The sequence below is a fragment of the Xyrauchen texanus genome, chromosome 34 (genome assembly GCF_025860055.1).
Source record: "Xyrauchen texanus isolate HMW12.3.18 chromosome 34, RBS_HiC_50CHRs, whole genome shotgun sequence".
Classification (NCBI taxonomy): domain Eukaryota; kingdom Metazoa; phylum Chordata; class Actinopteri; order Cypriniformes; family Catostomidae; genus Xyrauchen; species Xyrauchen texanus.
In genome coordinates this window covers 28,622,926-28,744,821 of record NC_068309.1, presented here as the reverse complement: position 1 = coordinate 28,744,821, position 121,896 = coordinate 28,622,926, and the positions used below count along the sequence as shown (strand labels likewise).

Here is a 121,896-nt window from a genome sequence, read left to right as displayed (position 1 = left end):
AGTGACCTAACTATTTTTGTTTTAACAATTTTTTCTCTTTCACTATATTTTTTAAGTTTGCAATTTACTTTCGTTTCTTTTCTTTTTTAATTTGTTGTACACCAAAATGCGTTCAATCTCTCTCTCTCTCACACACACACACACACACACACACACACACACACACACACACACACACACACACACACACACACATGTTGTGTTTCCATGTTTTATGGGGACTTTCCATAGACATAATGGTTTTTATACTGTACAAACTTTATATTCTATCCCCTAAACCTAACCCTACCCCTAAACCTAACCCTCACAGAAAACTTTCTGCATTTTTACATTTTCAAAAAACATAATTTAGTATGATTTATAAGCTGTTTTCCTCATGGGGACCGATAAAATGTCCCCACAAGGTCAAAAATTTCGGGTTTTACTATCCTTATGGGGACATTTGGTCCCCACAAAGTGATAAATACACGCTCACACACACACACACACACACACACACACACACACACACACACACAGTGTACGAGCAATTTTACACAAAATAATTTGACAACCAATCTGACATTTTAAACTTAATTGGAAAACTTTTTTATTACCATATTATATAATGGCATAATAATATCATTCATTCATAATCTCAAGTGTCAAAACATTATAGTTTCGCCCCTCTTCTGTCACAGTTAAACCACTGGAGGCGCGTGCTTTTCAAAACAAACCGGGCGGGTCACGTGCATTGGCGAGCAAAAGCAGCAGCTCGCGCTCCGTAAACATCATTTTATTTATCGCCCTTCAGGTGAGCTCATGATTATCCTCCGTCATATTTCCGTGGCGCTCACCGCTACAATGGCAGCTGTCGGCACCGCGCTGTTTATCGCACTCAGTGCCTTCTACAAGAGGCGAACATGGACACCCGAATCAGACTATTACATGTTCCGGGAGGTTAGTATGAAATGAAAGTAATAGGGCTTTTTTGCGAGCGTGACTAAATCATCTAGAGCCAGACTCTAATTTCATTGAACTTGGAGGTTGATGTACTGTTGTTTATTTTTTCATGTGCATTTGCAATATGTTTACAGAAATGATATTATAATATAATTAATAATATAATATTGTTTCCAATGTAAAAAAAAAATCACAATATAGTATATACAATTATTTGTTTAAGTACTGCTGTTTTTTTCATGCCTTATTTATATAAAATATCTCATTTGTTTTTATTTTAATTGTATTAGTGTTTTCTTGGTATTTTTCAATAATAGACAGTGTTTCAAGGCTTATGAGTGGTACTTCATATTATCAGTATACAACAGTAGTGTTAGTACAGCACAAAATAACAGCTTTTTAACGTTTGATGCAAAGACAGATGCAAGGATATAAAAATAATATATAAGGTTATCAAGTTATAATATATACATACATATACATATATATATATATATATATATATATATATATATATATATATATATATATAAATAAACACTCACCTAAAGGATTATTAGGAACACCATACTAATACTGTGTTTGACCCCTTTAGCCTTCAGAACTGCCTTAATTCTATGTGACATTGATTCAACAAGGTGCTGAAAGCATTCTTTAGAAATGTTGGCCCATATTGATAGGATAGCATCTTGCAGTTGATGGAGATTTGTGGGATGCACATCCAGGGCACGAAGCTCCCGTTCCACCACATCCCAAAGATGCTCTATTGGGTTGAGATCTGGTGACTGTGGGGGCCATTTTAGTACAGTGAACTCATTGTCATGTTCAAGAAACCAATTTGAAATGATTCGAGCTTTGTGACATGGTGCATTATCCTGCTGGAAGTAGCCATCAGAGGATGGGTACATGGTGGCCAATGCTCAGGTAGGCCGTGGCATTTAAACGATGCCCAATTGGCACTAAGGGGCCTAAAGTGTGCCAAGAAAACAACCCCCACACCATTACACCACCACCACCAGCCTGCACAGTGGTAACAAGTTTATGATGGATCCATGTTCTCATTCTGTTTACGCCAAATTCTGACTCTACCATCTGAATGTCTCAACAGAAATCGAGACTCATCAGACCAGGCAACATTTTTCCAGTCTTCAACTGTCCAATTTTGGTGAGCTCTTGCAAATTGTAGCCTCTTTTTCCTATTTGTAGTGGAGATGAGTGGTACCCGGTGGGGTCTTCTGCTGTTGTAGCCCATTCGCCTCAAGGTTGTGCGTGTTGTGGCTTCACAAATGCTTTGCTGCATACCTCGGTTGTAAGGAGTGGTTATTTCAGGCAAAGTTGCTCTTCTATCAGCTTGAATCAGTCGGCCCATTCTCCTCTGACCTCTAGCATCAACAAGGCATTTTCGCCCACAGGACTGCCGCATACTGGATGTTTTTCCCTTTTCACACCATTCTTTGTAAACCCTAGAAATGGTTGTGCGTGAAAATCCCAGTAACTGAGCAGATTGTGAAATACTCTGACCGGCCTGTCTGGCACCAACAACCATGCCACGCTCAAAATTGCTTAAATCACCTTTCTTTCCCATTCTGACATTGTTTGGAGTTCAGGAGATTGTCTTGACCAGGACCACACCCCTAAATGCATTGAAGCAACTGCCATGTGATTGGTTGATTAGATAATTGCATTAATGAGAAATTGAACAGGTGTTCCTAATAATCCTTTAGGTGAGTGTATATATATATATATATATATATATATATATATATATATATATATATATATATATATATATATATATATATATAAATTAAATTGTTTATTCTGTCACATTAACAAAATAGCCAATGTGACCTAAACGTGGTTGGAGAGTACTTAACTCGGCGTCTAATAAAACACTGAAAATCCTGTTGGTTGTTAAACAACTAAAACCCTGACTATTTGTACCTGGAATTGCATAATTAATTCCTCACCAATTATTTGCTCAGCTGATCAACACAATCTCAATCTATTCTAATTGTAGTAATCATTTTCAGTCACTGCAATGAGTGTGTATTTATATAGGAGGAAGAGGAGCACATTAAGAAGCAGGTGCTTGTTCTCGGTTTGGATGGTGCTGGTAAGAGTAGTGTTCTTCAGGGGCTGAGTGGATCGGGCTACAGGAGGGGCTGTCGACCAACCCGTGGATTCAACTTCATCAGCCTTCACACACCTGCATGCCAGCTGGACTTCCTGGAAAGTATGGATCTTTACCATGTTTCTGTTACTTAATATACACTGTCATCTTTCAAATTACTCTTGGAAGATGTTTCACTTCTTTACCTATAAGTTCTAATGACTATATCAGCCATTAAAGAGTTAGTTCATTACTTTCTTTCTTCTATGGAACACAAAATGAGAATAACAGCTTCAGTCACCATTCACTTTCATTATATGGAAAAAGATGCAATGAAAGTGAATGGTGACTGAGACTAGCATACTGCATAACATCAAATTTTGTGAAAGAAGGAAAGTCAGACATACAGGGATAGAATTTTCATTTTTGGGTGAACTATTCCTTTATATTTTATTCTGTTTTAATCATCTTGTTTATCCCTTATTTTCCTATCAGTTGGAGGTGGTGAGGACTTGCGAATGTACTGGGCAGATTTCTTAAAGAGAACACACATTTTAGTGTATGTGGTGGACTCCTCTGATAGAGGCCGGCTCCCTCTGGCCAAAGACGAGCTCCATCGATTACTCAAAGCAGATGCAGAACTTCCAGTGGTGGTGTTGGGAAACAAGCAGGTGACCAAAAAACTCAGTTAGCTATTTGAACTTTAACCATGTACTTGTTAGCAGTGTCAGAAATAATACATATTGATTTCTTAAAGGAATAGTTTGATGTAAATTGAAATTTCCCATATGACTTCTCCCATAAAACGAAGATTCTTCTATTGAACACAAAAGATGATGTTAGGCAGTATGTTAGTCTCTGTCAACATTCACTTTCATTGCCATTTTTTTCATACGATGAAAGTGAATGGTGATTAAAGATGTAATTCTCCCCAACATCTTTTGAGTTCCACAGAAGACAATAAGTTGTATGGGGTTGGAACAACATGTGGCTGAGTAAGTTATTACAGATGTTTTATTTTTAGGCGAACTATAACTTTAAATGTCAATAAACTGTGCAAGCACAATTAGAACAAAGTCTAACTCTTTAAGAACAATCAAATGATTTTTCATTTAGCTGAATCTTTTATCCAAAGCTACTTACAGTACACTTTTGACAGAGACAGTCCTGCTGGAGTAACCTGAGGTTAAGTACATCTACAACCATTTTGTTAAAGAGATAGTTCACCCCCAAAAAATGCTTTAATCATTTACTCACCATCATGCTATCCCAGATGTGTATGACATTCTTTCTTATGCTGAACACAAACTAGTAGAATATTTCAGCTCTGTAGGTCCATAAAATACAAATGAATGGGTACCAAAATTGAAAACTCCAAAAGCACATAAAAGCAACATAAAAGTAATTCATAAGACTTCAGTGTTTTAATCTATATCTTCAGAAGAGATATGATAGGTTTGGGTGAGAAACAGATCAATATCTTTTTTTACTATAAATTCTCCTCCCTGCCCAGTAGCAATATGCACAAACAATGCAAATTGCATTGCAAACAAAAGAGGAAAGTGAAAGTGGAGATTTATAGTGAAAAATTACTTGATCTGTTCATCATATCACTTCTGAAGATATGGATTAAAACACTGGAGTCATATGGATGACTTCATTTGTCAATGGATACCCATTCATTTGTATTTTATGGACCTACAGAACTGAGATATTATTCTTAAATGTTTTAGTTTGTGATCAGCAGAAGAAAGAACGTCATACACATTTGGGATGCCATGAGGGTGTGTAAATGATGAGAGGATTTTCTATTTTGGGTGAACTATCTCTTTAAGAGTCCAGTTCTTAAACCACTGCAAGACACAGCCCCAGACAAACATTATGAGCTGATGTTTTTTTGTTAATGAAGTCTGAGATGCTTTATGCAATTTTAGTGATTTTCAGTTGGTGGGTTGTGACCCAAAAAATCTGTTGGCAGGTCTGTTCTGATAGGGTCGTTGACAGCAGGTGATAAAACCATGCTAATTGCAACTAATAAAATGCAATTAACATTTAATTATGCATAGTTAGGATAGCAAAATAAATAGGTTTATCAACTTTTAAAAAGGAGAAAACACTGTCCATAACTTGTTTCATGCCAAAGGCCGTGTGCCCAATCAATATATTTTGATGCAAATTGGCTAATGTGAATACAATATTTAGCCCAGTGTTTGTTCCATGTTCCAGGCTGGTAAATTACACATTAAAAAAATTATTGAAATGTTCCTAGTCAGCCTATCTCGTTGTATTCAGCTGGTCATGTGATCTCAACATGGCAGCCCCTCATGAGGGGACCCTCTCCATGAAGACTAAAACTATTTTTATAAGGTTACTGATATGACTGCAGTCTTCTTTTCACGTGAATGTTTTATACGTATGTTTTAAAATTAAAGTTTTCTTTGGGAGTAAAACTTGTTTAATAAAGAAGAAAATATGGAGTGCACCTTTAATATATTTAAATGTTTGACTTTTAAGGACATTTTGTTTTCTTCAGTATGATAAAAAAAAATGTTGGTACTGTTTTGGGTTGCAACTTGATCCAATGTAAAAGCTGGATCCTTGAGCAAAGCCAGTTGACAACCACTGACATATAGTGTCCCTGGTGTCTGTTTAACAGCAAATCTTTATTTAAGTGCTATTTATTCCCCATTCAGGACAAGCCCAATGCTGTTGGTGTGTCAGAGCTGCGTGAGGCTCTCTCGCTCAATTCTCTGGCTGATCAGAGGAAGCTCTTTTTGCTAGCTGCTCAGTCGGGCTTTGAAGGACTAAGCAGAACATGTGGTCTCCAAAAGTTCCAGGACCTGCTCCTGACATTGGTGTGAAGCAAAGTAATCATTTCAGGGGTTGGCAGCACAGTGCAAGAAAGGATTGGGAAAGGGATCTTTTTAACAATGGAGCATTCAAGGTAATAATTTCACCTCATTCAAGGAGTGTTTACGTCATAACGCCACTGTCGTGACGTTTCATCTCATTTGAGGTGTTGAGAAACACTTAATCAAAATCCGAGCACTGGGGGCCTGGGTAGCTCAGTGAGTAAAGACGCTGACTACCACACCTGGAGTCGCAAGTTCAAATCCAGGGCATGCTGAGTGACTCCAGTCAGGCTTCCTAAGCAACCAATTGGCCCGGTTGCAAGGGAGGGTAGAGTCACATGGGGTAACCTCCTCGTGGTTGCTGGAATGTGGTTCTCGCTCTCGGTGGGGCGCATAGTGAGTTGTGCGTGGATGCTGCGGAGAATAGCCTGAAGCCTCCACACATGCTCAACAAGCCATTTGATAAGATGTGCGGATTGACGGTCTCAGACGCGGAGGCAACTGAGAGTCGTCCTTCGCCACCTGGATTGAGGCGAGTCACTACGCTTCCGTGAGGAACTAGAGTGCACTGGGCATTCCAAATTGGGCAGAATAAATACAAATACGAGCACTGTGCTGAGGGCATTATTGCTGCTAGTTATAATAGCCATGTTCCAGGTTCAATACAATCAAGAGCATTTGTGGCATAATGTTGATTTCTATAAATAATTTTGACTTGACCTTCAATAATTTTAAATATACAAAAGAGGAAAAAAATCATGGTTACAGTAAGGTGCTAACATTGGAAATGAATTAGAACAGTCCATAAACATTATACATGTTAACACTAATTTACTGTGAAAAAATTGCTTATTTACCATATCTGTGTAAAGTCACATGCAGTATTACAACTTCAAAACCCTGTAATCCAGTATTGGATAACTTAAAACAGATAAGGTTAGTTAGCAATTTTATCACACTAAAATCCTGTTAACATGTTCATCTTGTGGCTGTTCTTTTGAAACTAGGTGTATATTTTGTTTATGGACTGGCCTCATGTGAATTTGAAATGCCTTCCTGTAACATCTTTTTCTAAAAATTAAAAACACTAGATGAAATAATTTGTCGTGTAATCAACATTGTACCACAAATGCCATTGATTGAGCTTAACTTGTATTGAACATGGAACATTTCTCTGACAGATTGTAATCAGTCTAGCAAAGAGTATACTCATGCTTTCTTATCTCTGCATGCAAAGTCACATTTTTAATTACAAATTAATTTTATGTATTGCTGAAATGTCCTGCTTGCAACAAATCATAGAAACCTTTGTTTTGCTTGAAGCATGCCAGATGATTTAGTTTGCAATAGATACTTGAGGCAGTAACTGTGATTTAGGCTTCAAATAAAGAGTTGTTTTGAAGTTGCACAACTGCACAAATATAAGGCCTCTTCACTGTGAAATCAATATGGTGTGGTTATGTATTGTAAGTGGTTTGAATTATATTCAACAAGAGCTAGTAACATAAAAGGAGGACTTTATTAAACTAATCTCACATTTGGGCTCCCGGAAAGCACATCTAATTCAAATTATAAAGGCTATAGACAAACCTACCCTGTGATGTTGAAAATAAACACATCTCCAAATCACAATTTGAAACATAGCACAGTTTTATATAGTGTGGGGGTTTATACAATTTTCAATGCCAATTTGTAACAATCAGAATTCTTATACATTTACAGTTTCTAGAAAGCACCTTGAACAGAAACAACTATTTAAACTATAAAACAGTTACTCCCAGACACGTTCAGACTTCATACATCATTTAAACTGATTTCCAACCAGCAATGCTCACTTTATTCAGCATGTCGCATGTGAGATCTCAAGACAAAAGTGATGTCGAGGAAACGTCAATGTCTTTAAGAGCACTACTGCAGCACTGCTTACAATGTGTACTAATGTATTAGATTATTGCCTTAAATGTTTCCTTGTGTCAGATGGTTATGTTGTATTATATTTATTTTTTGAAACAAACCAGAAGTGTTTGTTCCAAGTCAGAATGTTTGAATTAATAAATATTCTGTGAAAACAGTTTGTTTTTTGGGGGTTTTCTTCAAAGTATAAAAACTATAAATTCAGGAAGAACTCAAGATGCTCACAAGCTTCATCAAAAAAGCATTCAAAAGTAAATATCAACAATAAGATGTATTAATTGACATTAAAAGAATAGTCCCCCCCCCAAAAAAAATTATCATTCTCTTATCTTTAATGGCCTTATACGGACATGGAGGGAATAATTATTTTTGAGGAATAGTTTTGTGTGTCCTTGCATTAGATTTAGCATGGTTTTACTATAGTACCCACCTTGATATTCATAGTAAAACCAGATTAATAATACAGAAAAATTAAAACTATGGAAATAAAATTCATAATTTTGCCTTTATGATTTTACAACAAATTTGTAATAACCATAATAATTACCATGGTTAATCTATAGTAAAACCATTGTTACTATATGGATACAGTATACTGTATTAAAACCATGTTTTCCACCAAAAAAACATGGTTAATTAAACGACTTTCCGCACAAAAACAAAACATAGTTAGCCTACAACAGTCATGGTTACTACAATATTACTATATCCATCCATCTTCAACCGCTTATCCGAAGTCGGGTTGCGGGGGCAGCAGCTCCAGCAGGGGGCCCCAAACTTCCCTATCCCAAGCCACATTAACCAGCTCTGACTGGGGGACCCAAACCATGATTTTTATAACTATAGTTTTCATTTTACTGTATTATCACTAAGGTTTCACTACGAATATCATTGTTAATATATGTTTACTGTAGTAAAACCATGTTACATTTATTGCAAAGAAACGTACAACTATTGTGAGGACACGCAAAACATATTGCAAGGGAATGCAAACCAAATATTTAATATATATTCCAACATTTGCAGCCCGTAAAGACACCTGCTAAGATAATGTTCTGGATGTCAATTTGAGAAACACCATTCAAATCCACCTCTTCGTTGTTATTTGGACATCTGAGCTGGTAGGGATGCAATGAACGTAGCATACTCCTCAGGATGACACCGCTTGTATAATTCAACTTTCCGTTTAATCTGTTTTGGTGTGTCCTGATAGTAATTCTTCTCATCTCTTGCCATTGCCTGTGGTGACAATAAATCATATAGTTTACTTAAATCATATAGCCTTTAAACAAAGTCTACCATCTAGACTGCCTATAGATATATACATACCTTGTAATCCTCATTGTGTTCCCTAACCATGTGTTGAACATATTCAATCATATCAGTGGAGCATGTTGTTCTGTCTTTGCCCTTGAGACTGGCCTCTGCCTCCATTTCTGCACAAACATATCAAAACAATAAAACATCATGTGTTGCTTAGTATTTTAATAGTCTTGTGACTACATACCTTTAACGACGTAGGGTTTGAGTAATACATTTGTCTCCATTGGTTCACTTCCCTGTTTATCCTGCAACATCAGTCAAACACAATTAGCTGAGAACACTTTATCAGCATGTGTACAAAAACAATGTACTGTAGGGATTCAATGTTAATACTTGCCTTTTTAACTTTAATGGGAAGCATGCCTTTGGTTCCAAGTAACAATCCCATGTCTTCAAGATTTTGCTTTGCTGTTTTTTTGTCATCCCAAGCCTTTCTGATCTGAGGACTTAAAATAAAACGGAACAGATTTAGGATAAACTACATAATTTATAACAAGAGAATATACAAGTCAACAGCAGATGACGTTTAATATAAACAATAGAAAGCAAAGCATTTCTAGTGTAATTAAACTCTATTCACGCTTACCATTCAATTTGCGGTTTTCCCTTTCTCCTTAACCTTTTCTTCAGTTTCTTTTTATTGGTATTGTAATTAAAGGTATTACGATTGCGGGATTTCTTGAGTCTACCCATTACTATATTACACAGCAGTCAACTAGGATAGTAACACGCGTGTTTAAGAAAAGCGGAAATAGCTTCTTCTTCTCTGGCTTCAAAGCAAAACACACTGACGCGATGTAATATCGCCGCCCGCTGGAGAAATACTGTACAACATAAGCGCGTCACAAAGATGAAATGCATTTTTAAAGGAATAGTTCACCCAAAAAAGAAAATTCTCTCATCATTTACTCACCCTACGGCATTCCAGATGTGTATGATTTTCTTTCTTCTGCTGAATACAAACTAAGATTTTAAGGAGAAAACTCTGTAGCTCCTTTCAATGCAAGTGAATGGTGACCAGAAATCTGGAGGTCCAAAATGCAGATATAAGCAGCATAAAAGTAAGCCATATGAGTCCAGTGGTTAAATATATATATATTCAAAAGTGACATGATAGGTGTGTGTGAGAAACAGATATATTAAGTCGTTTTTGACTATAAATTTCCTCTTTCATTTTAAGATGTGAAAGTGAAACTACACAGGCGCCTCATATGACTTTTAGATGTGAAAGTGGAGATTTATTGTTAAAAAAATAAAATGACTTAAATATTGATTTATTTCAACTCAGACCTAGTATATCACTTTTGAAGACATGGATTAAACCACTTGAGTCATATGGATTATTTCATTGCTGCCTTTATGTGTATTTTGGACCTTTGATGATCTGTTCACCATTCACTTGCATTGTATGGAGCCACAGAACTGAAATATTCTTATAAAATGTTTCATTTGTGTTCTGCAGAAGAAAGAAAGTCATACACATCTAGGATGACATGAGGGTGAATGAATGATGAAAGAATTTTCATGTTTGGGGGAACTATCTCTTTAACAACAAAGATGAGTACAGGGTTAAAAACAACACTGAACAGGTTGTTGAGGATCCAGACTTTAGATTGATGACTGTATATATTATTATTAGAGTATTGGAAAATGCTTACAGTACAGTTTATGTCCAGACTCGTACATGCAGCTTTCAGGGGTGTGATAATTAAGAATATACTCAAAGCAGTTTAATTAATTATTATAATAGGTATAGCTGAAATCAAACATACTCTTCTCGGCTTATGAAGTCATTTACGTCACCAACCATAACCATTTGCAAGCAAATATATCTATTTAGTTTAGATTTTGTGGTTTTATATCTTCGTAATTATTGTATTAAAAACATTTATATTTAAATTATTTCGAATATTTATTTTAGACTTGATGGTTCGAATATACTGTAAATAAATGTTTTTAGAAAGATTAAAAACAGTAAGGTCTACCAATATCACCGTTAGATGGCGCTGTAAACTAAGCTTTGTAAAACGCAAAACATGCGCAGCTTCCTGTAATATTATATAATCATAGCTACTGGCTAAATTATTTAAAACAAAAGCTACATTTATGAAGACCCAACCTGTTTTCAAAATTTGTATATATATTAGTTCATTGAAATTTATCAAGAAGAACAATGCCACTAAATTATTTAATTAATCAGAAAGACTTGGAATGACCTAACTTTGGTTTACAAAAAGAATGCATATTATTTAATTATTTCCACTAATTTTATTTTAATTTCTTCCTTCTTTGACATTATTTGGATGTCTGCTCAGCTTAGTTAAGATGTTTGTCTTAATATGTTGGTGCCTTGTTTGTTGTATATTTGAAAATATTAGTAATAATAATAATAACAATAATAATAAAGTATCCCATTAAATGTTAAAATAAATAAATAAAAATAAAAAAGTAGTCAGATTGCTATGGCGAAGGTATTTTAAATAATCAAATAATGGTTTATGTATATTAAATAAATCACGTGACATTCGCCCAATAGCTCTAGCTGATGTCAGTGACGTCTGGTAAATATTCATGACTAAACTTGAGCCAGTGGAGTAACAAGCGGCATGCTCAAGGAAGGTTACCAAGCATGTCTCATTAATATTCATGAGCTCAGCCTTTCGCCGTAGTAGGATCGACGTTCGACGCATGTCCGACTCCGAAGCTTCTGGGCGGAGAATCAGGAGAGTGGCACGGCAGAGCGGAGAGTCACTCAGAGTTAATAATATTACGCCGTGGGGGGAGTGGGGGAGGACGCACACATATATACACATATATATACACACACTGCCAACCCGGCGACGAGGTTGGGCCTGCAGTGCCTGCCTGCAACCCAGAAAACATGGAGCTCGAGAATATCGTGGCCAACACTGTTTTGTTGAAGGCGAGAGAAGGTAAGACATGACAGCCCGTCTGGCCATTGTCACTTTTGACAGCTCTGATCTTCAAACGCCGTGCTATCGGTCTCAAAACGAGGGGGGATTCCCTCAAAGGAAGTTAGGCCAAAAAAGACAAGAGCAATACAATTAAGTGCATCCTTAGTTACTTGCAAAATACCTCAAATGTAAGAATTGCACTGTGATCATAATATGTTGCCTGCCGCGTGCCTTGCTGTGTTCCTAACCTTGAAAATGGACGCGCGAGCATATAATAGATGGACCTATCAGTCAAAAAAATTCCACTATTGCCTTTCCACTCCATTTCTGTCAAAGCCGCGTTTGGATTTTACGAAATTTTTTGTATAAGGTCTATGTTTTTATTTGAAGGAAAAGCGATTAAAACACCGCTGTCATAGGCGTAACGCACTGGCAGGAGTGCGGTATTGACAGCAATTGTAAGTGTATGAGTGCGCGAGATAAGCGCGTCAATTAACTGGACGTTTAAATTAACCGTCAGTTATAACCGGCCTTTGAAGTTTGTAGATAGACTGTGTCTCAAAACGAGTGAGCTGCCTACCTAGACTGCATTTTTGGTCAAGTTTGATCTATCATTGTCAGAAATACTGTATATGTAGGCAGCTGACAGTCATTGTTGATAATTTTTCTGGAGGTGGGTGAATTGAGAAGAAGTCCTGTTGTATTTTCTCGCGTCCGTGTTCAAACGTTCTTGTGCTACACACTTGGGCTACTACATTTGTTGAAGCGTTGCAGTTCATAGTGTATAGTGTACTACATAGTATATACTACTACTCTTTAAAATAGTTACAATGACAGCCATAATTTCCACAAAGAAAAAAACATTGTTACTACAGATTGTTACTACTGTAAATGAATAATAAATTAGAATAATATTATAATATAGTTTTTTTTATTATATTTATTCGTTATTATTGTTTTCATCACAGTGGAAGCAAATTCCAAGTACCACAGTTTTATAGTATCTACAATAAGTAGGGAGTATGGTGTTTTGTTGAAACGTTTGTTTACCATGGTACACTTCTGCATATAACAAGCAACTCATTTGTATTACAGTTGTTTACTTCATAGAGGTATTTATAAGATTTTGAAAGCTCTCTTACGTTTCCGTTGAGTCACTGGGCTGTTTAATTGCTTAACACATTGTTTCTTCCTTTTTTAAAAAAAAAAAAGAAGAAGAAGATACTAGCTTAAAACTAACTATAGCCTATCAAAATTGGCATACATTTCAGTACCTGAATTTAGATTTTTATTTAGCATCTTTTTGATAAAGCACACTATTAACAGTAAGACATGTTATTACATCTTATTACATGTTATGACATATTATTACATGTTATGACATCTTATTACAAGCTTAACCTACCAACAAAACAAAATAAATGTTTGTTTTTACTCTCTTCTGCTCTTATCACACCTTTTTTCTTGTCATTCTGTTGATGTCTTTCTCCAGACAAATTTACAGGAAGTTATTTGATCAAAGTTACACATGCAGTCATAGCTCTTTTTGTGGTTTGATTCTGGTTGGTTCACTGACAGCATTTTAAAATGAAAAGATTGTTTACAGTGGTGGTGTTCCAACTAAAAGGAATATTTTGGGTTAAATACAAATTAAGATCTATTGACAGCATTTGTGGCCTGTTGTGGATTAATAGATTCATTTAAACTTGTAACTCAGTATTAAAAATGAACAAAAAGGCATTGACAGTTTTGCACTTACAATGGAAGTCTTTGGGGCAATAGCACATTTGTTGCCCCATAGACTACCATTGAAAGAGCATTTCTGTACATTTTTGTTTGCTTTCCATTTAATTAATTGTAATTGAAATTGACAGCATGCCGCAGATGTTCTCAATTTATCCAACCAAATATTAATTTAATATAATAACAAAATATTTATTTATTTGGAAAACTCCATTGTAAAAGACCTTTTCATTTTATAATCCTGTCAGTAAAACCACAGTTTAATAAGACTTGCTCTACTTTTGTGGTTTTGACCCAACAAGAATGATGCATGTTTGCTTTCTAATTTTAATCTGTTTCATATTCTTTTGTATGATTGATATTAAGAATCATTTAATGGCAACTTTTGCAGGCATAAAAATCTCATTTCAAAAACCATTTGCATTTAGACACTTCCCACAATGATAATGCTGGGAGTTTGCCTCTGTATTTGTACTGTCATTATATTCTCAATGTAAAAGTTTTTTTGTTTTTTTTTTAAGTGGCAAATGCAGAATGTGGCATTTGCTTCCTGCTAGCACCCACTTCTACCTTCACATAGTAATTATTGGTTAATTCGATTTTTGTTATGTGTTTAAGTAATTTGTTTGGGGGCAATGTATAGGCTTGCACAACAGGTTTTGATTATGTAAGATAATTAAGTTTCTCAGATTTGCTCATCTCATATCTCATGTGGGAAATCTTAGCTGTGACATACAGCCCTGTTTCGAACTTTTATCAGATTGTAGTCACAAGCTTCACCCGCACGTTTGTAAGCATTGCATCTTTCACCCCCCATTTCATCCATTAGTCTATTCCTCAATTCCTCACACAGCCTAGCGACAATACAAACACCTGGCCTCAGCTCTCACAAGAGTTCTACTCATTCCAGATGAGCATGTCTCACACAAAGCATCGCTTACTGACCTTTTACTGTGTCGTTTGTTGACAAGTGCATTGGGCTCAGCACCTTTGCCAGTCATTCTAGCTGGGGAGCCGGAGCAGTCCTAATGATGTTGGCCCGGACGGACGTGGGCCAGCAGGACATTCTCGTGGTATTGGCATGATTCTTTTTTTAAAATCAATCTAGGATGCCCATGCTGGGAGAGTGACAGGAGACTAGGCGACTAAACTGTGGACTTAGGGCTGCACAATTAATCAAATAAATAAACGAGATTACAATGACAGCTGCCACAATTAAGTCATTCTGACACAGTGCAACAGTGCACACCCACATTTTCAGTGGTGTTTTTCCCATTCATGTTGTCCATAGGGGTTTCATAAAATTCTTCATAAAAGCATTCGAAGGGATGAACCAAACCAACCAGCTCTGAGGTGAATCACAAGATTACAAGCTTTGATTTAAAGCAAGAAAGTATTTAAATATTGAACAAAATAGTGGAAGGTACAAGACTATGTACTGAACAGCTTTAAAAAGGAAATTAACTTAAATCACATGAATCATTGCTAAAAAAAAATCAAATAAAAATTATGGAAAAATACAAAACTATTGTTTGAAGTTGTTGATTATTAGTATATAAACAGTACATTTTAGGTTTAATGCAAACTATTCACATATATGCTAACATAGTATATAAATAGTTGGAAAGTTTAGAAGAGACAAACTTGTTTTGCTTCATTTGCGGTGCATCACGGAATTGGACAGTCACTGCTGAGCTCGTTTTCTGCAATTTTCTGGTTGGTGGAGCGTTTCTCTCCAGGATCACGGTTAGTGAATGAACGACTGAACATTCATCAATTAACAACTCATGGTATATCTGTCTTTAAAGGTTTCAAATGTATCATTCAAATCAATTCCTTTATGAAAAAAGGTTTTTTTTTACTTCCGGAACTTCTGTTACAGAATTCTGTGTGTCCTGTGTACAAATTATTCATATAACTGTATTGTTTGTCATGCTACTAAGAGGGCCAATGTGAAGTTGACTTTTTAGGCTCTGTCTTGATTAACTGAATTAAACATCAGTAAAGTAAATTCAGCTCAACAATTTCAGCTTGTCTTTGATATGTAGCTTGCAAAAAGCATCTGACATGCAGATGCCCCACACAAAATAAGTATTTTAATTAGGGCTGAGATATTTAATGTGTTAATTTCTGCAATCAATAGTTGACTTTTTAACCATAAAAATAACGCAATTAATGCGGTATCCTTTTTTTTTTTTTTAAATAAATTTACAGGAGGTACTCGCTCGACTCCACTGCAAACCTAGCACAGAAACTGATTGTGTGGAGCAGTGCACACTTATTCATTACAGGCATAATAAACATGGGAGAGTGGAAGACTTCACCTGCAAGTGGTGAGCCAGGTGTGGGAGAGATACAGACAGACTCCCTAATCTGTTCACATCACCCTCTCTCTCTCTCTCTGTCATCTGAATCAGTTTCAAAAGAGAAACTGTGCGAAAGTGTCCCAGCGTGTGCGCGATAGAGACTGAACTGAATGATTTGAGGTTTTAAACTAGCAAATTAAACTTCAGAATTCAATTGTATTTATATCTGTATGCACTGTATAGTGTAAAATAATGCAAGGCAAGTATACATATACATTTGTTTAAAGATTTACCTGTAAAAAATGTGTCTAATTAACTCAAAAACACTAAATGTTTAATATGTTCAAAAAGTAAATATATTTATGATTACATTTTAATGGTTTGTTTTAATTTATCATGATTAATTGTGATTAATCACAGAAAAATTGTGTAATTAATTGGTTCACATTTAATCATTCACAACCGTAATTTTAATGAAAATTCTATCAATTATATTTTCTTTTTTTTTTATATAATATCAAGGGAAATTTTTGGACAATAATGATTTTTGTCATAATAGTGCAGCACTATGTGGACTCAGAAATGAACAAAATATCTAACTAGTTCATATTTAAACAGATTACACTGCTCTAGTCAGTGAAATGTCAAAGTAAATTAGAAAATAATTTGATAATTTTTCACATGAGAAAGCCACTTGTTTACTACTATTAAAACCTTTCATTGAATGTTGACTTCAATTCTTAACGTTCATGCTCTTTAAACTCTTCCTCAGTAGGCAGCATTTTAAAGCGTCATAGGCCACATCCACACTAAGGTCAGAAACATGCTTTACAGAAGTACTGTATGTGTACGCAAGCTCTTGGTCAATGCATTGCCAATACATTGTCCAGTTGAACACACACAATGTGCATTAATTCTTGCTTTACTTTTGGCAATGTGCATTCTTTACATATTTGGTTGAAAATCGATTGATTTTGCTATGCTTATACCTAGAACGGTGTAATCCTCCACTGAAAATGTTTTGTGGTGCATACTTTGAAAAACTATGACATTAGGAAACCAACAACTAAGTATTCAAACAAAAACGGATTAGTGTGGACGTGCCCTTTGATGCATCCTGACATAAAGGCTGTTCCAAAAAGTAGCTTTTTTTTCTATGGCCATGTCCACATTAATACATTTTCATTTGAAAACGCTTATATTTCACTGCATTTATGCCTCAAATCCAAAATGTACTTCACCTTAGATGGCAGCTACCCATGTAGGCAGTAGACATTGAGGCAGCTCACCAGGCCTTGGAACAGAGCCTCTGAGTTGTTTGTCATCAGTACAAATTTCTTCTTGACTTTCAAGCCAAAATCACATCAGCCTGATTTTTGGAGCAGTATGGGTTGGTTCGATCTACTTGTTCATGGCTTCAACAGCATTGTAAAATCATAGGATGCTATGCACTTCTTCATATCCCAGTATACAAAGCCCACCTGTGTTAAGATACTAATCTAATATTGTTTTAGAGGCTGTATGCAGTTCCTGCCTCTAATTTGATCTTTGCTTAATTCCTTTGCAGGAGGGGGTGGGAACAGAAAAGGCAAGAGCAAGAAATGGAAGCAGATGCTGCAGTTCCCTCATATAAGCTTGTGCGAGGAGTTACGCCAAACTATAGGTACACACATTTTACACTGGTATCATACATGTGACAGTCTATAAATCTATGTAATTCACACATCTAATGGTGTGACTTGGAACAAAAGTTTTGCCCCACTGTGCATGTGTGATCATGTTGCTAATACATAATTATACATTGAGTTTTAAACTTTGTTGTGTAATGCAGTTTCTACCATCGACAGGAATGGTGCCTCAAATCATGCGGCTTGTTGAGGAGAGGCATGCCATAGAGCGCAAATGTCTGTTCCGGAAGTAAAAATCCCATAATGTTTTTACATAGACTAATTGATTTTGAACGCTAACTTATAAACCTTTAAAGACAGATATACCGTGAGCTCCAAGGTTGTTCATCGATTGTAAATGCTTCCATAGAAGCCATCCGTCTGCGTTATTTCAACTTCATTGTTTAAAAATCGTCTTTAATAGAAAATCCCTGTTGAACAACTACATGACCCATGGTCCAGCAGAGAAAGATCCACCAATCAGAGAACCGTGGCCAACAAAGCCCTCGAAATAAGCCTGGAAGCGACAGCCCACTCCCATGATGCTCTGTGAATGATGCCAACATGTCGGTCTCTCTGCAATGTTAAACTACATATTTGTGTATTTCAGAACATTTCACAATAAATGTAAACTATCTTGTTTCTATACATATAATCAACAACCTAAAATCAATAGTTTTATACAGGTATATTTCCATAATTTTACATTCGATTAGGTCATCTGCAACGCTTCATGGGATTGTAGTCCGTCCCCTCATGAAAGACAGTAAGTATACAGGCTTTTTTGTCTTAAAACAAAGTTATTAATGTTGCGATTCACCTCTGAGCTGGTTGCTTTGGTTCATGCTTTGCAACTCTTTAATGGAGGATATTATCAAAAGTCTATGGAAGAAATTAATGGGAAAAATACTTGCGGAACCTAGACGGCTGAACAACTGGATGGGCACTGTTGTGCTCTAATACTTTTCTAAGCAATACGATTCAAGGTTTTTGGCTGTTGGATGATAAATTGCACCAAAAAAATCTCCTAAACATACACAGTGTTTCCCCTAGGATTTCTTTCAGCAGTGGTGCAGTTGTGTGCGCGTCCACAAGCTCATATCGCCGGACCTGAATTAAGGCGTGTTGTTCGAGGAATAGATTAAAACAGGGGTGTCAAACTCTGTTACAGCCTGGGCCACATCAGGGTTTATTTATGCCCTCAAAGGGCCCTTTGAAAATGTGGCACCAGCTCCTGATTTGGTAGTATCCATGCTAATAATATTACATGTTATATGCATTGAAATGCACATTTGACAGTACAGCATTGATTTTGAGGTTGGGATGCAGATGAAAATTATGATAGTAACAACAGTAACTTCTGTGGAAAAATATTAACACATAATTTTTATATGGCTAAATTGAAATAGTCTGACAGTGTGATTAAAGACGGGTGCACACTGTACAATTTTGACCACAATTCTGCCATCTGAGACAAATTTCGGGAATCCTAAAGGATTTCGCTCGTTGCAGGGCAAAATCGGCAATCTTACAACATTCAGTGTGACTTGTTCACCGACGGCCGATTAATAGCCTTTGCAATGATATTCAGCCTCCGACAAAATTTGGGCAATGTCTGAAATGTAGTATCGTAGCCATATAGTGTGACTGCTATTACAATGGCCAGATGAGATATTCCGCTCCTCTCTCGCACCATGATTCACTTGGAAAGAAACCTGCTCTGTGTTTGCACCACCATAGCAACATTTGTGCCCAGTTATCACCCTACTCAAGCACTTTCAATGTTTTTTGTTCTTTTCATTTTATATAAAATGTTTGAATAAATAAATAAGCAGAAATACTTGGAGAAAGGTGTAACACGTCAGCAATATGAAAGCATTATTCTCTGAATTAAATAAATACAGAGCTTAGGCTACAAAACAAAAATAAATAAATGATTGAATTTTCTCACTTTTTTTCTTTTCATTTATTATGCATTTTCTTTACTACGTTATTTTAATTACTATTTAACTTAAATTACTATTTAATCCAAATCAGCAAATACAGTTGGATACAATTACAGAAATCTATTTCATGTTTGTGCATTATCCATAAGGAATTTGCAAGCATGATATATTGTCAACCTTAATGATTTTTTTTTAATTTTGCTTTGCCGATCGATTACTAATCTAAAAGAGGAGAAAGACGTTGTATAACCCACCTTTTTTGCTTTCTCCAATGTGAGCAGAGAAGTTTGTCATTTTTCCACAATGAATATTTGCTGGTGGTAGCTCATTATTACTGTAGGGTACCTCCTGCATTCACGTTCATTCTCAACATCTGTAATTTTCTGTATTTGTGATCAATCTGTCTTATTATAGGCCTATTTGATGCAATGGTATTGGAGCAATGGAAATGCAGATGTCCTGCCTTTCAGTGAGAGAGAAAAAAAATGTCCTCTGTGGTGGGCAAATTTCGCCATTTCGCTTCTATTCCGCAACACTCCCTTAACTTGAGTCACGTTCACTGATCGGGACAATTGGGACCACAGTCAGCTATGATGGATATCGTGCAGTCTGACATAACGTCGCACAGTGTGCCATGGCGATATCAATGCGTTCATATCATACAGTCTGACAAGCAACAATCGTAAAGGACTATTATAAAAAGTGTGCACCCACCTTAAGTTATCCTTTATAGATTCCTTTCAACAGGCTCCTACTAATTAAACTACTGCCGTGTCTTGGAATTTCTGAAGGCAAACAAAACAACTTACATTTTCCTGCAATCAGAGAGCACATTTTTGTAAGCTTTGTGATATGTGAATTGAAAAGCCTTCTAATTTATGTTTTCTTTGTCTGTGCCATTTAGAATGTGGGGGCTGTTTGTTTCATCACCGAAACATAAGAGTTTTGCAACAGACAATTCTGTACCGCATTCAAACAGGTTTCGCAATCCCCGCCGCGTATCTCACGGGTTCACAAGTGCATTTAAAATAGTCTGTGTGTTTGAGAACAGTCTGCGAATTACCGCACCTGCTCTGCCCTCGTGCTGCTATGATGAAGCTATGTTGATAATTGACCCATGTAGCGCTGTTTCATTCAGCTTTGAAGCAAGCAAAATGCGCTCCAATACATACAGATGACAGGGGAAGGCACATTTATATTCACGAGGAAAGCGCTTACTGATTGGTCAGTGAAACGTTGCAATCCCCTGCCATCCTACGTTTCAGAAATGAGCTTGCGGACCACTTGAAATTAAGCGAGTTTGACATGTGTTGTTATGCAGTGATTTCACAGAGTGAATTTACAATCGAAATTTAACGTCTAATGTCTAATTTAATACAGCGCCCTTACATTCTTTGGCCAGTTCATGAAAAATTGATTTGATTTTATGTGATTTAATTGAAAGAATTAAAAGAACATTTTCATGTCTATCCTGGTATTTTTCATCTGGTCGAGGTTGAAAAGGGTTTTAGAAAGTAATTTGTAATAAGTAATTCAATTATTTTTCAGAAAGAGTAAGTAGTACAATTATCTAATTACACTGTAGAAGATGTAATTAATATTTAGTAATTAATTCTTTTTTTAGAGTAACTTACTCAACACTGGTGGTGGGGTCCCTTTCGCAGTGTAGAAAGTGCACGGCTGACTGGGGCTGGCAAGTGATATGTTGCGTCAAGAATATTAAAAGAACAGTGTGGTGCAGCGCTGCTGCAAAATGCATATAGGGGAAACACTGCATACATTTAAGGAAGGACCTGGGACCATAACATTTTAGAGATGTTTTATATCTTAGAAGAGTGGGAACACACAACAGAGCCCTAGCAACCAACCCACAACTATCTAACATCTGCACAGCAATGTGCTAAATGTCTCTCAGAACACCTTAGAACAGGGGTACTAAACGTTGGAAAGCTGGGTGGCCGGAAAGCAGGATCCCTTTAGTCTCGAGGGCTGCACTCTTTCTTAAATTATTTTTATTAAAACATACTGTATTTTAATTTCATTTTTAGATTAATAAGGTGAGCAGACTATGCTGTTTGATATGTCATTAATTCATGTAATTAACACAAGTAAAAACAAAACATTACATATAGATATATAGCAAAATTTGTGTAAAAGTTTGGTTCTTTAAAAAATTGGATATACTATTATTATCATGATCATATATAAGCCAATATGTGTTTTTGTTTGTTTTAAAAGATCCACATTTTTAAAAGTACTTCCCACATATTGTAGCAGTATACACCACTCTCAAAAAATGGCAATGTACAATTAAAACGTAAATTTTGAGAAATGTCAAAAATTGTGCCAATTATGCTGATATGATGAACATGATGATCTGTTCTGTTGTCACTGTCAAAGATTGTTGGATTTTCATTTTTTATGAGGACTCTCCATAGACATAATGGTTTTTATTCTGTATAAACTTTAAATTCTATCCCCTAAACCTAACCCTCACAAAAAATTACTGCATTTTTACATTGCTGTTTTCCTCATGGGGACCGACTTCTTGTCCCTACAATGTCAAAAATGTCAGGTTTTACTGTCCTTGTGGGGACATTTGGTTCCCACAATTTAGGAATACCTGGACACACACACACACACACACCAGAGATATAGTTATACTAGCTCCAATATTAGCTCCAAAAGTGCTCAACTCCATGATTGCATGATCACCAAACACTCGCTTGATTTGCACTATGGCAGTGACGAGCATGTGTGGAATACCAACTCCGCACGTGCATGTTTAAAGTGACTGAGATCGTACACAATAGGGTTGGACGATGTCCCCTAAATTGGCAGTTGACGATGTTGACAGTAAAACATCGCGATGGACGATGATATCGTCGGTGGGGTGGGGCGGGGCGTGGCGGGATTATATAATTTCATATAATTTTCAAAAATTATATTTAAAATGATAATTTCGTTATTTTACTAACCCAACTAATGACCCGTCGGCGCTTTATCAGTAGGTTGCACGACACGTGAAGCATTTGTTTTTTTTTAGCTTTCACTTAAGAAGAGTTGTGCACTTTTTATTTTAATATATCTCTTTACATAAATACTATTTTCCACTTAAAAACTATAATTTCGTTATTTTACTCACTGATGAGCAAAAGGTCGAGGCAGAAATGACCATGTACCTGCAGGAAATGGCCATTGATGGGGAAGAGGACCCGCTGACTTGGTGGAAAACGAACGACAAAAGGTTTCCGTTCATGGCAAGATTAGCACGGAAATATCTGTGCATATGTGCTACCAGTAATCCATCAGAGCGGGTCTTCAGCACAGCGGGTAGTGTAGTTACTCCAATCCGCAGCTTATTAAAACCAGATAAAGTGAATATGTTGCTATTTCTGGCCAGAAACATCGAAATTTAAACATGGTCTATGGTGAAAGATATTAGACATCTTTACGCATTTTTCGCCCTCCGTTGCGGAGCTATTCGATTTTGAATATTATTTTTTAAACGTTCATTTGTGTAGTTCATATGACCACTTTACAATATTTCAATAACATAATTTATTTTGTAGCCTGTGCTGAAGTTAATTGTGCTGCTAATTATAAGTGAAATGTTAATGCCAATTTTCGGTCTGAGTGTTGTTCCCGTTTCATTTGTTGTTCTTCTATGTTTTAATAAATGTGTGTTATTCATATTCACCTTGTTTCTTTCATTTGATTTGACATTATGGATTTATGGCCAAGGAAATGTTTCTTTAAAAGTATTAACCAGACAAAAGTTATTTGACGTTTGCTGGTCTGGGTTTATCTTAAACTGCCGCTTCAGTGTATACAAGAGTATGTGACAATGAGCAAGATTTTCTGAGACACTACAACTACTAATAATTAATTAATAAAGGCTATTTTCTTGTAGCCTACAACATAACATATTTTAATCTAAATGTACAGTGTAAGACATGTAAAAAAAAGACAAGAAGCTAACAATGTCAAGATCAATATTTGTGTAGCCTGCCTGACACGGTATTTTCACAGACTAACACGTCACGTCTCTGGCATATACTACAGTATTTAAAATAGCATATATGCATTAGTTATATTCTCAAGTTAATTTACAGAGCAATCCCTGCAAAGTTTTTAGGTTAACTATAGAAGAGACTTGGATTAGTGAGTCACACTAGCAAGACTCGCTAAAGGGGGCGTGGCATCACGATGGTGGATCTACATCGTGATGTTGGTCAGCCATCACGATGGACGATGATATCTTCCATCGGCACAACCCTAGTACACAAACTGTTATCAATGCACACGTGCAGACTGATCCAGCACTCATTATATATAAAGTGGCTTATGATGACATTTATATTCACAGATTTGTCATTTAAATTGTTATTTTAATCCATTTGCCATTCCTTTTCCTCTAAAGCGGTTCAGCAATTTAGCAATACTGAGAATTACCATAAAGGAATTTTTTTTTGAAAATGTACCCCTCAAAAGTCATACACATTCCGTAATTTATGTGATAATAACATCACACAGGCCACAAAAAGATGTCTGTTGAGTACTGTGGCAGGGCGGAGGGCGGGTCCGGGTCGTGATCCTGCACACCCGGTCCCGTATTAGGCTAATTATGCCTCTGTGAGGGTTAAAGGTCGAATGCAGAGGATCGTGCGGGAGAGAGAGATCGTTTACGGACATGTCCGTCATGTGTGTGTTTATGTTGTCTTTTAAGTTTACTATTAAAATATGATTTACATCGTCAAGCTGGTTCTCGCCTCCTTTCCATTGATCCCTTTACAAGTACCATGGCCTTAGAACTTGCAAGGCAAAGCCCAGGCAACCATCCCACAAAACCCTGGCATAATTTTCTTTAAAACTGTGGTTACAAATTAATACAATTATTATTTAATCATCCAATTATTATCTCATAAAGCTATTTGCACATTTGGGTGCATGGATGGTCCTGTTGTTCGTTTGGACAGATGAGAGATGTTTCCCTTTTCGTTGTTTTTAGCAATCAGGAGGTATCAGTGATCTCACACATATGTAGAGATTAGAACACAGATTGATGCGCACACGCACACGCACACACACACACACACACACACACACACAAGCAAAAACACATTCACTATATTTATCTTACTGGCTCCTTCTCAGATTAATACATTATTCTAGTAATTTTGCAGTCACAATATGGATTATTCATCCTCTTGTATTATTGTTTAAAATGATGTCTTTATAAATTCATTATCGTAAATATAGAACGGGATGTTGAGAATCTAGGTTGGCTGCAGAGTTTCATGCCTCTGTCAGCAACAAAGTACTCAGGGTGAGTGCACAACTGTTGTAGAGGAGAAGAAACTGTGGGCAGGACAGAAAGAGGAAGTTGACTGTCATTTTTTGACGTTGATCACAAAAAAAAAGCTGCAAAATGTGCACTTAATGCCATTGATTTCTCAGCAGCAAACTAAAACGAGTGTGAATATACGGAGTGGATTAAACAATTTCAAATTCAGATTGTTATTAATGTGAGCCTTGTAGCAAACGAGGTTGTGGGATCTTTTGCTTAGTCAGTTTCCTTTTGAAAAACACAAAAAAATATTATTACCAAACCTACTGTTGCAACGTCTATCTGCACGCACCCCCACCCCCACACCTGCAGCTATGTTAATATCTGTAAAAGGAAATGTATTCATTCAAGTTGAAAGCAGCGAAAACACTGTTATGATTGTTGGAGTCATGATATTGATATTTGGTAAATTTGGTATTTGTAACTCTGCGTAATTTAGATGTAGGAGGATTATAGTGTAGAACAACAATGCTGCAGGACGGTTGTGTAAGAAACATAGGAGTTTCACAATCATTCTTAACTTCCTGACTGGTGTTGATTTGATCTCGTGTGTGTGCAATGACAGGGAAACGTGCACATTTACATTTCCCTCTGTTATCACACAGAAAACTTTGTTCTTTAAATATTCTTTCAGTAATTACACTAATCGCTAAAATTTTAAACAGAAAGGAATAGTAATACTAGAATAGTATCACTGAAAAAACTGTTTTTTCAGTGATACTATTCTAGACTAAAATATAAAACAGTGTTTATTTATTTTGGATTTTGTTTAGTCACAACATAATTCCCATAGTTCCATTAATGTTATTCTATTGTTTTGATGACTTTACTGTTTTTCTAAAAATCTATATAAATATATATATAATAAAGAATGAGTAAGTGTATACACACAGTATGTAAACGTGGCTTGTAAAAAGTCAAAGTAGCCAGTAAAATTGGGCATTTACCACCCACTGTAGATAGTGGGCAAAAAGTAAATTTGTACCCTGTTGTGACCAGGAGGCCAGATGAATATTACTCACATTATCTCAATAGTCCCTTGTAATTGGATGCTTTCACTCACTAAATAAATTATCATGGCTGACTGCAAATAGCACATTTTAACAATGGCTACGTTTACATGCACCCTCATAATGTGATTATAATGTGATTATTGCAATACTGTGATTAAACTGATTCATATAAACAGAATATTGCGATTATGATATTGCGATTATGCTAATAATCAGAGTAATGATAATCGCAGTAAGACATGTGGAGTACTCCTATTTTAAGTGCTTTATACTGTTATGTTATATGGCAAAATCACATTTCTTCCACTCTGATGAAAGTGCACCTGCACCAGTAATGCAGATTAATAATGTTCCACTCAAGCACAGGTTCAAAAACATCGTGAAAAAGAAAAAGCTGTACTTACTTTTCGGCTTCATGTAAAACGACAATTCCATGCACCATTTCCCAGCACTGGTGCTCCCCCATCTAAAAGCCCCACGGCACAAGAAAACATATTTTCCCGAGGTGTGGATGTCCGTTTGCAGTCTGGATTGAATGTTGGGGAGATAAAAAGGCCATATGCCACAAAATAATGGAAAGGAAACACGTCTTTGAAATTAGTTTGTGCTTGAAACACAACAACATCCATCGTGTGAATTCCGATTGACACACAAATTACTCTTATGAATCGATTCAATTTAGTGAATCAAAACAAACAGCACATCCAGCATAGTCGAAAATGACTCTTATGAAATCATTAAAAAAGACAAAGTTTACTTATGCCATGCTGTATGCCAAGTTGTTTTTTGTAGTAAATATTCATTTATAAAAAAACATTCAAACAATATATTTCTCAGCAAATAATCAGAGAAATGGCAAGTAGCATATAAATGGGTTTGAAGTGGTTGGCCCAAATCATATAAACATCTTAATCTAATTATTCCTTATACTCTGATTATTGCAATAATCAGAGTATTGGTGTACATGTAAACGTAGCCAATGATATTGGAAACTGAGAACGTCTAGGTTACGTATGTAACCTCCGTTCCCCGATGGAGGGAACGAGACGTTGTGTCAGTGAAGCGACACTAGGGGTCTCTCTTGAGCGCCGATATTCACCTCTGAACTATGAAAAAAGGCCAATGAGAGTTGGCACCCAGTATTTGCATGTCCCGCCCCCGGACATACGGGTATTTAAGTGGCGCAAATACGGGAGTTCATTCAGGATTTTTCTGAGGAGCCGGAAATGGTCCGGCCACAACAGTGGCTCGGCTCAGCGACGTGGCAGGGGAGACACAACGCCTCGCTCCTCCATCGGGAACGGAGGTTACATACGTAACCTAGACATTCCCCTTCTGTCGCTCTCTCCATGTTGTGTCAGAGAAGCGACACTAGGGGTTCACTTATAAAAGTGCCATGCGCTGAGCCGTGTACGTGAACTGCTGATACAGGAGCGAGCAGGTATTCTTACGTGCAGGATGACCAACTGTATCAGGCTGCATGTACCCTTCCCCAATGCCCCATTTAAGCCATCAGGATTCCTTATCGTTACCCTGGAGGGGGGAACAAGGTGCTGGCCGCCAACCTGGGAACGGGCCAAGCCTGGCCGGGCCTCTTTTCTCTCTATGTTTCTCGCATAGAGCAACTAGGGCCGGGGCCCTTACACGCATTGAGGGAAGGGGGTCTTAGCCCTTATTCAGGGTGCAGAAGACCCTGCGGAGGCCACGCCTACCCGAGAGGGGTGGCAAGTTTAAGTGGCAAAACCATCAGAGGCCTGACTTTAGGGCCTATGTGGAAAAGTTGGTGCGGTGGTGGATCCAGCCTCATAGAGGGGGGAACATACAGCACGGCAACCGAGGCAGCCGTGACTGCCTAAGGGAAACACGGGAGTCCGCTCGCCAGAGAGGACAGAACCGTGGTGTTACACACAGGGGGAGTCCGAAGGAGGCCTTACCTGTGGAGCACTTATACCAGTACAGGGTAGCTTGCGGTACCCGCAGTGGCTTGGGTTGGCGAGTTCCTCTGCTGAACTGTGACCCACAAGGGCTAGGGAGGAATCAACCAGTGTCCCAAGCCTGGAATCTCCTGGGAATGAAGGCGCACTGTTTCCCCTGGTTAGGGGGAAAGGCGCTAGGTGCAAGCGATTCACCCGTTCAGATCGTGGGCATGCTACCGAGTTCTACGGGCTCGGTACCTGAGAAAACACGGGACGATACTGACTCAACTCGGAGATTGTAGAATCTCGCAAAAGTGTTAGGTGTTGCCCAGTCCGCTGCTCTACCAATGTCTGCTAGGGCAGTGCCCCTAGCCAGTGCCCATGAGGACGCAACACTCCTGGTGGAGTGGGCTCGGACCCGCAAGTAGGAACAGTTTAGGCCGGGAGGGAGTTATCCTCTGGGCACCTTTTAGGAACCTGACGATTAAGTCGTGCTTACCAAGAGCTTACTTGCCGTCTACCGTATCGTGGTAGGCCGCGATAGCAGCGACATACACCTTGAAGGTGGAGGGGGACAGCCTCCTCTCCAGCCTCTCCTGAAGAAACACGAGCACTGACCTAACTGCGCACTTCTGCGGGTCAGAAAAGATAGAGTTTGTTTCTGGGTGAGCATTTTGAACGGGAGTTTGGACAAGGTCCGATTAAAAAACTCGCAGGTCCAAGATCGGTCGTAAGCCGCCGCCTTTCTTGGGTACAACGAAGTAAGTGCTGTAGACACCCTTCTTCGTTTCGGTTGGAGGGACAGGCTCTATCGCGTCCTTTAATAGAAGGGAGGCGATTTCTTCGCGCAGGGAATTGGCATGTTGGCCGTGTACTGCGGAAAAATGTACGCCCACGAAGGGGGGCGGAGACCTGGCAAACTGAATTGCATAACCGAGTCGAATGGTCCGGTGCAGCCAGCGTGATGGGTTTGGCAGTGAAGGCCACGCCTCTAAGCTCCGTGCTAGGGGCACCAAGGGGACGAGTTTTCTGGACGTACCCGGCGGGGCTTCGCAGCGGTGTGGAACAGGTAACGCGGCGCCGGGAGGCAACGTGGCGTCCCGAGGCTCTGGTGCTGAGAATAAACTCAAAGCACTTACCTTGCTCACGCGCACCCGCAGGGGCGGGTTTGTGACTGAGGAGGAGGTCTGATGCTGGCGTCCTCTGAACTCATCTGAACCGGCCGGCCGGGGAACAGTCGTAGGGCTGAGGGCGGGGATACCGCGTCCGGGAAGCCGGGACTGTTGAGGCCTGAAAGCAGAGTGCCGTGAGAATGGCATTTGCGGGCCAGGTGACCCCAGAGACAACAAGGAAATAGCTCTATAGAGTGTAAAGAATTTAACAAAAAATTCTCCTCCCGGCCCTCCACCGGGGAATGGAGTGGTCTTACCATCTCCGGAGCTAATGTCTCGGTCTCTGGGTCTGTCATCTCAGGAGTGCCTGGAAGCCTTCTGGGTCCTCAAGGGGGTCCGTGAGACGATGGGCGTCCAACTTCTGCTGGGGCTGAGAGCTGGGCCCACTCACTTGTTAGTTGAGGCGGAGCACCACTTTCTTTCTTTCTTGAAAGCCGCAGGAGGACGCCCTCGGCGAGCAGACAGGGCATGGCCCCTGGCGGCAGGTTTGCGGCAGGGCAGGATGCTTTTTTTTTTGCTTGAAAATAGCCTTCGTCTGTTTCTTCACCACTGAGGACTGCTGGGCGAAGTCGTCAAGTGATGTCGCCGAATGGACGGAGCTGGGAGACGGGGGCGTTTGAGAAAGCGTGCTTTGTCTGCCTCCTGTACTGCCTGTCCATCGTTGCGTTTCTGGACCACGGAGTGGCCATCGCCTGTTTGAGTGCAGTTCCTGCAGCACGTCAAGAACAGGACCACCCAAGTGCAGATTTTGAAGTGCCCTGGCCCAGTGGACTTGCAGGAGGGGGCCATGGCGTGCAGGGGGGAGCGGTCTGGGACCGTTCTACCACCGAGGGTAGCGAGAGCGGAGGAGCGAGGAAGTTGGGCTTGCTCAGCTCGTCATGCACGTCCGGGAAGGAATCCGGGGCGTGGCTGTGAGCGGCGCACATGCCCGCAGAACCAATTAAGCCTGGGAAAGCATAGCGGACCTTCTTGTGTCAGGCTCAGACTGGGCGGAGACCCGAAGGTGGCGGCCCAGGCGAGTTATCCGCATCCGACGCCGCTGTTACGCTCTCCAATGCAGCGGTGATGTCATCATCCAATGCCGGGAGCTCGAGGGACCGGACGGTAGGCTGTTAAGCGGACTGCACTAATCCCGAGCTCGGGGAAGCAGGCAAGCGTGCCGGGGAGGTGGGAGGTTTTCGAGGGGATTTACCCGGCGAAAGAGTCCCGTTATTCTCCCCAGATCGTTCTCCATCGCCCGCGGCGCCTGCCTCAATAACGTAGGAACGAGGCGAGGCGCGGGGGTGGCTGAAATGGCTCTCTCTCACTACAAGAGAAAGCAGAGATCGCAACGCTGCCACGGTAATGTTCTCACACTGAAAACATAACCCATTGGAGAGAATGCTCATCCCGAGCTCGGACGGAAACAAGCAAGCGTGCCGTGGAGGCGGGGGGTTTCGAGGGGGTTCACCCGGCGAAACTGAGCCCGTCACTGTCCCCAGATCGTTTTCATCGCCCGCGGCGCCTGTCTCAATCCCGAAGGAAGGAGGCGAGGCGTGGGGGGGGCGGCTGAAGCGGCTTTCTCTCACTACAAGAAAAAGCCTACGACCGCAATGCTGTCATGGCTATGTTCTCGTACTGAAAACATAGACCATTCATAAAAACGCTGCCTGCGTGTGATCGCAACCCAGGAATGCAAGGCAGTTTTTATGGCCGTCAGAGGTGGGGAGAATCAACGCATCCAGAAACTACACAGAGGCGAAAAATCGTCTTTAAAAAGACGCGTCCTGAGAATGACGTTCAACGCCGCTGTGTTTTGCTCTTTTAGAGCGAAATTCACTCTTTTAGAATAACTCTTTCGAAGTTGTCTGCGCTGTCGGCGCTCAGGGCAAGAATGCACAGCCGCATGCGAATGAGAAAGCCGCTGTTATGCACCGTCAGATCCAACAGCAAGCAGAGCGTCAGAGGATTAAACAGGAACTGGGTGTGTAACTCGCAGCAGGAGACTGCATGCACGACCATCGGCTCCGAAGAAATTTTCTGAATGAACTCCCGTATTTGCGCTGCTTCAATACCTGTATGTCCGGGGGCGGGACATGCAAATACTGGGTGCCAACTCTCATTGGCCTTTTTTCATAGTTCAGAGGTGAAAATCGGCGTTCAAGAGAGACCCCTAGTGTCACTTCTTTGACACAACGTGGAGAGAGTGACAGAAGGGGAACTTCTGTTTTTGCATGATGCTGCATCTTCGGCGCTATAGGTGTCAGCTGAACATAAAAATAAATTTGAATGACTGCACCTTTAAAGCAGAAAAAAAGAAAAGTACATTTTAGATTTTCATATTTACAGTACATTCAGAAAGTATTCAGACCCCTCCTTTTTTCCCCCATATTTTGTTATGTTGCAGCCTTATGCTAAAAAGCTTTAATTTATTTCACATCAATCTACACTCCATACCCCATAATGACAAAGTATATCAAATAACATCAAAGTATTAAGGATTCAGATCCTTGGCTATGACACTTGAAATTTAGCTCAGGTGCATCCCATTTCTCTGGATCATCTTTGAGATTTTTCTACACTTTGATTAGAGTCCACCTGTGGCAAATTCAGTTGATTGGACATGATTTGCAAAGGCACACACCTGTCTATACAAACCAAGCCATGAGGTCAAAAGGAACTGCCTGCAGAGCTCAGAGACAGGATTGTGTCGAGGCACAGATCTGGGGAAGACTACCAATTTTTTTTGGCTGCATTGAAGGTTCCCAAGAGCACAGTGGCCAACGTAATTCTTAAATGGAAGAATTTTGGAACAACCAGGACTCTTCCTTGAGCTGGCCGCCTGGCCAAACTAAGCAATCAAGGGAGAAGGGCCTTGAGAGGTGACCAAGAGCCCGATGGTCACTCATGTTGAGCTCCAGAGATTATGTGTGGAGATGGGAGAAACTTGCAGAAGGTCAACCATCCCTGCAACACTCCACCGATATTGGCTTTATGGCAGAGTGGCTAGATGGAAGCCTCTCAGTGTAAGACACATAAAAAAGCACCTAAAGGACTCTCAGACTGTGAGGAACAAGATTCTTTGGTCTGATGAAATGAATATTGAACTGTTTGGCCTCAATTCCAAGCGTCATGTCTGGAGGAAACCAGGCATCACTCATCACTTGCGCAATACCATCCCAATTGTGAAACATGATGGTGGTAGCATCATGCTGTAGGGGTGTTTTTCAGCGGCAGGGACTGGGGGATTGGTCAGGGTTGAATGAAAGCGGTACACAGCAAAATACAGAAATTTTATGGGGTATGGTGTGTAGATTGCTGTGGAAAAAAATTATAATTTAAACCATTTTAGCACAAGGCTGCAACATAACAAAATCTGAAAAAAATAAATGGGTCTGAAAAATGTGTGATTATTATGCAGTTGCTATGCTCTGAATGGTTGCTAGAGCATTGCTATGGTGCTGCTTACTGGCCAAAGTCAAAATAGCCCTTCCCAAGTCTATGATTTCTATTATGCAAAAAACTCAAACATCAATCATAAATCAAATAATTCATTCATAAAATAAAAATTAACAGTAAAACACGAAATCTGACTGAATTGGACATTTAATCAGATTCAAACCGTGATGTGACCAAGCTGTCTCCATCTTCCAAAGGCATCTCCAATATTTATCCTTGTTTTACTACACCTCTGGTCATGGTGGTTTTTCGATGGATGGCGATGCTTTTTAGGTTGGTTTGGATCTGTTATCTCTGACCCAGGTCATTTACTGGCTTCCATGGCTGCACGCATTGTTGTTTGCCTGCAAACTTGTTCAAATCTGGCAACCCGTCTGTGTCGAAATACTATTGGTGAGTGGGCAGTGGGCGGGTTCACATAGTCCAGTACATAAACAGAAATTCCAGCCTAGAATTGAAACTTCTAAGTAGAATATACTGGCTGTAGCATTTTTATCAGAGAAGCCAGTATTTCAACTTAGCATGTTTCCTAATTCTCTAATGACATATTATGGCCATTTTATGATTTAGTACAGTTAAAATATTACATATAGCACCTTTAATGACTGCCAGAGTTCTATTTCTAAATAATTAACTTAAAAAGGTGATTTTGTGGATTTCAAAAATTGTTTCTTTGAGTGCACTTTAAATTGGTGTGAGAGAGATGAATGGAGGGACCTAATATTATTACTTTGCTCATAGCTTATTGGCCCACCATCTGTATGAGCTCTGTGATTGAGAACATAACCTGCCCCGGAGAAGGTTAGCTGTTTAGTGTACATTATTATGCAATGAAACCAGATGAAATCTGCTGCACCTTATGTTCGAGCAAACTAAGTATACATTTTCCTTGCTAGGTACTTAATCCTGCTTTGTTATATAGACCACTGGTCTGTAGAATGTGATAAATAGCTACTGCCAAAACAATTTATGTGTCCAAACAAAAGGTTCTGTCAACTGGCCCCAAGTCATTAAGCCATTCTTATTGTTTACCCCTGAATAGTGATGCTTGTCTTTGCAAGCGCCACTAAAAATCAGTTACAGTAAACATACACAGTTGTATAATTTAGTACTGGGGGATGAGGGGGATTAAAAGTCCCTATTAGTTTAAATTCAATCATATGATTTTCTCCAAGTTGGAGTCTAATTTATCCTAATGCCATCAGAAACAGAAAATGAGATGCGGTTTTGATGGGTATCAGCTGCGAACCGCCCAGAAGTCTGCTCTGTGCAAATGTCGATTCTTGATGGTGAAGAAAAGCTTCCTCTGTTTCTTTATATATATATATATATATATATATATATATATATATATATACACACAGAGGTGTAGTGGTAAAAAAGAGGTGGGTAAACTATAAATTCTGGTGGACCACGATGTGGTCACCCGGTAAGGTGGGCCACTGCCTACCGGTGTATGTGTATCCTGATGACATCGCTATAGGCTATCATTTGATGGTACTACCAAGGGTATCACTGGTTGTTCCCTCATCATAGGTCACACAATCACTATTCAATTCATACATTAATCTAAGTTCTTGTTAAAGAGACCCAAGAAGGAATAATATGGTTGAAATCTATAAAGTTTACTAAATGACAAAACAGAGAGAACAAAAATATTTAAGAGAGACAGAGAGGGAGGCTTATATCCAGGGCTTCCAATGCAATGCACTTGTACATAATGATTAGGGACTTGGGATTATTTTCATAGTCGATTAATCTGTTGAATATTTTCTCGATTTATCAATTAGTTGTTTGGTCTATAATATGTCAGAACAATGTGGATCAGTGTTTCCCAAAAGCCCAGGAGGATGACGTCCTCAAATGTCTCGTTTTGTCCACAACTCAAAGATATTCAGTTTACTGTCACAGAGGAGAGAAGACACTAGAACATATTCACATTTAACAAGCTGGAATCAAAGAATTTTTTACTTTTGTCTTAAAAAATGACTCAACCCCACTATATTGATTATCAAAATAGTTTAGATAGTAAAATAGTGCAGATTAACGACAGAAGAATGAATCTGGTGCCACATATTATAATTTTAAGAAAACTCAGTTTCTGTAATTAACAGAAGAAAGACAATATAAGTTCCATTTTGATAATATAGGCCTACAGTGGTTCTAAACACATACATTTAACAGATTATATTCAGATATCAATATCAACGCTGACCGCCAAACATTGATTTTCGATTTATTTTTTATTTTTTACTAAGCCTATTTAAAATCAGTATTTGATTGCAGAGAGCCATAACGCATTCGCGCAGCACTAGGCTACCTCTCGCTCGTCCCTCTCTCTCTGTCTCTCTCTCTCTCTCTCTCTCTCTCACCCGTACCTCTCGCGCTCTCTCTCTGTCATGGAACACCGCTGCATAAATCTGTCCAACACAGCACTGTCAGTTATTAGCCAGCATGCAAGGAGCCTAGCTAATAAGGAGAGCTAAGTTATTGTTAGAATACAGCTGGATCTTTGAGGTCAGCACGCTGTATATAGCTGGTAGTAGTCAATATCGATGCACGCGCATGGGAAACACTGCCAGCAGCGCATTATGAAAGACTTCGTCTTAGGTTTAACAACCTATGAAACTAATAATGAACAATATGAAACTAAAACGACATAAGCTTAATTTAAAATGGCTTAGGAACTATCTATTTAGAGGTGGATAAACGCAATTTAGAGGTGGATAAACCCACTTTTGAGGTGGGTAAACGCTATTTCCGAATTTTGGGAGGTGCGTAAACGGCGTTTACGTGCGTTTAGCCTCCACTACATCCCTGTATATATATATATATATATATATATATGTCTTATTTAAACTGATACGTTTATTTTGTTTAGATGTTGAAATACTTTTTTAAATATATTTTTTTAGTCATGAAACTTTACATTGTGCAAACTGATCCTTTGATGTGTAATCTCTCAGCCAATCATCTCACATACTCCTTGTTTGTCTAGCATTTGAATTGTCTTGCTTCAGTCATTTGCTGTTAAGCCAGTCTCATTGTAGCGCTGCAAGAGTTCTCTCATTGAAACCCTCCTCCTTCCCAGCACCAGTTGTCTAGATCTGTCTTGACGTGAGCTTTCATTATTTTTACAATTCTGTTTGGTGACGCTAGTTGTGCAGGCCTCTTAAAGGAATAGTTCACCAAAGAATGCAGATCATTCTAAACCCATGTACACATGGGACTCCAGACTGCTGACTGCGACTAAAATGGTCACAAATGCCAAAAAACTAAAATAGTAATTGTGACAGTAATAAAAAAAATCTAGTCACCATTGGCAACAGTCAGAAGCACTTTGTGCAGTTTTCTCAGATATGATCTTGTGAGTTATTGAATTTCATCTTTAGAGCGTGCATCAGTGTGTCTTACACCGCTGTTCACCCTTCGTTTGAGATAAGCTCAATATACGCAACAACAAACACAGCCATGATGTCCTGTTTCGCAAACAAATAACTATTTTGATCCAGGTTAAATTCATGAATCAGACAAATAAGTTTAAAGGGATAGCTCATATAATTATAGTTAAAAAGTACTTAAAATTTGATGTTTGTTGCTGCAAAATTTATCGTTTCTCATTAGAAGACTAAAGATGAAACTTTTGATGAAATTTAACCACTGGAGTCGTATGGATGATGTTTATGCTGACTGTCTGTTCTTTTTGGAGCTTCAAAAGGTCTAATCACAATCCACTTGGGGACCTACTAAGTTAAGAAATTCTTAGATTTTTCTTCAAATGTGTTCAGCAGAAGAAAGAAAGTCATACACACCTGGGATGGCTTGAGGCAGAGTAAATGATGAGAGAAATTACATTTTTGGGTGAACAAACCCTTTAACCTAGGGGATGACATGGGAGTGAGTAAATAACTACATAATTTTCATTTTTGTGTGAACTATTCCTTGAAGTTTTATCAGAATCACACTGGCTTCTTTGTCTTGAGGATCTGAATAGGGAACTTGAGTGCAAAACCACAAAAATGCTTGAACAATATAAACATTGAAAGTGCTAAAATGAACAGAGCTGGAAGAGCTCAAGACAAAAAGGACAGCCTTTGGGCATTTCTGTTTATTTTAAACCCTGCATGCCAATGGTGTTCCCATTGCTCTTAAAGTCTTCATTCAATAATACCTCTCTTCATCTTTTTGCAGTATGAACACATCATACCTTGCCACATTATTGCTTCTAGGAAGGCTTAAGATTGGTGTGTATGATTTTTCTCCACTTTGTCAGCAGTATTTTATCAGATTATTCCCTGCGGACTAGTCTGTTCCTAAATAATTCAGCTTTGCCTAGCAGGTTTTATGTATATAAGGTACCTTCAGAGTGAATTTAGCCAAAGTGCATGATGTCCATTCATACTCCAATCGTCAAAACAACCTAATAAACAAAATACCATGAATTACTCTCACTAGCATGGAGAAAGGGTAATCTGTTTACCAAGGGTCTCTTAAAATCAATATGAAATAAAAATTAACTTAACAGGGTTCAATGGAAAGGATGAGACAGGAACCGAATAATGCATCAAAGTAATGTTTTAATAAAATAAAAAGCAAAAACACACAAACATAAACGCATACAGGGCAGCTGCCTGTAGCTCTCTCTCTCTCTCTCTCTCTCTCTCTCTCTCTCTCTCTCTCAAACTGCCACATCTCATTGCACTTATCCCTCTCATTTTGGCTTATTAGCCTGATTGGGCCCCAGCCTCCTTGTCACAGAACTCTTAATATATTAACTTTTAATAATGTCCCTGGTCTAACTGTGCTCAATTCATCATTGCACATTATTCCAAATAGATTTTGTGTGTGTGTGTGTTTGTAAGATTTCATCAAAATGTTATAACTTGCCCAGCCTCTGAATCAACTATTAATTTCAACTATGTGACCTAGGCCGTTAAGTAGATGAAAATAAAATAATATGTTAACCAGTGGCCAAATGTGTGTATGTGTGTATAAATGGGTGATTGGGACACAGTGCAAAGCCCTTTGGTAACCTCTAAAGTTAAAAAAAAAGTGCTATATAAGTGCTGACCATTTACCAAATAGCTATATAGACATTGTTTTAGTCTACTTTTGTTGGTAATGTAGGTAATTGATAACATTTTATCATTTTATGCATATATCATAGATTATAGTAATAATAGCAAATAGCAAAAGATTTGTTAATGAAAAGTTACAATTGGGATACATCAGGATGCTTTCAAGGGTGACCTTAACCTTAAGCTTCCACGTTCCGATCTGGTCACCATCTTGGTTCCCAGGCTTAAATAAATATGGGCTGATTCCTGGAACAAAATTTTCTTCCTCTCCACAATCAACTGCAAACACATTTATGTCTGGACCATTTGGTATGGAATGGCAACTTTTCACAATCCAATCAATTCCAGATGGATAAAGTAGAGTCCCGGCCTGCATTTTTTTCTTGTTTAATATTCTATTTCTCCTGGATCACATTGCGGACCTAAAATTGGATGGGAATGTTGTTTCACGTTGACCTTAAGAGGTGATTTATTTTTTATCTTTTCAATGGAAACCACAACAAGAGATAAACTTGGATGAATAATGCAGATCCAGATCAATCTTGTCTAATTGCTGTGCTTGGAATCCACTGGTATTCTCTTGATGAAGTCATTGGGGAAATTCATTCTGGGGAAAGAATTGGGAATATTCTCAATGGGAATTGAGAAAACAACTCTCTTTATTGACTTTTGTCAAAGATCACATGTGAATATTTTGGAGGGGTTTGTTTTATCATTGATTCATAAACTTAGAAGCCTCTACTTCGCACTATGGTGCAGGTGGAAGTTCAAAGTTGTGAATCTAGTCACCATACACACAAATACAGGTCCTTCTCAAAAAATTAGCATATTGTGATAAAGTTCATTATTTTCCATAATGTAATGATAAAAATTAAACTTTCATATATTTTAGATTCATTGCACACCAACTGAAATATTTCAGGTCTTTTATTGTTTTAATACTGATGATTTTGGCATACAGCTCATGAAAACCCAAATTCCTATCTCAAAAAATTAGCATATTTCATCCGACCAATAAAAGAAGTGTTTTTAATACAAAAAAAGTCAACCTTCAAATAATTATGTTCAGTTATGCACTCATACTTGGTCGGGAATCCTTTTGCAGAAATGACTGCTTCAATGCGGCGTGGCATGGAGGCAATCAGCCTGTGGCACTGCTGAGGTGTTATGGAGGCCCAGGATGCTCCGATAGCGGCCTTAAGCTCATCCAGAGTGTTGGGTCTTGCGTCTCTCAACTTTCTCTTCACAATATCCCACAGATTCTCTATGGGGTTCAGGTCAGGAGAGTTGGCAGGCCAATTGAGCACAGTAATACCATGGTCAGTAAACCATTTACCAGTGGTTTTGGCACTGTGAGCAGGTGCCAGGTCGTGCTGAAAAATGAAATCTTCATCTCCATAAAGCTTTTCAGCAGATGGAAGCATGAAGTGCTCCAAAATCTCCTGATAGCTAGCTGCATTGACCCTGCCCTTGATAAAACACAGTGGACCAACACTAGCAGCTGACATGGCACCCCAGACCATCACTGACTGTGGGTACTTGACACTGGACTTCAGGCATTTTGGCATTTCCTTCTCCCCAGTCTTCCTCCAGACTCTGGCACCTTGATTTCGAATGACATGCAAAATTTGCTTTCATCCGAAAAAAGTACTTTGGACCACTGAGCAACAGTCCAGTGCTGCTTCTCTGTAGCCCAGGTCAGGCGCTTCTGCCGCTGTTTCTGGTGCCTGTGCACAGTGGCTCTGGATGTTTCTACTCCAGACTCAGTCCACTGCTTCCACGAGGTCCCCCAAGGTCTGGAATCGGGTCCTTCTCCACAATCTTCCTCAGGGTCCGGTCACCTCTTCTCGTTGTGCAGCGTTTTTTGCCACACTTTTTCCTTCCCACAGACTTCCCACTGAGGTGCCTTGATACAGCACTCTGGGAACAGCCTATTTGTTCAGAAATTTCTTTCTGTGTCTTACCCTCTTGCTTGAGGGTGTCAATGATGGCCTTCTGGACAGCAGTCAGGTCGGCAGTCTTACCCATGATTGCGGTTTTGAGTAATGAAACAGGCTGGGAGTTTTTAAAAGCCTCAGGAATCTTTTGCAGGTGTTTAGAGTTAATTAGTTGATTCAGATGATTAGGTTAAAAGCTCGTTTAGAGACCCTTTTCATGATATGCTAATTTTTTGAGATAGGAATTTTGGGTTTTCATGAGCTGTATGCCAAAATCATCAGTATTAAAACAATAAAAGACCTGAAATATTTCAGTTGGTGTGCAATGAATCTAAAATATATGAAAGTTTAATTTTTATCATTACATTATGGAAAATAATGAACTTTATCACAATATGCTAATTTTTTGAGAAGGACCTGTATTACAAAGGTGTGTTACTTCTTCAAGAATGAACAAAGTGACTTTGATGAGTTTTCAGTTTATTGTATGAATAAGGTGCAATTTCGCAAACTGAATGATTAATGCCCGGGTTACTTTTATTTTCTTATTTTCAGATCAAGCCTGGTTGACCGTGTTGCCTTTTGACCACAAACATTTTACACATGCGTTCTACGACAACATTGTGATACTCTTTTAGTAGTCAATGGCAGGAGCATGTGCCGCAATGTGCACAGATGAGGACTGTCTGCATGTCGAGAAAATCTGGGCCTGTGCTGATGCCGAAATATGCGTCACGCATACTGTGTGCAATCAGAAACTTGGACAACCGAAGTATTTTCAGGCCTTAAGAAATGGCAAAGTTTATTATGCAATTTATATGTAGCATTAAATAAGCTTTATTTAAGCTGTCAAACCACAAAAAGACATACTTGTAACTAAAAATACATTGATTTGGATACATAATACAACAAGAATAATGTACAGATTTTGCTCTTATGGAAATAAATCGGTACTTTTATTCACCAAAGTGGCATTCAACTGATCACAGTGTATAGTCAGGACATTAATAACATGAAAAATTACTAATACAATTTGAAAACAATGTTCAGAACTTCTTCAAAGAGTTCTCATCAAAAAATTCTCAATGTGCAGCAATGACAGCTTTACAGATCCTTGGCATTTTAGCTGTCAGTTTGTCCAGATACTCGTGTGACATTTCAACCCACACTTCCTGTAACACTTGCCATAGATGTGGCTGTCTTTTCGGGCACTTCTCACGCAACTTGCAGTCTAGCTGATCCCACAAAAGCTCAATGGGGTTAAGATCCATAACACTCTTTCCCAAATTTTCTGTTTCAATAGTGGCTTTTTCTTTGCAATTCTTCCCATAAGGCCTGCACCCCTGAGTCTTCTCTTTACTGTTGTACATGAAACTGGAGTTGAGCGGATAGAATTCAATGAAGCTGTCAGCTGAGGACATGTGAGGCATCTATTTCTCAAACTGGAGACTGTAGTATACACCTTTGTTTGAAATCTTCAGTTTTTTGGCAATTTCAAGCATTGTGTATATATAGCCTTCAATCCTCAAAACAAAGATTGACTGTCAAGTTTCTAGAGAAAGCTGTTTCTTTTTGCAATTTTTGACCTATATTGACCTTATGACATGCCAGTCTATTGCATACTGTGGCAACTCAGTCTTATGATACTTGCAGGCAATAATGAAGACACATGTCTGTTTGACATATTAGAAAGGTCTGGAGTCTCAGAGATACTATCAATGAGAACAGACAAAGAGTGTGTGTGAAAGCAGGGTATATATGCTGTCCTTGATTAGCCACTAATGATATGCAGGTGCGTGTATTCAGAACTCAGGGGAGAGTGAGTGCTGTGATGCAGCGAGGAAAAAAGAGTGAGAGACCGGTGGATCTGTGACAAAAGGTGCACAATTGAGATATGTTACAATATATTACTATTATAATTTTACAAATTATAATTAATATTATTATGTTCCAATAATAACTGTGTGAATGAAATATGAGCTGATATCTTACAACTAAATTGAACAAAAATTAGATCTGAATCCTGTAAAGTCCAGATACAAGATGAAAAACTGCTTCATTCTACTGAAGACTGGAATTTTGCTGCTACATTATCCAGTATACTAGTTAATAATAAAGTGTTTCTTAATAAGCTACACATTTATATTGAAATAATGTGTAGTTAGAGGTTTGTGTTTCTTTACATATTAAAGAGTACACCCAAGTAGTTCCACACAATAATGTAAAGTCTAAATTCTAAACTGATTATGCAAAAAAACAACACTGTATCGGATATCAACCGATACTGAGATTTCCAATATCGGAATTGGATCGGAAGAGAAAAAGTGGGAACGGTACATCCCTATTTCATATAATGGTAATTGATTTTCTTGTACTAAATTAGCAATTTAGCATGATTACTCAAGGATAAAGTGTTGGAGTGATAGCCGCAGGCAATGGGGCCTGTCTAGATATGATAAAAAATAACTTTTTTTCAAATAGTGATAGTGCTGTTTTTTACATCAGTCCTGACTATACTTTGTGATCAGTTGAATACCACTTTGGTGAATTAAAGTATCACTTTCCTTCCAAAACAGCAAAATCTGTACATTATTCCAAACCTTTGGCCGCCAGTGTACATATAGGGTACAAAGGGGCTAAAGGCACACCTTAAGGAAAATTTGGCCCCGAGGTTTAAAATGATATCATGTTTATATAGGGACAGTAGTTATTGTCCAAAATTTGTATACTAATGCAAATTCCTTTTTTTTTTGAGTAACAAATAGATAATGCTAATTCAAAATAACTACTTCAGAAAAGGGTGCACAATTTCCTGTTAATTTCATACACATTTGGCATTTTATAACATTCATGTATTCTATAAACAAATTAATCACCATTGTGATTGATGAGTCAATGTGAGCCCGCTTTGAAATTTTTTCAGAACAAATCTATTCTCCCCACTTAAGAAAAACAATGTGTTTTTTATGGGGGCTTTTAGCCCCTGCAACAGGGGGGTGTTTTATCCCAAATACCATCCTTTCACTTATTGTACCGTTGTTAAAATACTTTTGATTTAATGACCTTGAACAAAACTGAAAATGATGTGTTATTTTTGACATTTTGTCTCAAAATATTTTTTTTATCTTCAGGAATTTTCATTTGCTTTTATAGCATTTTTAAAATATATTTTTTTTTAATAAAATTGCCTCAAAATCGAACTTTAGACATTGCATGCAGCGATCTTATGGATCAGAAAAATTTGGCTTTGCATAGTGTCAAACAGGTGTTTAGGAAAATGCTATTGTAATTTTTGTTTCTTTTTAGTGTTTTGGGGAAAATAAGGCTGCTTTTATCCTGCAGGGCCTTTAGCCCCATTGTACCCTACACAATGTCTCACCCAATTATGGCTAAAGTAAATAATGTCCTTTGATAATAATTTTTGTTGAATTTAACAATGAATGTGAGAGGCATACCGTGTTGATGTAGAATTATGAGCAGCCTCTGGAGTCGTAGCTGGGTGCCGCCGACACATATGTAAACAATTGTTTTGAATTTTAGAATGCACCATGTCGTCCGCCAGACGCGTCTGGTGTGCAACCCCCTTAACTCATTTTTACTTTTGATGAAAACAAACCTTTCAGTGTACAACATGAATCCATGCCTAGGCACATATTCCTTAAAGTCATTATGGGGCAAATTACTTCCATGTCAGGCTCCAGTGGGCTATATGGCTTTGTGAGCCACCAATGCAACCGTTCATGAGCATTCAATTCAGGTTTATGACATTGACTATATATTTCCCTGGCTGTATATTTTACTTTGTTATCAGACAATTACCCCCACTAGCTAAACAATGGCAAATTAAAGTTTTTAGCATGACAGCGACCTTGTTTGAACCAACAAATGGATGGAACAACATCATGAACTGCATTCTTATTTAATGCCATTAAGAATGGCTATAGTCTATGCGTTAATAGCATTTTATATTTTAATTAGGGCTGTCCATTTAACAGTTAATTCAGTGTGTTTATTACGCAACACAACTGAGATGCTTCAAAAGCATTCATCTGATGCAGGTGTACATTAAAGCGTCCTTAGACAAGTCTATATAGTAAATCTCGGACTGATTGTCGAATTCAATTGCAAAATGGATTACTGTCAACTGTAGGCCAATGATAGGCTTATGTTCAATAATATGGAAATAAACAATATATTGCATTCTAAATATATATATGCATTACATTCTTGTGGCAGAAGAGTTAATCATTAATACGACAATACAAAAAGTGTCTTTAGAATACAATGTATTGTTTACTACCATATTATTGATCATAAGCCAATCATTGACTTGTTCCTTGTCCTCCCTGGCCTTGCAAGAAGGCTCATTGGGGGAAATGCGTACATGCGCAGACCCACGGGCCAGCTGAGTGCCAGTGCGTCTGCCCCGAGGGGAGCATCTAATTGGGCATACCAGAGCAGACAGTGGAAGGTCTATGGGGGGGAAGCAGATCTACCTGGGCCTTGCCGAATCGTTCCCAATAAGCTGGACCGACTGGGCGTGAAGCCTCCACTCTCCGCTGGGCAAGCGTTGTCTTGACAGCACGTCCGCTATCACATTGAGTTTGCCGGGGATGTGAGTGGCACACAGCGACCTGAGTCACTGCTGGCTCCAAAGGAGGAGACGACGGGCGAATTGAGACGTGAGGTACGCGTCCTTTAGGTCTACCACTGCGAACCAATCTAGCTGCCGACCGCAAGTTTTAAATGTGTTCTTGCGTGAGCATTTTTTGAACGGGAGTTTGCGCAAAGCCTGGTTGAAAACTTAAGTTCAAGATCGGTCGTAAGCCACCGTGCTTCCATGGGTACGATGAAGTAAGGGCTGTAGGGACCCTTCTTCATCTCGGTTGGAGGGACAGGCTCTACTGCGTCTTTAAGTAAGAGACGATTCCACACGCTGGGAATTGGCGTATTTGCCGTGTACTGCAGTAAAGCGGACGCCCACGAAGGGGGCGGAGGCCTTGCAAACTGAATTGCGTAACCGATGGTCGGATGGTCCTGGCCAGCCTGCGTGACGTATTGGGGAGTGAAAGACACGCATCCAAGCTCCGTGCTGGGCGCGCTAAGGGGGCGATAACTTTGACGTACCCAGCAGGGCTTCGCAGTGGGGCAGAACAGGTATTACAGCATCGGGAGGCGAGGACGCGTCAGGAGGCGAGGACGCGTCCTGAGGCTCTAGTGCTGAGAAAGGACTCGAAGCACTTACCTTGCTCTGCACACCCGGCAGGGGGCAGGTTCGTGACTGAGGAGGAGGTCCTGTAGCGGCGTCCTCTGGACTCGTCAGAACCGGCAGGCCGGGGAACAGTCGTGGGGCTGAGGGAGGAGGGTCTGCGTCCAGCGTGCCGGGACTGTTGAGGTGTGGCGGCAGAGTGCTGTGAGAACAGGATCTGCGGGCCAGGTGACCCAGAAAGAGGAAATTGCTCTGTTAGTAAAAAACGTTCAAAAAGAAAGTACCTTTAACTGAAGGTTTCTCTTCCCTGGCCCTCTTCCGGGGGACGGAGTGATCTGTTTACGAATTCTGGAGCAAGCGTCTCGATCTGTGGGTCGTCCGTCTCTGGAACGCTTGGGAGCCTTCTGGGTCCTCGAAGGGCTCCGTGAGACGGGGGCGTGCGCTTCCTGTGGGGTGCTCGACGCTGGGGCTGAGAGCTGGGCCCACTCTTGGTTGAGGCAGAGTGGCTGTGAGCGGCGCACATGCCTTCAGAACCAATCTAGTAGCCATGGGGGGGGGGTTTCCAGTCCAGCCTCGTGCTCGAGGTACCAGACTAGGCTCAGACTGGGCGCGCAGACCCGAAGGTGGCATCCTGCGATGGAGGCGATTTGGGATAAATGACGGGCTGCGTTTGCCGGGTAAATCCCCGCAAACCAGGCGAGGCGCGGGGGGCGGCTGAAGTGGCATTCTCTCATGACAAAAGAAAGCTGCAACCGCAATGCTGCCACAGCTATGTTCTCGCACTGAGAACATAACCCATTAGAGAGAAATCGCTCATCCCGAGCTCGGACGGAAGCCACCAAGCGTGCCGGGGAGGCGGGCTGGTTCGAGGGGATTTACCTTTCGAACAGAGCCCGTCATTGTCCCCAAATCGCCTTCATCGCCCGCGGCGCCTGCCCCAATCCCGTGGGAAAGAGGCGAGTCGCGGGGTGGCTGAAGTGGCTTTCTCTCATGACAAAAGAAAGCCGCGACCGCAATGCTGTCATGGCTATGTTCTCGCACTGAAAACATAGACCATTCATAAAAACGCTGCCTGCGTGTAATCGCAGCCCAGGCACGCCAGGCAGCTTTTATGACCGTATCACCGCATCCAGAAACTACACAGAGGCGGAAACACGTCTTTAAAAAGACGCGTCCTGAAAAGGACGTTCAACGCTGCTGTGTATTGCTCTTTTAGAGAAAATCACTCTTTTAAATAACTCTCTTAGAGTTTGATTTCTGCACTGTCGAAGCGCCCAGGGGCAATTGCACTGCCGTGCAAGAAGGAGAAATCGCCACTGTAATGCGCCGTCAATCCAACAGCATAGCAGAGTGTCAGAGGAATACTGGAACTGGTGTGATCTCACGGGAACAGCATGCACAACCATCGGCTCTGAAGAAATTTTCTGAATGAACTGTAGTATTTCCTCACCTTTATACCCGTATGTCCGGGGGCGGGGTATTCAAATACTAGCTGCCAACTTCTCATTGGCCTTTTTTCATAGATCAGAGGTATATTCGGTGCTCAAGAGAGACCCCTAGTGTCGCTTCTCCGACACAACGTCGAAGAGAGTGACAGACAGGGAACTCTACTTTTGCACCTGAAGTTGAAATCAGAGACGCTATTAAAACCTTAAACGCTCTCATACTCGAAGCTGCAAGATGAGGAGGGATCACAAAAATATTTAGAATGTTTTTAAATAATTGTGAATATAGAGTATCATGAATATTCGAAATATCCCTAGACAATCAAAGTATAGCCGTAGACACCAGCGTGGCAAGCCAGGACCATCTTTAACCTATGCCTAACCTTAGCCTTTCTAAACCTAACCTAACCTTCAGTAACAATGTTTCCATCCAAGTTACAAATTACATTTTTAAATTTTAAATCGGAATATCGCAAAAGCAATTTGTGAATAAAGCAGAGTTTCCATCCCATGTGTTCAAGAGAACATAATCGTCACTTCTGGGAAAATTGGTACAAAATGGAGGTCGGAGTTACTGGGGATGCCACTGTCACTCTTTTGTTTAATTATGTGACCGGGTTGGAGGGCGGGGCCGGGTGTGCAGAATCATGCTAATCAAGCCACAGAGAGGAGTAAAGGCCGACTGGAAGCTGCAGTGCGAGAGAGAGAGAGATTTACGGACAGCTGTCCGACACTTTTGTGTGTTTGTTTTTTTGGTTAAGTTGCTTATTAAACTATTATTTATATTGTCAAGCCGGTTCTCGCTTACTCCGTTCTATTAATCCCTTTACACTGGTGCCAATATCCGGGAAGGCGGAGGGATACGCCGTAGTAGAGTCCTCACCACTACCATCTACCCCAAAGGAGCAGCCACGGCCATCCAATAGAGGACGGAGTCACATTACTTTTTTCATGCGCATCTTCAAATTTATTCAGTAAATGTGTTTCCATTGTAGTTTATGTGCATGATGTGTGCACAAATTGTTTTAAAAAAAAATCTGCATTTTGGAGATTTTATTTAGCATCTTAGTGTTTCCATTTAGCATTTTTTATGCAATATCACAATATTTGTAGATAAATATGTGGATGGAAACCCAGCTAGTTTATAACACCCAACCCTAATAATGAACTACCTCTAAAATCAAAATATCAAATTATATTTTATCATATTTTAATATGATATAATATTTTGGATTATTCCAGGAATAATATTGATTCAAGACCGTGTACTACTTGTCAAAACCATGGTCACCACAACAAACCAGATTTCCATGCTAGAGACCAGCATCTAAAGCGCAACATATGACCACTTTAAATTCAGAACAAACCGTTAAAATAAAGACAAATATTGCTTAAAGATATCATGCTATCTCATCTACTCATATTAAAACAAGCATGGATCAGCAGCAATAAAGCTGATGGTTATCTGCTGTACCGCTTTGCGCTGTGCTAGCAGTGGTATGAAGTAGCTGTAAGCTCTCTATGTATTTATGCAGCATTACTATCAATACCAGCCTCCCACACACTGCCTCTATATTGCTGCAGGTCAACACTCTCCCATTTGCCTCGGCTGCCTCTTTACATATACCTGAGCACCAGATGCAAATCTCAGCTGCTCCCGCTGGCCACTGCCTTCCCACTCTGTTCACTTCAATGCATTCTCTTAAACGCTTTATCAAACACATTTCAACCACTGTGTCAGGTGCATGGCCAAAGACATGGTCTAGAACAGCTTTTAAAGTCACTGCCACTGCAAAAGTTGCACACAGGGACTAAAAATGGTTCAAGGAACAAAAACAGAAAACAAACAACGTTTTTGGCAGAACATAACCGAAAACAGGAACAAAGTCCCTTTCAATTGTTCCGAAGTGAAAATGTTATGTTTAAATGCTGGTAACCAGTTAATACATTTCAGTCCAATCATTTTTTTAATTACACCAGTTCCGGTTGCCACAAATCACACATTTCTTTGCCTATTTGCACATAGTGGATGTAGCCTTCCATGACTTGCTGTAGACTTATTTGGCAACTATATATAACTATATATTTCTACACATACATGCATGATTTATCTAGATACAAGGAAAAATATTTTGGTAAAAAGTACATTTCTTAGTTGTTTCCAAGTCTTCTCTCAATTTTTGTTAGTTATGATGCATGAATACAGATTGATGCTGCAGGGTTTTGACTGAGAAGCAGATCTGTAATATAAACAAATAATTAAACAATTATTAGATAATTAAAATAATTGCATAATATGATGTTTAGTCCAAACATGCCCACACAGTTTGTGCGTGGATGCGGGAGAGTGTAACAGTTGCTTCTGACTATGAAGTGAAGAATCCAAGTGAAATGTATTAATATACGTGAAATCCAAAAACCCTAATTATAAACGTGAAACATAAACATGAACTTGACTATTAACTATGACTCGACATAAACTTGGCTAGACTTAGCATAACACCTTACCAAACACATTCACATCAAATACTTCACAATAGACAAAGAAAAACATGAGGCTTAAATATTTGGACATGGGGTAAAACAATGACGAGGGAACCGATGAAAAGACAGAACTGTAAACAAGATAACGAGACAATAAACCAATGAAAACAAGACACATGAACATGAAATTCTCTCCCAGCTAATACTATTAGTTATACAGAGGACCTTCTAACTAGGTACAATTGTAAAATATTACTTTTACTAATTATATTTGATACATTTTTTATCATTCTGGTCACATTTTAGCTTTTAAAAATAAATAAATCCATGTATTCAATCAATAAATATGATAAAATATTGCATATATAAATTTTTGTTAAATGTTTATTGTTTAATAACATAATTGGTACTATATACAGGTTTTTACATTGATTTGTTGAACAGGATTTAAAAACGGTACTGTCTCTTTAAGAAAGACAGCCTTTCTGTAAACAGTGTCTGTAACTGAGCGCAAGAGAGACTTGAATGGCGTAATCTCATCTGTCCATCTCGTGATTAGAATTAAATGTTTATTTTTTTGTTGTTTTTGATCAACAACTGACTGTAAAGAACAATTAGGGTGTTAAAAGAGACATTATTAATTGACAAATGGGTCACATGGATCTCGTCTTTGCACACACATTACACGGAACAACTTTTTCTTCTGCTGAATATCACCACTATACTACACAATAAATCAAAACATTTACCAGTCAGTTTCCAATATACATTTAATTCTCATTTAATATTGTTTGCTTATGCAAGTGATTTCCTCTCATTGTAGTAGAGGGTTGCGCATAGAGTAAAAGATCAATCTTGCGATTTAAGTATTGATGTAGAGATTGTTCAAACGAAGATTGCAATGGAAATTCTATATTTTTACCCACCCATATTGTGCTTTTTCATGGGTTTGTCTAGAACAGAACAGCTTTACCAAACCTGGAATGTGCTTTTAATATTTCGAGGATGTTGTCTATGTTATTATCCATTTGGCTGTGGTCAACTAATGGTTCTGTCTCTAAGGTTTCCTTTTCAGCGATAGTAAAGTGAGTAAAGTGCTATTGATTTTTATTGTATTCATCGATTGGCCCCAATTATATTTACTCATTTTCTCTGTGTGTGTGTGTGTGTGTGTGTGTGTGTGTGTGTGTGTGTGTGTGTGTGTGTGTGTGTGTGTGGAAGTGCCTAACTCCTCATTTTCAAAGCCCTTAGTCACTCTGTCTCTTACTGGTCTGTTTCCACAGAGAAAGACTACAACAGCCTTTGTGAGAGGCAGCCAATCGGACGCTTGCTGTTCCGGCAGTTCTGTGACACCAGGCCGGAGTTGAGACGCTGTGTAAAATTTTTAGATGCTGTGGTGAGAAACGAATCACTAATTATTCTTTACTTTAAAGAAAAAAACATGTTTGGTTCTTCTCTTTACATCTGCAAAACAAAATGGCCTGCATTCAGTGAAATGAGTTGTGGAGCAATTTCACAAGGAATGGCCCTAATCTTCTATCAAATGCATGTTAACATAGAAAAACAATTCCAAAACAACACAGACAGACGCAACGTCATATGTGAACTGGACCTTAGAAGGTAGCTGACTACATATATGGCAGACAGCGAGGCAGCTCACTAGATTTTGGAACAGAGCCAAGTCTTCCTGATCAAAGGGAACCTTTATATCATCTGACATTCATTTCACCACTAATAAATACAGTTCATAATAACTTCTCGTGAACTCCCTTTATCCCTAGTTTGTACTGTTTCTCTGTTTCCACCCCTTTTAGAAGCTGGTTGACCCAGTACTGTACAGGAATGCTGGGGTCAAATCTGCACCATTGCTTCTGCCCTAGTTGAATGCCCACCAGCAAGTTTAGCTTAGAAGAAATGCCTGTACTATCTGAGTTATGGGTGTGGTCAAGAACTAGAGTAGGTGCAAGCATGTTTCTGGCCGAGCAGCAAAATTACATGCAAACAGCTTGCCAGACCCTCCGCTAAGCATCTTGATTTCAGATCAGCTTTACTCTCCAAAATCCTGTGTTTTAGGGTAAATCTTCCCTCAGTTATTATTTTTTTCTTTCTCATAAATATTTTGACTTGGTATTGACGTTTAAGTTATGGAATACAGACTACCGTTTACTCTGTTTCTGCAAGCTACAAAATAAACATCTTAATGTTTGTCTTGCATGTACCTGAGCACACCCACGCAAAAAAAGTATACAGTCAACAATGTCTTGGCCTTAAAATTAGGGACTTTCCTGACTTTCAGTTAAAAGGAAGTCTTCAAATCAATGAGCCGTTGTAAATTAACCTGTTGCATTTAATGAGATTGGTGGTACTCATTAATAACTAGGATGGGCCTCCATTAATAACACAAGCAACAGATAAAGTTTAGTGCTGCTCAATTTGCAAAAACAACAGTATTATCTCACACACACACACAAAGACAAAACCACTCAATGCTCTTTATTAAATGACTTTTAAAAGTTCTTAATCAAAAATCAAACGTTAATAAAAAGATTAGGCCTAAAAATATAAACATTACGGCTCATTTTATTTTACAGGTGTGCTTCTCAGTCAAACATTTGCAGCAGAATTATCATATCTTATAATTATTCTCAGCAGAATTGTGCAAAATCAGTTGTGAAATTCACTTTTTACCCCTATTATTTTACCTGTCCATATTGTCATTATTGTCATACAAAATTGCCCTGGGACAGTTTACGTTAAGTTGTTATATGAACATCACATTAAAACTGACATAGAAACATTTTTACCAGGCAAGGATTTTTGGTACTTTTCAAATGCCTTTTATGAACAGAATTTATTGTTTTAGCCTTGTCCCAGACCCAGATTTTACTCTTAAAATATGAAATATAGGAATAGCACAAATTATTACATGTTTAAAACTATGATATTTCTAAACAAAGAGTGAAATAAACATAAACCATTTCAATATTTATGTTGTGAAAATAATTTCTATATTTTCTTTACACAATTTTCCTTTTCATCACACTAAACAATTTTACTCTTAACAAAGGTTTTTATTTATTTATTTATTGTGTGTACTTGTTGACCAAGTTAACAAAAGTGTCAGTGAAGAGCATGCTTGAGTTATGTTTGATGAAAACAAAGAAAAATCAAGGTAAATAGCACTAGTGATCAGAATAGTTTTACTAGCCATAATTTCCTAACAACCTATAATTTTGCTAAATTATGGAAAAAGTGTGAAAATATTATTAAAGTTTGTGTATTTACGATACATAAATTGTTAGATATAAATTATCCTTAGCCAGTCAGAGGAGTCTGCCATTTTATTTGAACTTTAAAAAAAAAAAAAAAAAACATTTTTATCTGCATCATTTCCACCATCATTAACAACACAGAATTTGAGATGCGCTGGAAATAACACTGTTACATGGTGGTGATAAATATTACATTAATCTCCTGTGGTGCATGTTCAGTTGTGGCCCAAAATATTGGCACCCTTGGTAAATATGGGCAAAGAAGTTTGAAAAATATGTCTTTATTTAATATTTTTTATTCTAAATATTCACAAAAATCGAACCTTTAATTGAAGTAAGCAAATTGAAAGGCCGGAATAATATCCATCCATCCATCCATCTTCAACCGCTTATCCGAAGTCGGGTCGCGGGCGGAATAATATCATAATTCAATATTTTTTTTAAGTATATTTTTTCATATTTAAATTTTTTTAGTACACCTGGGTGACTGGGAACATTACAATTGTTCATCCATGACTTCTTGTTTCGCAGGGGTATAAATATAACATACAGGCCAAATTCCCTTAGTCATCCATCACAATGTAAGACCAAAGAATATAGTTCTGATGTGTGGCGAAATGTTGTTGAGCTTAACAAAATGGCAAGTGGCTATAAGAAAATAGCTTAAGTATTTAATATACCAATTTCCACCATCAGGGCAATAATTAAGAAGTTACAGTCAACTGGAGGTGTTAAGAATCGTTCTGGAAAAGGACGTGTGTCTATATTTTCTCCACGCATGGTTAGGAGGATGGTTCGAGTGGCCGAAAATTGTCCAAGGATCACGGCTGGAGTCTTGAGTCCAGTTGGGTCTTGGGGTCAGAAAGTCTCCAAAACTACAATCAGAAGTCATCTATATCCCCACAAGTCAAATGTAAAAGTACCCCATGGCCATGGTTAAATATTGTGGTTTTAACTTTGTATGGCTGTTTTTATGCCAGAGGTCCTGGACATCTTCTTTGGATACCTGGCATCATGGACTCTTATCAAATACCAACAGATACAAAAATCAAAACCTGACTGCCTCTGCCAGAAAGCTTAAAATGGGCCCTGGTTGGATATTCCAGCAGCACTACAAACAAAAATTTGCGATTACTATTGTAACCTCTGTTTCCTGATGAGTGAACGAGACGTTGTGTCGAAGTAGCGACACTAGGGGTCTCTCTTCAGAGCCTCGCGCATCTCTGAACTTGAGAAAAGGCCAATGAGAAATTGGCAAACTGAATTTCTCCCTAGCTCCTTAGCGCCCCATAAAATCGTCATAAACCTTTTAGGTTCCCGAGGGTTGATGTGAGGACGGCATTTGCACGCCAGGTGACCCAGGGAGAGAGGAAATTGCGCTATTATTGAGAATGTGAGAATGGATGCAGCAAAGAAAATACCTTTAACTGAAGGTTCTCCTCCCGGCCCTCCACTGGGGGATGGAGTGGTCTGCTTACCAGCTCCGGAGCAAACTTCTCGTTCCCTGGGTTGTCCATCTCAGGAACGCTTGGGAGCCTTCCGGGTCCTCGAGGACTTTCGGGAGACGGGGCGTGCGCTTCCTGCGGGGCGCTCGACGCTGGGGCTGAGAGCTGGGCCCAGGTTGAAGCGGAGCTGCCTGACGTGTGGAAGCCGCAGGGGGTTGCCCATGGTGAGCAGATGGAGCATGGCCCGCAGTTCCTGCAGATCTTGAAGTACCTTGGCCTGGTGGATTTCAGGGGGGCCATGGCATGCAAGGCGGAGACAGCTTGGAGCCGCTCTACCGTCGAGGTCACCGTGTGCAATGGGCACGCAGCCGCTGGCTCCTGGACAGGGCCCCGGCTATGTTGGCATATTAACTGCCTAGAGTTGCTGGCTTTATTCCTTGCCCTGCGGAGGTTTCTGCCACTGATCCGGGGTGAGCACATCTTGATCTGTTCAGACAGCACCGCGACAGTAGCATACATAAATCGCCTCGTCATATGTCACAACTCGCCCCCATCTCAGCAGCTACTCAGGTCGATGCACGCCACTCATATCCCCGGCAACCTCAACACAGCAGCAGACGGGCTGTCATGACAGGTTTTGCCTGGCGGAGAGTGGAGGCTCCACCCCCAGGTGGTCCAGCTTATTTGAGACCGGTTCGGCATGGCACAGGTAGACCTATTTGCCTCCAAAGACAATTCCCACTCTGGCACTGCCTGACAGAGGCCCCTCTCGGGACAGACGCGTTGGCACGCAGCTGGCCCCGGGTGCTGCACAATTACGCATTTCCCACAGTGAGCCTTCTTGCACTGTTGCTGTGCAAGGTCAGGGAGGACGAGGAACAACTTCACCTTAGTGGCTCCTTACTGGCCCTATCAGACTTGGTTCTCGTATCTCACGCTCCTCATGACAGCACCTCCCTGGCAAATTCCCCTGAGGAAGGACCTTCTTTCCCATGGACAGGGAACCCTCTGGCATCCGCGCCCAGACCTCTGAAACCTCCACGTCTGGCCCCTGGACGGGACATGAAAGATCTGAGTGACCTACCACCTGCAGTCGTAGACACGATCAACCAAGCTAGAGCTCCCTCTACCAGGCAGCTGTACGCCCTAAAGTGGCGCCTGTTCACAAATTGGTGTTCTTCCCGGTCTATAGACATGCAGAGATGCGCAGTTCGGTCAGTGCTCTCATTCCTGCAAGAGAGGTTGCAGGGGAGGCTGTCCCCCTCCACCTTGAAGGTGTATGTAGCCGCTATCGCGGCCCACCACGACGCAGTGGACAGCAAGTCCCTGTGTAAGCACGACTTGATTATCAGGTTCATTAGAGGTGCCCGGGGGGTGAACCCTCGCTGGCCAAGCCTGTTCCCTTCCTGGGATCTCTCAGTGGTCCTCTCGGGCCTTCAGAGACCCCCCTTCGAGCCGCTTGACTCAGTTGAGGTCAAGCCCTCTCCTTGAAGATGGCCCTCCTGATAGCGCTCGCTTCCATCAAGAGGGTTGGGGACCTGCAATGCGTTCTCTGTCAGCTACACCTGCCTGGAGTTTGATCCGGCAGATGCTCACGTCATCCTAAAACCGCGACCGGGCTACGTACCCGATGTTTCTACGACCCCCTTCAGGGTTCAGGTTGTGAACCTGCAAGCGCTGCCCAACGAGGAGGCAGACCCAGACTTTTCGTTGGTGTGTCCGGTACATGCCTTGCGTATATAACTGAACCGCACGCAGAGCTTTAGATGTTATGAGCAGCTCTTTGTCTGCTTCGGCAGTTGGCAGAAAGGGAATGCCGTCTCCAAACAGAGGTTAGCTCACTGGGTCGTTGACGCCATCTCTCTGGCTTACCAGACCCAGACCTTGCCCGGCCCCTTGCGGGTTCGAGCACACTAGATGAGAAGTGTGGCATCCTTGTGAGCACTGGCCAATGGCACCTCCCTAGCAGACATCTGCAGAGCAGCGGGCTGGGCAACACCCAACACCTTTACGAGATTCCACAATCTCAGTGTTGAGTCGGTCTCGTCCCGTGTTTGTCAGGTCCGAGCCGGTAGAACTCGGTAATATGGAACAGCCGACCGGGCGCTACACAACATCAAGTAAGTGACAGAAGGGGAACGTCATGATTACTGTTGTAACCTCTGTTCCCTGATGGAGGGAGACACAACGAGACGTTGTGTCCCCTTTGCCATGACACTAGACCTACCACTGTGATTGGAAGTACCTTATTCTCGGCTCCTCTGTGCAAAAACCTAACTGACAGACGCACGCCCGCTTCCCTTTATACCCCTATATCCGGGGGTGGCATATGCAAATTCTGTCTGCCAATTTCTCATTGGCCTTTTCTCAAGTTCAGAGGTATGCGAGGCTCTCAAGAAAGATCCCTTGTGTCACTACATTCGACAGAACGTCTCGTTCCCTCCATCAGGGAACGGAGGTTACAACAGTAACCATGAAGTTAATTTTTGTTCAAGCCAGATACAGCTAAATAGTGGAACTAGTATATATGATGTAAATGTTTAAATAATAGTGAATATACTGTAGAATATAAAATATTACAGCTAATGTTTCTTCATGGTTTCAGGCGGAGTATGGAGTGACGCCGGATGAGAAGAGGAAGGAATATGGGCAGGAACTCCTCGACAAGTACCTCAACACAAAGGTAAAGTACAGGAACCATCGCATCAAAATAAACCCAGACAGGTTCATCAGGCCTGTATTACCCTAAATGGGTTTATTTGGTGATAATCATGTATTAAATTGGAATGTGGGGAAACCCTAAAATCTAGTGATAATTTTGCACTCCCTGCTCAATGACAAAATTAACAATTAGAATAAAATAAAATGATCAAACAAAAATGGAGCATGCATGTAGGTAAGGGACATGGTTCCCAGTGCTGCTCCACAGAATACTACTACCCAGTTAAACCTGTTTTGAGTACCTGTTTATTTCCTGTCTACTTTCCAAATAAATAAAGGTATAGGAAATATTGTTTAGAGATTATTTTATTATGTGAGAAGAAAGAGATCACGGAGTGATGCAACATACATGAAACTAGCACAGAGATTTTGAAATGGTCAATAACACTCTTTAGCTGTCATTATAGAAAAATATTTGATCGCAGAATGCTGCAATTTACCAAACAGATACAAGTATTCCAGAAAGCAGTGTAATAACTGTAATATGTAAGTTATAATCAAGATTTCAATTAATTTTTTCCACAGAAAAGTTTCACTTATGTTGAGTCTTTTTAGATTTTTTGTTTGTTGTGTATTACCAGTCCATGTATGTATGTCCTAAGTATGCTACAGGATATTTTCATTTGTTTATAGTCAGAGGACTATATTCCTGAGGTATCAGCAGAGATGGTGACTAAGTGTGCAGAACGCTTGCAACAGGAGGCATGTAAAGAGCTCTTCATGGAGTGCACCAAGTGAGTTTTTAGACAAAAAACACTCATCATTTCATTAGATGGTACTTGAAGATGCTGCTGTACTGCCTTTGCATAACAAACACAGTGAACGTGCCTACTTCCCTACCAAGTAGTTTGCCAAAAACAGTACTGTAGGTGTCCAATTCCTCAGTAACAGTATGCAAAAAATACCCAGATGACCTATTTTGAAGTGCATATCCACTTGACACTTTGCTATTCCACAAGTTGTTCCTTGATCTTAAATTATACAGAGTTCATTATTTTCACACTTGTTGTGACTACATCATATATTCGGGTCATGGGACAATTGATACTCACGTTCCTGTATGAAGTACATCAAGGAATGTATTTATACTACTCACCTGCATACCTAAAGAATGTATTTTTTTAACGGTCGAGAAGTAAATTCTCCATCAAATGAAGTACATTTTCTGACAGCATGCAAATTCGGATTTCAAGTCGGATGGTCTGCCAAGTCACATTCCTTGTAAAAGCAAATTTACCTGGCTAGTGTCTATCTCACTTAAATAGGTTGCTTAATAATTGGTGGCGCTCTCTATTACTACTGGTATTGCTTAAAGTCCTCATACCCCTAATGCAAACTATTAAACTTCAATTTGCCTGTTGGACAATTAATAAAGGGATAGTTCACCCAAAAATCTGTTTCTCACCCATACCTATCATGTCGCTTCTGAAGACATGGATTAAACCACTGAAGTCGATGGATTATTTTTATTCTGACGTTATGTGCTTTTTGGAGCTTCAAAGTGCTGGGGTCACCATTCACTTTAATTGTATGGACCTACAGAGCTGAAATATTGTTCTAAAAACATCATTTTTGTTCAGCTGAAGAAATACAATATCTGGGATGGCATGAGTGTGGATAAATGATGGAAGAATTTTTTATATCACTTTGTATGATGCCGATATGTATAATAATACACCGTAAAGGCATTTTAAATGCATTATACTGCATTCATAATATCTCATAATACACCTTACAATAAGTTATAACTTCTCATAACTAATTATAACTACAGTTACTGTATAATACATTATAAGATTTCCCCTATTCATAGTTATACTTTAGAGAATAATACATTATAACACAAGCAACATCCAATTTTAATGCAGCAGAAGCTAATAAAGTGAATCGTATACAGTGAGGAAAATAAGTATTTGAACACCCTGCTATTTTGCAAGTTCTCCCACTTGGAAATCATGGAGGGGTCTGAAATTGTCATCGTAGGTGCATGTCCACTGTGAGAGACATAATCTAAAAAGAAAACTCCAAAAATCACAATGTATGATTTTTTTTAACTATTTATTTGTATGATACAGCTGCAAATAAGTATTTGAACACCTGTCTATCAGCTAGAATTCTGACCCTCAAAGACCTGTTAGTCTGCCTTTAAAATGTCCACCTCCACTCCATTTATTATCCTAAATTAGATGCACCTGTTTGAGGTTGTTAGCTGCATAAAGACACCTGTCCACCCCATACAATCAGTAAGAATCCAACTACTAACATGGCCAAGACCAAAGAGCTGTCCAAAGACACTAGAGACAAAATTGTACACCTCCAGAAGGCTGGAAAGGGCTACGAGAAAATTGCCAAGCAGCTTGGTGAAAAAAGGTCCACTGTTGGAGCAATCATTAGAAAATGGAAGAAGCTAAACATGACTGTCATTCTCCCTCGGACTGGGGCTCCATGCAAGATCTCACCTCGTGGGGTCTCAATGATCCTAAGAAAGGTGAGAAATCAGCCCAGAACTACACGGGAGGAGCTGGTCAATGACCTGAAAAGAGCTGGGACCACCGTTTCCAAGGTTACTGTTGGTAATACACTAAGACGTCATGGTTTGAAATCATGCATGGCACGGAAGGTTCCCTTGCTTAAACCAGCACATGTCAAGGCCCGTCTTAAGTTTGCCAATGACCATTTGGATGATCCAGAGGAGTCATGGGAGAAAGTCATGTGGTCAGATGAGACCAAAATAGAACTTTTTGGTCATAATTCCACTAACCGTGTTTGGAGGAAGAAGAATGATGAGTACCATCCCAAGAACACCATCCCTACTGTGAAGCATGGGGGTGGTAGCATCATGCTTTGGGGGTGTTTTTCTGCACATGGGACAGGGCGACTGCATTGTATTAAGGAGAGGATGACCGGGGCCATGTATTGCGAGATTTTGGGGAACAACCTCCTTCCCTCAGTTAGAGCATTGAAGATGGGTCGAGGCTTGGTCTTCCAACATGACAATGACCCGAAGCACACAGCCAGGATAACCAAGGAGTGGCTCTGTAAGAAGGATATCAAGGTTCAGGCGTGGCCTAGCCAGTCTCCAGACCTAAACCCAATAGAGAATCTTTGGAGGGAGCTCAAACTCCGTGTTTCTCAGCGACAGCCCAGAAACCTGATTGATCTAGAGAAGATCTGTGTGGAGGAGTGGGCCAAAATCCCTCCTGCAGTGTGTGCAAACCTGGTGAAAAACTACAGGAAACGTTTGACCTCTGTAATTGCAAACAAAGGCTACTGTACCAAATATTTACATTGATTTTCTCAGGTGTTCAAATACTTATTTGCAGCTGTATCATACAAATAAATAGTTAAAAAATCATACATTGTGATTTCTGGATTTTTTTTTTAGATTATGTTTCTCACAGTGGACATGCACCTACGATGACAATTTCAGACCCCTCCATGATTTCTAAGTGGGAGAACTTGCAAAATAGCAGGGTGTTCAAATACTTATTTTCCTCACTGTAAGTGCAGTGTAGTGTAAACAGTCAAAAGACTTTATGAATAGAGGTAGACCAATATATCAACAAGTCGATAGTTTTAGATCTGCAAATATCTCTACAGATAGTTGCCGATAGTTTTGTTTTTAATTCCACATCAATAAAACTAATATTTTGGAGAGAAAATAATAATAGTAATATATATATATATATATATATATATATATATATATATATATATATATATATATATACACACACACGTACATATACTGTATATTCAAAACCCTTCATCTGGTGAATATATAGGCTATAAAATCTTAATTTGGTAATTACTAACATACAGAGCAGTCCCCCTTGTATTTCGGGCTTGTTTATAGTTAAAAATACAGTGTTATGCACCAAACCTTAATTTTTCTGATTATTTTTGGGACTTTGGTTGCACACTAAATTGCTTTTGGGATTTTATTAATTTTACACTCTTGTAGCCTCAATGTCTGTGCTGCCATAGTAAGGAAAATCTAAGAAATGTTTCATCATTCTATAAATCGATTTTAAAAACGGTCTGCCAATTAATCGGTTTTTGGCCTTTTCCACCACCTTGGTTATCAGTATCGTCAGACATCTATTTATGATGCGATCATATTATAAGTGGTCTTTGCCTGCTTCTAGTAAAGTTAAAAAAGCAATATCTTGTAAACAGCCAAATCCAGTATAGAATCAGTTTGATTTTTTTTATTCTTGGATGTTTTTACACACAAGAAGATTGGCTACATGTGTGATCAACATACATATTTCTTTCTCTCTCTCTCTCTCTCTCTCTCTCTCTCAGATAGAGTTTCTGATATATTTTTACCTTGTAGCTTTACAAGTGGTTTTCGTAATATCTCAAAATTTACTTTGAGTGTGTGTGTGTGTGTGTGTGTGTGTGTGTGTGTGTGTGTGTGTTGCATTTTCTGCATGTGTAATTTATATAAATATGTTTATAAGAAGACATTACTTTTGTTAGTTTACTTAAAGCATACTTATTGTACAGTATATATTACAAATATATATAATACATTATAACTTCTGCAGATAAAACTGGATGTTGCTTGTGTTATAACGCATTATACCCTAAGGTGTAACTATGAATATGTAAGTATTATAATGTATTATAATTGTGATTACAATTATTTATGAGAAGTTATAACATATTACAAGGTGTATTATGATATATTACTAATGCATTATAAATATGGGCTTCATAGAAAGTGTTATAAAATGTTCATTTTGGAGTCAACTATCTCTTTAAAGGAAATAGGGTCAGAAAAAGAATCTAGATATGTTGTTTAAATAAATGTAAGAGCAGATTTTTTTTATAACTGTCATGATCAATGATTGATTGATTTCCCTTTTTACCGCTGGGTGTTTTTGCATATACTCAATTACTCATTGAATTGAGGTGTGGGAGGGAGATTGTATTTTTCATAACACTTTCTGTTAATGTGTTTTACTAGACTGATCCACGATTACCTGAGTGTGGCCCCTTTCGCAGACTACCTCGATAGTATGTACTACAGTCGCTTCTTACAGTGGAAATGGCTTGAAGGGTATAAACAAAACCTCAACACATTTCTTTTGTTTGTATATAATGTATGAACTCAATGGTTTTCTGTATTTCTGTGCTCTCCTGAGCGTGTTAAAGGGATAGTCCAAACAAAAATGATAATTCTTTGATAATTTTCTCACCCTCATGTTTTTCCAATCACATATTACTTTCTTTTTTCCATTGAACACAAAAGGAGATGTCAGAATTTTAGACCTAGTCGCCATTCATTTTCATTCGATGGAACAAAAGATTAAGTGAATGGTGACTGAGGCTAACATACTGTGTAACATCTTCTTTGCACTCTAGAGAAGAAAGTTAGTTATATGGGGTGTGAGTAAATGATGGTAGAATTTTCATCTCTTTACATTTGATAAATTGCATGTCGCTAAGAAATCTTTCTTCACTGCCAAGCAGATTCTCATTATTCCTTTGGGTGACATGATTTATTTATTAAGCTAAGCTTATACAAACCAGATGTGAACTCTGATCTTGCTATTTATTTACTTTAAGTCATAAAAATGTCCTGACTGAAAGTCAAAGCCAGGGTCTGGACAATTCCCATCCAGACCATTTCACTGAGAAGAACATGATATACCGGAACAAATACTCTCATACATACACTAGGCATCTACTGAATAAATGTTTTATTTTTTTTTTAAACTGTTTTATTAGATTGAAGCTGTGCATGTTAACGTTGTGCGTCAGTGTCTATTAAATTCTTGGGAAGCAGAAGTTATTTGACTGTAAAAGTGTGTTCTAATTAAATTAGAAGTGGTGATGTTTCCTTTTTATGATTGTAACTTTTTGTATTATTCTCTTCCTTTCCATGACAGACAGCCAGTCACAAAAAACACATTCCGTCAGTACAGGGTTTTGGGAAAGGGTGGATTTGGCGAGGTGAGTATAAAATTACTTTAAAGGGAATTTAAATTCTGTCATCATTTACTCACTGTTATGTTGTTCCAAACCTGTATGACTTTCTATCTTCCATGGAACACAAAAGGAGATGTTAGGCAGTATGTTAATGTCGACACCATTCATTGCATCTTTTATTCCCATACAGTGAGAGTGAATGGTGACTGAGACTAACATTCTGCTTGACATCTCATGTTGTGTTCTAATGTAAGAAATAAAGTAATTTGCATTGGAACGACAGGATGACAGAACTTTTTAGTGAGCTATCCCTTTAACCATTGCTCTGTTTATGGCAGAAACATATTGGGGTGTTATTAATTTACAATGCCACTAAATCAACAGCTCTCTGTTCATTCCAAGGTTCATAAGGCTACTATTCTAGTTTTGTTACACTATCGGTCATACATCCTTCAGATTATAATGTGTACTGACACTCAATGTTGCCAAATATTGAGAAAGCATGTCTCCAATTTGGGTTTTTCTGCAAGATAACTTATCATATTGAGTCTTTTTATTTCCCTTTTAACCCAGTTCATGTTTTACCCCAAAATTAAAAGCAAGATTTAATTTTGTATAAAGAAAATGAAGCCTATTTTTGGACCGTAAATATATAGCATTGTGACATTAATTTCATTACAGTTTAGCACATTTTCCCCAATTCTCATTACTGTAAAATAAAAAATCTCAAAAGTCTCAAAAAACCATTATTAAAATGCTAAAGGATGTATTTATATAGTAGTATTAACTGCCTTTAGGCAGACTTGAATCTAGTAACATGAATCTAATAAAACTATCCATGAAAATAAAAGGAATTACAAAAAACTAAAAAGTGAAACGTCTGGTCACATGGTATTAAGGATGGGCTGAATGTCATGAAAATTATTTCACAATGCAAAAAAAATTAGAAAAGAAATAATAATCTTGTCCTAAATGTAGGCTTCATTTATTTTAAGCAGAATATAATTTCTTGTTTGTTAATTTGAACTATGATCCAGAGATTCACCCTTTTAACGACAATTCACAAGATAATAAATCCCACCACACCAAAAGCCATCTGCTAACTCACCAATGATCAACTATAAGTCATCTTAGTATTACTATAAGTAAGCCATTTGTAGGTTTATTTCACCTAAATGTGTAACACAGTGGCTCTTTAAAGCTATCAAAACATACTTTTAATTATTTGAGCAGCCATTCACCCCAACACAGCAACATTTGCTCTACCATAGGTGTGAGTTTGTGGCTGTTTGTACCACCAATGTAAGACATAGAGTTTTTAAATCAATTAAAAATATAATTGGTGATTATTTTTGCATTTCCGTTTGGTGCCGCTAGCGTTGCATATTTACACACTTCAACTGTAACCTCATTACTGTAAAGAAACCTTACAACGTTTTCATGATAAAAGAGTTATCTATTTGACAGAGTTATATTTGAATGGGTCTCACAGTTTGCCCCCCTCTGTTTTTGTACCTAAGGTCTGCGCATGCCAGGTGCGGGCCACAGGAAAGATGTATGCCTGTAAAAAGCTGGAGAAGAAACGCATTAAAAAGAGGAAAGGGGAGTCCATGGCCCTGAACGAAAAGCAGATTCTTGAGAAAGTCAACAGTCGGTTTGTTGTAAGCAACTGAAGTGCTCTTGTTTTGCCTGATCTTAAATGTGATAGCTTTTTTTTTTTAGCTTCTCCTTATCTTTCCATCTCTAACGCTGAATTACAGATGTGACAATTCCGTTTTAGAAGTACTGAGAGAATGGCAAGACGAGGCTACACTATTTTAGGTCTGATTTGCTCACAGTGGCCCTGCCTTTAGCCATTTCCTGTGAGACCAGCTCTTAGTTGCACTAATCTTATCATGGATCTCACGTGGTAGCTGTTTATATTCAGATTCTGACACTTTTCAACTGTATTATTACATTTAGCTGACTTAGATTTTTCAAAACCTAGTAAGTTGCCTTACTATCAACTGCAAACTTAGAAAGATGTCTTCTAACTGAAATGGAACCTCATAAGTGACTGAATTCTCAACAAAAGCATTAACTCTGCTATGCTCCTCATGAGAAACAAACAAGAGACGTGACTCCCAATGGATTCTAATTGAGTTTCATTAAAGTCATCTTTGAAACGATCTCGGGCAGCGGTTTTTCTATGTTAAGAAGCAGCATACAAGAGCAGTTCCTATTTTCTTGAATGGGGAAAGTACAAAATCTCCAAAACAGTTGGTCAAAGTTACGATCAAAGAACATATTTAAAATCTACAGTCAAATTTTTCCCTTCTACATTCGTTGACATTCATAATTTTAATAGAAGTGGCCCGTCTCTGCTAAATAGATTTTAGTTTGATTTTAGCGTGTTGTTAAGCTAACAACACTGTATACCAATAAGCATAGACAACGCAATAGATAACACACAGAAATATCAGGGAACGTTGTCGACATTTCAATTACGTTTAACCATTTTCATCGATACTTTTCAGTAATAAATCAAATATACTTATGCAGTGTCACACGATCAAGAATGCTGAATATCAGTACTTTATAAGCCGTGTATGATATTTAGCTGTACTGATATATGGATGTTCTGTCATGTATAACAGATTTCAATTTTTTTATTTATATATATATGAAGGTGACATTAGAATGGACTTAAAAACTACTTAAATGGCCTACATCATTTATTTTTGGTACTTTTTAAATTCCTTAATTTATAGATTTTACTGTTTCAGCTAGGGCTGGGTATCGCAAGCCACCTCACGATACAATACGTATTGTGATACACGTCACGATTTGATACATTGCGATAAATCACGATATCATGGTTCGAATTCGCATTTAATTTAAATTAATTTGGGTATATTACAGTCATAATGTCGATTTTGCTTACATACAGTACCTTCTAACTTGTTAAATTACAGGCAAATCTATTTAACAATTGTATTTTATCATTAGTTTTTCATCATTTTGGTGACATTGTAGCTTTTTTTACATGTTGTATTATGTCAATAAATATGGTGTATTGAAATTACATATATTATTTTGCATATATACAGTATAATGTTACATGTTTGTTGTTTACACGCCTTACACGTATTAACTTAGAGATGTAGAACAAGTGCTCAAATGGTACTGTCTCTTTAAGACCTGTAGCAGGGACTTTGACAGTAGTGTTTATTTGATCTAATGGCTTCTTTCCAGGATCCATTCTATGTGTGATTAGAATTAAAAGTTACTATTGTTGTTTTTGATAAATAACTGACTGTAGAGAACTTAAAAGATATTAAAATAGACATTATTAAACAACAAATGGTTTGCTTGGATCTAGTCTTTGGACTCCAATTACATAGAAAGAGTCAAAGATTTTACTCACAGCACGCAATGAAATATCTCAGTGCTAAACTTCTATGCCACTACACCACTCAACACTGGTGAGTGAAATCTGAAAAATGCACCAGCCAGTGTCTAATCACAGACATTTTTCGTAGTATATGGGAAATATTTACATACAGTGAGGAAAATAAGTATTTGAACACCCTGCTATTTTGCAAGTTCTCCCACTTGGAAATCATGGAGGGGTCTGAAATTGTCATCGTAGGTGCATGTCCACTGTGAGAGACATAATCTAAAAAAAAAATCCAGAAATCACAACATATGATTTTTTAACTATTTATTTGTATGATACAGCTGCAAATAAGTATTTGAACACCTGTCTATCGGCTAGAATTCTGACCCTCAAAGACCTGTTAGTCTGCCTTTAATATGTCCACCTCCACTCCATTTAGTATCCTAAATTAGATGCACCTGTTTGAGGTCGTTAGCTGCATAAAGACACCTGTCCACCCCATACAATCAGTAAGAATCCAACTACTAACATGGCCAAGACCAAAGACACTAGAGACAAAATTGTACACCTCCACAAGGCTGGAAAGGGCTACGGGGAAATTGCCAAGCAGCTTGGTGAAAAAAGGTCCACTGTTGGAGCAATCATTAGAAAATGGAAGAAGCTAAACATGACTGTCAATCTCCCTCGGACTGGGGCTCCATGCAAGATCTCACCTCGTGGGGTCTCAATGATCCTAAGAAAGGTGAGAAATCAGCCCAGAACTACACGGGAGGAGCTGGTCAATGACCTGAAAAGAGCTGGGACCACCGTTTCCAAGGTTACTGTTGGTAATACACTAAGACGTCACGGTTTGAAATCATGCATGGCACGGAAGGTTCCCCTGCTTAAACCAGCACATGTCAAGGCCCGTCTTAAGTTTGCCAATGACCATTTGGATGATCCAGAGGAGTCATGGGAGAAAGTCATGTGGTCAGATGAGACCAAAATAGAACTTTTGGTCATAATTCCACTAACCGTGTTTGGAGGAAGAAGAAAGATGAGTACCATCCCAAGAACACCATCCCTACTGTGAAGCATGGGGTGGTAGCATCATGCTTTGGGGGTGTTTTTCTGCACATGGGACAGGGCAACTGCACTGTATTAAGGAGAGGATGACCGGGGCCATGTATTGCGAGATTTTGGGGAACAACCTCCTTCCCTCAGTTAGAGCATTGAAGATGGGTCGGGGCTGGGTCTTCCAACATGACAATGACCCGAAGCACACAGCCAGGATAACCAAGGAGTGGCTCTGTAAGAAGCATATCAAGGTTCTGGCGTGGCCTAGCCAGTCTCCAGACCTAAACCCAATAGAGAATCTTTGGAGGGAGCTCAAACTCCGTGTTTCTCAGCGACAGCCCAGAAACCTGACTGATCTAGAGAAGATCTGTGTGGAGGAGTGGGCCAAAATCCCTCCTGCAGTGTGTGCAAACCTGGTGAAAAACTACAGGAAACGTTTAATTGCAAACAAAGGCTACTGTACCAAATATTAACATTGATTTTCTCAGGTGTTCAAATACTTATTTGCAGCTGTATCATACAAATAAATAGTTAAAAAATCATACATTGTGATTTCTGGATTTTTTTTTTAGATTATGTCTCTCACAGTAGACATGCACCTACGATGACAATTTCAAACCCCTCCATGATTTCTAAGTGGGAGAACTTGCAAAATAGCAGGGTGTTCAAATACTTATTTTCCTCACTGTACATCTGATTGTTGGAGATTGTAGATAGAAAAGTAACGGCAATTTTGGCATTTAAAGAATCAATACTGGGATAGTACAAATTAAGATTAAGTAGAAAATATATATTTTTGCCCGACCCTAGAGACAAACGTGAGAGAGTCCAGCATGTCCTTGAGAGAAACAGTGAATCCTGCAGGATCATTTTCAGTCTTTTTCGTGCCTCATAGACGCATCTCTGACTGCACTGAAAATATCACGATATATACATGGATTTAAGTATCAATACAATATCGTGAGAACAAGTATCGCAATATATCGATATTTGATTGTATCGACAGAGCCCTAGATTCAGCCTTGTCCAAGACCCAGACTTTCAGTATTAAACTATGAAAATCTATTATAAAAATACAAAAATTACATGTTTAAAACTATGATAGTCTAAACAAAGAGTAAAATAAATAAAAAACATTTCAATATTTATCATTTGAAAATTATTGCAATAAGTTTTTCATAAGTTACGATTGTCAGTAAGTTAGTGTACTTGAACCAAGTCAACAAAAGTGTCAGTAAAAAGTGATGTTCGATGAAAACAATGAAAATTCAAGGTAAATATCGCATGTGAGTAGAGTATTTTTATTGGGCCAAAACAAGTTGTCTAGCAGCATATTGTTGATGCCTATCTTTTGGAATGCTTATGAGCCCTTACAATTCTGTCTAGGTAGGCACTTTTGGAATAGACCTTATAATCCAAGTAATAGAATATCTCATGCAGAGTAACTTTAATTTTACCAGAGTCACTTTTTAATCTTTACGATCAAAATAATTTTCTTACTCATCAAATAGTTGTGTCTCAGAGCCTTGAAGTCTTGACGGTAACCTTGAGTTTAATGAAATAACATTGTTTTCGGAATTTCTGTATCCATTAGCTTGACCTCAAGCATGCTATTTTGAGTTGTTTTGTTTGGCAGTTTTTCTCAGGATTTTTTCTTAATTTCTCCTCTATGTTTATACACTTTCCCACGCAGGCTGTATATCATCTTTACAACAAAGCAATTCTGTTTCATATCGTTGTGATTTACCTTTTTCTTTTCCTGTGTAGGTGAGTCTCGCATATGCATATGAGACAAAAGATGCCCTGTGCTTAGTCCTCACGTTGATGAACGGAGGAGACCTGAAGTTTCATATCTACCACATGGGAGAGGCAGGTTTTGACGAGAAGCGGGCAGTGTTCTACGCAGCGGAGATCTGCTGCGGTTTAGAAGATCTCCATTGGGAGAGGATGGTTTACAGGTAAGAATATATGGTCAGAATTTTTGTCAATCGATTACAAATTTTAATGAGATGTTATTACATGATATGCTGGATAATTAAATGAATCACAAATGATTTGCAGTGAAAAGCCCCAAATGAAGAAAGCTCATTACAGACATTGCATTATTGTACAAGATGAGACAATGCAGACATTACAAAAAGGAGCTTTAGAAGACCAGCCTATCTCTGGCCCACAGTCCACAGCAAATCCATTTTGCAGTCGTCTGCTTTATATTTTAATAACATTTCTATTAATGTTTTTGGCCATTGCACTGAATGTTATTGTTTTTGCTTTAAAAATTGTTTTTACTATTTTTTAATTAATATATAATTAATTGCGCTGTTAAAGTGGGAGCCCTAAAAAACTAATTGATAATGGACTGATTACTGACCTGTATGTTTCTTTATTGTTTTATCTTCTGACAGGGATTTGAAGCCAGAAAATATACTGTTGGACGATCATGGTAAGTCAGTATCTGATATGTGCGATATGATCACTGACTAAGGGCAGGGTTCAGTGTTATGGAATATAAACACATTTCTGAAAGAAAAATTACGGCTCATTCTAAACTGTACCACTTATGTTTGCCACAAGAGGGAGTAGACCACCAAATGCAAAATGATCATCAGAAAATATGTATACAAGATTTGTATTTTTATTTTGAAATGTTTTAATTACAATTGGTCTGTCAGTCTATCAATTAATTAAACACAAACTAATTATAAAATAATTAAGTCAAATAAAATTATTATTATTATTATTATTATCATTATTATTGGAAAACTAGATTGTTCGCGTATTAAAGTTGACATAGTTCATGCAAAAGTGAAAATTCATTAATCGTTTACTCACCCTCATATCATTCCAAACCTGCTAGAATTTCTTGTTTCTGTTGAACACAAAAGAGAATGTTTATGCTGTTCTTAACCATACAGTGAAGGTGTATAGTGACAAGGGGCTGTCAAGCTCCAAAAAGCACCATATGTATTCCTTATGACTCGTGCGTTACATATATTCCACATCTACTGAAGGCACACGCTAGCTTTGTGTCAACTGATAAAATGTAATTTGTTATTCACAGGAAATCTTCCCCTCTGTTGCAGCATTCATATCACTTTTACAATTACATCATGTCTATTTAGGAGACACACCACAATCAAATTCATTTTGGGTCATTCTTGTTAAACCTTATACAGTGCATCCGGAAAGTATTCACAGCGCTTCACTTTTTCCACATTTTGTTATGTTACAGCCTTATTCCAAAATGGATTAAATTAATTATTTTCCTCAAAATTCTACAAACAATACCCCATAATGACAACGTGAAAGAAGTTTGTTTGAAATCTTTGCAAATTTATTACAAATAAAAAACAAACAAAATCACATGTACATAAGTATTCACAGCCTTTGCCATGACACTCAAAATTGTCATTGGTGCACCCTGTTTCCACTGATCATCCTTGAGATGTTTCTACAACTTCATTGGAGTCCAACTGTTGTAAATTCAGTTGATTGGACATGATTTGGAAAGGCACACACCTGTCTATATAAGGTCCCACAGTTAACAGTGCATGTCAGAGCACAAACCAAGCCATGAAGTCAAAGGAATTGTCTGTAGACCTCCGAGACAGGATTGTATCGAGGCACAGATCTGGGGAAGGGTACAGAAAATGTCTGCAGCATTGAAGGTCCAAATGAGCACAGTAGCCTCCATCATCCGTAAATGGAAGAAGTTTGAAACCACCAGGACTCTTCCTAGAGCTGGCCGTCCAGCCAAACTGAGCGATCGGGGAAGAAGACCCTTAGTCAGGGAGGTGACCAAGAACCCGTTGGTCACTCTGACAGAGCTCTGGCATTTCTCTGTGGAGAGAGAAGAACCTTCCAGAAGAACAACCATCTCTGCATAAGTCCACCAATCAGGCCTGTATGGTAGAGTGGCCAGACGGAAGCCACTCCTCAGTAAAAGGCACATGACAGCCCGCCTGTAGTTTGACAAAAGGCACCTGATGGACTCTCAAACCATGAGAAACAAAATTCTCTGGTCTGATGAAACAGAGATTGAACTATTTGGCTTGAATGGCAAGCTTCATGTCTGGAGGAAACCAGGCACCGCTCATCACCTGGTCAATACCATCCCTACAGTGAAGCACGGTTGTGGCAGCATCTTGCTGTGGGGATGTTTTTCAGCGGCAGGAACTGGGAGACTAGTCAGGATTGAGGGAAAGATGAATGCAGCAATATACAGAGACATCCTTCATGAAAACCTGCTCCAGAGCGCTCTGGACCTCAGACTGGGGTGAAGGTTCATCTTCCAACAGGACAACGACCCTAAGCACACAGCCAAGATAACAAAGGATTGGCTACGGGATAACTCTGTGAATGTCCTTGAGTGGCCCAGCCAGAGCCCAGACTTGAACCCGATTGAACATCTCTGGAGAGATCTGAAAATGGCTGTGCACTGATGCTCCCCATCCAACCTGATGAAGCTTGAGAGGTCCTGCAAAGAAGAATGGGAGAAACTGCCCAAAAATAGGTGTGCCAAGCTTGTAGCATCATACACAAAAAGACTTGAGGTTGTAATTGGTGCCAAAGGTGCTTCAACAAAGTATTGAGCAAAGGCTGTGAATAATTATGTACATGTGATTATTTTTTTTTGTTTTTTATTTTTAATACATTTGCAAAGATTTCAAACAATCTTCTTTCATGTTCTCATTACGGGGTATTGTTTGTAGAATTTTGAGGAAAATAATGAATTTAATCAATTTTGGAATAATAACATAACAAAATGTAGAAAAAGTGAAGCGCTGTGAATACTTTCCGGATGCACTGTATAGTTGAAAAGATAAGTTCACATTCCCTTTTGTCTCATAAATCTAGATATTAATAAAGAAAATTAATATAATATTGTATTTTTTTTTTTATTGTTTTAAATATGGCCCAGACACAGAGACCACAAGAGTGCACATTGAATTAAATCCCAGATGCAGTTTATTTTGCTTCTCCAATCTCAATCAATAATTACCCAAAGAAAATAAATAGTGGGACACAATATGGGACTTTTAATTATAAAGAAGCCCGAAATACACATGGGACACTTATTTTGAAATGTCTGCGCTCCCAATTGTGAGCTCAGTGATGGCTGATTTGCTGAGAAAGTGAATCTGATTCAAACTGCTAACCTGAGCTCCTGAATTCAAACCTTCAGTTCTTTTCAGGTGATTCATTAAAAAGACCCAATTCAAAAGAGTAGGGAGTTGTGTTTTTTACCCCTAGTCACTATACAGTATGCTTTAATTTTCTCGGAAACAAGCAGCGTGACGGTCCTTAAAAAATTCTGCTTTTGTGTTTCATGTAAGAAAGAAAGTAATTTGGCTTTGGAACGACATGATGACAGAATTTACATTTTTAGATGAACTATTCAAAAACTAAACACTGAAAGAAATCATTAAATCATATCTGCCTTTGGAGGAATGTATATAACCGTGATGTTTTCCTCAGGTCATATACGTATTTCAGATCTGGGCTTGGCTGTGCATGTACCAGAGGGTCAGACAATCAAAGGCCGGGTGGGCACAGTAGGGTACATGGGTGTGTATGTTAGGATATTATTCCCCAAACAATAAAAGCAGCATATTATGCAGAAGTTTGCATGTGTTTGGATTGTGCCTGTTTGTGTCCCATCAGCCCCAGAGGTGGTGAAGAACGAGCGTTATACTTTCAGTCCGGACTGGTGGGCTCTCGGCTGTCTCCTGTATGAAATGATCGAGGGCCAGTCGCCCTTTCAGCAGCGCAAGAAGAAAATTAAGCGAGAGGAAGTGGAGCGCTTGGTGAAAGAGGTGGAGGAGGAATATTCCAGCAAGTTCTCAGAGGATACCAAGTCACTCTGTAAAATGGTCAGTGTCTGTAGCATCATGCTACTGAAGTAACATATATGTCCTGTACACCCTCTCAAACTTGAAGTATGACCTAACCTGGTGTGACATGATAAGATTCCAAGCGACTAACAATTTTACTGTCTAATCAGAACAGAGCTTTTAGTATACATTATATATATATATATATATATATATATATATATATATATATATATATATATATATATATATATATATATATAAACACCTTGCTTTGTGGGGCCCCCTGGTGGCTTGGGGGCCCTAATACTGCTTATAGCTAGAAATGGCCTTTATGTTTAATAGACATGAGGAATAGGATTTTGGTCCAATGAGTTCTCACTTGGGCTACCCCACCACAGCTCTACATATTGTTGGTCACTCATTTGTATTTTGTGCAGTGTTGTTTTGCCCCTACTGAGTGTGTAACAGTTTGATTATGTAGAAAGGTGAAAGCTATCTGACAAGTATTGTTAGAGCTAGTCAATGTAGAAACGTGTTTCCATTTTGACTGCTTACATTTATGTATTTAAAACAATTGTTTTGTTTTAGCTACTTATCAAAGACCCCAGTGAGAGGCTTGGCTGTCAGGGGGGTGGAGCCACTGAGGTGAAAGCTCACCCTATTTTTCGTTCCATCAACTTCAAGCGACTTGAAGCAGGCATGCTCGAAGCTCCCTTTATTCCCGATGTGAGTTTTCTCTAAAACCGTCACCAATATTTCACCAAATTTACTGGGACTAGCAACCACAATTAAAAACAGTGTTTGTTAAACATTTTAGAAAGTTTTTTTTACACATATGTATGTAGCATGACATGTAGTTTTCTGCCTGCAGCCTCAGGCCATCTACTGTAAGGATGTGTTGGACATTGAGCAGTTTTCCACAGTGAAAGGGGTGGAACTGGAGCCCAAAGACGACTCCTTCTACAACAAAGTGTCCACTGGTTGCGTTTCCATCCCCTGGCAAAATGAGGTCAGGTCACCACCCAAAATAACCTTAATAAATGTTTTACTCTGAACCACAACTGCACTGATAAGGAGATTTTGGCAGATAGAAAACAAGCAATAGTTCATTCTACATGTATTTTACCAATGTGACAGCCAATATCACAAAACATTCACACTAAAACACTAATCTGGAGTTTAACATGCTTAAATTCAGATATGAAAACATAATGTACAAAAGAAAGATGTAAAACACAATTTTAGGGCCTAATTAGACAGATACTAAAATGTGTGTATACTGTATGTCAACTGCTATGTTCAGAAATTCTCTCTTTGAGTAATATTCACAAATGTTTTGGAAAATATTCTCTTTGTAATGTATATTAGCTTTATGGTAATATTAAGGGTGTTCATTTCATTGATTTGTTCAGATGATCGAGACAGAGTGCTTTAAAGAGCTCAACTTGTTAAACTTAGATGGCACTGTGCCCCCAGACCTAGACTGGAGAGGTCAACCCTCACCCCCACCCAAACAGGGCTTGCTGCAGAGACTCTTTGGCAGACAGGTGAGATTTACTTTCTATCTTTATAAATATTCAAATATTAATGCCATATGCCACGTTTTTTTCCCCAGTCGTTAATATTTTCCTTCACTAGCCAATGAGCCAATCAACATCTGCTTGAAAAGCTCAGCGAGTCGTTGATCTCAACCTTTGTGTGTCCTGTATTGTGTTTGATACTTAAATCATATCTACATTTGAAGTACATTGATTTGTGTAATATACTCCGTTTACAAATGTATCATTTTAGAGCCTGAAACCTTGGTTCTCATTTGCTTGATAGTCCTACACCTTTGGGAAATACTCAATCATATACAAAACTTTTCACAATGAGGGCATTTACATAGCTGCATTGTTCCCAGGTTAAATTATTTGGCTCCCATCTAGGCACATTTTAAAAACAATATTTGAGAAACCTGTTTGACAACAGTCCTTAATTTTGCAATTCCTTTTTGTAGAAATTGTTACGCAGCAATTACACGCTTCACGATTCATTTTGTTAGCGTTTCTGAATTACACTAGCATATATATGGCCTCAAGGCTAACAGACTTTAACTGCAACAAAGCTATGATTTTGGATTCAGTGGTTTCTGTTCTGCCAAAACTATGCCTGACTGAAGGGTTTTGTCAGTGGTCTTCCGGTTTTTAACTGTGCTTGTCTCTATGTTGCCTCCTCAGGACTGCTGTGGAAATTGCAGCGACAGTGAGGAGGAGCCCACACGGCTGTGAAGGTGTGGCCTGTCTGGGGCTCCTCCCCTACACCACCGAGGATCTCATTTGTTTACAGTTTTTGCACAATTGTATTTTTAAGATAGCTCTATATAAATATTGGAATGTATATTTTCACTATATAGCCATGCAGTGTATCTTATTTAAAGTCATGAAAAGGACAGAAAAAAAGGGTCACAATTATTGTCCTTTATCAAGTGTGAAGTGTGTCGAGGACAGATCATTCAACACTGCTCAAGTCTCAAAGCCGGTTGACCCAGCCAATCCTGTACATGTCTCCAGTCCGTATCACAGCCTCTTTGCGCTTTTATTTTCTATTTCTGTTCTTGTACGAATTCATATACATGTACAGAATGTACTCTGAATATTTGTTTTAGGCATGGGGAGTAAAGGAAATTTGCTTTGGCAAATATTTTTATATTTATATTTTAAATTTTATTTTCTTATGGTAATCTCGACAATCAAACGGCACCATTTGTGTAAAACAGTGGTAAATGTGCAGTAATGAAAAAAAAACACAAAAAAAAACAGGAAGTGACTAAAAATGAGGGGCATTTTTGACATAAATTCTTTATCAGAAGTCTCAAATAGTAATGTGAGGTTGTTTAGCTAGAGAAACCTAGTAAACCAAATAGACGTGATTAAAGTGCATATATGTTTAATTAACAACTGCAAACAGTTGTATCATGTTGTAAATATGTGACACTCATCTGTAAAGTCTTTAGTGTGTCTTCCTGAATATTTCTCTCTGGATAAGTGGGAAAATCATCCCAGTGATAACCTTGTGCAGCCCATATGTTACATAATGAGTCAAACCAAGAGGCATTATTTTCCATTTATCAAATATTTCACAACGTCGTTCTTTAAAGGTCTGTGACTAGTTAAAATAGGATATCGTTAGATTCCAGCTATGGAGACTGAAATATAGGATAAATAAATACTCAGATACTTAGCAGGTTGCAATGGATAAACATGCTACAAGACAATACATGTTATTTAATTGTTTAAAATAGATATGTGTCATTTTGATAGGCTACATTCAGTGTAATTGCTGCTTTTTTACATATAGGGGGAAAAAAATATTTTCCCCCCCAAAAAATTTGTTCTGTTTTGTTGTTATTTTAGTTTTTTTTTTTTTTTCAATTTGCTTTGCTATGTTTCTTCTCTTCTGTTTTTTGTTTGTTTAGATTTTTTGTTTTGTTTTATTAGTTTTGCTTTGCTTTGTTTTTTCATTTCAATAAATTTGTTTTAATTTGCTTTGTTCTGTTTCATTTTGTCTTTTTGTTTGTTTGTTTGTCTTTGCTTTTATTTGTTTTTAATTTAGCTTTGTTGTTTTTTGTGTTTTTTTATTTAACTTTTAAGTTTTCATTTTGCTTGAATTGCGATGGCTTTGGAATTTTCTTATGCACTCTTTAGACCAAACTAATTATATTTTTGTCCTCCATCTTCATTGAAGGTGCCTTTTGAAGTTTTAAGGTACTCTTTTGTCATTAGCGTTTCTTATTCAAACACCTACATGTTTTTGAGATGACTCAGCATCTTGATGCACAAACTTTTTTATCTGCTGTTGTTTTACCTCAGATAATACTGTGCCCTATGGATGTCCATTCTTTTTCAAAACTCTTGTGAATTTTTCTACTGAACATTTGGATGTCATAGTATTTCATAAGAGACTTTGGGACTTTACATTTAAGCCTATCTGAACATGCAATGTAAGCCTAATGTTTCAGAGAAAGTCCATGGAAGAATCGTCACCTCATGACATGCTCTGTCAATACATTTCTCATCCACTGATGGTTTACGTTAATTCTCTTCTCTGATAAACTCAAATACATTCCAATTTCTACTGTACTGTACAGTTGTAAAACGTATTCAGTTTTTTCTTTTGTTTATTTAGCAATAATGGATTTTATAAATATAACTACAATATTATTGTGTATAAAAAACATTTCAAATCTAGAGCCAGGCGGAACTTAGTTTGACTTAATGTTTTCCTGAGTCAGGCTTTTGACACTGTGAAGTGATTATTTCTGTCACAGTTGTAAAATTTTTGTCTCTTTTGTGCAATGCACTGATTTTGATGTTTTTTCTTTTGGTTGCAAATTTGTGTGTGTATGTATGTGCCTAAATGCTGAATGAGTGTGTACCTGCACTGTATGTGCCCATAATCTTTATCAGAACCACTAGGGAATGCCATTATTTCTATCACTAAATGAGTGAAATGTAACATTCTAGGCAAGGTTTTACTGATTCTTTTTTCTTTCGAGAGAAAAGGTGTACAACTTCAGGCTCACTGATAATAATATTATATAATATTAGTCATTTCAATATCATATATTTTAATAAACCTATAAAAAGACATAATTAGACATGCCAGTTCCCTTCAAAGAGGAAACCACAGTTTCAGCCACATTTGTCAGTGTAATTAATTCAAGACTAAGTTACAATAAAATCATGTTTTATTTTCTGTTTTGAAGAGTATTCAAATGAATTTATTCCTATATCTTAAAGGCCTCAAAGTGTAAGGTGCAGTTTTAAGCATAATTTTCCATTAGCAAACTACAGGGCTATAGCTGGGAAATCTCTGTTTAAGGTATTAAAAGTGCAGAGAAATTTCTAAATAAAACGAAAAACTTGAAAACTGTTCTTAAACCAGGTATACAGTCAAATTTGACTGATTTAGTAATTGTGGATAACATGCTAATATGAGTAAAGAATAAAGCCTATATAACCTGGAGGATTTGTCTGTTCTAAGCAGGCCAAGTGAATTCAAAAAGTGTGGTTATATTAGTCAATGTGCCATTGTTATGTAAACTTACCATTAAAATTGTTTCAAAAGTTTTATTGAATTGTTTTGCTGATATAGACAGTGACTCATTTACTCAGTTTTGATAATTTGAAATGATACATATCCATATTATTAATAACACATGAATTAATACATTATTTTATTTGCCTGATATGTATGTAAAAGTCCATAGCTCTTTTATTTAAGGCCAAAAGAATGTTATGTTATAATGAAAACTTGTCTTGTACCTGTTTATCCCTATTATTGAAGCCTTATTTGTATGTGATACAAAGAAAATTATTTCTGGATTGCACATTGAATACTAATTTTTGCTAAACTCAGTAGTCGATTCTCACTCAGGTTACTGCCATCAATATGTATGTTATTATTTGTATTATTGTTTGCTTAATATATGTACACGGCCTTACTTGTGAAATAATGTCAAGTTACTGGTTTATATTTGTAAATTTTAAAGCTGCATAAAATAAATGCCACTGGGAACGTTGTTTATAGACTTTGGTGTATAAACTGTTAGGATGGATGATGATGAATATGACTGAAGGATTTTGTTGAGGAAACGTTCTTGTCAAAGCACTGATGTTCTCTCTCTCTCTCTCTCTCTCTATATATATATATTTATTTTTTGGGGTCTGTCTCTGACCTGTGACGCCTGTACATTTTGCCTCTCATGCTGGTCGTCTGTGTGATGCAAAATGCATTTTGTTTCTTGTTTTTCCTTCTTCCATTTTTCGCATTAGAATTTAATTTAAGTACATTTTAATTTGGATAGTTTTTGTTTTAGCACAGTAGAGTGATATGAACATGAGTGATGCCTCAGATTATGTGGCTTATTACTTTTCTTATACGATCTTCGTATAGCAGACAGAAACATGGGCAAAATAAAAAAATCTGACATGCATTGAAAAGGGGCTCCATGCTCTATTGACTTGTTCCAGTAAAGTAGAAACCACTCAGACCACCTCATGAAGTACAGGAAAAGTTGTCAGGCCAACTCTAGCTTTGTGGTGGTATGTTTTGCACCAGTTAACATGACTAAATTTTACCTAGAAAATAGAGGTGCAGATAGCTGGGGACTAGACCTACACAATATTCAGAAGGAATTTTGGACCATTCTTCCTTACAGAACTGCTTCAGTGGCACTCTTGAGGGCATTCCCCAGAATCTTTATCAGGTTAAAGTCTTGGCTCTGACTGTTTTTTTTTTTTTTAAAGCCATTTTGTAGTGAATTTACTAGGATATATTGATAAACTTTGGCATTAATTTCTCTCTTGATGATGGCAGCAGGTCCGAGCCCAGAAGCAGCAAAGCAGCCCCAAATCATGATGCTCCCTCTACCATATTTCACTGTTGGGAGGATGATTTTTATGTTCGTATGGTGCTTTTTACACCATACATAATGCTGAGTGTTCTTCCCAAACAGTTGAACCTTAGATTCATCAATCCACAAAACAATTTCCCAGTAGCATTGTGGAGTGTCAAGTTGGTCTTTGGCAAACTTCAGGTGCACAGCAATGTTTTTTGTTGGAAAGCAGCAGCTTCCTTCATGGTGTCCTGCCATGGACACCATACTTGTTTAAGGTTTTCCATATAGTAGACTCATGAAAAGAGATATTAACCAGTTTGAATGATCTTTAGCTGTCACTCTGGGGTTCTTTTACCTCATTGAACATTCTGTGGTGTGCCCTTTGAGACATCTTGGCTGGATGGCCACTTTTAGGGAGAGTAGCCACAGTACTAAATCGTCTCCTTTTATAGACAATTTGTCTAACTGTGGACAGAAGAATTTCTAAACTCTTTCAAATAACGTTGTTACTCTTTCCAGCTTTATGCAAAGCAACAATTCTTGATCATAGGTCTTTTGAGATATCTTTTTTCAGATTAACAATTTTAATTTATTTACATAATTGAACATAAAAAAATATATATATATATATATATATATATATACATATATATATATATATATATATATATATATATATACACACACACACACACACACACACACAGAATCAACATTAAACCCCACTATTACCATTCCCGCTCTCAAACCCTGGCCCCCAACAACATCCCAGTGGTCGTAAAATATATAGACACACACAAAAAATTTATATTTACATATAAATTTAATAATAATCACACATTCATAAATGACATACTGTATATCTGCCCTATTTCTCCACATACAAGTTATCCTTCCCCATACTTCTAAAATGATCTTTCTTTAAAGGCTGCCACCCTTCCCATCTCCGAGCACCACTCCTGAAATGAGGGTGTTCCAGCTGACCTCCACCCCCTTAAAAGTATCTGCCTGTCAATCATTACACTAGTTTAGACTCAACTCTTTATGTGTCTATTTTCAGTATCGATGACCACCCCATAACTGTAGATGTTTGGCGCCAGACTGCCGTGAGAACGGCATGTGTGGACAATGGTTAGGTGAGGAAGCTGCTCTTTTGCGTACCACAGCCCGGTCGGAGTGTGGCAAAAGGTTTCCCTCCTGGCCCTCCACCAGGGGATGGAGCAGTCTGGAGGCCAACTCTGTAGCAGAGTCGATCATCTCAGAAATGGTTGGGAGCCTTTCGGGTCCACGGGGTTCATGAGACGAGGGTGTCAGCTTCCTGTGGGGAGCTCTACGCTGGGGCCTGAGCTTTCGCAGCCTCAGGGGGACGCCCTCAGCAAACAGACGGAATACGTGCTCTTGAGAGACGAGGAGGCATGATGTGTTGAATGGCCTCTGTCTGTTTCTTCACCGCTGAAAACTGCTTGGCGAAGTCTTCAGCGGCATCGCCGAATAGGCTGAGCTGAGAGACGGGGGTGTTGAGAAAGTTGGCTTTGTCAGTATCCTGCATCTCGACCAGGTACAGACGGAATACGTGCTCTTTAGCGACAAGGAGGCATGATGTGTTGAATGGCCTCTGTCTGTTTCTTCACCGCTGAAAACTGCTTGGGGAAGTCTTCAGCGGCATCGCCGAATAGGCTGAGCTGGGAGACGGGGGTGTTGAGAAAGCTGGCTTTGTCAGTATCCCGCATCTTGACCAGGTTCAGCCACAGATGTCGTTCTTGGACCACAAGGGTGGCCATCGCCTGTCCAAGTGCCTTTGCTGTGACCTTTGTGGCCCGGAGGGCGAGGTCAGTTGCTGAGCGCAGTTCCTGCAGCACATCAGGATCAGGACTACCCAAGATCAGTTCTTTAATTGCCTTGGCCTGGTGGGTTTGCAGGATGGCCAAGGCATGCAGAGCGGAAGGGTCAGTAGGCACCAGGGACAACGTCGTCGTCCTACAGGCCTTGGAGGAGAGTACCAGGCGATCCCGCCAGGTGGCCGCGTTTTGCGGTCACAGGTGCACTGCAACCGCTTTGTCCACTTGGGGGACCTCCGCGTACAAACGAGCATGCTGGGGGCAAACTGGGGGGGCAGGTGGTTCATGGGGATTTAACCGGCGAAACCACACCCTCTGCATTGCCCAGATCGCGTTCAATCCCGTAGGAAGAAGGTGCGTCGCGGGGGCGGCTGAAGTGGCTTTCCCTCATAGGAAGAACCGCAACGTTGCCATGGTCATGTTCTCGCAATGAGAACATGAACCATCCATAAACGCTGCCTCAGTGTAATTGCAGCCCAGACATGTGTGGCAGCGCCCATGACCGTCAGAAGCTGAGAGATATCTGCCGCATCCAGCAACTACACAAAGGCGAAAAGGCATCTTTAAAAAGACGTTCAACGCCAATGTGTTTTGCTCTAATAGAAAATGTTTTACTCTATGAGGGTAATGCTATTTTAGAAGCACTGTCGAAACGCCCAAGGGCGTTGTCTGCACTGGCGTGCAGAGGAAGAGAAAAGCAGCTGGTAATGCAACAAAAAATAAGCAACATGGGCATCACTACTTTTTCTCTGTCATCAAATCTTTGCACCTTGTGTATGCCATCTCAATGTTTACTCTAGTTTTTTGCCTTTGCCTGTCTTTCTGTTTTGTTTGAGACCTTTTTCACTGCTCCGGCAGTACAGCTACTGAATCTCCCATTGTCTCTGCTTCTAAAGCAAGATAATAAATATGTTCCATTTTTCCAAATAACACTGCGCTAAGCATTGACACGAGTATCTACATAGGCAGCACCTAATGAGCGCAAGGATTTTCTTCTTTGACGTTTAATGAAGCAAGTCTAGTAATTTCAAGTAATTGTTATTTTTATAGTGCTTTTATTATTCACAATACACATCGTTTCAAAGCAGCTTTACAGGAAACCATGCATTAAAAAAAAAATAAAAACTGTTATATCTATAAAGTCTAAAGAGTGATCATTACATATTTTGATTAAATTTGATTGTAAATTGTGTATAGAAATTCAATAATTAAGTAATAATTGTATTTAATAACCCCTGTGAGCATGCTGAAGGTGACTGTGGCAAGGAACACAAAACTCCATAAGATGTTGGTTAATGGAGAAAAATAACATTGGGAGAATCCAGACTCACTGTGGGCGCCAGTTCCCCTCTGACTAACAGCATGAATGTAATGACAATATTAGTTATTTATGTGCAGTGCAAATCATGGTTTTAAATTTCTAAATTAAGTGTTAAGGTCCATTGTTTTGAAAAATAAATTAATCAATTACAGTTTTTTTTTTTTACTTTATGATTAATGACTAATGTCTTTGAAGTCCATCCTGGATTAACTGCTGAAGTTCACATTGATGCATTGTTGTTTGTTTGTTGGCTGATGAAGGCTTTTGTTGACAAATAAATGATAGTCTATGTATTCTATTTCAAGAGTGTAGTCCATTAATAAACAAATGTGATGCAGGCAGATATTAATGAGGTGCATCGCAGTTCAACCTGCTGGTCATTTCGGTGATGTTCTGTGGGGTCCATCCTAAATCCAAGGTTCAAGCAGTGGCATATGACATATCCGACGTCTTACAGTTGGAGTTGGCATTGGTTCTCTGAAGTCCATCGTAAAAGACTGAAGTGATGTCTGGCTAGCACCTGCTGTAGTTTTTCGTCATCACTCAGCGACATGTAGCAGTGGAGTCTGACACCAAGTAGAAATGGAGCTGGATCTGGCTGGCTCTTGTAACCTTGGGATATGAATCCTGAGGTTGAGACATGGAAACCAAAAAATTAATATTAGCGTAGAAGCCATTCAATTTTATGCAGAGTTATAGATCATGATGGACTTTTCTGATTCCGGTAGCCTAATTGTGAGTTGATGGATAAATTAGGTGTATGCCTGGCTAAATAGATGAGTCTTTAGTCTAGACTTAAACTGAGTGAGTGTGTCTGCTTCCCAAACAGTGTTAGGGAGTCTATTCCATAGTTTTGGTGCCAAGTATATTTTGATATTCTTAGAATTTTTTGACAGAATTTTGTGATCACAATGAACATGACGGAATATAACATGTCAGAAGGTCACTTAAGTACTGTGGAGCTAGACCATTCAAAGCTTTGTATGTAGTTAACAGAATTTTAAACTTAATATGAAATTTAACATGTATCCAATGTAACGATGATAAAATGGGGCTAATATGATCATATTTCTTAGTACTTGTCATCACTCTGGCTGCTGCATTTTTAACCAATTGAAGTTTATTTATTTAACTTGATGGACATCCTCCCAGTAATACATTATAATAATCTAGTCTTGAGGTCACGAACACATGAATAATTATTTCGGCATCGGCAACAGAGAGGATGTGTCGTAATTTTTTAATATTTCTCAGGTGGAAGAATGCTATTCTACAAACACTGGAAATTTGATTTTCAAAGGACAGATTGGTATCAAATATAACACACAGGTTCTTTGCTGTAGAAGGCGACATAATAGAACATCAGGAGTCAAATTATATTTTAGCTGATTATTTTTAGAGGTTTTTGGTTACGACTTGCACGACTTGATTATCAGGTTCCTAAGAGGCGCCCGGATGTTAAATCCCTCCCGGGCAAGCCTGTTCCCCTCCTGGGATCTCTCAGTGGTCCTCTCGGGCCTTCAGAGACCCCCTTCGAGCCGCTAGAATCAGTTGGACTCAGGACCCTCTCCCTAAAGACGGCCCTGCTGATCGCGCTCGCCTCCATCAAGAGGGTCGGGGATCTGCAAGCGTTCACTGTCAGGGACACTTGCCTGGAGTTCGGTCAGGCAGACACACCTGTTATCCTAAGACCGCGGCCGGGCTACGTGCCCAAGGTTCCTACCACGCCCTTCAGAGACCAGGTAGTGAACCCCGGGAGGGGGCAGACGCAGCCCCTTCATTGCTGTGTCCGGTACGTGTTTTGCGTACCAATTTGGACCACAGGCAGAGCTTTTGACGTTCTGAGCAGCTCTTTGTCTGCTTTGGTGGACAGCGGAAAGGGAACGCTGTCTCCAAACAGAGGCTCTCCCACTGGGTGGTGGGTGCCATTTCATTGGCCTATCGCACCCAGGTCATGCTGAGCAGCTTGTGCTGAGCACCCCCTTGCGGGTCCGAGCACACTCAACAAGGAGTTGAGTCTGGCGGGTCCTCATGGGCACTGGCCAGAGGCATCTTCCTGGCAGACATATGCAGAGCAGTGGATTGGGCAACACCTAATACCTTTACGAGATTTTACAATCTCAGGGTATTGTCAGTTTCAACGCTGACGGACTGACTGGGTGGATTACTTCACCTAGCGCCCTTTCCCTCGGTTGATGTAAAACTGTATGCTTTTTCTCCCAGGTGATCCCAATCACTCGGATCCCTGGATGACTCCTCCTTAGCCCACTGGGTCCACAATTCAGCTGAGGAATTCGCCGATCCAATCCACTCCGGGTACTCAGATCTACCCTGTACTGGAATAGGTGCTCCACAGGTCAGGGCTTCCTACGTGGACTTTCCCCCGTGTGTATTTTCCACGGTACAGTCCCCTTATGAGTGGACCCGCGTCTCTATTGGGCAATTCCCACTGCCCCCCGGTCACCTTATCTGTAGTAACTCCTCCCTCCGAAGAGGCGGGATCTACCACCGCGCCACTTCCCACATGGTATATGTCACCACTCTTACCTCCTCCCCTCTGGGCAGGTGTGGTCTCCGCAGGGTCATTTCCCCCTGAAAGAATAGGAAACTGGGTAAGACCCCCTTCCCTGATGTGTGTAAGGGCCCCAGCCGTTGACTCTATGCGAGTAACATAGAGAGAAAAGAGGCCAGGCTAGGACAGGCTAGGCAAGCGTCACCTTGTTCCCCTGTCTAGGGTAACTTTTGTGGGGCATTGGGGGAAGGGTACGTGCAGTCTGATACAGCTGGTCGTTTTGGCATGTCAAGTACCTGCCCGCTCCTGTGTCAGCAGTACACGTAGACAGCTCAGCACATGGTGTGATTTAAATTGGACCCCTATTGTCGCTTCTTCGACGAAGAGAGCGACAGACGGGGAACGTCTATGTTACGGATGTAACCTCCGTTCCCTGATGGAGGGAACGAGACGTTGTGTCCTCCCGGCCATGTCGCTAAGCCGAGCCACTGTTGTGGCAAGTCCATTTATGGCTCCTCAGAAAAATCCTGAATGAAACAGATGCATTTCCCCGCCTTTATACCCGTATGTCCGGGGGCGAGACATGCAAATTCTGTCTGTCAACTTCTCATTTGCCATTATGTTTAGATTAGTTATGTGTTCGTATTTTAGTTAAATAAATTCTTTTGTACATTCTTGCGAGTTGATTCTGTTCTGCTTGTAAATCAATGTTAATTTAACGATTTGATCACAGCTGCATGCTACGAAAGCCTTATTTTTGTGTGGCCACGAAAAGTATCCTTTCTGAGAATTGATAGACGATCGATACTAAGTGTTCGCTGGACGAACAGATAAATTGATTGGAATGTTAATTAAGTTAGTTGATTCTATTAACCGATCCAATTGTTCATAATTAATTATAACGAGTTATGATTAATTATTAATGTTTCCCTTTTAAGGATATTTTGGCTATGGTATATTCTGATAAATAATCTCATCCCTGTTTCTAAAAGATTTAGCTTCAGACTATACCTATATGTGTAATATTATTGTCAATAAGCCATGAGAATAATAGTACTCTAATAAGAGAATTAATCATAATTCTCTTATTAAAGCTAATTCCCTACAGTAGAAATTGTGAGCTGATACAACGAGACGTTGTATTACGATTGTAATGGTGGAGAATTTTATTCAGATAAATAATCTAGTAATTTTTCATTTATCTAAATTATAACGGTTGTCAAATGTGACTGATTCCATTATAAATTTAATTCCATTAATAATTTAAATTATTAATCTAAGATCTAATCTCAGAATCTGGGCACTTTAACTGATTACTGTTTAACCCTAGCAACCGGGCCAATTTGGTTACTTAGGAGACCTAGCTGGAGTCACTCAGCAAGCCCTGTATTTGAACTCGCAAATCCACGGGTGGTAGTCAGCATATTTGTGAATTGTGAATTTTTATTGGGTTTAGAAGAAATATAATGTTTGGTATTTTTGGCATAACTGTGGAAACATATTACATGATGCCTGATAATATCTCCCAGGGGAAGCATGTATGTGTTGTAGTTTATGTGACCTGTGTGACGTCTCAAGGCAGTTAACAGACGTTTGGATTAATATGTTTGTCTACTTCCTGACCTGGGCCCCAGTTAGTCAAATACTATAATTATTAATACTATGAGCCAAATTACTAGAGAGGAGAGCGGTACCTTCCCTGGAGGGATGGAGTCCATCTCACTTTAGCAGGTCAGGTCTACCCCAAAAACTCTTCCAACTGTCTATAAATCCTATGCAATCCTCCAGACACCACTCAGACATCCAGCCATTCAGTGACTACTATAAACCTCATCACCACGACGAGCAAGGAGGGGCCCAGGGCATATTACATCTGTCATCATCGTTTTTGCAAGTTCACATAACTCTTTAACATTATCTCTAATGATCTTCGACAGGCCAAGCCAGACATCATTAGTGCCGACATGAATAACAATTTTAGAAAATCTATGTTTAGCCAGCACTTGTAAATTTTATTTGATGTCAGACGCTCTGGCACCCGAAATATATTTAACAATAGTGGCTGGAGTCTCTATTTCCACATTCCTTACAATAGAATCACCAATTATTAGGCCTCTTTCAACATGATTCTCAGTGGGTGCATCACTAAGTGGGAAGAATTGATTGCAAACCCTAACAGAAACAGGAGAGTTGTGTCGCTTTGCTGAGCGAGTATGCCACCAAGACGTCAACTAAACACCCAGCTGCGGGGGCCCTTCAGCCGGAACCAAAGTGTGTGTGTTGCTCACTGTACTACCGGCATCCAAAGCAGTATCTACCGTCTTCTGTACTACCAATATCCAAAACAGTATCTACCAGCTTCTCTTTCTCACTGACCTCCACTAGCATTCAGATGCATGTCTCTAACTCATTAATTTTCTCTGTCAACTTGACTAATTCCTAACATTTATCACATGTAAACCCCTCTCTGCTGACAGAAGAAGCTATTGTAAACATGTGGCATGTAATGCAGGAAGTAATAAAAACACTTTTTATAGAAAACTATTATGAGTACAGTCTCCTTCTCATGTGAGTGTACACCAATCAGATCACTCTTCACAAAAACACAATTAATTTGTTAATGTGTAAAACTTTTTAAATTAGACACAAGTCTCACTTCAACCCCGTTACACCACCAAAACATAAGTGCCCTTTTCTTATGTTCAACAGGGTCGTTCATCAGCGCTGTAAACCGTCCATGTCATTCCCTCACATTTCACTTTCCTCTCCACTTCTTCCCTCTGTTGCCCGGCAACTCTCTTTAAGATGCATTTTAATGAAATAAACAATGTCTTGAATAGGCCATCTGTGAGGTGTTGTCACGAACCCCGCTCCCTCGCTCCGCCCCCTCGAGCTTCAACGCTCGTTCCGCCCCCTCGAGCTCGCACGCTCTTTTTGCTCGCTCGAGCCCTCACGCCCACTTTGCTCCTACTCGCTCACATGCTCGTAGGCAATCTCCCTTCCTAGAGTTTCTCACGCGTTTCCAATCCCCCAGAACATTATGACCACCTGCACTCGCGTCATCTGCACTCCTGCACATTAGTTTCACCTGCATTCGTCTCATCACCTGTCATGGTTTACACGTGCACTCGCCCCTATATATATCACTACCCTTTCGTCTCACAGTTGTTAGTTATTGTATTTAGTTTCCCGTGTCTTTGCCCCCCGCTAGTCTCGTCTAGTTTTGACCTCCTCTCGTTCACCTCTTAGCTTGCCAGCTCCCCTTGTTCCCCTGTCTTTTTCTCCCTCTAGTCCCGTCTCGCTGATTCTGATTACCCCGGCTTTGACCCCCTACGCTCTCGTTGACCACTCTCTCCTGGATTTGCCCCTTTACCCTATCTTGATTCCCCGGCTTCGATTTAACGCTCACCCTGACCATTCTTCACTGGATTTGCCCCTTGATTGTACTTTTGCCTGCCTGCAATAAAACGCAGTTTGACTTACATTGTGACTGTCTCTTCTTGTGCGGGTCACAGAATAACCAACCGTTACCGAAGACAGTCACAATGCCCTGCGCTGAGGATTCGCGCAGCTCACTAGAGCGGAGGTGCACGTCACATTCGGCGCGAGGAGCTACAGTTTGGAGGCAGGACTGAGCGCTCGCGGCCCAGGGGCAGCAGGTATGTTCTTTGTCTGATTTATGTCACCCTGTTTCACCTGTGTCTGCCCCTGAGCCCGTTGATGCTTTCCACGCATCCGCGAGCGCCGTATGCTCTCCATCCCCGGAGAGGTTTTATGGCTCATCGGACGTGAACCAAGGGTTTTCCGTGCAAGGCAGTGGTTATGTAACTCATAACCCCGTCCTTGACATTATGGAGCCAGCGGCCCGACTCTTGGGTTTGCGCCAGGGGAGCCAACCCTTGAAGGCTTATATTATGGATTTTTGTGCGCTGGCGTACCAGGTGAATTTTGATGAGGTGGCTCTGAAAGACATTTTTCAATTTGGACTGAATGAGCCAGCCTCATCATTCATGCCTGGTGGTCGCTGCTCTCTCAACCTGGCTCAGTTTATTGACCTCGCCCTACTGTACGCTGGTTCCTCGTTTACTGTGGGGGAGGCAGAAACTGAACCAGCGTTCCATACCACGGCCCGTGTCTTGAAGCCTACCACGGCCCCGTCTTGAAGCCTACCACGGCCCCCGTCTTGAAGCCTTACACGGCCCTAGTCCTGAAGCCTGTCACGGCCCTAGTCCCGAAGCCTGTCACGGCCCTAGTCCCGAAGCCTGACATGGCCCTAGCCCCGAAGCCTGACACGGCCCTAGCCCCGAAGCCTTACACGGCCCTAGTCCCGAAGCCTGTCATGGCCCCAGTCCCGAAGCCTGACACGGCCCCAGTCCCGAGGCCTGTCACGGCCCCAGTCCCGAGGCCTGTCACGGCCCCAGTCCCGAAGCCTGACACGGCCCTAGCCCCGAAGCCTGACACGGCCCCAGTCCCGAGGCCTGACACGGCCCCAGTCCCGAAGCCTGTCATGGCCCCAGTCCCGAAGCCTGTCACGGCCCCAGTCTCGAAGCCTGGCACGGCCAGCGAGTCAACGCCCATGCCTGCCACGGCCAGAGAGTCAGCGCCCATGCCCGCCACGGCCAACGAGCCAGCGCCCATGCCCGCCACGGCCAACGAGCCAGCGCCCATGCCCGCCACGGTCGGCGAGCCAGCGCCTGTAGCCTCGACCGTCCCCATGGCCACGTCCCCTGTTGGCCGAGGACGCAAGAGAAGGAAGAGGGCCCCTTCTCCCCAGTCTCGTCTTGTGCTCAAGACCGCAGAGGTTCCCCCAGAGTCTTCCACGGCTCTGCCGGGTTCTGCTCCGCCCCCAGAGTCTTCCACGGCTCTGCCGGGTTCTGCTCCGCCCCCAGAGTCTTCCACAGCTCTGCCGGGTTCTGCTCCGCACCCAGAGTCTTCCACGGCTCTGCCAGCCTCTGCTCGCCCCTCAGAGCCCTCGCGGCCTCCGCCTCTCGAGTCTCCCAAGGCTCCTCCTCCCAAGCCTCCCAGGGCTCCTCTCAAGCCTCCCAGGGCTCTTCCTCTCGAGCCTCCTAAGGCTCCTCCTCTCGAGCCTCCCAGAGCTCTACCTCCCAAGCCCCCCAGGGTTCTGCCTTTCAAGTCTCTCGAGCCTCCCAGAGTGCCGCCTCTCAGGGCTTCTCCTCCCGAGTCTTTCAAGGCTCCTCCTCCCAAGCCTCCCAGGGCTCCTCTTCTCGAGCCTTCCAAGGCTCCGTCCTCCCAAGCCTCCCAGGGCTCCTCCTCTCGAGCCTCTCAGGGCTTCTCCTCTCGAGTCTTTCAGGGCTCCCCCTCCCAAGCCTCTCAGGGCTTCTCCTCTCGAGTCTTTCAGGGCTCCACCCCTCAAGCCTCTCACGGCTTCGCCTCTCGAGTCTCTCAGGGCTCCTCCCCCCCTCGAGCCTCTCAGGGCTCCGTCCCTCGAGTCTTTCATGGCTCCACCCCTCAAGCCTCTCACGGCTTCGCCTCTCGAGTCTCTCAGGGCTCCTCCTCCCCTCGAGCCTCTCAGGGCTCCGTCCCTCGAGTCTTTCATGGCTCCACCCCTCAAGCCTCTCACGGCTTCGCCTCTCGAGTCTCCCAGGGCTCCTCCCCCTCTCAAGCCTCTCAGGGCTTCCCCTCTCGAGTCTCTCAGGGCTCCTCCTCCCCTCAAGCCTCTCAGGGCTTCTCCTCTTGAGGCTTTCAGGGCTCCACCCCCTTCCAAGCCTCTCAGGGCTTCGTCTCTCGAGTCTTCCAGGGCTCCTCCTCCTCCCGAGCCTCTCGGGGCTCCGTCTCTTGAGTCTTTCATGGCTCCCCCCTCGAGCCTCTCGAGCCTTCCAGGGCCCCACATCTAGAGCCTCTCGAGTCTTCCATGACCTTTTTCCCCGAGCCTCTCACGGCTCTACTCCCAGAGACTCCAGAGCTTCCTAGGGGTCCACCTCTCGAGGCTCCTACGGCTCCACCTCCCGAGCCTCCTACGGCTCCGCCTCCCGAGCCTCCCACGGCTCCACCTCCCGAGCCCCTCACGGCTCTGCTCCCAAAGACTCCAGAGCTTTCTATGGCTCCGCCTCTCGGGCCTCCTACGGCTCTACCCCCCGAGACTACAGAGCCTGCCAGGTCGTCGCCTCGGGGACCTCCCACGGTGCCACCTCCATTGGCTCCACCTCCTGAGCCTTCCAGGCCTCCGCCTCTAGAGCCTCCCACGGCGCCACCGTCATTGGCTCCACCTCCAGAGCCTTTCAGGCCTTCGCCCCTAAAGCCTCCTTCGGCTCCACCTCCAGAGCCTTCCAGAACCCCACCTCCAGAGCCGCCTACAGTGCCGCCTCTGACGGCACCCCCTTTCATGGCTCTTCCCTGGCCCCCTGACCCTGTCCGGTGGCCCCCTGACACTCTCCCTGTCCTGTGGCCTCTTCCCTGGCCTCCTGACCCTGTTCCTGTCCGGTGGTCACCTTCCAGACCCCCGGACCCAGTCCCTGTCCTCCAGTCGCCTTCCAGACCCCCTGACCCTGTCTCTGCCCTATGGCTGCCCCCTAGATCTCCCGACCACCCGCCTGTCGGCTATGTTCCCCCAGACCTTGCCTTGATACTGCCCATTGACCCCATGGACTGTCTCATTTCCCTCTGTGCCCCATGGACTGCCCTCAATTTTGTTTGCGTGTTTTGTGGGTTGTCTGTTCAGGGTTTTTTGTTTGTTGGGTTCGGTCCAGCACCACTTCCTCGCAACCGAGCGGCCAGGAGCCGTCGTTTAGAGGGAGCACGATCCCGCTCCGCTCTTAGAGGCTCGGCTCGAGCTCCACTGTCACTCGAGCACGCTCTTTTTGCTCGCTCGAGCCCTCACGCCCACTTTGCTCCTACTCGCTCACATGCTCGTAGGCAATCTCCCTTCCTCGAGTTTCTCACGCGTTTCCAATCCCCCAGAACATTATGACCACCTGCACTCGCGTCATCTGCACTCCTGCACATTAGTTTCACCTGCACTCGTCTCATCACCTGTCATGGTTTACACCTGCACTCGCCCCTATATATATCACTACCCTTTCGTCTCACGGTTGTTGGTTATTGTATTTAGTTTCCCGTGTCTTTGCCCCCCGCTAGTCTCGTCTAGTTTTGACCTCCTCTCGTTCACCTCTTAGCTTGCCAGCTCCCCTTGTTCCCCTGACTTTTGCTCCCACTAGTCTCGTCATTTTCCTCTTGATTCCCTGGCATTCGAGCTCCCCTTGTTCCCCTGTCTTTTGCTCCCTCTAGTCCCGTCTCGCTGATTCTGATTACCCCGGCTTTGACCCCCTACGCTCTCGTTGACCACTCTCTCCTGGATTTGCCCCTTTACCCTATCTTGATTCCCCGGCTTCGATTTAACGCTCACCCTGACCATTCTTCACTGGATTTGCCCCTTGATTGTACTTTTGCCTGCCTGCAATAAAACGCAGTTTGACTTACATTGTGACTGTCTCTTCTTGTGCGGGTTACAGGTGTAGACATTGCGCCTGGCTCAAAGCCCTATAAGAGAGCGAAGAGGGGAGTGATTGTCGATGAGAGGCTTCAAGAGTTTTTGTGCTGTACCTGACCAAGGTCACTACAGCTATTCTGTTTAAGTGAACATGAAGTACTGAGAGACAGCTATAAAGATCTGTCCCATCTGCACTCTCCCTGATAATCAATTATGGTATTCAGGTTTGGTTTTCATTAGTGTCTCTGTCGGCTTATATTGAAACTATCAAACGAGCAAGAGTACAGATGTGCTGTGTATTAGTATGACTGTAATTAAGTCATAGCAGGTAATCACAGCCATGGTGATATCCCTCTCATTTAAATAAACATTTATTTAAATGTTGCTTCAAACATGGAGGATGCGCGCTAGCCCCACGCATAACAAATGAGAACAATTTACCTTTCGCTAAGCCCTGCCTTAAAAGCATTTCTGACCAATCCTGTTTTAACAACTGTTGCTCTGCTGCCATTTCTCTGACAAGCGTTTCCCTTTTTAGCAAACAAATGCGCCATTCAAAGCAATGTCCCATTCATTCCTATGGGGAGTTCTGCACAGCTTGTCAGAGCGAGTGAAGGGTAAATTAAATGGCTTTAATACCTTCATAATTATAACATTTCTCAAAATATTTTTTGTATTGTATAAAGGACATAAAACTAGTTTAAGATGCAGAAATTATATTATTACATAACATAAATGCATGATTACGATTCACATTTTGCACAACAGCGCCACATCTGGTGGGGCTCAGTCCCACTTGCCCTTAATTTAGAGACGCCACTGATCTCTACGGTAGCAAAAAGAGTGCAGGTGTTGTTTATGTTTCTGTTTATAATGTTTGAGAAGAAAGTCTGGATAGCTGTTCCACACTGAAAGCATGAAGGCTGTCTTTATAGATGTTTTAATACCTTCGAGTTTTGTTTTCCACCAGATGTGTCAGCTTTCCTAGATTTTTTTTGCATGCTTTGTACTGCTGTTGTGTTTCTCCAAGTTGCTTTACACCTAATTTTCTTAGCCTTTACAGGAGCAATCATTAATAGCATTTTCTAACTTCTGAGTTAAAGTTATCGAGGAGAACATAAACAGAGTCTGCAGATAGACTTGGTGTCATAGACATAGCCTTCATTATTCCATTCCATGCTAGTTTTCTCATCTATGTATCTCTTTTTAAAAGAGACAGGTCTTACTTCAATGGCAGGAGAAATCAATATATCAAAGAAAATACAGAAATGGTCAGATTACGCCGCGTCCTTAATAACAGTCGATGACATGTTTAGACCTTTGCTAATAACCAGATCAAGAGAGTGTCCACGATTGTGAAGTGTTTAAAACTGTTCTGACTTTGGCTGTGTTGTGTTCAGGATTATCTATATGACTATTGAAATATAGAGCAATAACATAAATGGAGGAATTTAGAGGAAGTTGCTGATAAAAGTTTTTTAAAATCATAATCAAAGGCTGGATAGTTTTTAGGAGGCCTATAAATAATTATAAATAGAATGTGTGGGGCACATTTTAGCACAATACTTGAAAGGATTGAAAGGACACGTAATCACAAAGTGACACTTGCTTGCATTGAAAGCCAATATCACAGCTTATACTCCACCTCTCTTAATAGCTCTGCAGACATGCATAAAAGTTTTATAGGGGCTGATTCATTGAGGACTGCTGCACTGCAGCTGTTATCTAACCACGTTTCATTTAGAAACATAAAATCCAGGTCTTTTGTGGTGATGACTAAAAATGACTTGTTCTTAAGTGAGTGGATTTTTAAAAGCATTTACTTGACAGTATCTGTTTTTGGCCTCACAGTCATCTCAGATTGACCCCTGATAGGCAATGGATTAGTTAGGTTTGCCATGTGACACATAGATTGTGGCAATGGCAGGAGAGCTGTCTCAGAGTGAGGGGGAGCTGGGCTCACGGGCTATGGTTGTTGAGGGGACCGCTGTTTTTTGGTTGGTAACTGGGGGCTCACCTAGTTTCTCCATTTTCTAAGAGAAGCTCAGAAGTGGGGATGTTTGCAAGAGGGAGAAAGTGTGATGTGAGTGGGGCTGTGGTTCTGGTGTTTTTGGAGGCTGAAGAATGTTATCTTGGATTACTTGGCTTTTTTCAAGGAAGTTGTCCTTGGGTCATGAATCTTGGAGCAGTTCTAAGCATCACAGTCAGACTGCTTTGTGGGTGGGAATCAGCCTGGATTGTGTTTTGGCTACGCTGTTATACTTTTCCTTGTGGAATGTGTCAACTGAATGTCCATCCAGGTGCTGAAGTGTGATCCTGCGGTGATCCTGACAATGAGATGGTGTTTGGTCAGGTTGAGTGGATTGGCACACATTGTGGATGGCTGATAGAGGGAGAAGTAGATATTGTCCTTTAGCAATCATGCACCAAGTTTGTTTGGGTGGAGGCCATCTGATCTCTTTGACTCCAGAAAACATTTAAGTTATCAATGTGGTTCAGTCCTCTCATGTTGCAGGTTTTATGCAGCCATGTGTTTAGAGCGAGCAACCGAGATATTTTTATTTTTTTTCAGGCTGGGAGTGGTCCACTGATGAACAAATACACTTTCAATCTTCCAAGTATTTCAAAGAGTTCATTGAAATCCCTTTTAAGGTGTTCTGACTGCTCCTTCCAAATATAATTTTTTACCACAGTCAGGTATAATAACCTGATTTACAGTTTTTTGATTTTGATGTTCCTTGTGCAAGTGTGTCTGTAGGTTTATGTTTTATGTTGTGTTTTATCATTAAACGTTATGTTTACTGTTCAGCCAGTTCACACCTCCTCCAGCAAAGTAGACTCTTTTTCTCTCTCTTCTTTCTCTCTCTCTCCTGAACCAACGTCTCTGGCTGCCCTTTATCTCACTCTCTCGCTGATCAACTGATTCAGTGCCAACCATGCTTCATCACGGCCCGGCCACGCCCTCCTCCTCATCACACTCCTCCCCCGCCCGATTCAGGCTGGGGTGCCACCGATCTGACTAACACCCCCCTTCTCTGGCCTTCTGGATGTTCTGTCAGCCGATGGTCCAAACCGCCTCCTGTGAACATGGGGAGAGATGAGGGGAGGTGTGGGGAGAGGGAAAGGATAAGTGGAGACAGAGCGAGAGCGATAGGAGTGAGTGAGAAGAACTTGCTCACCAGCTTCCGGAGGCACTGTCACCCAGTCCTCAACCGCTCCTCTGCCCTCAGGCGGACGGCAGCTCTCTCCTCCCCTGCTGGACGGCAATGAGTCCTCCGGCCCCTGGCAGGTGGAACCACTCCTCCCATTCTCGGCAGAGGGCCACGGTTCCTCCGGCTATCAGCGGCTTGCCCAGACGGCCATGGCTGCTTCCCTGGCAGATGGCAGTGGTGAGGAATCTGCGACAGCACATCCCTTCTCCCTCCCGGGTTTCAGCACCTCTGTAACTGGTAAAGGATGGGCAAGGAAGAGGCGGGAACCAGCTGAACAGTAAACATAATGTTTAATGATAAAACACAACATAAAACATAAACAAACAGACACATTGGCTGAATTCAAGCTTCAGTTAAATTCAATTCAATTCATTCAAGCTGTCAAACCACAAAAGACATACTTGTAACTGAAAACACATTGTGTAGGCTATATTTGAAAGATACATATACATACACAAAATATCATCCAGTGGTAGCTAGAGTAATATTTTCCTTTGTTAATGGGATAACGAATTTAGTGGAAAAATAAAGTCATAGCTTTTTCGTGCGTGCATTCATAGAACACAATTGTTTCAAATTTTAGAATGTGCCATGTTACAGTAAACAAACTTGTCTGATTCATGTACTTGTAAGACTTTTTAAGAGTTTTAAGTTATAAGATAAGTTGATTTATCAAAATAAGGACGTGATGTGGTTGTTATTACTAATGATAGAAATACCTCTTTGAAAGTATAATTACAATGTCCCCCTGAGCGTTTTGGGATTTGGAGGCCCCTCCTAATGCGGACCCTAGGAAACAGACTACTTAGCTAGCGCCAGCTTTGCTGCTACCCCTATGAGTTGTAGAACAAGCAATAATGTAAACTAGGCTGGATGCCTGGTAATATTAAATTTTATTGGTGCAGTAAATCAGGATAGTCAGTGGTGCTATTACAAATTCATATTAAATTCAAAACAATGAATAAAACATAATATTTGCTGCAGCAGTTAGATAATGTTGTGTACCCTTTATCATTTTCTGGTGACCTGAATAATTTTTCACAATCATTAATAAAATAAAAAAAAGCTGAACAACACTAAACTAAAAACAACATCAAGTGACAGAGTATCTTATATGACCTCATAAGATTTATTGTTCCAGTCCTGGATACTGATTGGTCAATACAGTGCTATAGCCATGCTAAAATACACGGCTTACTGTAGTAGCATCTGTGTAAACACCTTTTCATGTAGCTGCTTTGTATATCATTGTGCAGCATAGACAGAGGCCAACTATTAACCCTACCTAGTTAACATGGCATGGAACTGGCTTAAAAAATTGTGTAATAAAATGTGCACCCTTAATATTGTATTGTGTTGTTACCTTTTAATAAAAGCAATGAGGCCCTTTAGCCATGACTATATAAACTATATAGCACAGCCTGTCGTGCCGTATTGCTTAGTTAGAAACTGAACAGCTTACAGTCACTAGAGGAAACCGTGAGTTCTGGATTGTACTTGATAAGTGTTAGTGTATCCATCTGTAAGCTGAATCTGAAGCGAAAGTGGGTCATGTAGCACAACAAAGACCCTAAAAAAGTAAATCTACAACTGAATGGCTGAAACAGAGGAAATCCTTTGTTTTGGAACAACAAAGTCAAAGTTCTGAACCGGCCAGTTCTGGGAAGAAATGTTGAGGCTTGAGCTGAAGCACGCATGTAGACAGTTCAAGTGTACTAGTGTGTTCTTTGCAATTAGAATTGGGTAAAAATGCCTTTTAAACAATGCAATTACAATACAGTGCTACTATATATTTTTAATACAGTACATTTTTAGGTTCATATTGTCAGGTTTTGTTGAGGAAATGGCAGGACTCAAACGCAGTGTGGCGTATGGGCTAGACACCTAACTGGAAAACATCCACATCAAACTGGCACAAGACAAAAAACACAATGTGGATAAATAGGGAAGAAAAAAGGAGATAATGAGGAGGGCAAGTGAAATCAATCAACTAATAATCAGACAGATAACAAAGCAAATGAAAGCAGGTTATCACTGAAGACAGACACGAATGCACAAGGGAATGAGAAAACACAAACCAGTGCATTCACACAGCATGAGACAAAACACAAGTGCATGAATTCAGCCACAGAGTAAATAAATCAAACCAACCAAAGTGGCTGAATCTAGACATAAGACATAAAACAGACATAGAACATGTAAATATCAGGGCTCTGTCACAAAGGGGGGAAAAAACTAAACTAAGGACAGAATCCTGACACATTAATAACGTGAAAATATACTATTACAATTTGAAAAAAATTAAACTTAAATTACTTCAAAGAGTTCTCATCAAAAACTCCTCCATATGCTGCAATGACAGCTTTGCAGATCCTTGGCATTCTAGCTGTCAGTCTGTCCAGATACTCAGGTGACATTTTACCCCACACTTCCTGTAGCACTTGCCATAGATGTGACTGTCTTATCAGGGCACTTCTCATGCACCTTACAGTCTAGCTGATCCCACAAAAGCTCAATGGGGTTAAGATCCATAACACTCTTTCCCAATTATCTGTTGTCCAATGTCTGTGTTTCTTTGCCCACTCTAACCTTTTCTTTTTGTTTTTCTTTGCAATTCTTCACATTAGACCTGCACCCCTGAGTCTTCTCTTTACTGTTGTACATGAAACTGGTGTTGAGCAGGTAGAATTCAATGAAGCTGTCAGCTGAGGACATGTGAGGTGTCTATTTCTCAAACTGGATACTCTGATGTACTTATTCTCTTGTTTAGTTGTACATCTGTCCTTCCACATCTCTTTCTGTCCTTGTTAGAGCCAGTTGTCCTTTGTCTTTGAAGACTGTAGTGTGCACATTTGTATGAAATCTTTAGATTTATGCGAATTTCTAGCATTGTATAGCCTTCATTCCTCAAAACAATGTTTTGTTTTTGCAATTTTTGACCTAATATTGACCTTAAGACAAGCCGGTTTATTGCATACTGTGGCAACTCAAAAACAAACACAAAGACAATGTTAAACTTCATTTAACGAACCAAATAGCTTTCAGCAGTGTTTAATAAAATGGCAAGTGATTTTCTGGTACCAAATGACTCAAGGATAAAGTGTTGGAGTGATGGTTGCTGCAAATGGGGCCTGTCTAGATTTGATAAAAATCTAATTTTTCAAATAGTGATAGTGCTGTTTTTTACATCAGTAATGTCCTGACTCTACTTTGTGATCAGTTGAATGCCACTTTGGTGAACTGAACTGAACAATTTTCCTTCCGAAACAGCAAAATCTGCACATTATTCCAAACCTTTGGCCACCAGTTTATATCTTTCTAACAATAAATGTATCCAGTACAGTAAAAAGATTTTTTTTCTTAAACCCAAAGAGACCCACTATAGCAAAGTTGCAACACTAAAACTTAAACCAGTTTAATAATACCCAAATTACTACTAAATATGGTTTAAAACTACAGATAAAAGCAGCTCACATTCTAAATTGTATCATAGCAACAGGTTTGGCAGGAAAATATTTTAATATATTTGTCGCAGCATGCCAAATTAACACAACATGGTCACTACCTACTGGATCAAATTGAACATTCTGTCAAAAATAATAAAATATTTGTTGAGATATATACAGTATATTCTTTTTTAGTCAGTGGCTTCCTAAGCACATATAAGGGGGCAAAAATGATATTTTATGTGTATATGCAACATTAATGTTTGTGTGAGGTTTAAAGGGGAAAATTGTGAGTGATCTCAGAAATTTGCCATTGTAAATTGTGGACTATCAAATGATGCATCTACTAATGGACAATATGTGAAGCTCTGTACTTCAGAACTATTGTATGCATGAACAAGGTTTTACTCAATAGGATAATGACCTTGTTCTAAGGATCATAAAGCCACTTAAACATTTTGTCTCTCAGAGTAATCATGGTTAATGTGTTTAAAGATTCACCAGTTTAAAGAAGCCACGTCTGCAGTCCATAATGTGTTTGGTATTTATAAAATGATCTCAAGGCTAGGCTGGTACAAAGACTCTGTGAAAATTGCTAAAGAGAAATAAAGCAAGCAGTCCTCTTGTGACGATGAAATGTTTGCCATTACTCATCAGACAATCTTATTGTCCCAAGTGTGCGAGTCAATGTGTCACTGATTGTATCCGTATTACAAGGCTGGGAGAATTGTGTCACACTCTAACGTCTCCTGTCATGGGATCCGTCACAGAGTGCGTCTATGGGTCAGTTGCTGTCATTGAGGGCATGGCACACAAGGCAAAAGGAGTTCAGCCAGTCACAGAAAGAGTGACATTTAGCGTCCTTTGTGTTCACTATGTCATGAGTCACTTACCCTATTCAGAATGAACTGTAATCCCCTTCTCCTCAGGGACAATGCAGGAAATAACTCAGACTGGTGAAACATTGAAAATAATATGTGTTAATAGACCCCTTCCCAAGACAGCTGCTGTGTGTAAATGTTTTCGATGTTAAAATACTTTCTCCTGTCTCAAAAAACAAAGACATATATAAGTAAGTCATTCATAGATTGATTTAGCCCACAAGTTTATACAATATTCCTCTGTGAGTTTGGGGTGGGAGTAGCTGTATAATGAAAGACACAGGAAGTAAATAGCAGAGTAGCTGGCATAGATGTTGCTGGCACGATTTAATTAAGCTTAATCATCAGTTTCCTGTGGTGTGACATGCTTTAATTCACCTATGACAGTGGTTCTAAATCTTGTTTCTAAACTAAAGACTACTATATGTAGTTGTATTAACTAACAGCCTAAATCGATTATTTGTACTTTTAAAAATTATTTGTCATCATAGAACCATTTTAAAAGAACTAGTGAAGGCAAAAAGGTGATTAAAAATGGAAACAAACTTAAAAGAATTTGTACCCAGTTAAAGGACATAGTATTTTCCCCTTATATGTACATATGTATCTGTATATGAAAATTTAAACAAAAACCTTGACGATGATTTGGGAAAAAAAAAAAAAAAAACGTTTATGGACAAACATCAGCTACACATATACAGTATAACCCATATAGACAATTTATGTCAAAGTTTAATAATTTATTTAGCAAGGTCTATCTGTACAAATTTAAAGAATATACATATGTCACCCACTGTATTTCTAATGCATTCAACATAAAGTGAATTTGTGTCAGCTGAAAGTTAATTATGGATATGAGATATGAAGTAAGCATTTAAATTATCCAATGTGATCACAAAGGAAATTGACATGTTGCTTCCAAATGTTCATGTACCCCGAAATCAACCATATTCAGATATATTACTGATTAGGGCCATCATCACCCTTCAGATGTCCCTGTAGTGCTACTGACCTCAGAGACACGTGTTCTGGTACCATGGAAACCAGGAATTAATTGTGTTCACAAAACAATGGTGGATGTGAATGTTATATTTTAGCTCTAAATTACTTTTTCAGTCCACTGAGTTTGGAGTTAGGTTTAGGGTTGGGGTTTGGGTTAGGGAGGTAGAGTAAATCTTTTCATGAGTAGGGTCTAAATTCCCATGCAGTGCCCCCTGGAGTGAATTATTTTTGCATGTGTCACTGCACAACATTTTTGATTTCTTGTCATACATTTTTTTTTATAAAATACTATTTATAATATAGTAAACATGTGAACAAATGGGTTATGTCTGCTGTCATTTATTTGTATTATTTATTTAATTTTTATAGAAAAACAAAAACAAATGAACAAATAATATTAGCAGTCCGGTTTTCCAATATGCACTGTTTGACTTCTCAGACATTGTGTGTTTGCGTGTGTGTGTGTGTGTGTGTGTGTGTGACAAGCACTTATGTTAACAGACTTGGCTGCGTGCATCGGATAATTACGCTCAATCAGAATGTTTTCACTGTGAGTATGCTAGTTTTAAACTATTATTGTGGTGCTTTTGTGATAGATAGGCTGTCTGATTCAGAAAACAAACATATTATATGCCTGAAAAGACTATTTGAGTTGCTGTTTGCATGAATGAAAACTGTATCTGCACCTAATAAGTAGATATGGCTGTGTGAATGTGAAGACTGTGTTAAGATATGATGGCTGTGTTATACAAGCTGTGAACTGTTATCGTGGTCTTTTGGTGACAATTAGGCTGTTTGTTACATACAATAAAAAATGTATGTGCTTGTATGTGCTTGAAAAGACTCTTTGAAAGATTGTGGCTGATCTCTCCCGCCCCGGCCACAATCTCTTTGAGACACTCCCCTCTGGCAGAAGGCAGAGGTCCATCAGGACAAAAACCTCACGCCACAAGAACAGTTTATTTCCATCCGCCACTTGCCTTATCAACAAGGCCCGGTACCCACCTATACACTCTCCACACTCCACCTCTGGCTCTACATGCCACTGTAATTACTCTGCTCTACTGGTCACTTTATTTTTATTATTATTAATACATACTGTGTGGACATATTTATATTGCTTATATTTTAATACTTGTTTCTCTTAACTTTCTTATATTTAGAGAATGTGTGACATGCGCCTACAACACCAAAACAAATTCCTTGTATGCGTAAAAAATTTATTTGGCAATAAAGCTTTTTCTGATTCTGATTCTGATTGAGTAGCTGTTTGTTTGATGAATCACAACCTCTACTAATGTAAACAAATGGCAGCCACATCAGAGGAAGATCTTGTTTGAAGTATTTACTGTGCGTATAAGAGCTGTAAACTTTGCTGTAAAATTGTGATACATTGGTGACTAGTTGGATGGATGTATATAAAATGAAGTTATTCTGTGATTTAAAAGACTGTATGAGTAACTGTTTGAGCAAATTTAAATTACAGGCACTTTTCCAGCTTAACATGTGTCGGCGCGAAAGCTGTTTTGAAACTGGCAGCTTGTAACGTAACTGGCTGTTGCATTCCAGTGGGAATTGGCCAGTGGTATTTGCATGTTCCTCCTCCCCTCTCCCCGACCGATCTGCTGGTGGGTATCAGGAGCCAGGTAAGTGCTTCGATGTCTCTCGACTCAGCACAGCCACAGGGCCCAAGCCCCTTCAATGTGGCGCATCTGGCTCCACCCCACACCGCCCCACCCGCCGGTAGGTCTCCTTGAATGCGTGGCTTGGGCTCTCGAACCTGTCGCAATGGCTGGCCCGGACCGTCCGACTCGGCTACGTGATTCAGTTCGCCAGGCGCCCACCCAGGTTCAGCAGCATCCACCAGGTTCAGCATCATCCACTCCACGAGAACGCTGCTACCTTGCACGTGGAAATCGCTACCCATCTACAGAAGGGTGCGATAGAGCCTGTCCCTCAGGCCGAGATGAAGAAGGAGTTTTACAGCCCCTACTTCATTGTACCGAAGAAAGGCGGTGGGTTGCGGCCAATCTTGGACCTGTGAGTACTGATCCAAGCTTTACATAGACTCCCATTCAAGATGCTGATGCAAAAACACATTCTAGCAAGCGTCCGGTATCAAGATTGGTTTGCGGCGGCACAGACCCTTCCTGCGGTTTGCGTTCGAAGGTCGGGCTTACCAGTACAATGTTTTCCTTTTCAGCCTGTCCCTGTCCTCTCGTGTCTTCACAAAGGTCGCATTGGCAGCCCTTGCCCTGTTATTTCGATGACTGGCTAATCCTAGCTCACTCTTGGGATGTGTTATGTGCACACAGGGACCTGGTACTCTCGCACCTAGGCCGGCTAGGGCTTCAGGTCAACTGGGAAAAGAGCAAGCTCCTTCCGGTTCAATGCATCTCTTTTCTCGGCTTGGAGTTGGACTCAGTCTCGATGACGGCACGCCCAGTTGGTGCTGACCTGTTTGAAGGCGTTCAGAGAGAAGACAGTGGTTCCACTAAAACTGTTTCAGAGGCTCCTGGGGCATATGGCATCCTCAGCGGTGGACACACTGCTCGGGTTGATGAATATGAGACCACTTCAGCACTGGCTCTAGACTCGAGTCCCAAGATGGGCATGGTGCTGCGGGACACGTCGCGTGGCTATCATGCCGGTCTGTCGCCACCTCTTCAGCCCTTGGACCGACCTCACATTTCTACGGGCAGGTGTTCCTCTAGAGCAGGTCTCCAGGTGCGTAGTGGTTACGACGGACACTCCCAAGGCACGCAGCTGCCGGCTCCTGGACGGGCCCGCAGCTGTGTTAGCACATCAACTGCCTCGAGTTGTTGTCAATACTGCTCTCCCTGTAGAGGTTCCGACCCTTGATCCAGGGCAAGCATGTGTTGGCTCAGACAGACAACACGTCAACGGTGGCATACATCAACAATCAAGGTGTTTTACGCTCCCATCGGATGTCACAACTTGCCCGCCGTCTCCTCCTCTGGAGTCAGCAGCACCTCAAGTCGCTGTGAGCCACTCACATCCCAGGCGACCTCAACACTACAGCGGATGCGCTGTCATGGCAGGTTACCCACAAGGGAGAGTGGAGACTCCACAGGTGGTCCAGCTGATTTGGAGTCGATTCGGGCAGACACAGGTAGACCTGTTCACCTCCCCAGAATCCTCCCACTACCCACTTTGGTAAGCCCTGACTGAGGCACCCCTCGGTATAGATGCGCTGGCACACAGCTGGCCCCCTGGACTGAGCAAATATACGTTTCCCCCAGAGAGCCTATTTGCAGAGACCCTGTGCAAGGTCAGGGAGGATGAGGAGCAGGTTGTCCTAGTAGCACCCTACTGGCCCACCCAGACTTGGTTCTCGAACCTCATGCTCCTTGCCTCAGCACCCCCTAGAAAATTGCCCTGAGAAAGGACCTTCTTTCATCATCTGGCACCCGTGACCAGACTTCTGGAATCTCCACATCTGGCTCCTGGACGGGATGTGGAAGACCTAAGTGGCCTACCACCCGCTGTGGTAGACAAGATCACTCAGGCTAGGGCTTTCTCTACGAGGTGCCTGTATGCCTAGAAGTGGTGTCTGTTCACTAAGTGGTGTTCTTCCTGACACGAATACCCCCAGAGATGAGCAGTTGGATCGGTACTTTCCTTCCTACAGGGGGGACGGCTTTCCCCCTCCACCTTGAAGATGTAGCCGCTATAGCAGCACACCACACAACACAGTGGATTGTAAGTCATTAGGGAAGCATGACCTGATCATCAGGTTCCTGAGAGGCACCAGGAGGTTGAATCCCTCCAGACCGCACCTCGTTCCAACATGGGACCTCTCTGTAGTCCTTCAAGTTCTATGGGTAGCCCCCTTTGAGCCTTTAGAGTCAGCTGAGCTTAAGGCACACTCTTTAAAGACTGCCCTCCTGACGACACTCACTTCCATCAAGAGGGTAGGTGACCTGCAAGCAGTGAAACGTGCCTGGAGTTTGGTCTGGGCTACTCTCACTGATCTTGAGACCCTGACCGGGCTATGTGCCCAAGGTTCCACGACCCCATTCAAGGACCAGCCTTGACGTTACTGTGTCCGGTGCGCACTTCACGCATCTATTTGGATCTGAGCAGCTCTTTGTCTGCTTTGGTGGACAGCGGAAAGGAAGTGCTGTCTCCAAGCAGAGGATCGCCCACTGTATCATTGACGCCATAGCTATGGTAGACCATGCCCAGCACGTGCTACCTCCTGTGGGGCTACGAGCCCATTCTACCAGGAGTGTGTCTCCTGGGCCCTGACCAGTGGCACCTCTCTAGCAGACATTTGCAGAGCAGTGGGCTGGGCAACACCCAACACATTTGCAAGGTTCTACAATATCCGGGTTGAGCCAGTTTTGTCCTGTGTCTTAGCAGGAAGGAACAGGTAAATCCGGGACAGTTGGCTAGGTATATTGCTTGCGCATAGCACCTTTAACCGCCCCTGAGCTGAAGACGTGCGCTCCCAGTAGTGTTCACAAGATGTGTTCCCTAAATGACTTCCTTCTAGCCCTTTGGCAGACAAGTTTGTGGTGAAACTCGCTACCGGCTCAGTACACGTGCTAACTAAGACCTGTACTGGGGTAGGTGCTCCGCATGTGCTGGTTCCCCGTAGGTAACCCCATGCCATGTAAATCTTTGGCTAAATCCTTTCCCTGTTGGTAAACTGCGCTTTCCTTGGTCAGAGGCCCCGTTTGATGCTCATAAAAGCATTGTGGGATGTTACCTGTTGGCCTGGTGTGCTGGCTACTAGGCATACAGTAGTCTGCCTGTCTCGCACTGCCAGTTCACGTAACAAAGTTCAGCTAGTTGTAGGGTTTTTGTAGCGGACCCCTAGTGTCACTTCATCAACACAACGTCGAGTGAGTGACAGATAGGGAACGTCCTGGTTACTTTTGTAATCTCTGTTCCCTGTTGGAGGGAACGAGACGTTGTGTCCCTCCTGCCACAACACTGAACTACCCGCTGAAATGGCCGGGACCTTCTCTCTTGGCTCCTCGGCAAAAAACCTGAATGAGCGATTTGCACTCCAGCTCCTTTATACCCGTATGCCCGGGGGAGTGGCATGCAAATACCACTCGCCAATTCCCATTGGCCTTTCATCAAAGATCAAAGGTGTCTTGGGCTCCCAAGAGTGACCCCTAATGTCACTTCATCAACACAACGTTTTGTTCCCTCCGTCAGGGAACGGAGGTTACGGAAGTAACCAGGACATTATTAACCATCACAAATGTGTGACGGTATGTATGAAAGGGTTAATACAATTTGCATTCATGTTAACTGTTTTTAATCATTAATAACTAAAAATACAACTCACTTTTGGTTTCAACTGGAAACAAGCTCACATGCTCATGTTTTGCTTTGGCCACTGGGAGCAGTTATTCAAATTTCGTTAAACACAGACTGATTTCAGCTGAAGAACCTTCAACCTTCTGTTGCATAATTCACAGTGTGATCAATTAAACTATATCACATTTAGTTACTTTTTTACAGTCAATATTATCTTACATCTTACAGTATCTTACATATATAAGGCCTACAAATAAAGGATATTTTGATTGGTCAGTGGGATGTCTTTGTTACACAGCTCAGGCAACCCTGGTGTCTGGAAAACCTGTTTGGTTCCGCTAACAGCAAAGAAATTACACACTGCAGCTTAAACACAAATATGCTGGTAAGGTGAAGAGATACAGAAATGTGATTGATTGTTAAGGTGTGGGAAATGGAGTGGAGCAAAATGTTAGTGTTTTTTCTCCTCTCCAAGCATAAACATGGTAGTGTGACAATAAAGTGATGTGATTTTAAAAGAACTGCTCTCATTACAGCTGAAGGTCAATGTCTCACAGATGGACAGACAGACAGACAGACAGACAGACAGACAGACAGATAGATAGATAGATAGATAGAGCTAGATTTCTTTCACATCTGACCGAAACAGACATAACAAACAATCACATTCAGACAAGATCACTCTAATCGCTGTTCTACAAACAGTTAAAAAGGAGGAGCGAGCGTTAATGTCAGTTTGTTTAGAGGACCGTTATTCTCAATTTGAAATAGTCCTCGTGACAGCAGCAGCGCAGAGCGGAGTGTATAATGACGCGCTCGCGTGAATTATCATCTATCCATTAACCATCGCGCGCATCACGATCTCGAGGAGTGACGCGGAACACGGAGCGCTTTCCGTTTATCCAGGTAAACATTAGTGAACACTCCTCTGCGGTTCAAGTCTGTCATTAACAACATGCCACTGACAACTCGAGCAACTTTATTTGGATTAAATCACGTCCCGGGCGTTAAAATGGTGTCACGCGTCTGAAAATGAACTCATCTTGACTGGAAGACGCGCATCAAGTAAGTATTTATTTATTTATAAACTTGTTATATTGATTATTAAACAGCAAATTAATAGTCACTTATGCGTAATCAAATATTATCCGTTGCTGTTGTTTGTTGCTGCAGAGGTAGGTAGACAATATGTCATGTTTAAGAACAGTGAATATTGTATTTTGCTCTTCATAATATATAATATGCTGTTTATCTGCCGTTACATATTGCGCACATTTCCCCCACGAATAGCCTATCAACTACCTGTGAGGCACGACCTCATTGTTCATTAATAACAGGATGCACTTATTAATATTTATGAACTGATTGATTCATTCATGTATGCCCTTTTATACATAAAAACATCAAGACAGCATTTTCCAATTTAGCAATTTAGAAACCTTAATATTCCGGGTTCAATACAAGCTGCTCAATCGACAGCATTTGTGGCCACATTTTTATTACAATGAAAATTAATTTCGGCTCGCCTCTCTTTTTCTTAAAAACAAAAGGGGCAAAAATCATGGTTACAGTTAGACACTTACAATGGAATTGAATGGGGCCAATCAGTAAATATTAAAATACTCACTGATTAATAAGTATAGCCACAAGACAAACAATATGTTTTAACATAATTTGAATGTGATAAAATTGCTTACTAACCTTTTCTGGGTAAAGTTATAGGCAATTTTACAACATCGTTGCCATGGCGACTTAATGCCATAAACCCCAAAACCTTGAAATGACCATAAAAACGTTGATTTAACCCACTTCACAGCACAAATAATACACACATTTTAACAGTAGGATGAATGTAAGTGTATTTATAAACTTTTAAGCTTTGTATTTCTGCCTTTAAACCCTCCAAAAAAGAATTCCCCATTCACTTCCATTGTAAGTGCCTCACTGTGACCTCGACTTTTGCTTCTTTTTTTCTTCTTTATTTTAAAGAAAAGGAGGGAAAAAAATCATTTCTTTGTGTAAATCAACATTATGCCACAAAAAATGTTGATTGAGCTTAACGTGTATTGATCCCTGAATATTCCTTTAGCAATGCCACTTTAAAACTGTTTGTTGTTTTAATCTTATTTCATATGTAATATTCTGGATTAAAGGTATGTGATGAAAAAGTTTATGCTGTTCATAGATCATAATAATGCATTTATATATTGCTGTGAATGAAGTTGTGTTAATAGGAGACATCATTGAGGCTAGGCAAAGTCACATTTACTTGATTAAGTAAAAGGTGAAGACAGCCTCCAGCTCATTCAAACAATGATTATTTAATAAAGCTCTCGGGTCAGCAACATAATACTGCAAGTTCAGTATAAAGCAGCTCTGGTAGTTCATGAAAGATGAATAACTGATCAATTTTAAGTCAGTGTGTAGAATCAATCAGAAATGTATAATCAGCACCAAGGAGAAAATGCCATAAGCAGGACAAAGATTAAATCTGCTTTCTCAATGTCACCATGATGTGAACATTTCACCAAGAGTAAGTTGACACTTTTGAATTTGAACTGCGAATGAGTGCAAAGCAGAAGTGGTTATATAACATGTCTTAATCATAGTGGTAATGGCATTTATTTGTCTGCCGTTGAGAGCTATCATTAAACAGCTGAAGAGGTGCCATGTTGAAAGCCATCATTAATGGTCAAGCAGTGGATGTCTGAAAATACATTAGTGAATGAAAGCTCATGCTGTTGACATAATTTACTCACAATCTGTGTTTTGTGTATTTATGGAAAGCTTTGTGTACTCTCATGATGCACGGAACTAATACTTACCTCCTTAAGTCATTGTCTGAGTTGTGATTGAACAGCTGAGGTTAATTATGAAATAGGCCATTGTGTGTGAAATATTGAGGGTGTGTGTTTTGAAAATATGACAAGTATTTAACTTATGATGGTTGCCCCCTACTGTGTTCTTTCCCTTTGTTGAGCATTGTGACTGCCGATGTCCTCTGGAGATCTAAAGAGCCCGGATCTGCTCATCCGAAGATCACAACTCGGGGGAGACCCAGGAACTGCGAGAAGTTAGCATTCCCTCATTGCACCAGCTGTCGGGAAAAAAGCATCTGCAGACATTAATTTCTTCTTGTCAATGGATCTCTGAGAACTTCGGAAAGTGCCTACTCACTTTCACTTTTCCAATATACTGAACGCCTTGCATTTTTGTGGAAAGAGTTACATGGGATAGTTGTTCAAGTGTGAAACCAGGTCACTTTCTTTGAACTCTGGTCAGTGGGAAACCTTTCCATTGGTTAGTTTTGAGAAAATGAACTCTACTAACTCTTGGATAGACTCTATATGGGTTTTTAACAACGGGATTCTTAGAAATAGGATATCTATGACGTTTGTTTGCTTTGAGACTTGTGAGTGAGTGAACTCTACCACAGCGAAACAACCAGCAGGTCTCCGTAAGACTTTTACACTGGATCCTGGAGGGCCCAAGCCTCATCAAGGTTATCATCATGGTGATGTCGCAGGGCACCTACACGTTTTTGGTGTGTTTTGCCGGGTTCTGGCTGATCTGGGCGCTCATTGTCATGCTCTGCTGCTTTTGCAGCTTTGCTCAACGCAAACTGAAGCGCCGGCGTGAAGAGAGACTGAGGGAACGGTGCCTGCGAGCTCTGGAGATGGAGCCATTGGAGTGTACAGGTGGTGGTTACCCCATCAGAGAGCCCCCCCAGTTCTGCCCACCACTTGAAATGATGCCCCCACAGTTGCCTGTTAACCACACTCTCCCTCAAGCAAACTGGACTGTCCCTGAAGGTAGGATTTTGTAACCAGTTCTTCATTAGAACATTTTCCAGTTTAATCAGAGGCATTATAGTTGAGGGGGCATTTGTCCTCTCAATTACTGATTTGAAGACAAATATTATTTCATAATTTGGTAATATTCACTAGTGCCACCGAATGGAATTGCAAAAATAAACAATGTTTTCAAAACAGCTTTCTGAATACGCCCATCATCTGCTATTGTTCAGATAGTCCCGCCTCCAACTCACACCATTGGTTGAGGCAGCTCAATGCGGCTCGCTCAAAACAAACACTGGAATTTTATAGTGCTACGGAGACACAGTGTTTACAGTTTACGAGAATATTAACCTATCCATGGCTTACTTAGTTGTCTCTGCATATTAAGCTGGGATAGTAGAAAATATTTGAACATTTAAAAAGTTGCATACTTCACATTGAACAAAATCAAATTTTACGTTTTGTGACTTTTAGTTCATGTCTGTTAGCTTTGAAGCCATCTTTATATTAGTGCACTCCTAAAAATTTTGACAAAAATAAAAATACACTTTCAGCAGATATATTTTAAATGTAGCCGCTGCCATCTGCCGGGTGACGGAGTAGCCCGACTGCCCGGATGCGGGGAACGGCCGCCGTCCGCGGAGCGTGCCTCATCAGGCCGATTGGGGACCAAGCGCGATATTCCGACCCTGCCCCGCCCCCCTCCGCTCCACAATCACAAATGACAAAAAAAAAAAAATCATAATGTTTATCTTTAACTACACTTTGGCATATCAACATCCATTTAGTAATTACACTGAAGTCTCACAAGCCATAAGTAGACATTTAGTAATAAACTTTGTTTTATTTTTAGTTGGACATGACAAAATGAATGGTTTGTGGTTCAGTAAGTATTTGATTTACTTGGACGTATCGGAATTGGACTACACTGGACAAGCTGTATGTTGTGCACTGTAAACTTAAAAGAACCGAATAAAAAGAAGAGTCATTCCTTCGGGAATCAGACCAAACTGGTCACGCTGTTGATTTACTAGGGGTGTTGCAGTGCCGCTCAATTGTAATGCAGGAAACACGGTTTTAAAACATGGAACCGGTTCTTGGTTCCCAACCATAGTCCAGCCCTCTACTTTCACAGATGCAACCAAATTTTGTGCTATGCGACTAAAAATATCTGTTATTAGCCACTGGCTAGTAAATATTTAGATTTCACTCACCAGTGATTGACCTTGAGTCTCCGTCAACTCCCTATGTCCTGAATCAGTATATCGTGAACACAGATTCTGACACTGGCAAGGGTGTTAATCCACTGAACATTGGGAAAGCTTGCACATTCAAGCGCAGATGTTATTAATCAGCAACATCACTGGATAAATCACTGCATTTTCATGGTAGATATTTAAACATATAGTGTAATTATGAAAGAAGTGCATTTTTGTCCTTCTTCTAATATATTTAAAAAAAATTTCCCTTTCATGGTCATTATGGATGAAAGACATTACAAACAACATCTCTTTTAAAGAGGAATGTCTTTGAATAAAAGGATCGACTTCAAAGTTTTTCACTTGTGCTCGTCTTCTAACAACTTGAAAGACTTCAGAAGACATAACAACGTTTCCGGTAAGGGACCAAAGTGAGCAACGATGCTCCATGGTTTTTATATTGCATTGTGGGAGATTTTAGGTAGCGAACGTTTTAGTGCCCTGGAGCAATTTTGCTATTGGGAAAGATCTAGAAATGGCCGACTCCCTGATCATTGCCCAGACTACTGAACTAGGGAACTGAATGAAATGCACCCACATTTGTAAAGTGGCGAAGAAGAACTTAAGCACCGAGATCCTTTCATTGCATGCTGTGTCTCATGAGGGTGCACTCTAAGGAAACGCACCTTATTTGGGTGCAGTGGTTTGGTAAAAAAAAACCTGTGCAAATCCCAGGTTTACAACTATGTTGTTTTACATAGTACTTTTGATATAGTGGCATCATCATTATAAATGTAATTTCATGACTGTAAAGTCAGTTCAATGGAAAGGAGGAGGCGAGGACCAGCCTGGCGATATAAACAATATTTTAATGATTAACTTAAACAAAAGACAAACACACACACATGTCCGTAAACGATCTCTCTCTAGTCGCACCACCATCCACAATCGTCCTTTATCCCTCTCAGAGGCTTAATTAGCCTGATAAGGGACCGTGTGTGTATAATCACGATCCGGACCCGCCCTCCGGCCTGTCACAATGACAGGATAGAATAAATTGATAGAATGATCAGTTGCATTATGCTTAAATATTGTCAAAAGTCTGGCAAGTAAAAACTAAATTGAATAGCCAATGGTGGTTCTTTCTCCAGCGTGTCCATAGAGGGTTAATACAGTAGTTCCATCTCAACTCTCTGTTTGACATTAGGATGTTTTACAAGGTTAAGTACCAGTCATTTCTCTTTAGAAAATGTAAACATTTACGTAGTTATTTACAATCTTTTAAAATAAGGATTAGCATGATCTAATAACTAAATAGCAAAGGATACATCTTTTTTACCCTTTTAAACCAATGCCCCAAAGATCATGCAAGGTGCACCACCGAAGACCTCCACACCACACACAGTGCTGGCAGTCTGCATACTTTCATGTATAACATGGTAACAGTGAGCCTTGTGTGTGTGTGGTGTAGGCAGGGGAGTTTAGGAGAGAGCTAGCAGCAGCGAGAGTCTGGCTAATCATCTGCTCTTGCAGACAGGCAGACTGCCAGAGATGGAGGATCCCTGGACATGGGCAAAGAATGTGCTTTTAAACCTGTGCCAAACACACAGGATGGATGGCCACACATTAAAACAAGGCCTGAGTAATAAGTCAGCTCTTAAAAGGGTCAGGTCAGAAAGAATTTACCTCTTAAAGGGACACTGTGTCACTCTACAACAACAGGCTCATTATATCCTTTTTACGCCTTTGGTACCAAATGAAAAAAATCGCCTTTGATATTATCGTAGTTCTTAAATCGAACACATTTTTTAACGCAATGCACATTTTATATATATTCAGTATATATTTATGAATAGAATCCAGTGTAGAGTCACCAGTGAGGACTTTCTTATGACCTCTCTGTCATAATCCTTTCATTTGATGACTTCACCAGTGGACACTGGTGGGAAGGGGGTGACCCTTTCTGTAATGATTAAGTTTGACGTGTCTGATCACAATTGGCCACTGCATTAGTTTATTTCTAATCAAACGTCTGGCACAAGTCTGCTCTGCTTGAATGCTTCCCTTTATTTAGTTGACCAGCTACTGGAAAGCTTGCTTCTAAAACAACCAGGCCAATTTAACTGTTACACTTGTGTAAAATCACCACGCAACAACTGCTTTATGCAGCACAATGAGGTAGTAGCTAACAGCTAGCGGTTGTGTTATTGTTTATTGTTTTGTGTCGCATTTAAAAAGTTCAGTATACATAAAAAAAGCTAAATCAATATTTGGTGTGACCACCTTTACCTTCAAAACAGCGCCAATTCTCCAAGGTACACCTGGACACCATTTTTCTTGGTTGTTGGCAGATATGATGTTATAAGCTTCTTGGAGAATTCACCACAGTTCTTTTATTTAGGCTGTCTCAATTACTTTTGTTTCTTTATGTAATCTCAGACAGACACGATGTTCAGTGGGGGACTCTGTGGGGGTCATGACATCTGTTGTAGGGCTCCCTGTTCTTCTATTCTAATATTTTCTATTTGCAAAAGGAATGTTTGGGAGTCTAAAATTCATTTTTCCTATTGACACACTAAAGCTGAAGATATTAATAACTATCTTAAGACAAATGTTTTTGTGAAACATCTTAAGTTCCTAAAACATTTGTACAGTATTGTATCTTAGGAGGGAACCCAAGTCATGTGCAAAGCATTTATGCAAAGGACTTTGCAACTACCTTGCTTAAAAACCCATCTTAAGCTGTTAGCTGTGTTTTGGAACATGGAGGATGGTCTTCACTGGTCAAAGCTGGTAAATAATTTTGTGGTCATACCCAGTGTAAGGTAGATTACTTCTGAAATGACACATCTAAAATTGTAGTCAGTACTGTAATCTTTAAGATTATTTGTTTAGGTTATCTAATCTGATTACTTTTGGATTACTTATTTTATTAAATTGTGTAATAAATACCAATTTACACTCCTTTACACATTTTTATTAAACATTAGAAAATATGTTTATCCCCTTTGGTGATTCTTTGCCATGGTGCTTGGTCAACCAGCTAATGACCAGCTTGGACCAGCTGAAAACCACTTTACATGTTCCAAACACAGTTACCATTTTAAGAAAGGGTAAAACTTTAAGATTTTGGTGCATCTTGCAATATCTGTTTCACTTAAAATTTCCTCTGTGAACCATATGGTTTGTCTCAGCAGACACAGATGTCTTTGGAAAACCTCCTTGCTATGAAGAAGCCGTATTGATGGAGGACCCTCCGCCGCCTTACAGCGAGGTTCTGGCAGACCTAAGAGGAGGAACTTACACCAAACCATCAACCAGGTCCTCCAGGGAGCAACAGGAGTCTGAAACCAGCAAGATGGCCCCCATGACCGTGTTTTCTGAACGTGGCTACTCCTCCCTCATACAACTACCTTTAGCCAGGCGATGGGACTCGCTGGGACACCTTCTGTCCACCATGGACCTCAACCACAACAATCTGCCCGTAGAGCCTCAGGCCTCTGCCATTGCCACCATGCCTCGTGAAGGCCGGACTCACACAGATTTGGGTCTTCAAGGCCTCCATGGTCTGGATCAACACTACGGTTTGCCCACCACCTTTCCCCTTCTGGGGCGCAGCACAGCAGTATGAACTCCACAAAAAAGACCTGCATACCAAGTTCTCGCAAAGCTGAGTATACGTGGTAAGATGAGTCTGAAAGAGGCTTTCCAAATGTTTTCGATTGCAGATTTGGAGGCAGATTAAGTTCAGGATGATTCAGCTTAGACTATCTATATTGTTTTTGTGAGAGAGGGGTTCACTGCAGATCCATCATCCTGTATTTTCTCTTTCATCCTCCCTCTCTCACACTCCGTGGCATCTTCGCCTGATGAAGAGCAGCAGCTATTATGTGAATTCTGTTGCCATGGCTCCTGAGAGCTGCCTGCAGCCCACCAATGCCTCGCCTTCACATCCTCTCTTTCTCCCCTTCTTCTCATCTACGGCTCTCTGATATAATACAAATGACATTTCAAACACCGTCTTTGTAAATCAGGGTGTAACATAATGCAGACAAATAGCGAAATAACAGTGGTTGGTCTGTACTGTAGCTACACAATGCTGCTCGTCTTTATCAATGTTTTTATATAAAACATGGAACAATACATGGCTTTCGAGGTAAATGTTTGAAAACTGATTTTTGTTCCTTTCTCTGGAGGTATTTTTTAACTTTTTGGGGATTCAAAGCTTCAGTGTAGTCATTAAAAACATTTCTTCTTAAGGATTTGCTGAACCTGCGTAAAGAATTGCATTAAAAAAAAACAAAAAAACATCTGTAGTCTTCATTTGAGGAAGTTGAATCCCACAGCTTTTAATAAATTAGTCCATGCAGGTACATTGAGAGATGGCCTTTTATTTCATGTGATTAGTATAATCCTTTTTTCTTTTTTAGCATTTTCAGAATCTCTGTATGAATGATGATTTCTTGTATAACATTAAATCAGTCCTCCTAAAGTGCTCCTATAATTGACGATAGGGCCTTATAATGACCAACGAATGGGAATCCAGAATTTTGTAACGTTTTCATTCTACACACGTTGCCATTTTTACACCCTGGTTTTGTTGCAGCCACACCATTTGAGATTTACGGCTTCAAACCGTATTCACACTGGTGCTGGTCCTAGCTAGACAAACTGAATCCACTTTGGTAGTGCACCGTGTTTTTCCTCAATGTGGTGATTGCTGCATTGTGAAAATGCTTGAATTTTGTTTTCTTTTATCACCATCATTTCCTATTAGGTTTTCGTGCCCTTAAACGACTCTACCTCAATTCATCTAATGGCTGTCTTTGTCAGCTTACCGGCACATAATGCTGCTTTCATGCATGCACTGGATGCTTTCAAATGACATTTGATTAAAATAAGCTCCATTTTGGAAATATAAAAAGCAATTAGTGGCATAAATTCAACATAATGCATTTACAGCATCACAGTGACATAATTGGTTTATGGCAATGAAATGCTTAGTTTTTTTTTTTAAACTGGGCAGCCATTACTAGACTGCCCAAAAATAACAAATTATAAATGAACTGTATATGAAGACTCTCTCTTTTGTTGTGTCTGCTCATCTTAAAAGGTGTAGGCATTGTTCCCTTCTTGGTAATAACCTGTGCAAACATATATAATGCAATTATAATAAGTTATATAACGATATAGAGCAATATTATGTTGATATTAGTGTATGGTGACTGAGGCCACCACACTGTCTATTCCTTTAAAGAAATATTCCATGATTAATACGTGAATAATAAGGAAACTCAATCCACAGCAGTTGTGGCACTTGCAATGGAAGTGAATGGGGACTATCAGTAAATGTTAAAATACTCACTGTTTCAAAAGTATAGCCACAAGACATAAACAATATGGTGCTTAACTTGATTTTAGTGTGCAAAAATTGCTTACCTTATAGACAATTTTACAACTTCGAAGCCATAATGATGTAATGCTAAGTAAACCCTAAAATGACCATAAAACTGATGAATTAAACAACTATAAAACTTCTATAATAAACAAGTTTTAACTGAGGAATTAATGTAAGTGCTTTCATAAAATTATAAGCTTCACATTTCTACCTTTAAACCCTCTGAAATAAATTTTGTAGTAATGTTTGTGCCACAAATGCTGTCGATTGAACTTTACTTGTATTGAACCCAGAATATTCCTTTAAGAAAAAGAACATCTTGCCAACCAATTTAAGGCTGAAGTATGCCCTCCTCTATGTTTTAAATAAAGATCGAGAATGTCCAATGGATTAAATGGACAAATGTTGATCAATTCAGGGGTAATATATATTATTATTTTTTTGCACAGACTATCAATGACTATCAAGACAATCAGTGGAAAAATGTATTAGCTTTGTAAAATCACTGCACCTTAATCTAATTTTACAATCATCCTTGGAACACTACTGCAGTGATTCAAAATGCGCCTATGACCCAAAAATATTTTCACTATAAAATGTGTCTATGTGAAGGGTTTGAGGGATCTTTTTAGAGAGTGGGTTACTAAATACGATTATCTTGTCTCGTTTTTCCATTTCTTTTTAAAATTGTTACATCACGAGAGGCAAAAGACAGAGATGTAAACTGTCATCAGTCTGCCAGCAATGTGTTGCTAAGCGACCGAAACAGAGCCTTGTGAATCTGTTTACATAGATGAAGTGAACAGTTGCATCACTCTGCTGGGTACACAGTCTCCTCACATCCACTATGATAAGTGGATTGTGGTCTGCAAATGAGCATATATGAGACATATTATGTATCAAAGCACCCCACTTGTGCCATTTACAATGAAAGCCATAATAATTTTAGGCTAACTACTTTTTTTCTGAGTACTGTACATTTGTTTGGATAAGATAAGCAATGAATTTTGACTCCCAATTTATCATTCCCAATTTCAAATTCAGATTATTTTCAATCTAGATAACTAATATTCTTTCTTTGTCACATGAAATGTGAATGGCAAACTGTGAAATTGTATCATGCAATGTCCATGTAGCATGCAAAAGTGTGCTTGTTAGTACTTAAAAGTATTTCCATGATTATGTGAGAATTTTTTAAAATCTTTTTTTAAATACAGTATATACACAATACATGGATTGGGCCAATGAGTGCCAGTGAACTCAATTCTCATTAATAAACTGAGGTACAAATATTACGATAATGTTTGATCTTTTCTATTTGTCCATTTTGTTCTACACCATGTCCTAACCAATCAACTAATCTGTCTGTTCACACTGAAGGTGAAAATGCAGCACTGATGCGACAAAATCACAGCCAATCAGAATATACCTGATGTTTAATTTACAGTTATGTGGAGTGGAATTTTGGACCAAAGAGATTTCTTTGTGGGCGGGTCTACCCAGTGCAAAGCTACATACAAAAACCAAGATACTGACAAAATGCTTGAAAAACAGAATTTGTCTTTGAAGTGTTTTACAAATAACTTACTGTCTTAACTAATTACTTAAACTTACTAAAAGCAATAGTAATGTGATAACTTTTTATATTAAGTAATCAGTGGAGTAACCTAAATTATTATTTTTGAGAAGTAATCAGCAATTTGTAACAGATTTGTTCTTTTGAGTAACTTACCCAACATGAAGGAAAAGTACACCAAGTTTTCGGAAGGTTTTTACAGTCTTTTATTAACATACATAAGCACATAGCATGTCACAAAAGATATTGTGCTTGTTTCAAAAACAGCATGTGAGAAGCGGACGGAAAAAGGAAGAGATAGAAAAAAAATATAATAAAAAAAAAAAAAAAAGAGAACTTTCAGGAGATGCTAAGCCTTGCTTCAGGGGCAAAGACGAAATTACTGTAGTTGAACAGTAATAGTAGTAGTAATAATAGTAGTAGTAATAGTAGTAGTCTCCTAGTAGTTTGAGGGAGAAAGAGAATAATAATCACTACTAAGGAGGTTGGAGGGTGAACAAGAGTACACTGAAGTCATTTCAAAAAGGGCAAAGTTACTGTTAAAGATGCAGGTTACCTCCCATTGAAAATCACCAGCTTTAAAACTAAGCAAACTTGTTTTCTCTTTTAAGAAACCCAATCCAAACGTATGTTTTTCAGGGGCAGGTGAATCAATACATATTAGTGATGGAAGTACATTTTACATGAGCACAAAATTAGAGCTATTTACAGAACAATACTACATTGGTTTCGTCTTATTGCTCGCTTACTCCACTCAGCATTTTTGTGATAAATTATTTGCAACATAAAATCAAGGTTTATTAATGACTGTAACTATCAGACAGAGGAAGACAGTAGGTGGTGATCACTTGGTGGTTAAGGATGTGGTAGGGTAAAACAAAGTTTACTGGTTGAGTCAATGGAGAGTCACCATTGTGCCCATGAGCCGCACAACCCCTAGGAGACCTCTAGGGAATCCTGCTATTATATTTGAGTGAAAAGTGTTTCTAAATTTCATGTCATTTTCAAATCCAAATATAATTCAAAGGTTGTAATATTTTGAGGTCCATAAAAACACATTATAAATAGCTTTTGCTGAAGATAATCATTGAATAACCCCTAAGGTCACATCACTCTAGACATTTAAGGCCCAGACAGATTGTGATTAATCCATTGTAAACTAGCAACAGCACATACAAAATTTGTATTAATATTATAACTAAATGATGTGGGTTACATTGGCTTGGAATGCATGTGATTATAAGAAGTTTCCTTCATGATGGGACTCACTCTATTTTGGACAGTGTGATTAATCTAAAAACAATCCTCAAAACATACTCTATGCAATTACACAAATGTATCTAGCTACGCATTTTGATTTTATGCATTACTGAAATGTGTCCAAATGCAATTCGTAATACAACGCAAGCATTGTATTCTCAGCCTTGCCACATGGGGTGCTATAGCAGGTTTCATCATAAACAGTCTTCTGAAGGAAACAAGTGACCGTAGAAGGTCAACCACTGTCATGACAGTGCAGCAGTTTGAAGGGAATCTTCCCGAGCAAGCTGCTTGAAGTTACACTGTTGACATGTTTATAGCTAGTTATCTGAATAATAACCAGGCCCAAATAGAATCTGCAGACATTTTCCTCATTTTCTGCACTGACTTTGAGGGGAAATCTGTGGAAGGGATTTAAACAGTAAAATGTTTTAAATGGATCTGAGAATACTATACCCTTATTAAAAGCTTATTATGAAAGCTTAATGAAATTATGCATTGAACTTTTACGGATGACAGATGTCGCAATACTGCGGAGTTCTGCATACAAATAAGGTTTTCTAAAGTGATACAAATGAGAAATCTTCTAAAAATCTAGTTTAAAACATGTGTCAAGTTCATAGAAATGTAAAATGTAAGTCCTTTTGGTTTTACAAAATTCTTGAAAAACATCAATCATAGCATTTTCTACCAAAAGAAAAGATATTAAAATGACTTGATGGCTTTAAATATGTCATGTGGTGTAACCATCAAGTAATAGGAATTGAAATACTTTCCTTGTATCTTGAATACATGAGAGTGAATGCAACTTAATCATTAATTTTTAAAAAATACAGGTGTTTTTACAAATATCAGGATGTTATATGACAACAACAACAACAAAAAAAATTCAAAAGAAATTTAAAATTTTTTGTTATTATTTTTTTTTATTTACAGTCTTTAAGTTCTAAAAGGGTCATCTCTGTTTTGTGTTTTTTTTTTTTTTGTCACATGACAACGATATGGCTACCTACATGTTTGTTACACCACATGACTTTATTTTGTGGATAAAAGTTTTTCAAATATTAATCATGTTTTATTTATAGCTTATTAAAAAAAAATCAACAAAAGATTATTTTGCACTACATGTACCAAACAAATTTTTATTATAAGAATTTCAGCTTTTATTGAGACTTTTTATTTTTTTTAAGATTTTGTATTTGTTATTTTATTTTATTTTTATCTCTGGGCAGTTACACCACATGTCAATTTTTACTTCAAGTCCCAGAAAAAATATCAAAATGACTTTGAACTCAGTAATTGAAAACATGTCCATCAAAGAAGAGGTGTATTCAAGTTATTACTTTGTGTGAATTGCATTTGAAATGTATTTTTGTATAACTTAATAGATCTGGACAAAAGAAATGTGTCACGTCACTGAACCACAATGGTATCTGAAGGTATCTTTATCGGCCACTTAAACATTGATGTTTTTTGGTGCCACAACAGTAATGAAAAATGTGTTAAGTATGTAAAATTGCGTGCTTGCAATCCGCTGGTAAAGCATTTGTGTCTGCATAATTGCGTAGAGTATGTTGTGACCTCCCTTGTAATAGAAGACTCTCCCCTATTATTTTAAAACACGTATATGCACGCACACACACACACACACACACACACACACACACACACACACACACACACACACACACACAATGCCGAATATATAACTAAAACATTTCCCAACTGAGTCCACTACAAATGTTATTGCCTAAGTTTATTAACAAATCGAAGCCAATTCTATTGCAGTTGTAAAAAATTAAAATAAAAAAATTCAGGAATGCCACTGTTTATACACATTGTCTCATATGTAGTCAAAATATACATATGCCACTTGGCGCTAAAAATCCTAAAAGGCGATTACACCAACACAGGGCAAAACGTCAACATACTGGAAATAATTGGCACAACACAAAATAGTTTCATAATCCCACAAACTAGTTAGTTTTGTTTACTAAATTTGAGTGTTGTCGCACTCAACTGAGGCTAAAATCTAGTTCTGACATATCCTTGATTCGAAAAAGTACCCTGACCAAACAATTCATCAAACCAAAGGCCCACCTGGGCATAACACTCATACACATATTGTGTGTTTCAACTAAGCAACCAGTCTGAACAGCTAACATTGCAGGAAAGTCCTACCAAAAAATGTATTGAACCACCGAGTGGACATGAGCTCAGTGTTGACAAAGCAAATCTAATGTTTAACTAAAACCGAACGGTTTAATCTGCTACTACACACACCTGTTAGGCACAGGGAGTTGATACAACACAGGTGAGCGCTAGATACGCACTGTGCTAAACTCTGCATAGCAAAACAAGAAATGAAATAAATAATATACACATTCAAATGCACATACAAAAACTGAGAGTGCTCATACCCACTGGCATCTTTAACAATAACCCGAGTCCTTTTCTTTGGTGGCTAAGAATTTTTTTCTAAAACATTTTGATGCAAGACTTCTGTAACCTTTGTAAAATCAGTTTTCTTCAAGGTGTTGCCTTGTTTTGTCTATGTTGCTCCTAATCGTCATCTTCCATCACAGGGTCTGTATCCCAGCATGTAATGTCGATTTCTGTGGCAGACAATAAAGACAGACACCTTATAATATGATTGTTTCTCAGCAAAGGGAGTGATGTAACAACTAGAAATTTTTTCTTTTTTCTCTTTTAATTTTTGTTGGATTATGAGGACATACACCTGCAAGAAAGGGACATATTAAAGATCTCATTACGTTTTGTGGCTTTTAGTCCATGTCTGTTAGCTTTGTGGTCAACTATAAGCTAGTGTACTCCTAAAAGTTGTCAAAATGACATTTTTACACATTTAAATCGACTGGTTTATTCCTGATAAAATGGACCAAAAATATTCATG

General features: G+C 40.0%; 5 protein-coding genes across 11 annotated transcripts in view; 3 read left to right on the top strand and 2 right to left on the bottom strand.

Moving 5' to 3' along the window:
* Positions 1 to 769: 769 nt before the first annotated feature.
* Positions 770 to 7,243, top strand: arl10 (ADP-ribosylation factor-like 10). Its single transcript, XM_052103976.1, has 4 exons — positions 770 to 939; positions 3,004 to 3,178; positions 3,551 to 3,726; positions 5,749 to 7,243. The coding sequence occupies exons 1-4, from the start codon at positions 802 to 804 to the stop codon at positions 5,914 to 5,916; spliced, it is 657 nt and encodes a 218-aa protein (XP_051959936.1). The 5' UTR covers positions 770 to 801; the 3' UTR covers positions 5,917 to 7,243.
* A 191-nt stretch (positions 7,244 to 7,434) lies between these two features.
* Positions 7,435 to 9,895, bottom strand: nop16 (NOP16 nucleolar protein homolog (yeast)). The gene is made up of 5 exons (XM_052103975.1): positions 9,731 to 9,895; positions 9,482 to 9,590; positions 9,329 to 9,389; positions 9,151 to 9,257; positions 7,435 to 9,060 (listed from the first exon to the last, which is right to left on the bottom strand). The coding sequence occupies exons 1-5, from the start codon at positions 9,835 to 9,837 to the stop codon at positions 8,923 to 8,925; spliced, it is 522 nt and encodes a 173-aa protein (XP_051959935.1). The 5' UTR covers positions 9,838 to 9,895; the 3' UTR covers positions 7,435 to 8,922.
* A 1,992-nt stretch (positions 9,896 to 11,887) lies between these two features.
* grk6 (G protein-coupled receptor kinase 6) lies at positions 11,888 to 77,976 on the top strand. Of its 2 annotated transcripts, XM_052104032.1 has the most exons (16): positions 11,888 to 12,077; positions 17,676 to 17,771; positions 50,047 to 50,159; positions 56,086 to 56,163; positions 56,835 to 56,935; positions 61,177 to 61,269; positions 62,102 to 62,165; positions 63,662 to 63,802; positions 68,344 to 68,534; positions 68,982 to 69,019; positions 72,055 to 72,144; positions 72,241 to 72,449; positions 73,002 to 73,139; positions 73,285 to 73,422; positions 73,826 to 73,960; positions 74,633 to 77,976. In XM_052104032.1, the coding sequence occupies exons 1-16, from the start codon at positions 12,026 to 12,028 to the stop codon at positions 74,681 to 74,683; spliced, it is 1,728 nt and encodes a 575-aa protein (XP_051959992.1). In that variant the 5' UTR covers positions 11,888 to 12,025; the 3' UTR covers positions 74,684 to 77,976. The 2 variants fall into 2 exon arrangements, with proteins under 2 accessions (XP_051959992.1, XP_051959993.1); XM_052104033.1 differs by lacking the exon at positions 72,055 to 72,144.
* Positions 77,977 to 106,538: 28,562 nt separating this feature from the next.
* On the top strand, positions 106,539 to 117,532 carry LOC127628265 (proline-rich protein 7-like). Of its 3 annotated transcripts, XR_007968622.1 has the most exons (4): positions 106,539 to 106,817; positions 108,733 to 109,564; positions 113,943 to 114,431; positions 114,629 to 117,532. XR_007968622.1 is itself a non-coding variant. In XM_052105057.1 (3 exons), the coding sequence occupies exons 2-3, from the start codon at positions 109,264 to 109,266 to the stop codon at positions 114,377 to 114,379; spliced, it is 735 nt and encodes a 244-aa protein (XP_051961017.1). In that variant the 5' UTR covers positions 106,539 to 106,817; positions 108,733 to 109,263; the 3' UTR covers positions 114,380 to 117,532. The 3 variants fall into 3 exon arrangements, 2 of the variants coding, with proteins under 2 accessions (XP_051961017.1, XP_051961016.1); XM_052105057.1 differs by having other exon boundaries at positions 113,946 to 117,532; XM_052105056.1 differs by having other exon boundaries at positions 113,943 to 117,532.
* A 378-nt stretch (positions 117,533 to 117,910) lies between these two features.
* The window catches only part of dbn1 (drebrin 1), a 115,091-nt gene continuing 111,105 nt past the window's right edge, over positions 117,911 to 121,896 (bottom strand). For all 4 annotated transcript variants that reach the window (XM_052105050.1, XM_052105052.1, XM_052105053.1 and 1 more), the window contains one exon: positions 117,911 to 121,597. In XM_052105050.1, coding sequence (XP_051961010.1) covers positions 121,545 to 121,597 — 53 coding nt within the window. In that variant the 3' untranslated portion in view covers positions 117,911 to 121,544. The remainder of the gene's footprint in view (positions 121,598 to 121,896) is intronic.

What these genes read in the sequence shown, in the direction of transcription:
- arl10 (XM_052103976.1), top strand. Translation starts at nt 802, where the DNA reads ATGATTATCCTCCGTCATATTTCCGTGGCGCTCACCGCTACAATGGCA. An exon ending in CCAGCTGGACTTCCTGGAAA is followed by an intron (nt 3,179 to 3,550) that starts GTATGGATCTTT and finishes TTTTCCTATCAG; the next exon opens with TTGGAGGTGGTGAGGACTTG. An exon ending in TGGTGTTGGGAAACAAGCAG is followed by an intron (nt 3,727 to 5,748) that starts GTGACCAAAAAA and finishes TTCCCCATTCAG; the next exon opens with GACAAGCCCAATGCTGTTGG.
- LOC127628265 (XM_052105056.1), top strand. Translation starts at nt 109,264, where the DNA reads ATGGTGATGTCGCAGGGCACCTACACGTTTTTGGTGTGTTTTGCCGGG. An exon ending in AAACTGGACTGTCCCTGAAG is followed by an intron (nt 109,565 to 113,942) that starts GTAGGATTTTGT and finishes GGTTTGTCTCAG; the next exon opens with CAGACACAGATGTCTTTGGA.
- nop16 (XM_052103975.1), bottom strand. Translation starts at nt 9,837, where the DNA reads ATGGGTAGACTCAAGAAATCCCGCAATCGTAATACCTTTAATTACAAT. An exon ending in GGAAAACCGCAAATTGAATG is followed by an intron (nt 9,591 to 9,730) that starts GTAAGCGTGAAT and finishes TTTTATTTTAAG; the next exon opens with TCCTCAGATCAGAAAGGCTT. An exon ending in AACACAATGAGGATTACAAG is followed by an intron (nt 9,061 to 9,150) that starts GTATGTATATAT and finishes TTGTCACCACAG; the next exon opens with GCAATGGCAAGAGATGAGAA.
- grk6 (XM_052104032.1), top strand. Translation starts at nt 12,026, where the DNA reads ATGGAGCTCGAGAATATCGTGGCCAACACTGTTTTGTTGAAGGCGAGA. An exon ending in ACAAGTACCTCAACACAAAG is followed by an intron (nt 56,164 to 56,834) that starts GTAAAGTACAGG and finishes ATTTGTTTATAG; the next exon opens with TCAGAGGACTATATTCCTGA. An exon ending in AGAGACTCTTTGGCAGACAG is followed by an intron (nt 73,961 to 74,632) that starts GTGAGATTTACT and finishes TTGCCTCCTCAG; the next exon opens with GACTGCTGTGGAAATTGCAG.